The sequence below is a fragment of the Phalacrocorax aristotelis genome, chromosome 1 (genome assembly GCF_949628215.1).
Source record: "Phalacrocorax aristotelis chromosome 1, bGulAri2.1, whole genome shotgun sequence".
NCBI lineage: Eukaryota > Metazoa > Chordata > Aves > Suliformes > Phalacrocoracidae > Phalacrocorax > Phalacrocorax aristotelis.
Genome location: NC_134276.1, coordinates 84535464 through 84642367, shown reverse-complemented (window position 1 = coordinate 84642367; position 106904 = coordinate 84535464). Strand labels below are relative to the sequence as shown.

At 41.8% G+C, this 106904-nt stretch overlaps 3 protein-coding genes across 5 annotated transcripts; 2 read left to right on the top strand and 1 right to left on the bottom strand.

Annotated features, from left to right (window-relative positions):
* Positions 1 to 1032: 1032 nt before the first annotated feature.
* Positions 1033 to 28763, top strand: CLTRN (collectrin, amino acid transport regulator). 2 transcript variants are annotated; one of them, XM_075096031.1, is made up of 6 exons: positions 1033 to 1167; positions 6600 to 6658; positions 13051 to 13136; positions 21084 to 21200; positions 23993 to 24187; positions 28045 to 28763. In XM_075096031.1, the coding sequence occupies exons 1-6, from the start codon at positions 1068 to 1070 to the stop codon at positions 28199 to 28201; spliced, it is 714 nt and encodes a 237-aa protein (XP_074952132.1). In that variant the 5' UTR covers positions 1033 to 1067; the 3' UTR covers positions 28202 to 28763. The 2 variants fall into 2 exon arrangements, with proteins under 2 accessions (XP_074952132.1, XP_074952141.1); XM_075096040.1 differs by lacking the exon at positions 1033 to 1167 and adding an exon at positions 5590 to 6215.
* Positions 28764 to 38298: 9535 nt separating this feature from the next.
* ACE2 (angiotensin converting enzyme 2) lies at positions 38299 to 63628 on the top strand. Of its 2 annotated transcripts, XM_075081939.1 has the most exons (19): positions 38299 to 38610; positions 41624 to 41782; positions 43695 to 43788; positions 44405 to 44548; positions 45903 to 46015; positions 46546 to 46654; positions 47286 to 47383; positions 48876 to 49045; positions 50087 to 50313; positions 51078 to 51222; positions 52822 to 52920; positions 53592 to 53714; positions 54078 to 54250; positions 55216 to 55274; positions 59504 to 59604; positions 60573 to 60689; positions 61933 to 62127; positions 62781 to 62910; positions 63299 to 63628. In XM_075081939.1, exons 1-18 carry the CDS (start codon positions 38422 to 38424, stop codon positions 62899 to 62901), a joined length of 2436 nt encoding a protein of 811 aa, XP_074938040.1. In that variant the 5' UTR covers positions 38299 to 38421; the 3' UTR covers positions 62902 to 62910; positions 63299 to 63628. The 2 variants fall into 2 exon arrangements, with proteins under 2 accessions (XP_074938040.1, XP_074938039.1); XM_075081938.1 differs by having other exon boundaries at positions 62781 to 63628.
* Positions 63629 to 66390: 2762 nt separating this feature from the next.
* Positions 66391 to 92900, bottom strand: BMX (BMX non-receptor tyrosine kinase). Its single transcript, XM_075083868.1, has 17 exons — positions 92763 to 92900; positions 91690 to 91794; positions 89415 to 89496; positions 87644 to 87763; positions 85810 to 85871; positions 80916 to 81094; positions 77780 to 77839; positions 76949 to 77003; positions 75622 to 75701; positions 74844 to 74971; positions 74348 to 74422; positions 73436 to 73607; positions 72295 to 72511; positions 70536 to 70600; positions 69479 to 69597; positions 67382 to 67539; positions 66391 to 66465 (listed from the first exon to the last, which is right to left on the bottom strand). The coding sequence occupies exons 1-17, from the start codon at positions 92898 to 92900 to the stop codon at positions 66391 to 66393; spliced, it is 1890 nt and encodes a 629-aa protein (XP_074939969.1).
* Between the last annotated feature and the right edge of the window lie 14004 nt (positions 92901 to 106904).

Genomic DNA, 106904 nt, shown 5'->3' with positions numbered 1-106904 from the left:
TGTGAATTTGGGGCTGTCCTGCGCAGTGAGGCAGGAGTTGGGCTCGATGATCCTTTCAGGTCCCTTCCAACTGAGGACATTATATGGTTCACTGCAGCGTCTGCACTATGCGGATGCTCCCCAGCTGCAGTAACTCGCTGCTGACAGCTTGTGCTCCATAAGTTGTGTCAGTTACTTTGTGAAATACATGTGGAAATGTGAGATGTATTGTGCCCACCACAAGGCGAGTTTCTAGCGTGTCTCTTGGCTGTTGTGAACATGCATGATGGATGGCTGCTCTGGCCTACAGCCTCTCAAAGCGTGGAGGAAAGACCCGGCGCCAGTGTAGCAGGGGCACACCAGACAGACACATGGGTGAATTTAGCTGACACTGCTGATATATTCACATCGTCATCTCTGAGGCACACTACCTGTCTTGATTATAAACATATTTCATGGCAGGAAATGACTTACAATGCATAGACCGTCATGGATATGATGGGTTGAAATATGCAAGTTGTCAGTAATCAGCTCCTCGGTGGCATGCATTATAGATTGCAGCCTTCAGAGGCAATGAATTTGTAGGTTTTATTTGGGCATGTTTTGCGTAGCCATTAATAATGTACGTTGTTTATTAAGAACTAAATTATTGTCATAAACCACAATGTAGGAGCTCACTTATGTATGCTAGAGGTAGTGTATTGCATAAATAGCCTGAGCTGCTGGCAGTGAAGCATACCAGAGCAGGCTTTGTCAGAATCTGACTAATTGACTGTGCTGTTCATTAACAGCATAATGAGTATCCTCTTATTTATTCTGAAGCTCAGTGAAGTTATTCAAAGCAAGCACGTGACTGCTATAGTCAGCAGTTACATTTGACCAATGAATATTCAGACCATGACCTTTCAGCTATTACTTAACCGTGTTTGTAGATTGTCTTTTAAAACAAAGGAGATGACATCGCTATTACTGTTTACATACATGTAAAATAAGACATAATTGGCTGCTTCTTAGATACAGGAGATGGCAGTATTGTGCATTTTACAACTGAGGAACCATTGACACCCGTGAAAGTTTTGAAAAAACAAATGTGTTTCATAAATCTTATTTCATTAAGGAATTACACCAATAACTTTTCATCTGTTGTTCAACAGAGTAAGTGCTGTAGCGACAACCATCCTTTAAACTGTAAGTCAAAATTGAGAAATTCAATGATTTATTTGATTAGTACGCTACATTTCATTATGGCATCTTCCCAATATACTAGGGGAAAGAACTGTCTTATGCTTATGTATTTGAGTAGTGAAAAGGAGGATCTTTTTATAAGAAAACACAAAATACATCAGCTGTTACAGATACTCATAATGATTCTGGAAAAAGCTATCATGCCTCTTTGAAACAGGAATACAATAATTGCATTTTTCTCCATTTTGTATGTTCTCTTGAATTTATACACACAGCAGCAGCTTGATATTCAAATACAGGTGCAGAATTCAATTTAATTGATATTTATTATTTGATTGATGATAATTAATCAAATACAATTTAATTGATACAGTGTCAGAAAGAATTGGCCGTTCCAGGCAAGAAGCAAGAGCCATTCGCGTATCTAAAGTAATGTAGCGTTCTGGTCAGTAGTTGTTAGCCCTTACGCTGAGGGCTAACGCTGTGCAGACCACAGGCCTTTTCAAGCATAGTCTGTTCTTGTGGAAACCGTCAAGAAGTTTATGGAACTCACTCTTCCATATTTCCTAAAGAAAAATATACATGCATGGTGTGGTACCCTGTGAACCCCATCATGCGAAGGTCAATACCAGGTGCACTGATTATGCTACACAGAACAGCACAGAACAGAGAAACTTTTCTCATCCAACTTGAAGTTGCATACCATATTCCATTATAAATCTCTGCATGTCTTGTAACATCTGGCCGCGGAACTATGCATTCACAGTGGACCAGCTCTGAGCAAGAGTACAGGTACTCCATTTAGCACACGTTTGCACGCCATTTCCACGTGGCTCTTCTGGTTTCCATTTCTCTTGTATTTCCTACCAGTGCAGACTGATATAAGCAGGTAAGAAGTGTTCACTCTCTCTGTTGTATGCCCAAGCTCCCTGGGGTAAAACAGAAAGACACATTTTGTAGGTGTACAGGTTATTTAACAGTTGTCCTCATTGTAATTTTTCCCATACGCTCCAGCAGGAGAGCAGTGCCTTTCCTCATGAAATCGTACAGCTTTTTTTTTTTTTTTTTCCCCTGGCTGAAGAAAATGGACATAGAAGAACGCATGGGAAATGGCAGTAAATCACTAGCGTGGACTTGGTCCACTCAGAAAATAATGTGTTGATGAGACATTCCGGAAGTGTTGATTTGTGATGAGAAGTGGTCAGTTTCCATTGACACCTCAGGGCTGTTGATTGTGCTATAAACTTGCTAGTGAGGTGGCAGCAGCAGCACAATCGTTCCCCTCTGCGCTGGAAGTTGCTGTTTGTTTGTTCTCAGTGCCAGCCCCGTTCTGGGCGAGCCTCGGTGCTTTCCACTGCAAAGTGCACATTTCAAGGCAATATATGTGAGCTCTAGAGAGCGCGTCCTCCCCTCACCTGCTGCCTAATGGCTACACTGTTGTCTCAAGGGGTGAATGATTTCTCACATACTGTCTACTTTTGTGAGCACTGATAAAACACTCAGTGACAATGTCAGTCACTTTTGCATCGTTACAACAATGACAGTGGTTATGGGCCTCGTTCAACACTGCTCCCCCGAAAGCAGTAACTGGAAAAACTCCCACTTAATGAGACTTAGGTTGGACCTATATCAGCCATCCTGGTGTGTTGGATGATACTGACGTTTGCTTGGATCCTAATCTCACCAACTTCTGAAGTCTGCAGCAGACGTGCAGCATTCCTCGTTTCCATTGCCCCCAGGGTACTGCAAGGCACAGGGTACAATTAGACCTGCAGTTCTTCGGGTACATTTCCATGAGTGACTAATGCTGACAGTAGCACATTGACTCTTTCCTCTTAAGAGTTGAACACAACTATTTAAGACTAAAGATTAACTTCCTAGGAGTTTAAAACTGTTAATTTGTCAAATTTGAAAACTGAGGTTAAGTTTGGCCGTAGCTGTTAATTAACTTATATGACAGCTATCAATTTTTTACTTTCCTGGGATTTTCCATTTCAAAGGCATTGAAAGAAGCAGAAAGATACATTGCTAATCACATCGAGGAGATGGAAGGGTTTTGTTTGTTTTACCAAGTCATATGCTTTCTCGAAATTTCAGCCCTTTCTTGATTTGTTTGGAAGTCCAAATTATGGCATACTGTTAAGTATATACATACAGATAACACGTGAACTTCTGGAGGTCACAAGCACTGAAAAACGTTATAGAGACACTGTTATTTTCAACCATGCAGACAAATTCATTTAGAACAAGAAGAGAAATAGTTATTTGCACTGGCTCGATGATATTTCTAGGATGCAGATCGCGTATGAAATTCTGCATGGCTGTGACCTGTAGCTCAACAGTAGTAAGGAAAAACAAAGTTACTATAAAAGAGGAACTATTTAAAAATCTAATACCTCACAAAGTACTGCATTAAAAACGTACCTCGCGTATATTCATGGAGATTGTCATTCGTGCAAGCAAACTGATGCCTGACTGATTAATCAGTTACAAATGCAGATGTGCTTAAGCAGTACTACATATCTTGCCAAAATGGGAGAAAAGAGGCTGGGCAGAAAGTTATCCATGCATGTGGATTTAGTACAGAGATATGAAGTGTGAAAATGTCTGTCTTCTTAGATTATGCTGATGTACTCCATTTGTAACCTGAAAAGTTACAGTGCTTTTTAAGACAGTATTTAAAAATGTCACTGATTTGAAGAAAAGTTAGCTTTTTGCTAACAGCTTGTCTAGGTGTGCTTGTCTAGTTGGCTTGTTGAAAAACTGTGCTGGCTTTGAAGAAAAATAGCTGTGCAGCAATCGGTTGCTTACGTGCAGTGCTCTGTGCATATACAACCAGATGAGCGCATGGGCCACCAGCTGAATGTGTTTGGCATGCATCGAGGTTGCTGTGCTCATATGTATCAACTGCACGATGCTCCCCTTGTGAGCTCTGAGCTGGGGTGTTTATCACACTGCTTCTTCTCCTGGCCTCCACTCTCTGCTGGAAAAACTCATTTGTCTTGCTTGCTTGCTTGCCAGCAAGACAAATGGGGGAAAATCAGCCATCCTGGCTGGAAGTCAGCAGCCCTGATCAGGGAAGCCAGTCGTGGCCCCTGAGGTTGTTCCTGTTGGGTGTCGTGTGCCGTCGACGTACTTTGACACTGGCTCTGTGTGGTTCAGGGGGAAAGAACTGAGCTACAGTGGTTTACAGCGGGGAGAAGTGGTGATGCCATGTATCGACGCTCCGTTTGATTTGCCTTCTGGCAGCAGGGAAACAATGCTTGGCTTTTCTGCTCTGTTCCTATGTTCTCCAGTATTTTCCCCAAAGGTACAACAGAGTTCAAATGCTCGTTATTGAAGCAATGCACCTGAATTTAGCATGAAACTGGTAAATTCACATTCTTTTAAGAGTTTTTAAAACTACAGTTTTTACAGAAAACTGATAGTCTTCATACATCATCTATACATATTTTAGTGCTCTCCTTTTGATGTGTACATGCAGTGTGTTAAAGCCATCATTAGAAATGAATACATCACTTTTTTGTTTTCATAGGCATAGATTGAATGTCTAAGCAGATAATGTATCCAATAGTTTTGTACTCAGAGCTGGTTGCCTAGCGAGAGTAAACAGATGCCCAGGAATCAGCTTGATTTAATGACTTTTAAAGATGAGATATCACGTCCTTTGACAGTGGCTTCTAAAATAAGATTGAATTAGTGAAACAGTAAGTTTTCCATTACTTGAAAGTCCACGTATTCTTACATAGTAAATACTGGTTATTGTTTTCCATAAATTCAGTCCCACAGTTAAGTAAAATTTTCTCACTGGTAGTCATTCTTGTGAAGGTCCTTGGGTGTACAGTCTCAAGACACACTTCTCAGTGCTAAAGGACCAACTGAAAGTAATTTTGAAGCGATCTTCAATTTAGAAACTAACCATTAATCAGAGAGGCTACTGGGAGAGTACAGAAGCAGGGTGGAATAAAATAATCCTGTCTTGCTGCCCAGATTGCAAAGACTGTTCAAGTACTTGCGATACATTTCAGTTTCTGAATTCTTTCTCCTCTGCATTTCTTTCTTTGTCTTGGTAAGCATTTGGCTACTAGTGTCGAGTGCATCATTAAAGTATTAACGTACGTGTGTGTATATGTATACAAAGTGTCATGTCTACAAAACAAGAATGTCTCCTTATTCAGCATGCTTCCTACGAAGTCTGTTTATTGCACCTCTTCTTACTCCAGTTGCTACTGTAATGATTCTCCAACAGCAAGAAAGTAGTTTGCCACCTTTATAACTGTTGTTTTCATGCAAAGCAATGCCTCGGATGTGGGGGGTTTTTGTGTGGAATGAGGTGTTTGCTCTGCCGGGCTCAGACAAGCTCCTGAGCCAGGATGTGGGATTGGGGTGGGGATGGGGGGACGCAGCACTAAGGCTGCCAGGTCTGCCCTTCAGATGTGCTGTGAGTTTGAAGGCAAATGAGGGGCAAATCTGGACCCCCAGTTTTTGGGGCTGGGGCTTCTGTGTTCATTACACATTTCTTCTGGAGGAATGAAAAGAGTGCCCAGTCTTCCTTTATCCTCAAGGGCCATCTGTGGGGCCAGCCAGTTTCCCAGGGAAGCTGTGGGTAGCAGCACCATGTCCCGCCACCACAGTTGCCAGCTGCTCTTGTGCGAAGTCCCTCAGACATCCTGTGTGCCTGTCTGACTTCACATCTGGTTGGCCTGGAGTGCTGTGTGAGGTTTTGTATTATTCTAAACAGGAAAAAGGAAAATTAAAAATTTGTTATGGCAGGGTTTTTTTAGTACAGCGAAAGGTAGTAAATAACAGGAGACCATTGTTTCTAGTGACTGTTTTAGTTAAAATAATGGGGGTTAATTATTAAACCTTTTACTTGGTTGCCCACTTGTGCTGCTGATGCTTTAATCCTGGGTCACAGAAAGTTTAAGAGTGCTTTACAGGGGAGACTCACTTCTTTTTGCCTCAACCTTTCCACACTGACGGGATGTTACGGGTTTTGCTGCTTAGTCTCTCTGTAGTGGCCATTGCTGATGGTGAGCTCTGCAAGCCAGGTAAGTTTTGGAGCTGATTCCCATCCTTCCCCATGTAAATGTAGCTATGAGTTTATGTCTACAAAGCTATCAGCTTCTCAGGTTTTTATTTTAACTGGTTGTCTCCAGTTTGAAGATTGAAACGCTGAGCATTCCCTTCTTTTATGAGTTTGCAAATTAAGTACCGGAGTTGATCTCACTTATTTTAAAGAGGTCATGGTAAACCTCACTGAGACTCTGTAGGGCTGTGGCATTTTTCATGCTAGTAACTTCTGTTCTCCTAACCAGGTGATCTGTTCAGACACATTTAGAAGCTGTGATTTGTGAAATAATGAGGAAAGTAAATGATTTTAAATCCTATTTTGTCTGACTCAGTATATGTTTGCTTTTTTCTCTTTGTGACAGATGCACAGAATGCTTTCAAAGTACGGCTTAGTATCAAAACAGCTTTGGGAGACAATGCAGTAAGTAAAGTATCTTCACATATTCTTTCTAACTGAATATCTGCCAAAATAGAAGTAATATAGACTGTAAAATTTCTGAAGGCAGCGCAAGCAATTTTTTCTGAAGTGTTAATTGTAATAGCTTGCTCAAGTCATGATCCAGGCATCCATTTCTTGACATTCGACTAGCCCACTCCTTAAAATGGCAGCCCTTAAGAGAAGTATAAAGCTTGCCTTTTCATAAAGATAATTTTCTGTCAAAGATTTTTTTTTCCCCCTGGAAAAAACAGTAGAGCTGTTATACTTTATTCGTGAAAGGTGCTGCATAAATCTAAGTCTGTATTTTGGGGAAAGCACTTCTGCTTGAGAGTGCTAATTTTAAAGTCAAGCATGTCTGGGAAGAGAAGCAGGAAAAGATTGTTAGGTCTTTATGAAATGGGACTTTATGTCAGTCTCTCAGCCAAACATGACCTGTAGAGGTCATTCAAGCATATCTCATCAATTCCCTGCTAATACAGATCTTCAGATAGTGGCCTTTCTTTGCCTGTGGCGCAGAGGCTAGTCTCAAGAGGACTGAAATGCTTTGGCTTAATTCCAGTCCTTGGACTTAATGTAGAAGTACTGGTGGGAGCAATAAGGGTCTGTGATACATAAGAGATTGAGACATTAGCTGACCGCATGGTCCTTGCTGATCTAAAGCACTATGAAATATGGCAGAGCCCAGTACTTAGTTTGCAGTTTTGAATACTTGTAGCAAATCTGCAGCATGTTACAGAGCTCAGCATAAAATTAGATATGAAATGTCTTGGACAGTCATCTCCACTGGAAGTCTGGTGTCTGATTACATTAGGAGCTCTGGAAAACAAAAAGCAGTAGGTTACATGTTATAAGAGGTTGGAGATATAAGAATCTTCCTATGACTGTAGAAGCTGTTCTGAAATTACCCTGAAATATCAGGTAATTTAAACTAATATTAGCACGGTCCTAATTCCACTGGTAGCTTCATAAACCAGATGAATTGGGAAGAAGTATTCAAGATACTTGCTAAAGTATTTGTCTGTGGAAATTTGTGTTGAAGTCAATTCTCTCGGGTGAGAGACTTTAATTAAACAGTAGTGCAAGCCTGGTTTATTTAAAAATTTATTAAAAATAGTGTAATCCTATGGCTGAAAAAATGTAAAAATCATTATTAAAGCTCATGTTGATGATAACTGCTAATATTTTGATTTAATCTTTGTTTAAAATAGTAGCAGAGAATGAAAATAGCAGTTCCCAGTAATGCTCGCTCGTAGTGCTCTTTAATTCTCCAACTATAGTAAAATAAGGGGCTTTTGCTTGACCATTTTTAATTTTTTTTATTTTTCATCCAAAAAGGGTATGATTCAAGTCATTGATCTTCAAGGCACTTTGTATTACAAGAAAAAAAAAGCAATAACTGAGGAGTCTGTTCTTTTTTGTACATAGATAGTACTTTATTTCATGTAACAAAGTGTGTGAAGGCCCAAAGAATGGACAATCTAAAACAGCATTTTAGAGCAAAAACATGCTGAAAGTGGTACGATGCCTTACAAAATTACCCACAAATAATGAAGAATTTTTTAGGTGCACAGGTAGGAATTCCTTTTCATAGCTATTGTAATCTCTGCAAATGACTGAAACTGAAAACTGAAAATACTATCAAACTGAAATTGATTTTGGTTGAAGAATTTGGGACAGCTTACTTTTTATTTTTATTTATTTTAGAAAAGAAAAGTGTAATACTGTCATTGTATCACAGTAGGACACAGCCAGCTTAGAATATCTCGGTATGATGCTTTGCTACTGAATTCCATTTCATTCATTTCCAAGTCACTTCAAGCTAGATGATAACAGGAAACCCCGATACTGTGAGCATTTTGCTCTAGGACTGGCAGGATGACTCCAATGTACGTTCAGGGGCATGGGAAATAGGTTAGTGTAGTTTTCCACATGGTTTAGTGCACACCATCCACTTCGTGTGAGGCTGATAAAGACAGGACACCATTTTTTAATTTGTTCACAAGGTAGGCTGTACTTTGAGGCAGGGAGTGCCATTTAGTGTATTTATATAGTTCTTATCACAATGGAGCTGGAAAGAGCAGCTAAGTTAGGGTAAGTATTTACCTGTTATCATTTTAATTGCAAATAATGGGTGTACTTGACAGAGACATTGTTTGCTAACCAGTGGGAGGAAGCATGGTGTCTGTAAGCCTAAATGGAAGGAGGGTGATTTATGAGTCTCTGAGGTTGGTATTAACTGTATGAGTGGCTTCTGGAATAGCTGCTAGTCAGTAGTTGCTTCCTACTCATAGAGTTAGCAGAGTAGTAGACGGTTAATTCAAAAGGGCCAAAGACAGCTAGGGAGTGAGCTGAAGTGATGTGCACGGAGATGTCTCTGTAACTCTGTGTCACCACTCAGTTTAACCATAAAAGTCAAAGATCTGGCACCTTAGGCCCTGCGGGCAGGTGAAGTAGAAGGTGCGCTTCCTTTCTGGCTCATGTATTCAGGCTGTTTCCAGGGTAGAGGATGAAGGGGAGAAAGGCTGACATGCACCTGGTGTCTTGCCACTGAATGGGACCCAGAAGTGTGTGTGTGTGTGTGTAGCCACAGTGCAGCCTGAATGGCTGTCTAGTTAAAACAGAGAACCATTCAGGAGGGAAGGGACCTTGGAAGGTCCCTAGTCTTCTGCTGCCTAAAGCCAGGTCAATGCTGAAATCACATCAGGTTGCTCAGGGCAATCTTGTAATATTATAATCTCATTCTGCTAGCTTAAATCTTGTCTTCCTTAGAGCACTACTATAGCATTTCACCCCATCAACAACCTACACTCATCAACTTTTAACCATTATCTCATCAACCTCCTCTTTCACTAACAGGCATTTAAGACTGGCTTTTGCAGTCAGCTGTGTCTAATTCTGGTCCTCCTTAACATATAAAGGACAGCAAGTGCAGCTGAGCCAAGGTCTTCATGTTTGTTGCTTTGTAGAGCAAAGAAGATGGTAAACGTTAATAGTTCTGATACCATCATGTAAGTTTTCACTGATAAGAGAGTTTTGTTTACAGTGTGTGGTTGCAAATAATATTTAATATATTTCCTCTATAGCAGCGCAAAATATGCATCAATAGCTGCACTTTATAGAAACGTAAGAACAGAAGCAACATCTTCGGCCATCAGCTGCAGTCCAGGCCTTTGCAATTGGGAGATAAAACTGGTAAAGCTCAATAGCAGAATGATTCAGGTTCCCTTGCACCTATCCCTCTGACTGGAGAAAGCTGATGATTAGAAATTGGTTTCTGGCAAGTCGTGCCCACCTGTCCTGAGTTCATACAGTTTATTAGCTTAAAGGTATTCTTGCCATACTTTTCTCCCTCATTATGTTGCCTCCCCACTGTGTATTCCTGCATGCAGTCCCGTACAGGTGTTCTTGTTCATACGGAGCCCAAAGGCATCTCCATCTCCTCTACCTCCTGTCTGATCACCATTTTCTTGGGGCTTCCTGCCCTTCTGCCCAGAAGGTTGTTTGCAGCATCTTCTCATCACTCAAGCAGACCCCTGATTTCTGCTGAGCTTTCTCTGCCAGTCTCCTGCCCCAGTTCTTGCATCTTTCTGTTTATTCTGTCTTTTTAAAAGTGCCTACTCTTTCAGCTGGGGCTGGAACAAATTATTTCCCCTGTTATTGGATACCCTGTTTGTTACTCTGACTTAAAGAAGCTCTAGGCGTCTGCATTATTTATGAAAACTGAATATTTGATAGTGACAAATTGTGCATATATACATGTACTGCACTAAACATAAACATATCAAGCGCATATACTTGGTAGTGCTGCATTGCATTTGTGTCCATGTAAGCATGGAGTGTGTTCATCATTATCCATTTTCAAGACAACTGATTAAATTATCTCTGCAGCTGGTTTAATCCATTGGATAACAAACGATTTTTTATGTCCTTTTGGACCTGTTCTCAAAGGCTGCAGATGGCATGTAGGATTCAGTCAATAGTACTACGCACAGAAAAAGGAAGGTCTTCCCTTTTAGTGCTGCAGATTGTGCTCCGTGGTTTAAATACAGATGTCTTTAAAATTACAATAAATAGTTTTCTGAGTCTCATCTATACTAATTCCTCTACTACATTATCTCTTTTAGTACTAGTTGCTGTCATTACTGTCACGTTTTTATCAGTGCAGTGGGATCAGAATACAGGATTTTATAATTTCTTTTCAAAGAGTCTCTCTTTTTTTTTTTTTTCTTTTTTTTTCAGTTACAGTTCCCAAATGGCATGCATTATCACAGTATGCTTATACCTTCCTTCCTTCGCAAGGCAAAAGTGGTGACTCAGAAGCCAGGTTCTCAGCACTGCTTCTGGATTTTAATGCTACTCAAGTTGTCTTTCGCTCACCTTTGTTGTTCCCGTCCTGCTGCGTCTCCTGCCCGACAGAAAAGGACCTGAGGGTGCTGGTTGACACCTGCTTCAATATGAGCCAGCAGTGTGCCCAGGTGGCCAAAAAGGCCAACAGCCTCCTGGCTTGTATCAGGAACAGTGTGGCCAGCAGGAGCAGGGAAGTGATTGTCCCCCAGTACTCAGTACTGGTGAGGCCACACCTCGAATATTGTGTTCAGTTTTGGGCCCCTCAGTACAAGACAGACACTGAAGTGCTGGAGTGTGGAGAAAAGCAACGAAGCTGGTGAAGGGTCTGGAGAGCAGGTCTTATGAGGAGAGGTTGAGGGAGCTGGGGTTGTTTAGCCTGGAGAGGAGGAGTCTGAGGGGAGATCTTATCGCTCTCTACAACTACCTGAAAGGAGGTTGTAGCAAGGTGGGTGTTGGTCTCTTCTCCCAAGTAACAAACGATAGGACGAGAGGAAATGGCCTCAAGCTGCGTCAGTGGAGGTTTAGCTTGGATATTAGGAAAAATTTCTTTACTGGAAGAGTGGTCAGGCATTGGAAGAGGCTGCCCAGAGAGGTGGTGGGATCACCATCCCTGGAGGTGTTCAAAAAACGTGTAGATGTGGCACTTCAGGGCATGGTTTAAGAGACATGGTAGTGTTGGGTTAATGGTTGGAGTTTTGATGATCCTAGAGGTCTTTTCTAACCTTAATGATTCTACGATTTTATGATTCTATGATCTCAGAGATCCCATTTCACAACTCATCATTTGTCTAGGGATGATAAGTATGAGCAGTATGACTTTCTGCCCTTTAAATGACTCCCTCCTTCCCTGTGTAGGTTCCCAGTCCACAGGATGCCAGAGCAAAACGAGGCCTGGAAGTTGGATTCCCTCTTTCTGCAGAGATGTTACAGCCCTGTGCATCCAAAATCAGAATTTAAAAACCAGAATTAAGATTTGGCATTTTCAATGCTGTTTTCTCTACTGCTTTTTGATGTATGTTGCTGTTTTCTGAATGCATTATAAATGCCCACGAAAAAGGAGGTCCAAGTTGTCAACAGGGTTAAGTATCCACGCCACTGGGTTTCTGGTTTGGATGATTACAGTGCAGATTTTTTTAATGCTGAAAGTTAAAGATTAGATTTCTGTTCTGATTGACTGAAGAAAGCTGCCTCTAACCTCCATTAATATCATTCCAAGAAACTATTAATCTTTGTAATCTGCTGAAAGGCGAAATTCAATCAGTATGCCTCAGTCATGGCTCTTATTATAAAGATGTAATAGCTGCAGTTCTTATAGGTCATTGGAATTGCATATGTGAGTGAAAGTCCAGGGGAACCTAGTGAAGCTATCTCAGAAAACTGAGGTTATGGAAGCATATTTTTTCATCAAGACAACAGAGAACAGTTTTTGGAGCCTGTATTTTACTTCTTATTGGAGTAGTAAGGATGCTATTTTCTTTTGTCTCACATCTGATGTAGTAATGGGTACTATAGTTGAGTCTGTCTTGTTGCAAGGATTGTGTGCAGCAATAAGGCCATGATACAATTTTATTTCCTGGTGCCCTGACATCTAGCTCCCAAGAGTGCCTTCAACATTAGCTTTTTTTATTTTTGGGCAGAGCCAAATAGCCTTTGAGGGTGGATTTAAACTTTCTACTTTAACAGGGTTTATCCAGCAAAAGAGGCAAGGCCACGGATGCAGCTGTGGGGAGAATTCTAGTAACATGCCGAGTCTTTGGAACAAGAAACTTTACGTCTCCAGTTGGTCAGCTTTCAGAAAATGCAGTTTTTGGAAACTTTCTTTGCACTTTATATTGCATTTGATAACAGCTGTTAGAGAAAGTCCTTTGTGCACACTAAATAATGGGCAGGAATTTATTTTCTTAGCACAACCAGAGAATTTATTCATTTTCTTGATCAATATAGCGTTTCAAGTTCAGTGACTGTTTTCCCTATCTGTACTGCCAGCACCAGTGCTGAAACTGATTATTTTCCGTCTTCCTTTACAGTATGCGTGGGATGCTAATGAAGAGTACCTCTTCAAAGCAATGGTAGCTTTTGCAATGAGAAGATATTCCAGCAAGAGCACAACTCAGTAAGCATCTACTCTGATTTGCCTTATACATATTAACAATGGTTCATGTTGTGGTCCATTCTCTGCTGTGCTGAACTGTAGAAATCATTATAAATAGCTCCTAGAAACAGACTGTTCCAGTGTGTTTCTTTGACACCCAGATATAGCATCCCACTCTCTCTGTCTTAAGCAATGTTCAGCCTTTAGACCAGTATCCCTTTTGATGTGTCCTGATTTTGGCTGGAATAGAGTTAATTTCCTTCCTGGTAGCTGGTATGGTGATGTGTTTTGGATTTAAGATGAGAATAATGTTGATAACACACTGATTTTTTAGTTGTTGCTGAGCAGTGCTTACACTGAGTCAAGGACTTTTTCAGCTTTTCATGTTGCCCTGCCAGCGAGGAGGCTGGAGGTGCACAAGGAGATGGGAGGGGACACAGCTGGGACAGCTGACCCCGACTGGCCAAAGGGATATTCAATATCATATGACATAATGCTGAACAGAAAAACTGAGGGGGAGTTGGCCGGGGGGTCGCAGCTGCTGCTCAGGAACTGGCTGGGCATCGGTCAGCAGGTGGTGAGCAATTGCATTGTGCATCACTTGTTTTGTACATTCTTTTATCACTATTATTATTTTCCCTTCCTTTTCTGTCCTACTAAATTGTCTTTATCTTAACCAATGAGTTTTACTTTTTTTTCTGATTCTCTCCCCCATCCCACCAGGGAGGGGGAGTGAGTGAATAGCTGCGTGATGGTTAGCTGCCTGCCAGGTTAAACCACATGACATGAACTGACACAGCTGTGGATCTCAGTGGGATTGTGCCAATTCACTCTAGCAGAATCTCGCAGTAGGACATGATACCTTCTGGAGACCGTATACAGAAGAGGTGAAGGGACACATTGGCAAGGTCAAGAAATGCAGTACAGATCCTTAAATAAGCAGCTCTGGTGCATGCTTTCTGAGAGCACAGCTTCAGCAGTACGCTGAAGATGAGCTGACTCAGAGAACTGGAAGGTGGATAGCTGAGCTAGTGCTGTGTTCTGCCGGGGGTATCTATCCTAATATGGCAGCGGTTGAGTTACCTAGCATCAAGAAGTTTCAGATGTTGCAGTTCAGACATGAATCAGACTTTAATTGGTTTTGGGATTAAATCTACCCTTAGGTATTGAATATTCTTCTCGGGCTTCTGATCCTTGCTGCTTATGAAATTAGATACCAGATTAGACAGACCATTTAGTGAGCTGTATTTTCAGTATGTTCTTATCTTTCTTAAATGAGAAACCTTGTGTGTTTCTATAGGCCTATTATTTTTTCATTGTTTTTCAATCTCAAAGGAAAGATTTATGGTTCTGGTAGGCTAATGAGGATAAGGTTCTCAATTTACTTTAAAAAAAGCTGCTTCAGGCTGTCATTGCGTCAGATGAAGCATATTCCACATTTGCAAATATATTAGCTAACTTTAGTCACATGATGGTTATTCTGGCTGCCATGCTTTATCTTACGTAGAAGGTGATTTCCCCTTCCATGTAACAGGAGTGTTTGGTTCCTTGCTGTTTCATTTTTATTCCTCAGAAGTTGTGTCCTTTGAGCAAGAGAGCCATTACACCAAACTTAACAAAAACAGCCAAATATGCTACTGCACCCAATTAAAATGACACTTAAAAAAGAGAGTTCAAGATATAATCTATTTAAAGGCAATTATGCAGGGCCTTTTCTCAGGTTTTCAAATTACAAATTAGCAGAGTTTTCATCCTGTATCTGATTCATAAAGATTTGCTTTTGTATACTTGTTTTAGTCCCAGGTCCTTTGTTTTTTAAATTATTATCTTCCTTCAAAGTCATGGTGCTTTCATACAGAAAAAAAACCTGTGTCAGAAGCCAGTGATCTTTTTCCTCTTCAAGCACCATGGCTCTTTGCAGACTCAATTAATGTTAGAAAGCTTGGTGCAGGAATGGGAAAAATCAAGCCAGTATGAAAGGAGTTGAAGTTTTAATGGAAGTTATCTCTATCCACTCTAGAAAAATCACAGAATTTAATGCTCACTTAATTAGTTTCCTACCAAGACAATTTTTCCTATGGACAAATATGATAAAGTCAGTGTTACTCCAGTTTTGTGGTGGGGTTGCACACATCAATAATTTCCTGCTACTCTGTCAGAGGAGAAGTCAGTATAATATTTGGAAACAGCTAGGTGTGGGCGACTTTACCTCTTTCTAAGATGGTATGGGACTTCCTCATGGGGTATAACTTGTTGGTGTGTACCTTGGAGGTATAACTCTTCCAGGACTTCTAGATACCTTTGGGGTAACATGTAGACAGCCTGTCAACTGAAGGACAACTGTGCAGCTCTAAGATCAGGTAGAACTTACTAGGCAACAGACTGAGGAGTTTTTTAATCTGTAGACCTCTCCCAAATCCCAGGGGATCTCAGAGTCCCCATTCAGTGACGGAGAGCTAGATGAACCTCCTAGTAGACCCCAAATAACCTGCCTGTTACATGGGAGCAGAAAAGCTGTGAAAGCCTCCATCCTGTTAAAAGTCCTGGATATAATGCACTCCTTTCCCCACCCTTGTGGCTGGCAGCTGGAAGGAACTGGGCATAAAGGAAGGAGAGCAGTCCATCTCCATCCCCTCTGCAGTGGCTGTGGAGGTGTGGGAGCACTCAGCATCCCAAAGGGTACAGCAGCATGCCGTGCACACAGGAGTGGCACTCTCGCGTAGCTGGTAAGGATAGTGGCAGGGGCTTGCAATATGGTGAAGAGGGAGGCAGAAGCAGGAGCTTGTGGCAAATAAATTACATTACACTACAGGAGCTTTTACAGATAAATGCCAACAGATTTTCTTGGGGAGCTGTAAAAGATCAATGATCAATTATTCTGTTGTGAAAGAACAACCAAATTTCTTGTGTCTGCACTCTGGTAGCATCTAAATTTACCCAAATTTTGCATCTGGTGAATTACAGATTTTTGTAACAATAAAGACTTATGAAAAATTCACCAGTATTTTACATAACCAAATATTGGTTCTGCCGGGGCATAAATTCTGCACAGCGCCATAACCAGGATGTGACAAACTTCCCCTTTAACATCCCATTAATTTCTAACACACCCAGAGCCCTGCAGTAACTCACAACCACAACTAACTCCCACGTGAGACCAAATGCCATTAACTTCAACAAGCTGGATCAGGCTGCAGAATAATTTGTCTGGAGGATCAGCATAACCATTGTTGCAGTCTGTCCCATCATTTTTGAGGTTCAAAGTCACCTTTTGTTAGACTTCTGAATCTGGATAAAAGCCAGCCTGTAATGACAGGCATTTGAATGTGCTGCTGGAAACTGCAGTTGATGCTGCTGTTGTCCTTGTGTAACCACTGAGTGACCCAACGCAGAATGGACAGGATTGCACATTACATCTCGAGTTCTCTAAAGTTAATTTCTAAACTAAAATTTAACAAATCATGAAGCTGTGTTTAATGTTTGAAAGGCTTGTCAAATTTTCAAGTTTGTATGAAACAGAAGAAAGACACAATCCATCACATTACTCAGTAATTATTAATACAGATAAAATAAATACTTCTTTTTCGTGGAGAAATAAACCCCTTCTATTTCCTGCTCTATATATGGCCTTTCACTTTATTCTCAATACATACATTCATGAACTACGTAAGCCACCCTTTGATCTCTCAGTGTTAAAAAATGATTGTTTGTAGTCTGTGTTAGTAACCCCCGTTTCTCTAATCTGTGACTCATTTGAAATAATATGCATCTCTTTTGGGCCTGAGACTAGTTAATCTTTAGAGCAGAAAGAATGCCGTCACATTTACTTTCATCCAAGTAGCAGAACCTACTTTTGGTACATCTTCCCCCCATTGGTAGATAAAAAAAGCTGCAATTTTCCTCATGAAGTGACCAAAAAAAATTTCATCAACGTCTTCCTAAGACAGGCTATTTTGATACTAAAACTACTGTGACCATTTAGATCAACAAAATAAGCTTCTAGAGTTAAAGCTGTTACATCAAAGTGATCCCATAGCTGCAGGTCACAAAAAGGAAATAAATAACGTTCCTTTGTAGGAGCAGTTGCTCAGCACTGGCTTGGAAGAGGCCAGATGATTTTGGGAGAGCTGGAGGTAGGCGCCTGGGACTTGGGGACTGTGGTTCTCCCACGAGCAAAGAGCCACTGTAGGCACTCAGCTTCCTTTGAGTCTCTGGCAGCTTTCTTACCCCTAAACAATCCTTTAAATCTCCACAAGGATCAATGATAGTGTTTCAGGCCAAGGAACCATGAGGGTTTCCTGCACTCTACTCACTGGTGTTCACCTGTGTATATTAAAGGAAATGCAATTTTGGACTTTTGCCATGGTGCTATAAGGCAGAATCAGGATCTTGTAATGTCTGTGGAAAGGGACCTGGGGTCCTGGTGGACAGGAAGCTCAACATGAGCGAACAGTGTGCTGCTGCGGCCAAGAAGGCCAACAGGATGCTGGGTTGCATCAAAAAGGGCATCGCCAGCAGAGATAAAGAAGTCATCATCCTGCTCTACTCAGCGCTTGTCAGGCCACACCTGGAGTACTGTGTCCAGTTCTGGTCCCCTCTATACAAAAATGATGTGGACAGGCTGGAAGGGGTCCAGAGAAGGGCCACCAAGATGATCAGAGGACTGGGAAGCTGCCATATGAGGATAGGCTGGGAGAGCTGGGTTTGTTCAGCCTTGAATAAAGGAGGCTCAGAGGGGATCTCATCACCAGGTACCAGTACTTCAGGGGCAGCTACAAAGAAGATGGAGGTTCCCTTTTTACAAGGAGTGACATGGAGAGGACAAGGGGGAATGGACACAAGTTCTTTTGGGGAGATTCCGACCGGGCATGAGAGAGAAATTTTTCACATTGAGGACAGTCACCATTGGAATAATCTCCCCAGGGAAGTGGTTGACTCAGCCATATTGGACACTTTCAAGATTTGTCTGGACAGGGTGCTGGGCCATCTTGTCTAGACTGTGCTCTTCCTAGAAAGGTTGGACTAGATGATCCCTGAGGTGCCCTCCAACCTGTGATTCTGTGATTCTGTGAATTTTGATGATAACAGTCTCCTATAATGCCCATGACAAAAGTCTATCACCTGCCAAGGAAATAAAAGGATGTCCACATATATATGCTTACAAATACACTTAATTAGCATAGTGCATGGAGAAGTCAGGTTTCTCAAATCTAAACAGCGTAAAGGTGTAGTTCTGTGATGCTTCTGCATGCCATGAATCAAACCTGTGTGCAAATAGCACAGGGGGGAAAAAAGGCATACCTGCTGCAAAGAAATTGCCACATTGGTGCTTGTTGAACCAGTCTGCTTTGGTGTTTTCTCAATCCCCTTTGAACTTCTCGTGAGCTGTATTATTCTCTTTGGAGCCTGGAAGGATTTACAGCATTCAAATTCCGCTGATGAAAAAGTGGTGGCAATGAAGCCAGGTTTTGTATGCTTATAATCGAGTAAGGATTTTCAACACAACAGGGAGCAGGAAGGAGGCAAAAATTTACATATCCTAGTGTAAGCCTTGCTGCCTGATTGGTTCAGTGCTGCTTGTTCTAGAGAAATGCTGCCCCTAATGATGACCGAGTGCCCTATCTCGTGCTGAAAGCCTTGGCACTGTAGGGAAGATCCCAGGCTGAAGACACTTAAAGAGTCTGTGAGTGAGAATGAGGAGGTCAGAGTGTTTTGCCAGTCTTTGTCTACCAAATTTATCTTTCTCTTTGGGGATCAGACTTTCCTCACTCACCCCATTTCAAGAACATCTGTAGGGCAACACAAACCCAGATTTTCCACCTGGACCAGTTTTTGATTGCACCACAGAAATTCCAGCTTTGAGAACTGCAGTAACATGAGGCTTTAGGTCCTACTGTTATAAATTCTCCTGATGGAAAACTTCCTCTGCAAATACAATTTTAGATATTCTGTGAAGTCAGCAAGAGTTTGTCAGCGACCAGCCAAAAGTAGACTCTTTTTTTTCCCCTCCTATAAATTTTGTGCTTTGCTTTTGTTTTGGGAGGAATAAATCTCCTTTCATCTTCTGACTGTTGCCAGCAAACTGATGTGAACCTCTTTCCAAATTCCAGAGGATGGCTTTCCTCTTTTACCCACAAAAATTCTCTGTATTTGCAAAATTGACGTTGTTCCAGAGAGGGAAAAGTAGGTATTTCAGCTCTGCAAAATCGTTGCTCTACATTTCATTGAGTATCTCTATGGAATATATACCTTCTCTATAAAAAAAAAGGCACCCAGAACTACCCAGGGCACCCAAAACACCACCCAAATGAGCTTTCAGCAGTAAGTAAAATATTTTTGCAAAATATCCATGATCAACGACCGCGATTAAGCCAATGCCTGCTCTGCCTTAAAAGCGAACTCTTCCTTTTCTGGACGGAGACTACACGTTCACCGGCAATTTTAGTTCCCTTGTATTCCCTCATGCTTCCTGCTCCTCAGGCCACTGCAGAGGTCATTTAATTATGTTTGTAATTAGCCAGCAGATGGCACCACAAAACAGAGCTCTGTGGCGGGGGAGATGGCGGGCAGGGATTTGTCACCCTGAGAAAGAGCACAGGCTGGAAGGGAAACGTTGAAATGAAAAGAAAATGTTGATGGACAGGTCAAACCTTAAGACCGATTATAGTAGTTAGTAATGGTCATTACAAGCATCACTGCGGTTAATTAAAAGAGGAGCTGCATTCTTCACTGGCTCACTGCAGGGCTTCCTTCTCCAGAAGAGTAGATAGTAGCCGAAGACTGATCATCCCAAGCGGGGTCTGTCAAGACAGGGTGGCTGTGTTGTGCTTGTGGCCAGGTAGACCTTGTGCAAAGGTGAACCAAGTCCAGGCTGCTCCCTGGAAGTAAAAATGATCCTAACTCTTGGTTCTGGACTTTCAGAATATCTGCTTGCTGCTTGGGCATGGCCAGTAAATCTGAATCCTGAGCCAAATTCTCTGGGTTATTTATCAGTGAAGTAGAACTAAATAATTTTTTTTCCATTTCTGCCTCTCAAGCTATCTGTCATTGAAGTCATAAAGGCTTTGGCTCTCGTTTTGTAATACATACTGTGTTTCTTCCCATGCTGTAATAAATGCCACTTTCTACACTTCCTGTATATTACACAAGTTTGGCTGGTTTGTATCTTAGTTTTGTGAATAAACCAGGAAGAGCTAAAAGAACATAGGGACACCATCTGTCCTCAGTCACTGTTATGATACTAAGGTATTAGCCTTCACTTTAGTTTAAATACTCATGATGATGTCATTCCATGAGGTTTTTTGAACAGTAGTTCTACCATATACTAACTAGTGTTAGTGGTAGAAAACAGATTTGTAAGAATCTGAAAAAAGGCATTTAAAAGACATTTTGCACACTTTTTAGTTAGTATGCCATGAGAAGCTGTGTGCCAGTGCCCTTCCACTATTAACTTCACATAAAGCTGAGCAATCTTCTTTTACAACAGATAAGAGGACTATTTGTCATAGCATAAGCTAAAGGGCATAGGCCAGTGCCAATATAATGTTGAAATTTAGCCTGTTGCATCCACTCTGTGCAGAAAGATGTCAAAAAGAGTAACATCAATTTCACTGCTCTGCCCTTGAACAAATGTATTATGTAGAAGGTCTTTACTCACTTGAAAATCACGTGGGGAATCCCCCATGCCTGGCTCCTGTGGTATTAGCTGCCAAAAAATAGATGGTAACAGATTCAGAAATTTGTTTCAAGACTCAAGTTTGGTCTCAATAAGCTTAAATTTTTAAAAATCACATTGGGAAATGGGAAATGCTGAGTGATATTTCTTCCTTGGTCATTAACTGTTACCTTTTTGAAATGTAAGAATTTTTTCCCCCTCTAGATGAAAGCAGTATTTTAAGAAAATCTGAACTATTTCAATGGTTCCTTCCATGCTACTTTAATGATGATTTTTCTTTTAACCATCCACAGAATTTCCAATGTGCTTCTCTGCAATGTGACGGATCGGGTGTCATTTTGGTTTGTAGTCACAGATTCTTCCAAAAATGTGACGACTGTTCCTGGAAGTGACGTAGAGGCAGCCATCAGGTACAGTCACTGCCTCTGCAGCCTTTTCTCCCTTGCTGACTGAGGAAGCTTTCTTTCTCTGGGCCTTGTACGAGTGACCACTCTGCCTCTTTAAGGATAAACTAATCCAAGTAGTTAAACCACCAAGGGGTCAGTACTCTTTCATGCATGTGATATTGGAAGGATTTTTAACAGTCCCACAGAACACAAAGCATATGAGCCTTGGGATTACAGCTTTGGAAGGAGCCTCTCTTAAGGCTGGAACCTCAGATGAAATGTAGTCCCTTTCCAGAGCCCTACCTGTAATTTGCTGTCCAATGCATGGCACATGCACTGCTCTCATCCTGCTGCTACATTTCTCAGCGAGAGAGCCTTTATTCTCAGATGATGGAATTGCACACTTTCTGAGTAGGATTTATATCATTTAACTCTTATTGCATGCCACATGTGCATCTATACCTGGACTAATGCTTCCTTTCAGTGCTTCTCAAGTTCATCTGGCTTACTTTAGAAGTCAGCTTTCACATGAGAAGAGCTCGTGTGAACTCTTCATGAGCAAAGCTGGCTGCGTCGCAGCGTGGCTTAAACAATTTTATACTCGCATTCCTTTCATACCAGCTCTTTATAGAATGCCAGTCACTATCAAACCTGAACATTGCTTTTACAAAGTACCATGCAGTACAAATCAGTTCGCTTTCTACTCAATATCGCATTCTGTAGCCAGTAAAAGCAAGAGTGTGGAGCTGAAGAGGGAGAAAGAAAAAAAGTAGGCAATCTGACTTCAATGGTCCACCAAACCTGCATAAGGGGTTTATAAGAATGACTCCCACAAGCAGCATAACTCATGTACATTTCTCAAGCATGGAGTGGAGAACAGATCTCTTTGTTGTTTTTAGACATTCTGTACTTTGTCTTGAAAATTCTTGAAAATGTTATCTCTGCGGAGGTGTAATGCCTAATTCCTGATGAATGAGTGTGCATTCTTTTGGGAAGATTAACTTTTAAGCTTATGAGCAGATTAAACTCTTTCCTACAGAGGCACCAAACAATAGCTTCATAGCATTAGTGAAGGAAGCAGATTATTTATTCACTGAAGTTCTCTGTAAGTGTGCTGGAATGCAGGGGTTTTGCATTTCTGTTATTCTTTGATACGTTCAGTAGCATAAGCTGATTTATTTAAGTCTTTTATGTGCCCTGTTTGCCACAGAAATTGGATGCTATTATAGTATGTTTGTTTTTTAACTCCTGTCTATCACCCAGTAAAGAAGAATATGCTATTTATGAAAAGTTTTAATTCCTACCTAACTTAGAAAAAAAAATAAAATGGTCTATAAAACTACGATACTTTTTATTCAGCTGCTTCTGGTTGCAGGCTTCAATACTAAATCATTATTCTAATTCTTCACACTACAGCAGCATGTAAGAACACTACCCATGGACCAGGATTTTATTGTATGAGGTTCTCTACAAACTAAGAAGTAAGAGGACGGCAAACCTTCTCAGAGCTCTGCATGAGTCCTAAGATCTGCATAAATATACACGAGATATATTTATGCATATACAAATACAAAATTTACCTGTAGTTACCTGCATGTGTTTCAGCACATAATTCTGTAACTCCAGCCATTAGATGAGGGTGAACAATGCTTATTTCAGCTGTTCACAATGATCCTTTTATATCAACAAGGATGAAAATCTTTTCTAAATCAAAGATGGCTTGCCTTATTATGAGTCTTATAATACGCCATGGCTTTCAGTCCTCTCCAGGAATGCTAGCTTTCCATTAAGGCTAAGAACTTCCTGTTTAAGGGACAATCAAACATTATGATTTCCAAGAAAAGAAATTTGCAAAATCTTACCTGTATTTCCTGTATATCTGTTCTTAGGAAACACTTGCTCTATGGTAAACAAACTGAATTGTATACAAGAAAGAGATGCTGTAAATCATACAACTGCAATGAAAAAGAATCTCTCAGAACCAATATATGTCATACATTTTCTCAAAAATTTCTAACATTTTGAAGAAGCGAATGAAAGGTACTGCTAAAGCCTTTTAAGGCTGTTTAGATTCAGACCCAGGAATACCTGGAAATGCTTAGAAATGATGATTGTAGGTAAAGATATCCATTAAAGGGAAGCAGTTTTACTACTCATACAAAAAAAGAAATATTTCTCAGACTTTGTTTCTCATAATGGAAAAAATGTGCAAAGTACAAGTAAAGTTCCCTTTAGGTGCATCCTGCAGGGAAGAAGGGCTTGTTGGCAATAGTGATTCTTCTGGACCAAATCATACCCTGTGCCTCACGGACCTAAAAAAATCTACAGCAGCGAGGGCAGATGTACGTGCCCATAACGTGCAGGATGGTTCAGTCTGAGGAATCAAGGGGCACTGATAAGTAAATCCTCTGAGCATTGCAGGGTAGTTCTGCCACCCCCATGCTGATCTTGAATGCTGCACAAGCAAGACAACAGAGCCATCCTTATAGATTACAACCTGCTGTGTCTTCAGCATATGGTCCAAAACAAAAACAAGCGATAGTACTGTACTTCAGGTCTCATCTGTATTTCCCAATTTTTCAGGTAAACGCCTACGAAAGTCTGGTGTTCAAAACCCTTGAAATGTGTGGGTGTCTGTAGATTACTGACAGGGTCTATGGTAAAGTTCTGTGTAATCCTACCAACATCATGCTGGATCCAATTCAGCCCTGCCAGACTTGCTGCACATACATGAAAATTCCTTTTTTTTCTTCTACCCTTTTAACTTATAAAATACATTTATAAACAGTTGTGATGTTCTTTGTGTTTTTATGAAGGATGAACAGGGACAGAATCAACAATGCCTTCCTGCTGAGTGACAAAACACTGCAGTTCCTGAAGATAACCTCAACCTTATCACCTCCTGTTGAACCCTCCACGCCTGTCTGGCTTATCGTTTTTGGTGTCGTTCTTTGTCTCATTGTGTCTGGAATTATATTCCTCATTGTTGCAGGGATTCAGCAACACAAAAAGTAAGCTTAACTTTTCTTCTGTTTTAACTGAATACTGGCAAGTTAAGTCAGCTGGGCTGGTTTTGCTTTTCAGATCAGCCTCAGAGAAATTATAGCTGTGCTCCTCCCTCCCTTCATAGGTAAAGATAACCCGTGTGTACTTTTCCTAGGAAAGGGGTTAAAATTTTTAACTGTGAAGTACCGATGCCTTAGTAATACTGGGGTGTAATGAGGAAATAGGGAGTATAAGAATATGATCCTGGAGGCCACCTAACTAGAGATGATAACTTTACCAAGACATTTGCTGTCATTCTTCTCAAGAATTAGTGTGCCATAGGTGAGCCTCCTCTCCCAGACTACTCCAGTAGCTACCAAGAGGGAGAAGGCCGGCAGTGACTGTGCCCCTTCCAGGGCAGTAGTGTCAAAAGCAGGTCAGAGCTAAAAAAAATTTGGATCTGCAGTTTGAGAAGCCTCAGTAGGGGACACAATAATGATTAATGTGTGGCTGAAGAGGGCCAGCTCAATGGTACGGTGCATGGTCTCACCTACCATTTATGACCTGATGAGTCCAAAGTACCTAGTCCTTCACAGGCTCATGACCGGATCTCCCCGTAAGCCTAGGTGTTTGCTGTTTGGCAGTAGGGTAGGAGAGAGCTACTCTCTTTTCCTCTCAGTTTCTGCCCTGTGGTGGCACTGGTGAAAAGAGAAGGCTATTCATGATTCCCTAGTGTGAGCATGTTGGAGCAGGCCAGAGAGTAGGTGGAGTTTTGGTCCTGCCATCTCTTTTGGCTCAGAGTTGGGCATAAGGAATAGGAATTTCTCAGCTGAGCTGAGATTCTGCCATAGAAGTTCAGCCTCTGCCACAATTTAGGCTGCCACAGACGTTAGGTTAACACAAAATTATGACTTCAGCAACAGACTCATACATTTCAGTTCTGACTTCACTTTGCGTTCAGAAGAGTTGCAGGAATTTGTGAAACCCCTTTCTGTTTTCAAAAAACAAAAGTCAACAAAAACTAGATGGGAGATGCTGTTGGGAAAGAGTCTGGGCAGATACTGGAGATGTGTGGATAGTTTAAGCCCTGTCACAACCTTCCATGTAGTATGGGCTATATTATTTTATCTCCTGAACTTAGGTGACCTCTTCTGTAAAACTGGGGAGTGATGTTGCTACCTGAAGCCCATGCCTGCCCTCTGTGTAGTATCATGGCTCTGTGTTCTGTATAGCACCTAACTCAAATGGGGTCTTTGAACATTTCAAATAAGTGTAATATGAATAAATTATGCTAAATAGCTATGAATTTTCTAGCTAAAGTAATGATTTGTGCTTTATATCAGGCTGAAAGACAGCATTTTCCCCACTCTGTTTTCAAAATATCTCAGCTGAGCTTGAGCAATTCCCCTCAATATGGTGTAAACTACATGCTGTCATCATCATACCACCAGTAATACGGCTTGTTGCTGCCTGGCTATGGTCACTTGGCATCCTTTCTGTCTCATGCTCTTGTCCTTTTAGTTGTTATGCTCCTTTTCAGTTTTCTTTCTGTTTCCCTACTCTTCTTCCTTTACATATAACTTTTCCTCTGAGCAGATTCAACCATGACTGAATTCTAACCCTCCCTTCACATCAATGGCATGTGCAGGCAGGGGCAGGGGAGTAAGACAGAGGCTAAACCAAGTATATATTTTTTCCACCTACTGCTGCAAAGGCTGGAGAGGTAAAAGGGACGATCTGGGCTATTTGGCTTCTCAAAAGAAGAGCCAGACACCAGAGAAGAGAATTTCAAAAGTGCTCATCTCTTTTTCAGGCACCAATGTGACCAGGTTGTCAAAGACTTCAGCATAGCCAGTAACGAGTTTTCTTGGAAACCTGTCCAGAGCTAACATAATGGCAGCTTTGTTGCCTAGTAAGCTGGGTTGGAAATCTGGCTCCAAGGATGGTGTTGACTTCTCATAAACCTGGCATTTGTCTTTATTGGCCTTTAAAGTGCCAGTTAAATACCTTGGTTCAGTTAAGCCCAAAAGCACGTGCTTCAGGCTGTTCATACTCAGGGTGGCAGGGAAGCACATGATTGGCTTGTAATGGAGTTTCAATAATGAGTTAGGTTCATGCGTCATTTCTTGAACTGGAAAATTTTCTTAATTAGGTCTTCACTGTGCATCACTGCCAGCATGTAAAATTCCAAGCCTCGGCTGCCTGCAGTGTGAAAAGCTCCATGTGATTGTAGCCCTTGCCTCTGTGGTGAGCTGGATCAGGCACACTGTCTCCCAGTCTTATGTCTGTTCTCCTGTCATCACAGCAGTAGGACACCTCTGTCCCCAATAATAGATTTGGCACCTACCCAGGGCAGGACCATCCTCTACTGTCTATGCTGAGCTTGACTGAAGCCCCCCCCTACCCCCAAAATCCCATCTGCAGCAGAGGCCATAAACGTTTGCCTTGAGAAGAGTGAAAACAGAGTAAGGGCACCCAATGCTTCCCTCTATTACTCTCCCAGCATCTACTCTGCAGCTGGAGGTCTTCATGAGCTGGTCTTCATATATTGGGTAACCCACAATGTTTTCTCTTCCCTTAACTTGTTGAGTCTCCGCTTGGACTCACAGAAATTTATAGGGTCTCTGAATTCCTATGGCAACAACTTCCACACATCACCTACTCCTCTTGTTTCTTTTAAATCTGCTCCCTAGTATCTTTTTTTTTTATGTTCTGCCCTCACAGTTTTTGTATTAAAGAACACTCCTTTTAAGTGTTGTAAGAGCAGATACAGCGGCCAGAGGTTCCCACTGCTACCCCCACTTTTATTTTTAGCAAGTCAGTAATGCCAAGAATCAACCAAAGGCCAATAAAATTTTATTATTGTTAATATCGCTGTTATTAGCAGTTACACTGAGTCAGGTTGTTATGATTGTCCTGAGTCAGATAGTTACAGTACATGTTGTGGGATAGGAAGAAGTAGTAGAGCTGACCTTTGAGTTTCTTATCCTCTGAAACCGCTGATGCTGCAGGCTGTAAAGTACAGAAGGTTTTTCAACTATGAACTAGTAGATCTTAAGGTCAGAATAAATCTGGAATTAAAGGAACATCATGACATGTTGACTGATATTTCTATATTAAATCTTCTCGTGGTTTATTTTTAGATAATTTTATTCAGCATTTTTTTAGATAATTTTATTCAACTATTTTAATATGCTTTTGGTAAGAACTGGAGTCTGTAAAAGTGAAAGCCATGCAACTATTTTGATCTAGAAAACAGAAGTATAAACTACTGGGTAGGAAGGTGGCTGTTAATGAAGTTTGAACTGAAAATGCAGATTTGCAGCATTAAGAGTACCTAACTTCTGGAGAAGATCATCAAGGAGTGTGAGGGCACTCAAGTCTCTGTCACTGGAGGCTGTAGTCTAAAGCTGATCTGTTTCTAAAAAGTATGTTTTAATTTGTCCACATCATGGGGTGAAATCTATGACATACATGACAGGGTCAGACTAGATGTTTAGTGTGGGCTTTCCTGACTAAAGCAAAAACAGATTTAGAGTTTTTTTTTTCCCATTTGCGTTTTGCACCAACTTTTCCTTCTGCACCCTCCAGTCATTTTACAGAACAAGGAGCTGAAGTAGTATTTATAACAAATTTACAACATGTTTACTCTAGGTTTTCTGGTTCCTGGTCCTGACCTCAAACCACTAAATCAGGGCTTCCAGCCTGTGGGCCTCCCACCTTCCATGGTATATTTACAAGAGCAAAAAGGTGCACCAGATTATGCCTTTCAGACATAACCTATGATAAACCTCTGACTAAATATGCAGGTTTCTGTTTGTGGTATCGTGGTGGAGTGCTACAGGTCAACAGAATAAGATGGTTTTCTCTCCCTTGTTTTTAGAAAGAATAAAGAGTCAGCAGAGAGAGAAAATTTAGAAGAGAAAGGCGAAGTGACAGTAACAGTAGAAAATGGGATTCCTTGTGAAACGCTGGATTTAAAAGCAGGCCACATTAATGGTGTCTTTGCAGCAGATGATGAACGGTTCACGTCCTTATGAAATGCTGCCATTGCTATCTGGTGGTTTTTTGAAAGACTCCTGTGCCTACCTTATCTCATCACTACTCCTGAATGTCAAACATGAAGACAAGAAAAATGTTCTTTCACTTAATTTCCCTTGAGAGAACCTTTTGCTGATAATACATACACTCAAACCTCCGTTACAAAGCTTTTGTTCATGTGCAAAGCAAATGAGAAGACCTCAAATGATATCCATTAAAGATTTCGAGATGATGTGTGACAGAACAGGGTTGAAACCTGCCTTGTGTCAGGCATTTAATTTTTAATGATTATTTAAATATGTCTATTGCTTGGTTTTCCCTGATATAAATGTGAAACTGTGTTATTCCTGAATGTCACTGGGGAGATCATCTATCGCTGTCAGTTCTTGCTGGGCTTTCTTTCAAGCCATATGCAAAAGTTTCTCTGTAAAATGACTTCCGTTTGCTGATATGCAGTATGCCTTTGGATGGAATAGTGATCAGTGCATGAAAGTTTTAGGTTATCGAGGAAAAAAACCCAAGCTTTTACAGCCTCTGTAAGAGCAGGTTAAAAGCAGCCAGGTCATCTGTAGCTTTAGGACTACCAAGTATCTGGTACTAAAAATGTTTTTCACTTAACAGTCAAAGTCCCAGATTACATGACCTGGAAATTAAAAGATGCAACAAAGGGCAGATTTTCCAAAGGTACAGTCTGTGGTTAGTGGCCCAGCGCATTAAATCTATGAGGGCATTTTGCAGCTATTTGCAAAAAACTTCCTTATAATTTTTTAATAATAAAACTAGAGCAGATTTCCAAGACACGGCAAACCCGGGGTCAGCTGAACTCTTCCTGTGACAGCTGGATAGCTTTTGACAAGATTCAGTGCTTGAAACACCACCGGCTGCTGGGCTTGATGCACCCGTCCTGAATGAGAACATGTAGGCGGTGGTAAGTGGGCAGAGACCATCCAGGCCCGTGTTTCCTATTTGTGTGTCTGGGCGTTGAGGGTATCACATCGTGCCAGACCCTGAACTGCACTGTTGGATTACTTTGAAGTCAGCCATATGTATACAGACTGTTCTATCTGTGCCCTAATCCTGTTCTCATTTAAATCGGCGATAAAAGTCGTATTGCAGAACTGCACCCCAGTAAAGGGGACTTGTATGTGTGGTTGGCTGCACATAGAGAATGGAGGTGTGTTGAAGCAAGATATGGTATCAGCAGTCACCAAACAGCTGCCAACATCACTGGAGGCAGGATGTGGCCATTAGCCATCCTGTTTCCAGTGCTGTGTTTGGAGGCAACATTAGAAAACCCATTTATTTGAGTTATTCCTCATCAACAGGAACAGGGTAAAACAGGGTAAAAGCTGCTTGTAAAGGACCCTCTAGTGTCCTGAATGGTACAATGGTTTCTTGCCTCCTGGGGTACAAATCCTTCAGCATTTTGGCTGTATCGAGCACCTCTGGCTGTCCATTTGACTCAGTGCTGGCTCTTGGGTACGGGGTGAGCAGAAGGGGAGGAATGGGGAGGAGAAGGGAAAGCAGCAGGGCGAGGGCAGGAAGCCGAGCAGGGGAAGCCCGAGGCAAGGGGAGGTGGGGAGAGGAGGGCTAAATGCAAAATAAAACTATGGAACCCACTGATCATTTGCCTCACATGGTCTCATCTGTCACAGTTGTCTTTGATGTCCTGCTGGTGGGAGCCTCTGGGCAAGGACTGTGTCTTCTCTGTGTCCCAGAAGGTGTGCTGCCCCTTTCTGGAAAAGGATTAGTAAAGTCAGTTATTAGTGATAATATCTCTGCTTCAAAATTACCACCCACAACATGGAGATGTATTTCTCACAGGAATGTCAAAGATTAAGTGTACCAGTGTTTAAGATCATTTGGAGGGAAGATACAGAGTACAGTATTATTATTGTTTCCTCAGTCATTGCTCCAAGGTCTTTCACTCAGGCAGAGTTTTATTGTGGTAGTTTAGTTCCCATCATTTCTAAACCTTCACACTTTTCACATTCTTTGTATGACAGTACGACCACAATGGATTGCTGTACCTGCAGCACCTCTGCAAGAACCCATGAAAGATTTCGGTGAGAATAGCTTGGCAGTGCAAGAGCAACCTCGAGCTACCGATTAAGAATTACTGTTATCCTGTATTGTACTATATGATATTGAAATAAAATTCACTTGATATGAAAAAGGGCCAAGCATATCTGAGCATACCTATCAAGGTCTGAGTGAAGGTTCAATTCAGCCCACGGCACTGGCCAGCGATTTGAAAATAGATTGAAAGCCCCTGAACAAAACATTATGTGATGTGGGCTGACTCTGGTGGTAAGTATTTAATCACTGACTTCTTTCCAGCTCACCTTTTAGCTGCATAATTACTTTACAGCAGTTTGGCATAATTTTCTGCTAATGAAGATGTGGGATTCACCCAGGGCATAGATCTTGCTTGCCTCTGCTGACAGAACATGGCTTGAGAGAAGCAAATGAGACATGAACAGGCAGGTATCACGCTTAGTAATGCTTTGAAGTCAGTGTTGGTATTAGCTCTTTCACAGAAATAGGTACCACAAACTCGGTTAATCACGTGCACAGTGCTACAGAATAAATAAATCTCATCTCTAGTCTTTTTGTGCAGCAGGATCACATTAGAAAACAAAGATTTTGTAAAGCGTGTCCTCCAGAGCCTGCAAATGTTACGGTGACTATTTATATCCCTTGAGCATCTGGCCCAGATGTTTTATTTAACTTTGTAATTTTTGCTTTTTTTCTCTAAACCACCTGCCATCAAGTGACATGATAATACACAGGAAAGTGAATAACAAGCAATATAGACTATAGTGTAAACTATTCCCTAAAAACAATAAGTTGGTTCTGCTTTCAGTTACATTTGTGCCGTTCCAATGAATTTCGACAAAGGAACATGGTGTGCCTGAGACTGAACTGTTTCATTTTCAAAAGCTGCCATTTGAGAAAAGAGAGAATAAAAGAAAATTCAATTAAATGAAGCAATAAAGCCAGAGAAGTTCTGTTTGAAGAAAATCTGCAATGTTTATCCCTAGCTCCACGTCCCCAGCGAGTCGACATTTCAGGAAGGACGTTGCAGCTCTGTTCAGCTTACTTGAGAGAGGGTATTGATGTCTCGGCTAGAATGAGCACAAATCATGCATGAGTAAGTTGTTTACGCTGTCAGTCATTAGCTACACGTCTGGAGTGCTCGAGAATGTCGGGAACTCGGCAGTGCCTTCCTTAAATTAGGGACCGAGTCGGTCGTGCCACAACAATTTGCTGTGCACAACCTTCAGCTGTGTACCGACCACAGACCAGTTGTGTAAATTAAACTAGTAATCTTGTTTATCAATAATTATTTAGGGAAGATTGCCAACTGTGGGCAGATGCTGAAGTCCTTACTTCAGCCATTCTGCCACTTGCTTTGAGGAAAGCGAACCGCGCTGTCCTGCTAGCTGATGCTTACTCTCTATTGGAGAAAACTAGATCAAAGCTTGTTCTGTCACATCAGCATTTGCCTCTTCTCTTCCAGGAGAGTGTACAAAGGCTTGAGAGAGTCTGTCTGTGGTACCCCCCTCCAAACATCTCCTTATTAGCCCACCTTGAAGTCTGCTACTCACAGCTGGACCCAGCATTCCCCCATGGCTCTGCTGGTGCTGAAGAGCCTGGAGGGGTGACCTCACGGGCCTCCTGCAGACTATATGCTCCTGTTTGTTTGTCCAGGTATGACATTTGCTTCTGTCATGCTGACCTTCATGGAAAACACTTTCCTGGCTATGCCTTCATAAAGGGACATCTTTGTTCTGCATTTTGAGGGAAGACATAGCTGAAGCCAGTTCACTGTTTCTCCCATTGTTCACAAAAGACAAGGGTGAAGTGGGCACAAGGAGCCTCAGGGCAGGCTTCAAGTCTTGTTCCTTCGTCACTGTGAGAATGAAACAATTCCCAAATTAATACAAATCACAGCATTAGGACAAGAGCTTCTGGTTTGATAATTTCTTTCCAAGAACTAAGCGTCGGTTTTGACCAAACAAAGAGTATTCTCACATCTTAACAGAAAAGAGTTTTTCATGTGTAACTTCCCACATGTGGGAATACAAAATAAATTACTTCGAAGCCTAGGGCAGAAGTGCAACAAAGACTTAAAATAACTCTCAGTGAAAAGTGGAAGTCTATGTTTCTACACACTCTTAAAAAACATGGCTCAGATGCTCCCAGAAATTTGGTCCGTTCATCAGTGCAGTAACTTGTGACTCATGAAATGAGCTATTTTAAATACGCCAAGTTTTTACAGAAAAAGCATTGACCAACTGTCCACAATCCATTAGCAATGAGCAATCTGTGCTTGGTTTTCTATGAGCAGTTCCTTTTGGCCTTTCATCGTTCTTGTTTCCTCTTAATGTGGCGTGCGAGAAGGGATGTGTGCAACGGAGTGACACCGCAGCTTCCTACGCTACCAGACAATTGCTAATAAAAAATTTGCGCTGTTAGATACGCGTAATATGATGGACTGAACTTGCTAGTTTTCAAATCACATAAAGCTAAAGTACGTTGGCAGTGATAAGTGATACATACTTGCCAGCACAAACGTGTCAGGATATTCAGTTTTGTGAATGCATTAAGCACTGTGGATGCACTTAGCATAGTGCATTTGCGTTTTAACTGGATATTCTGTGGCTGGATTAATGTTTGCATTTCTCCCCAAGATAAAGTGGTGCAGAGGAATTCCACCTACAGAGCACGGGTTCACCTTTGTTCTCAGTAAAGTCAGCAGCTTCGGTAGGAACTGAATTTGACTTAAGATCAAAAAGAAAAGTTTGATTTTGCTAGTCTGTCCTCTTCCTTCCTACTTAGTTTCCCTTTCCCTTAGAGGAGGCAATCTGAAGCTGTCACAGCATCTTATTAGCTACAGCAATGGCTAAATAGATAAAAATTAATTATGGCGAAATTGTGAGAGTGTTCTGGCATTATCTCTTTATCAGCTTCTGCTGCTCTCCTGTCATTTAAATTCTAATTGCTACAAATTACAGTGTGTATCTTTTATCAGTTGCAGACCAACAGGAATTTTAGACTTTGGACTAATATCCTCTATGCCATTATATCTAAATGCCACTGTAGATGCTGGTGTGTGGACACATTGTCACTGTAAAATGAACTGGGACCACTCACTCCTGCCTTAGTAGAACTGAAATGAGAAACATTGGTTGCCCAGATGAAAAGCTGTATTTCACAGAATCAATACCCCGCCCTTCGTTGGTGAGGCAAGGTGACTTTTTGTAATGGACAAAGTGTAAGGAATACAGAATATTATGCCCCTGAATGGTTCCCTCTCCTCTGTCTACTTAACATACGGTCTTGGTTTTGACTGTGGCCTTCAGGAATGCAAACTATGACACTGTGATATCCTAATTTAACCTGCCAATTTGTACCCTCATCTGCCTTCCTGAAAATGATTCAGCTTCAATACTTTCTCCTAAGCCTTGCAAAACCACTTTTGTTTCCTGATGCTTTGGGCAACTGACAACATCTTCACACAGCTCCTGACGTTGTCTTCAGATCTCGGACTCGCCACTGCCCACGGGGTGCTTGCCTCCTCGGCGATGCTGAGCATGCTTTGACCTGGGGAACAGGCACCAGCCTGCACCTCCCTTGGAGTGCGCAGGAGTGGGGCAGAGGTGGCAGCTTCTTTTTAGGTCTGAAATCCAGGGAGTGAAGCAGCCTGCCTTGGGACAGGAGGTTATGGAGGGATACAGATTAGTCATCCAAGGCACTGTAGAAGAGCCAGCTAAATCCAAACTGCTGATGATTGAACTGAGGCTGGCTGCTGGTATGTGCCTTCTGCATGGGAAGCTGGTCCCGGGTGGCCCAGAGGTCAGGCAGGATGGGCTGTGCCTGCCTACAGAGGAGCAGAGACGTCTGTCCTCGCCGCCACGCAGCTCTGCTTTGCACCTAGAGAGCGGACACAAGGATCTCATGAAAGCCCCTTCTTGTAGGAGGGCTCCCAGTGTTGGGAAAGGCCCTGTTGCATGGGCTGAGGGCAGCTGCTGAGCCAGGAAGGGCTTTTGTCTGAGAAAGGGCGGATGTCACGCATGCAGAAGAGTTAGTCATGTGGGAAAGAAGGCAGCTGGGGGATTAAAAGGACTATTTGCCCAGCCCCCTGTTTGAAGCATGAGGAAGAGGGAGAGGATCTGGGATTGCCCCCCAGTGATGCCCAGGTGCCGCTGCAGCAGCACAGCTCCTCTCCAAGCATGTCTGCTGTATCAGGGTGATGTGTGGAGGGGCTAAAGCCACCCCCGGGCCGTTCCCTGCCTCCACAAAGCCACTTTGCGGGGAGTCCTCAGAGCAAGGATTTGCCAGGTATTTAACTGATGTGAGCCGCTCCTTGGCAAACGGCAGAGGAGTGGCAGAGAGTGGGGCAGCTGCAGCCGTGCACAGGCGGTGGGGTGGCTGAACTGCGGCAGCTTGTCCTCCCTGGGATTGCTCCAGGCCAGGCAGCCCTGGCGCTGTGCAGCCACAGCCCTTCAGAGCCCCTCTCTGTAAATCGGTCACTGAGTAATGCTTATGTCTGTCTTTGATGCACTAGGTGGAATGACAAAGTGCAGCAGAGAGCGTAAGCGTAAGCTTCTGCCTGGAAAATGGCCCGATAATGGTATTTTAGGCAATTTCAGGGTGTGCGGTGCCCAATACGCAGCACAGTGATTTCTTATTGAGGCATGCCTTAAATGCAATTCTCTGTTATTGCAGTTCTAGTTTCATAGCACAGCTCAGCCAACAACATGAGTGATGAGGCAGAAAAGTGCTCTAACGGAGCCAGGGTACAGATAAACACTGGTGGGCAGCTACTTAAGCAGATGTCAGACAACTTGGACCCTGGGGACTACCGGACTGGGAGGATCAGGTAGGAGCTGGGAGCCACAGCTCACGCTGCAGACCCGAGGGGTGGAGGGGAGGACTGGCACACTGGAGGAGAATGAGCCTGTGTTACCTAGCCAGGTTACCCGCAGCCTTTGTACTGTAGCAGTGGCAAACTGACATAGTTGTCTTTGCTCTAAGCCAAGCAAGCTGGCTGCCATCGCATACAACAACGTGTTTGATTGAGACCAGATTTTAACTCCCAGTTGCTTTTTTCCTGTCACCCAGACCCAATGGCTGCAGCCTTGCTGCCCTTGCTGGAGGTTTGGATTCCCTGAAAAGGCTCGAGGTGCTTCCCTTTTTCAGTTGTTTGCTGTTTCCTTTTTGCCATGGCACAAGGAAATGTCTCCATGCTGCTGCCAGCCTTCCAGACCAGCCCAAAGGTCCACCCCAAGAAATGCTCCCAGCTTATCCAAGAACGGATGGCATCCTCTCCCCGTAGACCTGCTGTCACCGTCTGAGGCTACACAAATCAGTCCCAGCTCAGAGCCTGGCCACCCTGCAGAAAGCCTACCGTGGTAGTAAGGCTGACACAAACAAGTCTGTATCCAGTGGTCTCCCATGTGTCCGCTCAATGGGAGCAAATCTATCTGTGAAAGTATGATGTGCTTGGAGCCCAGTGGCTCCCCACTGTTGTAACTCTGCTTTTCAAAATTAAGTTTGTGCTAATTCATCTCACAGCTTAAAGTTTTTTTCTTTTGTGTTAAGGCAATGGCAAGAAAGATGTAGTGTAATTCTTGTATCATTCCTCAGATATGATATCAAGTACTGCCTTTAGTTATGCAATAGAAAAAAAGTTAGAAATAAGGCTGAAAATTTGTGGCATAATTCAGTGTGACATTTTCAGCTCACCACAATGCTTGCACACACACTTAAATGCAGGTGCAGATGCGCTCCCTATACGAAATGAGGTGTCACCCTTCTGTCCCCTGCAGGTACCCCCCAAGTATCCCACTGCTTGGGGACCCCTGGTTTGTGCAGGCACCCCTCGCGGTTTCAGGACTGTGCATGGGCAAGCGGCCTCTGCAGGCTGGAGCGAGGAGCACAAATGTCTCCTGCACCACGGCAGGGAGATCACAGCTATCAGGGCTGCCCCTGAGGAAGGCACCAGAGCACTGTAAAGGGGGAAAGAATAACACCTGCATGTAAAAAGGGAATTTTGGATCAGCCAAAATTTTTAGTACCCTAAAAAGTACTCGGTCAAGTGATTGTGCAGTTAACTTACCAGCATAGAAGAGAAAGTAAAAGAGTTAAAGCGAATAGTCAACATAGTCTCTGTTCTCTGCTGGAGGAGAAGAAATCATATCAAGGTAATAATAGACATAATTCTCTGCTCTGACAGAAAACAGATGAAACAACAACACAAAAATCTTTCAACATTTCACCACATGACAGTCTCACTGGCAAATTAAGGAATGATGAGCTAGACAAGAATCACGGAAGGCATGTAATTACTTAAAAAACAGGCTCCATGGTTCTCAGCCAAGAAGAGGAGCCATTTTAAGTGATGGGTCTCCTGGGCCTTGCTGTATCCCATATGATCTGGATGTGGGATTAGAAAACCTATTTATTAACAGGTTTGTCGGTATTGCCAAGCCAGGAGTCCTTTGAAGTATTACAATTCCAAATGATCGTAAAAAATTGGAAAAATGGTCTGAAATCAGTGTGATGGACTTCAGCCCAGACAAATTCAAAATGCACTAATTAGTGCTACCCTAGAACCAGAAGGACAGAGACAAAAAGGGGGATGGCTGAGCAGGTAGTAGTGCTACCAGAAAGGTCACAACTGGAATATGAGTCCATGTTGGCTAATGTCGCCAGGAAGAAGGTGTGTATCAGCAAGGTACAGCATGTAAGACACAGACGGTGATTGCACTAGTGATCAATGATAAGGTGTCTTTATGATCAGATGTGGACACCATCGCTGAGGAAACACAAAATGTGGCGGGTCTGGATGGCATCAAGAAGAGTAACATGCAATTTATGGAACATGGCCTCTGGGGAAGGATTGAGTGAATGTTGTTGGCTTTCACTTGAAAAAAAACCCCAAAGATTGTTGGAGGATTGCACGTGGATGACAGGTATCACTCGTCCCTGGTCCACAGGACATGGTATCAGAAGGTATTGAAGCAAGGTGCTTCCTCATGGTCCCTGTTTTCTGGCTCTGCTTGCAGGGGATGCCTGTTGCAGGTGGCCTTGCTGAGGCCATGCTGTTCTCAGCCCATCACAGGTGGGAGTGCTGGAGCTCCTTTCCTGGGGTTTGGCAATGAAGGGGCTGGTTGCTGTTGATCCCATGTAGACAAAGTCATAGTGGTTTTGGAGAAGCTCTGCCAGGAACTGGAAACCAGCCACCATGGAGGTGGCTGCAGAGTTGCATCTCAAAAAGTGTCCCCCCCAAGAAACACACAGACCAACAAATGGAAAACAAAAGCAACCCAGTGATACTGAGCAGAAATAGGCTAATTTAAAAAATACTAAGGTATTGTCTGATCGATAACACTCAACCCAAGCTGCATTTCCAGAACCAATTCATGCATTGATTTTCCCATTGATTTCCAGTAAGTGCTAGGTTCCTGGCTAGATTAGCAAAGGTATTTAGATATTAAACTGGAGACATCTTAGTAGTCTTAGTCATCTTAGTGCTTAAATCCAGTTGATTTATAGTTCAGATTAGGTCTCTGTGCAAGATGTGTTGCCACAAAGTCTTGCTACTTTTTGACAGTTCAGTGAAGACACTTAAAAACCTGGTTTTATATGCCCCAGTTGCTTTGAAAATGAGGTATATTCTCCAAATCACTCAGGCTTTGCAAAGACTTTTAAAACATGGGCCTAAACACTCAACCAGGTATCCTATGTCAGGCTAACTGGGGTTTCTTCCTGCCTGGGAGTTAAGGTTCACGGCTTGGTGTTTCAGTGAAGTTTCTAAATATTTTTACAGCTTATCACCAACCTGTTAAAGGATTCACAGATTCTGAGCTACCAAAGACACAGTCAGGCTATAGATAAAGTGACCAGCTGTATCATTGACAGCACATTTGGGAAACATTAACCAAAAGTAAAAGCCTTTTATAAGAAGGCCATAAAATGGCAGGAGGAATTATGTTTTTCCAAAGTTAATCATTGACTTTTGTTTATTTGGCTTTTTATAAAAAACTTTTTCCTTTCTCTCCTACAATGGATAAAACCTATAAAAGGCCCAGGAAATTGGATTCGGCCTTTTCTTCATGCTAGCCATGCTCGAAGGCTGATGAGACAGAGCCCCACAGAGAAGCTTATCTGAGGAAACCTACTTTGTTGAGAGGTTCTCAGCCCGGACATGAATATGTTGGTCCACCTCTGCCTTCTTTGTGGTCTGAGTGCTGTTGTGACCCCTCAGGATGTCACGCAACAAGCTCAAACGTTTCTAGAAGAGTTTAACAGGAGGGCAGAAAATATCAGCTATGAGAGCTCCCTTGCCTCATGGAACTACAACACCAACATCACTGAGGAGACTGCCAGGAAAATGGTAAGTGCTCCATCCTGCAGGTTTTACTGTTGTTTTTGGAATCTGCTACTTTCTAGTTTATTTTGATTCCGCTGAAGTTGGTTGAAATTAGAGTGCTACTTCTTTGGTAGCTGTGGTTCAGTTTCAAGAGGGAAGAGGGGCTTGCTTTAATGTAGCAATGCCTCACTGGGGCTGCCTGGGCTACTACCAGCCTCTACAGCCTAGGGTTGGTGCCTGGGCTGCCCTCGCACTGCAGGGGGGTGGCTGGAGTCTGGGCTTGTCCCTAGCCATCACCTTAAGTCACCCTGGTGAATGGAGGGAAAAGGAGAGGGAGCACTGCATGTTTGGCTCCAAAATATGAGCTGGATGGAGAGACATGCCGCCTTCTGCTCGGGGTCCACCACCACCAGTGCCTCCTGCCACGGCATTTCTGTGTGGGGCCCCTTTCCTCTTCGAGATGGCACAGCTCAGAGGGGATGGTCTTATCCCAGGGCCTGGGCTAGGTGCTGCCCTGTGGCACGAGGGAACAGGATTCAAGTCTTGTGCCCACCTGAGCTCAGGTCTCCCACTTTTCCTAAGACCGAACTAACACTGCGCTTTTTACTGACACAGACAATGCTGTCTCTCCTCTGTTGCTGAAATTATTTTACTTCTCACTGAATATGCAAACATTTTCTGCATGTAAGCTTTCTATTAAATATTTGCTGATGGTTTTATATAGTGGTCTGCACTCCACACCCTTTACCCAGTGGAGGACTTTTCCGCCCCGGTCCCCATTACTTTTCCCATAGTCAGGGCTGTTGGTAGACTGCCTGGAGGTATTAAGCTGGGAAAAAATGAAGTGAGATCATGGATTTTCAAATGCCAGCAGTGGAGTTTGTAGTGCAGTGCTCTAGTACGTTGGTTTGAAAGTCAATTTCTATCTTCAGGAAGGACCACAGCATTTGTACTTACGCTACCATGCAACACAGTTCTCCCTGCTTCTCAGCACCAACATCTAGCTGTCCCAGCCAACGGGGTCTCTAGGCAAGTACTGTTTATCAAGAGCAGTCAGCCATGATCTGGCTGGTTACTGGTACTGCCGTGCCTCAGCCTAGCATCTCATAATCTTGGAGTCTTTCAAAATGAACAAAACCACCTTGAATTTTGTGGCTGTGTGTGTTTTAAAGTTAACTCAATCTTCAGAGGAAAACAATTCAGAGCATAAAAATGAAGCTGAACATCCTACATCTACTTTTGTGTAATGGTTTAAGTCTTCCAATTTGTGGTCTTATAGCTTGATTAAAACATGGTTTAATTATCGTATTTCTTAATTAAAGCAAGGACTCTGGTTGCTGGAAGAAATCCTAATGACTAATCATTGTCAATCTGGAATGTTTTCCAAGGCACCAGGTACTTAAACTGTAATGTTTCCAAACACATAAAATGAAAGCCCCATATAGTACTTTCAGCATTAATGAGATAATAAAATACATGAGGAGATACCGGCAATAAGAACCAATTAGTCCAGCGCTCAGAGAGAATGTTTTCTCTCACTTGATCTCTTCAGTAGCGCTGGTAATAAACCCACAGCTTCCCCTCCTCTCTTTCTGCTGGAGGAGCGGAGTTAATGAATACTGTCCCTTCTGGCTCCCTCCCGTCCATTTTCCTTGTTAATTGGGCCACAAACCCCATAACTATTCCTCTGACTTATCAACCTGTTCCTCTAATTGGGGAGCCCCCTCTTCTGCCCCGCCACTCCTAAGGCACTTCTCTGTCCCTGCTCATGATAAGGAGTTCAGAAACAGATGTACGCAGTGATGCTCTTCCTCTGGGTGCTTATGAAGCTCTTGGCCACTGAGCTTTGCAAGCTGCTGAGTAGCGGCGGGGCTGTTTGCTCTGCTCCCATGAAGGGGAGAGTTTGGAAAGCCTCCCGGTGGTGGCTGTCCTCCCACAGAGGGGCTGCACGGGCAGGGGGTGATGCAGAGATGGGACTGCCAAGGCCTTACATCTGCCACCGCCTCTCTCCACCGGAGCATAAAGCAGGTACAGTGGGTTCATCAAGCACGGGGCTGGACAACTCAGGCACAGCTCTGGCAAAAGTGTTAGCCTCGCCACGTGTTTGCACAGCAGGTGAAGGGTGCCTGAAAGAGCTCTTCAGGCACAATATGACATTTGTGTTTCCTGATGACTCAGCAGGGAGGGACGGGCATTACAAGTGCTCTCTTCACAACCGGGGAAGCGTTGGTATAAGCATAATGAATTAAACTGTCCCTAAGACCCAGGTTAATTAGTAGTCTTCTTCTTGCCATTTGGGATGGGTGCTGATGTGCTAAACTATGTACAAACACATTTAAAAAAGGTGAATAAGAATAAGACAGTCCCAAATCCAAATACTGTTCTCATGTTGCTACTTTGTGCACTGAAATTTGGGAACTTCACATGTCATGGTATGTAACTACAGCAGTGGTAAAAGCAATCTCATGCAAAACATTGAGGTTTTGCATGCCCAGTTAAGGCACCTATTTAAAGCCTCCTATGCCCAAGTATAATCTTTTATTTACAAAAACTTCAGGAGAAAGTGATATTTGCATAATGAAAAGGCTCATTATCTTGGCTGCTGTCTGTCACTGCTGCTGAACCAGAAACGGGGGATGACATCTGGGTCACAGAACTCTTGTGCCCTGGCTCGTACCTGGTTTCTGTTAGGCAAGGGTGTGTGAAGAAAAGTACTAAAGGAAGCATACGTGGTGATTTAGAGTAGCAGGGAACACAGCACAGTGGTGCTGGATCAATTACAACAACTATGGTGTGATGAGACAGTCCTGCTTTTTGCTGTTTCCAAAGAAAAATGGTTATCTGGGTGTGTGACTATAACAAAGCCAAAAAGTTCTCCAGCTGTTTCACTGCACAGTCCAAGTGCTCAACCCTCAATCCTCAGGTGGTCTCCATGAATTAAGTTCTCCCTGGAAGTAACGTTTTTTTCTCACTGGGTACATCAGGCTGCTGCACTCTTTTGGTGGAGTAATTCAGGGTTTGTGTGAACCCCTTTCAGAACGAGGCAGATGCCAAGTGGTCCGCATTTTACAGTGAGGCATCCAGGAACTCCAGCAGATTCCCGTTATCCAGCATCCAGGATGCTCTCACCAGACTCCAGATCCAGAGTCTCCAGGACAGAGGATCATCTGTGCTGTCACCAGATAAATATGACAGAGTAAGTTGCTGAATGTAGCTCATTTTTGTCAGGTGAGTTGAGCTGCCTCCCACCACACCCCTGAGCGAGGGCATGGTGCTGTCACCACCCTGCTTGTCTCGGGATGATGCTGTCTCCCAGCATCAGTATGGAGAGTGTACCTGTACAAGGTGCTCATAGCATTACAAGACTGGAGGGGTGGTCTGGCTTTAGGAAGCTGGTTCTCATTCAAGTCAGCAGTTTTGCCATGTAATCCATGCAATGAATTTCAAACACACACACGTGTCAGAGTTGTCCTTGCATAAATGGCTGGATTAGTCATAAAAGGAAAAGAGGACCTGTGGTAAATGCTTGGCTAAGTCCAGACCTAGGGCAATGAGCAGAGATAGGTGAAAGGACATTCAATGAGTCAAAAAAGTGGAGGTGGAGGAAGACTGACTTTCTCTGCACATGTTGCATTATCAAACTGTGAAAAAGAGGGGATACTTCCATGCAGCGGGCCCCCTGGGATGCCTGAAATTGGGGAGGGTTGGTGACCTCCTTCCTCAGAAAGCTGCTGAAAGCCATCAGGATTTAGCAAAATTGATAATGAGATTTGACATTTCTACTGACAAGTTCATGTAAAAGGCATGTATAGGTATAATGACTATGTGTGGAATTGGAGTGAGCAGCTATGCAGACTCAAAAGGGATTTCTAGCCAAACACTTGAGGGCTAAATTAGTTTCCTTTTGCTGAAGGTCAAATTGAAACTTTTCGTTGAGTTAGGGGATCCTGCAGTCCTAATTATAGAAGGATCCTGAGATTTTTCTGCTAAGATAGCAGTGTTAACCACCATGCAAGAGAAGCAGTGACTGGCTGGATCTCCTCTCTGATCCAAATGAGATGTGTTTCTGGAAAGACAGATTTCCCTTCTGGGAATGCTGACAGTTCACATTTATTTTGGAGCACAGCAGTGCACTGATGGCAATGCTGTCTCTGTTGAGGAGGTATTTTCTTCAGTATCCTCCTGGTTTAGACAGTTGTAGTTTCCTAGATAAATAGCCTTTGAGGCTGAAATTGTTGGTTCTTGCTTGAAAAGTGACTTTTTGTACAGTCTGATGGGATTCTGTAGGAATATTTAAATATTCTTCACTGATACAAAAATTTCCCTGGGCACCCAGTTATTTTAATGCTGACAGAGATAAAGTTAGAGCTGGTAATTTACTACCCCTCCCATGGACAGCTCTACACAGCTCTGATTTAAAGCTTTAAATGAGAAATAACATAGTCCTAAAGGAAAAGCTAAAAGTGATGCATGTTTTTCTAGAGGTATGAAAACCTTAAAACATAAAAAAAGCCTCAAACCAGAGCTATATAGCATAGCTTCTGAGACACAGCTGAATGATTTCAGATGCATTTGGCCTTCAGCTGACCCAAGACATGAGCTGTAACCTCTCTGTAATGGAATATAAGCAGATCTATGCAATTAGTGTGATGTGATGTTAAAAACCACAAGCAACAGTCAGCCTGGCAGCATCTGCACAAGGGGCCCTGTTTTTTTTGCCATTCAAAACCACAGCCTACCTGGAAAGTTTAGGTGGGTCCACGCTTATGGAAGTTCATTGCTAAACTTTATTGTTTTATTGCTGCTGTATATTGATAGCTCTCTTGTGACAGTCTGTGCTCATTAAATCCAGAGCTCTGTCTAACTGGATATTAAGAACCTGTAGATTACATCTCATATTTGGGAGATTATCGGTCTTTTCCAGCTAGGTACTGGTTCGGTAATGCATTTAGGCAAGTTCTTTCATTAATCTCTACGAGCTTAAACATATGCTTGAATGTTAAGCTGGTGGCTGAAGTATTGAATCAAGCTCTTAAGGAATTAGCATAATTGGCTGTTATTTTGCACAGGGTGGGTTTCTAACGGGCTATCTCACATCTAACTTGCAGCTGAACACTGTGCTAAATATGATGAGCACCATCTACAGCACTGGGACCGTCTGTAAAATCACTGAACCGTCTGAGTGTTTGGTGCTGGAGCCAGGTACGGTACTAACCACTGCCCCTACTGTGTCCTTTACACTCAGGGTTCAAAAAGAAAAAGCCCAAGGGTGGATCCTGACTGCAAGAGAACAGGCTGTAGTTTCAAAAGATATATTCTGCTATCTAAATCTTAGTCATAATTTAATTGCACCTTGCAGTTCAGGGACCTTCAGCAGGATTGCTGCTCATGAGACATACTGTCTCCTACTTGTAGTAAACAAAATTGGGAGAGGGCTCCTCAGCTTGCGTGACAGCCTGCCTGTCACCTGGGGTTTGGCTACATCACAGAAAGTCTATCCTTTTCCCCTGTCATCAAAGTCTTGTTGGACTCAATGTTATGTTGAGGCCAGTCCCAAGAATGCTACCAACTTAAGGGAAGTTAATGTAGAGACAGCATCTAAGGGACTCATGGTCTGCTCCATGTCTCTTAAAGAGAAGAAAGGGATAACCTTAAATCAGAAAAGGACGGGGTAAAATAATGGGATATATCAAACACAAAGTGTTTTCTTCTTAGTTCATGAAATTTTTTTCACTTTGGCTCATTTGCCTGCTGTGAAAGAAAAATGCAGAGATTCTGCTTTTTCAAGGCCTAGAACTGATTTTTTTTTTCCTGACAGGTCTGGACACTATTATGGCTAACAGCACGGATTATCATGAGAGACTGTGGGCCTGGGAAGGCTGGAGAGCTGATGTTGGCAGGATGATGAGACCATTATATGAAGAGTATGTTGAACTTAAAAATGAGGTTGCAAAGCTTAATGGTAAGTCACTTTTTTTTACTTTTTTTCTGGCTTCCAGAAATTAACAAACATACTGTAATCTTGCACAATTTGCACTGGAATTCAAAACCCATACTTTTTTACGCACCGATGAGCCGCACTCTGCACATAATTTGCTCTTGGTGCGCACATTGCAAGGCGAGAGGCAATGCAGACAGGTGCCATTGACCAGATCAGACATCTGTCACCAGCCTGGAACAAAAGAGGGACGCCTTTGCTGGCACCTTTCCCAAATGCTGTAATGTATCAGTGCCCGTCATTACATGCTGCCTTAGCCAGAACTTCACTGCTTGTGACTTATGGGCAAGCATGCTCAATTTAAACAACTTCCGAGCGCTGCTGGTGATGAGTCTTGGCGGTGCCTTCTCTTTTCTATCAGCCTTGACCTTCTTGCACCAGCCACAAGCAGTGGTACCTTTGTAAGCATTATGCCCTAACTGGAATGATCAGATTTGGTAGGCCTGGGCCAGCAGGGGCAGCCAGGTGCTTAAAAAGGATTTTACACTAAGGAAGTGTGCTTCCAGTCAGAGATCTCCACACAAATCATAGGGAACTGTCTCTTAAATGAACAGGAATGCAGGTGGCTGCTAATTTTCTTTGGGGGCTTCTAAAATAACTTCTGAAGTAGCTACATCATCTGTCTCTTGGACAAACTGCAGCTGTATCATCCACTTTCCTATACTCCTTGTTTTGTGAAAATTGACAAGCTAGAGCTAGGCACCAGGAATAAGAAATTATAGTCCAAACAGTTAGACAGGAAAAAACCCCAAACGTTAAGTAACGGTCATTATGACCTTCCTCCATACCACTAAGGAAGAGACCTCAGCTATGAGCCATTTCTACTCCAGGCTTGATGGAGCTCAGTGGACTGGAAGACTCTGTGGAACTGGGAGATGCATTGCAATTCTGGTGTCTTCATCTGCCCTGGTGGTTTTGTTGCTGCAGGAGGAGGCTCATATTCAATATCCACCAGCTTATACTTTCTGTGAGAACCCCTTAGTTTCCAGCCTGAGCAGAGGCTGCCCTCCCTCATAGCTGCAGTCAGGAGTGATGATTTCCTTTGACCTCTGTCTCCAACTGGAATGACCCTAATTAGCAGATAACCATTATTGCAACTTCTGCATTTCTTGGAAATCTCCCATACCTGCATGTTTGTGGGACAGAGCCTTGGGGGACCACTCTCCTTCCCCTAGACCCAGAGCTTCTCGTGCTTTGCTGCTTTGCTTTGGGGGAAAGGCTGCAAGTTTGCACGGGATCAGCAGAGAGCTGTATTGCTCCTGCAGACCTGAGCAGTGCCATGTGTGGTGTCCTGATGTGATGCATCTGTGCTTTACAGGTTATTCTGACTATGGAGATTATTGGAGAGCAAATTATGAAGCAGACTATCCAGAAAATTACAAATACAGCCGTGACCAGCTGGTCGAAGATGTGGAGAAGACATTTGAGCAGGTAGAGGCAGGAAAAATCTCTCACCTTGGCCACAGGGCTGTGTTTTGTGATGGTGGACTCATGTGTCGATGTTGTGAAGGAAGATGAGACCTGCCCTAAACTGGCTAATTTCAGTCTACATGGGGTTAACAGATGTTGGGAGACATACACAGCATTTTTACCTCTGCAGCCATCCTAGGACCAGCTTGGTCCCCTGAGGCTGCGCTGTGCCAAAAGCTGGGAAAGAGGGAGCTGTGCAGATCCATGTCTCTCCTCCAGATGGGGCCCATGGAGGAAGGTGTGTTTCCCATGAGATAGCATCTAAAGTTAGCAATGCTCCCTCCCTTGTACCTGAGCAGGACTTCTGTGGCTAGGATCTGGACTCAGTGCTTGAGCCCTGAGGCAGGGGACAAAGCTCAGCTGCAGGTTTGGGGTACACTTACCTGCTGGGAGAATTTTGTCAGAGACATCTTCGAGGATGTGTTTAGGAGGGATGAATGGCATAGAGCAAAGAGAAAATAATTTGTTTCCTTCTCTTCCTCTGCCTCCAGATAAAACCTCTGTACCAGCAGCTGCATGCCTATGTGAGGCACCGGCTGGAGCAGGTCTATGGCCCTGAGCTCATCAGCTCCACAGGATGCCTCCCTGCTCACTTGCTGGGTATGTCAATGTGGCCGTGTCACACAAGCCTGACTCTGTACACAGGACAGTCACCTTCAAGGCACATGGGAACAGAGTAATCTGCCTGTTTAATCAGGATATTAACAAACAGGTTACAGATAAGAGAAGGGAAGAGGAGAAATGAAGAAGTCATCCCTGGCAGAGATGACATAGGTGCTTAGCAGCAGAGGCAGATAGGGAAGTCAGGTGTCCTCCATCCTTGCCAGAGCTGGTGGCACCCAGCTCAAAACTCCAGCACTGGGCTGGGACTTTTCCCTCCCCTCAGCAGCACTTGTCTTCCTTAGAAATGAGAGTTTCAGAGAGACTTGTTTTTCCTTTTAAATCTTATCCTAAACTCCCACATTTCCTGACTTTGCTTTCAAAGCACGAAACATCAAGCTGCTGTAACTGATGTACATGAACACGGCAACGGCAATCACGTGGACTAACAACATGGATGTTCAGTTGTGAATAAACCTTCAGGAAAGTGATCGGTCCTGAAACCACATTGTGGTTGGATGTATAGGAGTCCCTGTTTGTGTCACTGCACAATTTATAGAACTGTCTGGCACTTTTGAACAATATGTAGTCAATAATTTAAAGTATTTCTATGTTTCTCTCTTTTTTGAAGGTGATATGTGGGGTAGATTTTGGACAAATCTGTATGCCTTGACCGTTCCCTATCCAGCCAAACCAAACATTGATGTAACTTCTGCAATGGTTGAAAAGGTAAGACATGCCTTTATGCAATATGCATTATGTAACAAATCTGGATGGTATAAAAATTATACACTCTCAGCTGCTCTCTAGAAAACCATAGCTGCACTAAGGCAGACACAGCACCAGCAAAACATTCCTTTCTGCATCCCTTTTTGCTCTTCACCTTAGTGTGTTCCTGCATTTTCCACTGTGCCTTTTTGTTTAGCTCTTCTGCTCTCTTTCTTCTCTACCCTCTTTGACTGGCTTAATCTTGGCTCCATTCTATTTTCCTTAGAGACACCTATCCATTAACAGATATATTTTGTACATATAAATATTTCAGGAGTCATGGAGTTGGCTGGTATCAAATATGACCTTTGCCAGCCATCACCATAATCAAATAGTTTGTATATCGCAGGGTTTTTTTTGCCAGTCCTGTTTATTTGGATACAGCTAGGAAACTGCAGTGCTGCCTCTTATCTTTTGATTACTGCATAGCACCATAAGGTCTGTGTTTGAGATCTGTAGTGCTAACAGCCGTGACAGCACCTTTACCAGACTGAGAACGTGGTTGAAGATACCTTGCTGTAGTCCTGCCTGAGCTTCACTTCTTTTATAAAACAAAATGTGATCGGTGGAATTTGATTTCTGAAATGTCATTGTTCACCTGAAATCTACCCTTCTCTCATAGGGAGCACGCCATACAAATGTTACGCTGGCAAGAGAAGGAATAGCTAGATTTGATTCATAAGCAGTTTGTACAAGTCTGCATTACTCTCACCTCTGTTTTACAGTACTGACCCTTTGTAATCATAGATTTGTATATATTGAAGTACCACCGTGAGGAAGGAAGCATTACTTACAGCGCACTGGCGCAAAGGCTGGGCTCACCCTTCTTGGTGGATGTGCCCACTTTAGGATTCTCATCCAACCGAGCTGCCAGCCATCTGAATCTCTGCGAAAACAGTCCAGTAAATGCAGAGCTCCTGCTATGTAGAATAATAAAGCTGCAGAATGACAAAAATATTCTGGACATTAATATGCAGCTACAATCTGATAAGTAACTCCTCTAGATACATTTGCGAGGTTTTATGGTTCTGGCCGAGATCTCCTCTCATGCTTATCTGCTGGGAGTGCAGCTCTGCTCCCTCGGATGAGCTGTCCCTGACTGAAGTGGCTGAAGGGTTGGGTCCCAGATCTGACATGTTACTGACAGGAATGCCTTTTTTATCTTCACCACCTTATCTTTGTTTAAGGGCTTCTCTGGTCTGGGTCAGGTGCTATCTGCTGAACCTCTGAGTGCAGAAACCTATTTTGTTTGTGGTGAATACACTTAATTCCAGTTCCCAGCAGAATTTACAGAAGTGCTGAAGGCAGGCACTACCATCTTACTCACAGTAAGTCAGGTGCTGATCTGAAGTCACTGGGAGATAACTATGAAGTCAGCTGCCCATGTTAAGCCATCCGTTGGGCACAGGCTCCATGCAGAAGCAGTGGTTAATGGTGGTGTTGTCTCTTTCAGAAATGGGATGCAGTTAAAATATTCAAAGCCGCTGAGGCATTCTTCTTCTCCATTGGCCTCGAGAAAATGACTGAGGGCTTCTGGAATAAGTCCATGCTCACAGAGCCGACCGACAACAGGAAGGTTGTCTGCCATCCTACAGCGTGGGACCTGGGGAAAAAAGACTACAGGTACTGGAATTACTATGACCCATTTTTATGCCATCTCCTAGGACATTCATATTTTCACTAAAGGTGCACCATGCTGATTTAATCTTTTTTTTTTTTTTTTTCTGGCTGGTAAGAGGGGAAAGGAAGACAAGAGAGCAGGGGTCTTGTGGGACTGTAAACCTTTCTGTGTAACTTTCTGTGAAGACCTAAGGACTACTCTCAAATTTAATCAGAGAAGTCCCTGTTATTTATATGAATTAGAGAAATAATGACTATGTCCTAGGGCTTAAGGAATAAGCAGAAATGTGGGTGCTTGTGGATACCAGTGAGATTTGTAGACACCTGCACATTCTGCAGCAATAGCACAGGGTCCCTGGGTAGCAAGTGAAAACCTCCTGATAGCCCACCATCTGTCTTTAGCAGATATATCCAGTTTCATGAAAATCCATCAGTCTCTTCCATATTTGGGAAAGGAGAGGGACAGCATGTTCCCACACAATGAAGTCTTCTGAGACAAATTCTGTCCCCTCTTGCAGTCCCCGCAGTTACTGGGGAAAGAGGCTGGTCCCCAGCAAAGCCTTAGTGAAAGCTGCCAGCCTCACACCTCAGCAGTCTGGGGAAGGTGAAAGGAAACCCTACCTGAAGAAATTCCTTTACTAAATAGTACCTATACAAGGATGAAGTAGCAGGAGTCACTGAAACACAGGGTTTTTTACACTACTATCTGCCTAAATTTGATGGTGAGTACTTATTCCAACACACAGAGTAAGTTTATTGCCAAGCTTCAGAGAGCAGCTGCTTCTCACAAAACAGCAAACTTCTCTTACTCCCAGAACAATTTCAAGGTGGCTGAAAGTGTTTTGCTGAGTTCCCCTCCAAGCATCACTCTTGCAGGAGGAACTGCACCCCATGCTAGGACCGGGCGCCCAGGTTTTGTGAGGGTTAGGGGTGTTCGCAAGCTCTGGAGGCTGCTTTGCTTTGTGGTTGCGGCAGGCAGGACTTGGGCAGCAGCTGGCTAGGCCACCGTCTCTCTAACCACAAACACTTCGCTCTGGTGTGCAGGATCAAGATGTGCACCAAAGTGACCATGGACGACTTCCTGACCGCGCACCATGAGATGGGCCACATCGAGTACGACATGGCATACTCTGAGCAGCCCTTCCTGCTAAGAGGCGGCGCCAACGAGGGCTTCCATGAAGCAGTAGGTGAAATTATGTCACTTTCTGCAGCTACTCCTCAGCATTTGAAATCTCTTGACCTCCTAGAGCCAACCTTCCAAGAGGATAAAGGTAAATAAATGTGTAAATATTATATATTTCAGTGAAAGCACTTGCAGGCCTTATTTTGTAGCAGAAGATTGTGCCTGCCAACTGAATGATCAGCTGAGAGGCTTCTGAAAATCTTTCTCCACTAACTTACCAGAAATACCATTTTTTTCCCAAATGACATTGTGAAGCAAGGGTCACTACTTTATAATGCTGATACATAATTCAGAAACAAATAGCTAGCACTTCATTACCTTCAGTACCGAACAACTCATCCCAGAATCTTCATAGTTCATTTATATGAGCCTCCAATAGTCTTTTCAGTTTCTGTTGCATGAATCTGTGCGTATCTCTACCAAGGTATGTATTTAGCAGTTCCAATGAAACTGAAACCTTGAGAATTACATCTCCCACTTAAGTGAATATTGAATGGACAACATAGGTGGGCCCTCATTATAATGCAGTTTGTCTGGCTTCTTTGAGTATTACCTTGTCAGGATGGAGATGTACCAAAGTCTTCAGCTCAAAACTTCCCAGAGCCTGGGAAGTTTTTCAGAGGAGGATAATGAAATGTAAATGCCAAAGGACATACAGAATGGTATACAATAGCTAAGTGATTTTTTCTCATGGTTGTTTTTTCAGTAATATTCTTCCTTCCACTTTTTCCATAGTGAAAATCAGTAATTCAAGCCAGATGTAAGCATAAGCTGTTAAAGGAAGCAACTTTAGCTGTCTAATCAGATACTAATTGCTACCATAACCATTACCGTAACTGCTTCTCTCTTCAGAAACTGAAATCAACTTTCTGCTCAAACAAGCACTAACGATTGTTGGAACAATGCCTTTTACTTACATGCTGGAGAAGTGGAGGTGGATGGTGTTTAGGGGTGAGATTACAAAGCAGGAATGGATGAAGCAGTGGTGGGAGATGAAGTAAGTTTGAGAAACAAAGAGGTTTTTTTGCAAATGAACCTGCAAAACCAACCCTTCGTAGTTACTCAACATACTGAGGTGCCAGTGCCCCCATAGGGCGAGGTCTGTCTCTCAGGGTGTTTCTGCAAAGCCTGGTAGAGTGCCAGCCTGAAACACCCAACAAGGTGCAGACAACGTCTCACCAGCCATGTATCCCCATTAGCACTGTGTACAGCCCTGGGCAGCTTACCCTGCCTCTCGGCACATTTTTTCCTCATTTCTGATGTCAGCTTCTCTGATAAAGACAGCCCACGGCCTTCACACGGGATGTTGCAGATCCCAGGATCAACATTGCCATCCCTCTGACGCATGCCCCAAGACATCTCTGTAGCTTAAGTACAGCCCTTCCCTATGTCTCATTGAGCATATGCTCTGGTTTGCTCACCACCTCCTGAAGGACAAGTGGAAAGTGAAGTTCATCATAGTTGCCAACCTGAGAAGCATACAGATCTTAATCTACCAAATATCTGTGCACACTTCTCTGTTTTGCATTTCCTCCGCATTCTAGACTGGTTTTGGAGGCAAATTGTCTGAAAGACTCCAGACTGCTTCCTTCCTTTCTTATGTATTAAGATACCACCTTTTTTGGTCAAGAAAATACAGTTCCCTTGGCAAATAATAACCAGAGGTGCATTTTCAGATTATGCCCACCAGCCAATCTATTTCCAGCACCTTGGAGCTCAAGATTAAAAAGTGGTTTCAATCAGACTGGAGACTGACATTTCCTGGGTGGGTTAACATGGGGGCAGAAAAATGCAAAGAAACCAAACAGGCCCCACACTGAAAATGGAGCCTGCACTCTAACATGAACACAAACAGTGAGCCTCCATCAGCAAACAAAATCTATAATAAAACTTGATTTAAGCAAGCCTCCTGACCCACTGTAAAAACCAGTCAGCTTCAATTTATTCAAAAGTAGCAGAGATGTCAGAGAAACGGAGAATGACAAATTGTTCAGGGAAGCTTATCACATCTGTTGCAGAGGCACTGCAAAGCTCTCTGCTGGAACAAGGCCTTGAAATACAGGTGTACGGAAAAGATTTCCATATTAGCTTGTTACTATTTTCCGAATTTAGGGCATGGGTTTGTTTCCAGAGTACTGCTCAGAAAAAACGCTCTCAGGAGCGGAAAATAAGGAGAAACCTCATTCCCAACTCAGTGGCACAGCAGGCCATAGACCTTTTGGGTCACCCAGTCTCTGTAAGCACTTACCCAGCACAAAAATGTAAGTGTTAGTCTCCAAACTTGGGATGGCCCAGGGCATGAGGTATGTATGTGAAGCTCATGCCTTGTAGATTATTTCATACTACTAATTGCTCCCCACACATCTTGCTATTGTAGAAATCCCTTCCTTGCACTATCCATTTCAAAGCAGGTTCTTCTTTGTGGTCTCCAGCTATAGAGCAGTACTTATTTGGGGTTACTGGGAGCTGTATGGAGTTCTGTTTAGAAGTCAGAGAGGTGCCCATACGTATCAGACAATACAGAGGAAGGACAGAGTCAGATTATTTTTCCTTATTATATCTTAACAGAAATCCTGTGTTTTTCCTTCATCCCCAGGAGAGAAATAGTTGGCGTTGTTGAACCAGTCCCTCATGATGAAACCTATTGTGACCCTGCAATGCTGTTTCACGTGGCCAATGATTACTCATTCATAAGGTAGCTCAGTGTTTAATTCATAGCTTATATTTTGGGTACAGAACAAGCCCCAGCTACTTGAAACATCTACTGGTGAGTCTCAGAACACAATCCTATTTTGTATAAAGCCCTGACTGAAGGTCACTGATTTCAGCGGAAGATTTTCTGTGGACATCAGGGGCTGCTCCACAGCAATCTCTGAGCAGGGACAAGGCTGCTGAGCTTCTTGCTGAGCAGAGCAGCTTCATGCTGCCGTCGGACTGGTGGGAGCACATCTGTATGAGGGGCTTGCTTCTTGGGAAGACAGCATGCCCTGTACCACTGTCACTTCGGCCATGCACATGCAGTCCTGAAGCAACTAACTATGGGTGTCCCTCCATGTCCCAGACATTTCATTTTAGAGGGCTCAGCTGGAGCAGAGAGTTGGGCCTTAAAAACCTTAGTCGCTTCTGGTTTATGTGGCAGCAAACAGATTTAGGGCTCTTCTGCTGCATTTGATCTTGGCATTTTGTTAAATCTGAGTTAGCATAGCCTATAAATATCAGCTGACCTCGTTCCCAGCAGTGTAGCCTCCCAAGGCTCCCAGGAGCGCCAGCTGACACAGCAGAGCTTTCCAAGGCCAAGGGCTTACAGGTTTCCTTGCCAGATGACTAATAAAACCTGTGCCTTCCTTCTCCTTGCCCTTCCTTTAGGTATTACACCCGGACCATCTATCAGTTCCAGTTTCAGGAGGCACTTTGCAAGGCAGCTAACCATACTGGCCCTCTTCACACCTGTGACATTACCAACTCCAAAGCAGCTGGTCAGAAATTGAGGTAACAAAGCGAATTTCTCACACATAGTAAACTAGAGTATACCAAAGTGTAATTCATCCTTGAACTCTTCTGGACTCAATGAGGTTGCATCAAAATGGACTTAGTTTGAAAATTTAGCATATGTTTACTCCATTTATTTTGTCAAGTTGACTAAATTTACATCCACTGAGGATCTAAACATCAAAGGTTTAATTGCCTGTTAATGAGAAAATAATTTATTTTTATTAATAGAAATGATGGGAGGAAGGAGGGAATTCAGAAGCAAAAAAGAAAACTTTTATACCAATCACAGATTTTTTTTTTGCTAGATGTCTAGATGGAACATGGCAATAACATATATTACCTCTCCTTCCACATGCACAGGCAATTGCTTGAATTAGGCAGATCCAAGCCCTGGACTCAAGCACTGGAAAGTGTAACAGGAGAGAAATACATGAACGCAATGCCCTTGCTCCACTACTTCGAACCTTTATATAAGTGGCTGCAAAGAAACAATTCTGGCAGATACATTGGTTGGAAAACAGACTGGGCTCCATGTACGTACGGCTTGTGTGTGAATTAAGGACACTCAGTAGTCATCACAACCCTTGACCAGAAAAGTCCCTCCCTCTTGTAAATGTTGAAGGCTAGGGAAGCAGGGTTATGGGAAACGCACAGTGAGCAGTAAGTTTTAGTCATGGGAAGGCAGACTGGCTTCCTCATGGCCAAAGCTGGAGAATTCAGCACACGTGGAGTTTGTCACAGCCTCACCCAGTTTTCAGAAATAGAGTTTATTTTTTCTAATAGTGGCAGCAATAGAAAAGTGGGAGGGCTGTGCAGAGGGAAGAAAGACCAGAGGCTTGGAACTACATGGTACCTGCCTGAGAGTGACGTGCCTGTTTTGCAGGGCTGGGAGCCACAGGTCTTGGGAGCCAGGGGACACTGAGCTAGGGGCATAGGGATAAACCAGCACTGAAAAATTACTAACATTTTGTTTGCTGTCTTCTGCTAGGCAAAGATGGGAGCTCAAGGGGAGGAAAAAGGAGATGACCATGAAAAAATGCATTTTTCAGCCTATTGTGGTGACATTGGGTGTTGAACCACCCAGGTTATATATGCGTAATCGCTGTCAGTACTGGAAAGCACTGTAACTCTTACAGTGCTGTGCCAGTCTCTCATGGTGGGATTCACCTAACCGGACACCAACACCTGCATCTGAGCTGCTCATTCCCAATGGTGGGAAAGAGGCGTTTCCTTCAGGAAATGTCTAAAGAAGACCAGAGGACTGCACTCTAGACATGCTCTCTCTTTCTGTCTACTACAAAGCCAGACTTGTGTGACTGACAGCTCAGATGCGGAGTTTTGCAATAGAGGTGGCTGAAGGGAAACAAGATCAATCCCACCAAGCTGGCCAGGGGGAGCAGGGGAACCTCTAAGGAAACTCTAGCCATCCCAGCATTTCCCAGGGACAGAACTTCTGTCACTGCAGCTCTGACATGGCCCTTGTTTCTTTTTAAACCAGATTCTGACAATGCCATCAAAGTGCGCATCAGCCTGAAGTCAGCACTGGGGAGCCAGGCGGTAAGTGAGTTTGTGCTGTGGCACTCTTCCCATTGCTCGGGCAACAGAGATGTTGCGCTAATGGCTCTCAGAAAACAAGGCAGGGTATAGCTGATCTTTGTGCCTGAAGAGTGGTATCAGCTCAGTTGAAGGGTTATCACATAAAAGATGTCTCATCTGAGTTTGTGGTCAAGACTCCATCTATAATTAGTGGAGGGACCTCTCCAGGGAGTGATCCCACCCATTTTAAGAAAGACATCTCAGCTAGATGAGTTGAGTTATTCTGTGGAGGTACTGATAATTTTTTACCTGCTACAGGACAGGCCTGGAGGGCAGCATAGGGGAACTCATGTACCTGAAAATGGCTATATATTCCCCAGCTATGCTGGTGTGTCTAAATAAAGCCTCTACCTAATTAGTTCTAATTTCCATTATCATGGCTATTGTGGCTGCCTTCAGAAGTTATTATTAGAGCAGCTACTTCACATTTAAATGTGGGGTTGAATCCCACTCTCTGTTCTCAAATGCTCTTGATTTCACACTGAAGCACTTCTGTCAGCATCCCTTTGTAGGTTTTGTTTTCCTGTTTGCTGTAATCTTTCCAAGCCCTGATATATTCGGCTGCCTCCCTGTCCTCCAACCCTTATGCAGAGACAGCTTTGTTATTAAGATTGTGGGGGGCAGTCCAGCTGCTTCTCTGCTTCTCAGATGAGAAGGGCTTTCATTCCCAAGAGCTTGTCTGCTTTCCCCAGTTACACCAGCTGGTCCAATAAAATGTATTACAGCAACCAAAAAAACTCATCAAAGCCAAAGACGGCTTTTAAGATTTTAAACAGAGCATTGCCTTAGCCCATTTGCTTAACTGAGGCTGAAAATTTGCTCCTTATTCTAGATGTGCCTCTTTATTCTAATCTCAGAGAGGCAGTGTAGAAGGCTTAAGTGCAGACACTTCATTCCTGTTAATGGCCATTTTCACCTTGCAGAACATTAGCAATTTTCCAAGAACGAGTATGTCATCAAGCAGGTCATTTAGACCTGCGCGTCGGAGCCTATTGGACTAGCAAGGACACAATACCATGGGCTCATTTTTCATACGAATTGATGCTCTCGCTTCTATCACTCCCTCACATGCAAGCCCCACTGGAGTTCTATTGCTTCCTAGACTGCTGAGTCGAGTTAGATACAATTCGAAACTGATATCAACAGCATGAAAAGGTTCCATATTACAACACATTTATTAGTCATTATGGTTAATGTTTATCTTAATACCATTTTTATGCTTGCCTTTTGCCATCATAGTCTTTTGTTGTGCAATTGAGCAGCTGTAAAACAATCTCATACAGATTACTTGATTTGAATTATGGTATGGATGGTAGGTTCCTAAGCTCTGAAGAGCAAGTCATGCATTTTCCTCGCAAAACAAGCCCACATTACCAGCTTGCAGGAAACCTTTTCCGTTCAGTAGCTTTCTGCCTCCCCACAAATTTCCCTTACGCTGAGCTCCTGGGGACGTGACTCTGAATGCTGGTATGCCAGCAGTGGGTGATGGTAGATGCATGACCTGGCATAGAGAAAAGTCAGGGGGAACCTTGGGCAGGAATCTCAGCCTGGCTAGAGAGCAGTATGTTTTGGCTGCTTTATGCAGCTCACAGCACACAGAAGCCAGGAACCCAGTGCAACTGTTTGTTTAAGATGTATTTCAAGCTGCGTTGCACCACTAGGACAGCAGAAAGCATTCTGAGTATGCCAGCAAGTCTTTTTGTATTTCTGCTCTTTAGCACTGGATAGGGCAGAAAGGGAAAGACACCCTCCCCCCCCTGCTGCAGAGCGAACTTCACTGGGGGGACAGCAGGAGCAGCCGCAGTGCACACAGACAGTCCTGCGCCTCTCAGCTATGTACCCTGGCTGTTACCAGCACGGAAGATTCAATAGCCTGAAGTTCTGGCAAATTAAGCATCCAGACTCACGGATGGGCTTACACCAGCTGTGCCAGAGCATGTGCTGCTGCAATTACCCTGCTAATTGTTTTCAGGCTGATGTGATTAAAGCTGCAGCCGTAGCATCACTGTATCACCAGTGTAGCTGATGAGGCTGAAACACCCACAGCTTTGCTTCAGCTGGGGCTTTATCAAAGCGCCTTCCCAAGGGAAACTGCTACAAGACCCCTGCTGACTGACTCAGGGTCTGTCTTATTTAAAATAAGGGGTTCCAGGAGTGTCAGTTCCCTGACTGCCACTTGAAAATGGGACCCCTCTTCAAACATTAATTCACAATTCCCCAGTGGGTAAATGTCACATGTATGATTACGTTATAAAAGGCTGGCACAAAAGATGGTGTTAGGAAATGGAAAGCTGTTAGCCTGCAGGCATTTTGATGGATTTTAGAATGGAAAATCCTTCTTTGAATTAGAGGCCAGACTTACACTGTCTTTCAAGTCACACACGAGATCTTGTAGGGAACATGCTATAGTAGGAGAGAGGCCCTTGGCAAAGTTCGTTTTGCTCTGAAAGGCAAAGCAGCCTCTGTAACGAACAGTGAGGGCCAAGGTAGGTTTCTGAGATGCCTAGGGAAGGCGTGTGGGTAGTCATTACTCAAACACAGATCAGAAGCCAGCTAGGTACTTCCCATCCACACAGCCTGTAATGGTATTTATAAAGGCACTTGAGAGGCACAGTGGCAATTAAAATACATTAGACTTAAAAAGAAAAAATATATAACATGGAAACAAATAAATGATTAAAAAGCTAAGATGCTCAGTACAGAAAGCAGCAGTAGAGGAATCAAGCTCAATTAGCTCCTGGTTAAACAGGAAAAAAAAAAAAAGCCTTGCAGAGCCTAAAGATGTTGGTGAGAAATGAAAAATTGAGAACCCCCGTACAGCAGCATCGTAGGCTGTGACGGTGAACACTGCCAGCTGCCGGAGACAAGAGCGGTAACAACGAGAGGGCTTCAGCGCAGGGCTTTGCCTGCTGCCCAGCAAGCAGGAGAAAGCCGGGGGCATTTGGTGACCGAGGCAAAGGTAACTCAGAGCTTCAATCCATGCTAGTGGGAACAGCCAGAGCTGGCACAGCCCCTGCCCTCTGCACACCGCCGGGCTCGGGCTCGGGGCTGCTTTGCTAGCAGGGCCTTCATGTCACCTGCCCCTTGCCTGAGGCCTGATCCTGCACAGACTGACAACAGTTTTTGCTCTTTTGTCCCATGTACTTCTCTCTCTCTCTGTTTTATATCAAGTGCCAAGAGGAGGACAGGACTGAAAAATGTAGATGGGTTGTATAAAGCCTGTTACAACAGAGCCACCTTCTACCACACCTTCCCAAATGATACTCGAGAAAGTCAGGAGCTGTGTAAAACTATCACTGACAGCATTTACAGGCATTCCTGCTCAGGTACCATAAACACAATTAAATCTAGGCCTTCAGGGGATAAAAAAAATGCCAGAGTTCAGACAGGAATTTTCCCTTCGTGCACATGTGGTGTTGCATGACAGACCAGGCTGCATTATCAGCTCCTGCAGTGGTTTTTGCCCCCTGCACAGCTCTCAGTTCCTGCCCCAGGGAAGCTGTTTTTGACTTCCACCGCAAATAACTTTGGACTCATAAGGCAGGCCGGGAGGAGCCTGCACACAGGCAGTGCATTTTTTTATATCACCTTATCTATTCTCCAGGGAAAAACAACAAATATATGCCTGTTGCAGAAATAGTGATGCAAAGAGTTTTTTACCGAAACAAAACAAACTCCAAACAAAAATCCCAGCTCATCAAGCAAATAAATGAGCCACCTTCACACAACAACCCCACCACAGTGTTTCTCGTTCTTAAAAGAACAGGTCTGTAAATAAAATTATGTGATTCAAACAAGAGCTAAATTATGAAATCTTTAGACCTCAAACAGAATGCACAGTATTTAGTAGGAATAATGTTGCTCCTCCTGCCTTTGCTCCCCATCAGGCCGAGAGATGGGCTGGGACTGCAGCATCTTCAGCAGCCCCATGTAACAGTACCAGAAATTGCCAAGGGACAGCATGATGCAGTGTCGTGTAGCGGGGATGCCTCCTTGGTTATTCCCCTGCAGAGCACCCAGATTAATGGAGCTAAAATGTTTGAGTATGTTCCTGAAGTGCTATCATGGCACAAATAAATAATACTGAAGTGCATGCCAAGCATTACAATTGCTATTTCTTTCTAGAATTATTTCTTAGTGTCAGATAACTTGCTGTCTCTGATTAATTTTTCTTGTGCTGTTTTTTGCAGTATGGATGGGATGAAAGTGAGCTCTTCTTGTTCAAATCATCTGTCGCCTATGCCATGAGAAAATACTTTGCAGAGGTGAAGCAACAGGATGTTAAATTCCAGTGAGTGGCTTGCTTAATTGTGCCGACTATGTCTATATTGCTTCTAGTTTGGTAGTGGCATGAATTGGTGGAATTATATTGTGCCTTCTGTCAAATGTAAGGTGATAGCAAACAATGTCAAACATCAGCTGGTTGTAAAAGGCAAGATGCCAGCTTGGTTACATGCTGTCTTTTCTCTTCACTCTGGAGTCTGAAGTTTAGGAGACACATCCTAAAGATAGGTAACTTCAGCAGGTGCAGAAGGCTTTGTATCCCACTGCTTATTGGTGGAAGTGAGCCTTGAGAATTTGTGCCTGACATATATGGGACTATCAAGGAAGACACATTGATTAGAAATAAAAATTTCTAACAATGTATGTATATGATACTGAATATCCAAGAGGTTTTGGGCCAAGGAAAGATAAACTTGATTATAAAGCACTAGAATTCTAGAATCTTACCTAGGTTCTCTTACAAATATAAAATCTATCACCTGAAATTGATTTTGGTAAGAGAACCAACCCTTTTTATTAGGTTTCTTCAAAAAATTTCAGAAGTTATCTACTTACGCTATTTGATATTACTTTATAGAACATCAGCCATATAACATCTAGGATCTACTCCCAAAGGAATGTAAGGACAAAGGATTTTTTTTTTCCACTTGGTACTTCACACATCACCTCATTCATGAGACCTGCCCCAAACACTCTCTGTTCTGCAGCTGATTATGCGCTTTGGAAAATTACACCAAGGATTGTCTTAGGTACAGGATAGACTCTCTCCATCTAAAGTTACATATTAGCACATAGAAAAAGAAATTCTGTCAGGAAAATTGATTTAACTTCTCAGTTGAGGTCACTAGGAAGCATTCACTCAGTGTAAACTGACGCCATGGCATTGCCGATCAAACACAACTGTTCACTTGCCCGAATTTAAAACTAATGTCATGTCAACAGTTAAAACCCCTTTCTTTTCCATTTCTCATTCAGGATTACAGATATCCATGTTGGACGACAGACACAAAGGATCTCCTTTTACCTTACAGTCAGCATGCCAGGTAATATCAGTGATGTTGTGCCCAAAGCTGACGTGGAAAATGCCATCAGGTGAGATTTTGCTATCTGGGGAAAAAAAAAAAGAAAACCAACCAGGTGAAAGGCAAAGCAGTGCTCATGGCAGCAGAGGCAAAAACGGTGATAAGAAATTTAGTTCTGCAGTTAGTATGGAAATAATGGGATGAGAGAAACTGTTATGACAGAAAGAAAAAAGTCCATCTATCTGATGGTGTCTTGGACAACAGCCAATGTAAAATGCTTCAGGGCGCTTGTAAAACTGCTAATTGTAAAACTGACACACCTAATTGTATCATACCTTGTCAGCAAATATAATTGCTCAGACTTTAGCAGGAACTATTTTATATTCTGAAATACAGAGCCCAGTAACAGTGTATGCATGCAAGTGTGTTTTCTTCCTCTCATTAATGAAAAATTGAAGTGCAAGAATTATTGTTAGCAAGGATTCCAGAATAATGATGTATTAGAAAGACAGCCATATGTATTTAATTATACAGAAAAGAGGTCAGAGCAGGAGCTGGTTCCCACTTATGGGTCAATGAAGAGCTCTTTTATAGCACAGTATGACGTCACTCTGAGTCATTGTTGGAAAAATGGTAAATAAAACTGCAGCTCTGCAGATGGTCACGGATAATGTACAGTGGGAAATGAAGAGGGCACAAATCTAAAAGCAGCAGCAATATGAGATGGGGTTGAAAAGCAGTGAGATAAGTTGGTGAACCAAGGGAGAACAATACAGCTATGAAAGTCACTGTCTGGTTAGCTAGCACTCAACAGCAGAAGCAGAATTTCAGGAAAAACAAGGCATGGAAAATCACTAAGGGAGAGGATTTTCAGGGGCAGTGAAAACCACAAGAATCAAAACTATGGAAGACTGTAGGAGGGAAACAGGTCAAAGCTGTGGTTGCCTGTTGCATATCTAAGAAACTTATGGATAGCCAAGAATCTTAGGGTAAAGAGAATGAGGGGCAAAATACAAATAGAGAGGGAGATCAGAAGGCTGTTTGCCTCATTTTGATAAATGTTAAGATGGATTTTAAAAGTTCATACAGTGTGTGAACATGTCAGTTAAGCCGCAACGGGTTAAGGGCTTAATTTACTGTGGTTGTCACTCGCCACCCTCTGCCAAAAGGAACATGGGTTTAGCAGTACCTCCTGTGCAGCCTTTTCAATTGAGCAGTTCAACAGACACACTGGAGACTTATAAAACAACTAAAAACTATTTATTTCTTTCCGATAAATGAGTGAAACTCTTTGAATTTGCTCTTGATGGCAGGATGTCTCGGGGACGAATCAATGAGGCTTTCAGACTGGATGATAACACACTGGAGTTTGTGGGCATACTTCCAACCCTGGCCACACCTTATGAACCGCCAGTCACCATCTGGTTAATTATATTTGGCGTGGTTATTAGCCTGGTTGTCATCGGAGTTATTGTCTTGATCATCACTGGGCAGAGAGATCGCAAAAAGTGAGTAATATTTTTGAAATTATGATCATGACCATCAGGAGACATCCTGATGATTGAATCATCAGGGTGCTTACAAATAGGCTGCCAAATCTAGCTGAAGCAAATTAGGGAATTAAAGCTTATTATCCCCCTTCCATCAACAGTGATAGCTAAAGGTTCAGCTCCCTGCCTATCAGCGCACGGCATCTTTGGCAGCTTAGTGTGATTTCCCCATCATCAGCAGTTTAACAAAGGCATCTGGATGCTGTGGCTGCAGGGAGCTGGAGCGTGGCCAGGCTTCTGCCAGCCCCACTGCAAGGTGGATGGAATGGCCTGCTGGGGACACAATGCCTTCTCCAACAGCAGAGTTGCCCACATTCATCAGCACCTGCAGTTTTCAATAATCTTGTCGGAGGCTGTCCAGCAATGTAATTTTCCCTAAATATTGTTGCATGAACAGTGATATAGCTGGTTTGGTTTTCTGTGTCTCTCCATTAATGGGGTTTCTAAGAATGTAGTAGGTTTGCTACAGTCCCTCTTAAAAGCAACACAATTCCTTTTATATAAATATTCCCAGTTAAACACAGTATTATTATCCCAGTAGGGGATTCTGAGGATCCAGAAGGACTTGAACAGAACAGGGGCTTCTAATATAAAATGAATTTTCATTACAGGAGAGCGAGAGAATATGGGAGTGAAGCAAGATCAAACTGTGAAGAGGAGAACCCTTACGATGAAGGGGGAAAAAGCAACATGGGTTTTGAATCACCTGAAGAGACACAAACATCATTCTAGAGGACATGGGTACACTAATGGTTTCTGGGTTTTTTAATTTCACTTTTAGCAATAGTCCCTAGCAAGGACCAAAACGCTATGGATGTCATCAAACATAATGTCTTCTGGTTGACCATTAACCTCCTTGTTCATAGACAACAGCAACTAAATCTGCTGTTTATGTGGTAACTAGAAAATATGCAAAAACTGAAGATACATATGTCCTGTGGCTTTTCTATGAATTATGCGCATAATATTACACACTATTTGTGCTGCTTTTTGTAAATGTGCTGCATCCAACTTCTTTTTGTTTCCTCTGTAATGAGATATAAAAACTTGGAAGTATACACTTGTATACGATCAAGACAGACATAACTCATATTCCTAATGCCCATGAGGAACTTCTTGATCTTTCCAGATGGAGACCTAGAAAGTGCATCTAATAGACTGTGAAGAAAAAACCCTGACCACCGGAAGAACCTTAGTGATGAAGAACTCAATTTGATATGAAATAACGGCAATTTTTGCACCTTTAGGAAGTTTGTATCTGTGTAAAATAGATACTGGATGAAGACTAGCAAGCACTGGATCTTTGTTAGGAAGTTGTAACATAAGTTATTTTTCTAACTGTTTGCTTGATAAATATTGTAGAGACCAAATAGCCCATGCTCCCTCAAAAAAAATTTTTTTAAAAGATCTTTGTGTTATGCTCTCATCTAAAAACAGAATAAACTTCCTTAATACTAAATGATCCAAGTTCTTTTTTTTTTTTTCCAGTACCTTAGCCATTACCTCCACTATTACAAATAGTGCATTACAAATACTGCATACTACAAATACAAATTGTGCTATTACCTACAGGGGCCAGTAGACTGAGGCTTGGGAGGTTCAGGTTGCACCTGAAAAAGAAAAGCTGTTTGGCAGGAGGGTAGTGCACCACTGGAACAGGTTGCCTATTCCATGCTCTGCGAAACGCTGTGGGATCTCCACCTTTAGGATCGTTCAGAGCTTAGGTAGACAAAGGTATGGCTGAGTGAGTGGTGAGGACAGTCCCACTCTGAGTGAGAAGTTTGGCCAGATGACCTCCAGAGGTCCCTTCCAGCCAGCACTTCTATGATTCTGTGTCCTGTAGGTCCTGTGCCATACCTGCCATCATGCCAGTGCAGTTGTTCTGTACACGCCAGGGTCACTGAAAGGCACAAGGTGTCTGCTCAGTCCTGCATCCTGACAAAAAGCCAGTAGCAAACATGAGCCTGCATGAAAAATGTTCAGCAAATGCACAGACTCTTAAACTCTCGGGCCTCCAGAATTACCAGAAACTGTAGAAAGCAGTCAAACATATATCTGAAAACAAACAGGTGGGCTCTGTGGGCTCACAAAACACAAATGCTCCACACCCATTTCCTATTTAAGAGACAAGACCCTTAAATGTGTAGGTTCAAAATGGTAGGCAGATGATACCGATTAACTGCAAACTAGATAGGAATGTAAAGGAATGAAAAGAATTTTTCTTTAGGTTGCCTACCTACACCACATATCCCATTGCCATAACATCTCCAAACCTTAGTACTTCAGCTGAACTTTTAAGAGAAATAATTCAACTGTATGTGGTCTTCCCACTTACCGTGCAGTAACAGAAAAAGGGAATGGCAAAGCTGGAAACAATCAAGTAATATTATTAGTCATGCCAGCCATCTTCAGATCAGTTGCTAAGATTAACATTTCCATTAAGGCAAAGCTTTCATTTCAAAGCAATACATTTTAAAAGCTGTGCTGTGAATCAAAAAAACACCATTCAGAGTTGTCAACACATAAAGCCACTAAAAAATGTAGCAGAATGTTGGAAGAACAGAAATAAAAAATCAACATTTATATGAAAAAAATCAACGACATGCATTAGCCCCAACAATACCTCACATCTTCCCTACTGGGGGGGCCCACCCTCCTCTCATATTTTATCTGGGTCAGCACTGCTTCCTGGCCCTTTCTCCGAGTCAGCACTCTTTGGCCCAGCTTGAGGCACAGGCAACATCATACCATGCCCCACCGCTCCCTCATGTGCAGCCTCCCATAGCTCCTCAGGCCTGTGTAGATCCCCACAGCCATTTGCATGACCCCGACCGCTGCTTTCCCTCAGACATGTGCACAGGTCCCCACGCAGACAGGGATGCACTCTGCTAGCCAGCTTCCAGTGCTGGGACCAGGCAATGCCAGCAAGCACAGGTGCTGAAGCCTCTGGCTGGCCAAAGACCTTCAGTATTTTCTCCCCTCTCCCCATTTGTCTGCACCCTGCATTTCTCACTCCTTAGGTTCAGGTGAGCTCAAACCAGGGCCTGAGAGGGGTCCCTGCTAGGGCCAGGCCAGCTCGACCAGGGAAGGGGCAAACACTCGGACTCTTAGAGGTATCACACACTGAACTAGCTCAAATATAAGGAGAGAGGAGAGGACTTTTTTTCAGACCTTACTTTATTTTAAAACCCCTTTCTTTTATACATATTACATCAGCATTTTACAAATGTCAGTGTCTATGTTTAGATGCCTCTGCTATAGTTATGTGGCTTCAGATGTATTTGGTATCTCTAGCCTTCTTGAAGTTAGTACTAATCTGTGTAGTGCTGTGCACATTTGGAATTTGGGTGCTCTTATTTAAGTGTTAACATCAGGAGCCAAATTTCAGCTCCTCAGTGGTAAAATATTTGGCTAAGCAATTTTATTAATAGCATTTTCAGTTCTCTTAAAATTTTCTCTCTTCAGGTTTTACAGAGATTAGCAAATATACCATTTACTGTTCCAATGACTATGGAATTCTGCATAAAACTTTTTTTCCCTCTGTTTTTACCTGTAGCAGGAAGCAATAACACTCTAGTAAGCAGCTCATATGTTCCTAAGTTGCAAATATCTTAGCTATGTAGCTTAGAATAAGTTCCAAATCAACTGTACACCCTGAGGGTGGAAACTAAAGTCAATAGTACTCGTAAGCAAACTGATATAATATTTTGCTAGTAGTAATTTCTAAGTAATTGAAAGTGAGACTATAACAATTTATGTTGCTGTCAGTTTGAGCCGTTCTGAATTTGACTCCAGGCATCAGCTTCAAGTGATTACAAAGAAAAAACACATTCAGAGGAGTTATGATAATCAGAAACCTTAATAAGCATATATTTCCCAGTTTACGTTTCCAGTTAAGGCCAAATAATGACAGCTTGGAAGAACTGAAGGAGTGTACACAACTTGTGTATATATCTCAGTGTCTGAGAAGTCCTTTGAGACAATGCTAACAAAATGAATTATATTCTTCCACAGTATCCTTCCAAATTCTGTCACCCACAGAGTGTCACAAAAACTTTCTCCATACACTTCTTGGTCAACTCCCTGATTAAATGCAAACACCACTGATTTACAGAATAATAGGGGTGGCTACTGTCAGGCAGATTTCATATTTAGCTCTCATACAGAAGACAGGTGATGTGGAACCAGTATGCACAGTCATCTGTTTCTGAATCTTCTTTTTCAAGCTCTGTTGTCTTCTCTCAGTGCCTCAAAAAATGCTAGGAGCTGATAAAAGGCAGGGCGCTTTTCTGGTAGCTAAATGAAGCAAAGGTTATGGATATGGTTATTTAATTTTGAAATCATTCAGTGATTATGAGGTAAAGAAAACTAAAGTGACTTTTTTATCTATCTTATGTTGTGATAGCTTAATATTATTTCTTTGCATTAACATGTCCTCAAAATTAAGTTTTTTTCTCATTTTTCTGACAATTATATTAAAAAAAAAACCAAAACCAAAACATCACTGGCATTTCATGGTATCACGAATAATGTGCCAAACAGTTCTTTTTTGCTGGTGAGAAACAAGTCATGGTCCACGGACAGCTGACTAAAATATAGACAAAGCAGAACAATAAATCAGCATAATTCTTGGCACAGAAGAGGCAGAACTCTCAAAATAAAATGAGCATGATCAGCATTTAACTTACAACTCCTGGAAGATTCACAGACGGGGTAACACATCCTTCTCATTCTAAAGGTGGGGTTATTTCACACACTTTAGCTATCTAAAAAGGTAGACATCCTATCTACATTTGCTATTTAAGATGTCTGTATAGGAAAGCAGGTATCTTTTATTCTGTGGTGGCTAAGATAGAAAGGACAAATGACCATGGTCCTGTAATCATGGAAGAAATTTAGACAAGTAGCTTAGCTCAGCATCCAAATTTTAAACCATTAAAATTAGGTGAGAAGAATCTCATCCTGTATATTATGTTGATATTGTAGGTTATTTTAGTCTTATTTGTTTAAATACATGGTTCTGAAAAAAACCCCAGTTTCCTGTTCTAACAATGTCCTGAAGTACGCTGCTATATAGAATGTACTACACACGGGCAATGGCTTTTATAAGGGATATTTTCCACTATGAACATTAGTTCAGCTATGAGCAGGTACTCCTAGTGGCTCCTATTATTTTGGTTTTTTTCCAGTTTATATGTGCAGATACACATACCTCATGCCAGCAGTTGTACATTATCTGGTAGATGATGTCTGAAACCAGCTGCGGTCTATAAAGTCTGTATCCTTGAGAAATTTTCTCAATCACCTGCATGTTATCATAAAGCTCATAGGGCTGCTTTCCCAAAGTGAACACCTCCCACATTAAGATACCTGCAAAAATGTTCATGGCAATGGAAGACAAGACATGAAAGTTAAGAAATGGAAGATAACCTCTTTTCCCAGAGCAAGACATACATGCAACATGTAACTGATCAGACTCTTTACAGAGAATATTGTCCAAAGACAAGTATGGAGATGGCTGACAAGTGTGATTCTGTACCCAAATATAAAAAAATTCTACTGCAGAAGAAGGTAAAGTTAGATTATAAAGTTAGTTATAAAATGTATTTAATGTGGACAATAATGGAGAAAACCCAGGACATAGCTATCCATGGACTGAAATTTTTACAAAATACATACAAACATCCCCTGATATATCTGTGTGTGTGTACAGAGAGAGAGGAAAGGAAAAACAAGATGACAGGTACAGGTATCTATGTTTTTACAGAATAACAAGAAAAAAATTTTATCATTTTTTTAAGTGAGTGGGACATATACTCCTTTGGTATCAGAAAGACTTCTGAATACTTTATAGTGTCACCTACATATACCTATAAAAACTGGATTATACTGAACCAGTAGTAACACTGGATAATATCATAATCATTAGTTCATAATGCTAGCTTTGCAAGAAACATTTTTTTTTGTAACTGAACATATGTGATAATCATGCCAACCATAAAGTAAAAAAAAATTATGAAATATTGACATATAATACTGGCAGTAATGATTTTTTAAAAAAAGAGATTTATTGGATCTTTGATGTTCCTCCAGCTTGACGACTGGGGCATTGTAGTATCACAGCAGGATCAGAATAAAATGGTACCTGAATCCCAGCTTTCCCTGATGAAAACATTAAAAACCAAGATTATTTGTTCTCTGACATCTGCTTTTGGGATATAAATACTTCAGTTCAGTTCTTTAGCCCTTTAAGCGCTTTAGTTAAAAACAGCCAAACAAGACCTGATGGATCCTGCTCTCCCCTTGCTTCCACTGCATCAATGGGTAGTGTTAAAACGAGAAAATACCTAAGGAAAAATAGTGTTTCTCATTGAAGTTAATGACAATATTAGAGTTAACAACAATAAAGCCTGGAGCCAGGATTTCATCGATAAGACCAAAAAGAAAACATATCACCAGAAAATCCAACTTCTGATTTAATCATATATATTATAAATGACTTGTAAAGGGCATGAATGAGCTGCTGCTCTGCCAGATTCATCATTATTGGGAGACCAGCTGAAGTTTAAGCAGCAGCCCAGCATTTGGAAACACTTTTTAATCTTCTTTATTCCCCATTGTTCAATGTCAAGAACAGTGGGATGCCAATCTTTCATCAATTTGATAGCTGCCAAAATTTTCCTACAGGAGGAGCAAACCTACATAAGTGGAATTTAAGCCCATTCACAAAAGGCTCCTTTTCCTTTGATACCTTTTGCAGACCTTTAGAAACACTGAACAGGCTCCAGAGATTTGTAAATCAAAGCTTGAAAACCACCGAAGTAGAAGTTCAAATGTTTGACATTCTTGGGTTAAAATGACCTGCAAACACATCTTATTTTTGCTGAGATACAGAGACTCAGCTCACACAGACTTTTCCACACCTGGCTTATGCACAGAGTCCACTCTGACCTCTGCGACTAACAGAAAATCTCTTTTGACTTGGTCGGCACTGATTTATGGTCTGGATACACCAAAGATACCATTTGATCCCCACTGCCAACAGTTTACTTTACCGTATTAAACACATATATAGCAAATGGGGAGCAGGCAGAGTTTCTATGTGTCTAAAATAAAAACACTAGGGCTAAAAAAATCCAAAGATGGTAGGGCTTTGATGCATAAAAATATCAAACAAGAACATAAGCTGTAACTGCTTTTTACATTCCTTCAGTGTGTAAATGTCTAACATTTCTTCTTAGTAAGCTGAGGAAATCCAAACGTAATAGCATATATGCATACATATTTATATGTCAAATTCCATACATACCAAAGGCCCATACATCTGACTTGCTGCTGTATTTGGTGTAATGAAAAACTTCTGGTGCTGACCACTTCACTGGAAACTTGGTTCCTAGTGAACTTATGTACAGGTCATCCAGAACGTACCTACAATGCAAGAACCAAACTTGGTTGTGATCGAGTTACAGTGAAATACTATTGACTACTTCTTCCTTGTACATCACAAGGTTCCTAAGAAAAGCCTGGGCAGAATCTCAAATTCCTGAAGGATACCTGATAGAAGCATTGGCTATAATCTATAGAACAGATCATTGCTATTGTCTTATCAACTTATAATGCAGAATCATAGAAATGATTCTGTAAGGTCATTCTAGCCCAGCCTCCTGCTCAAATAGGATTATTCCCAACATAGATCAGGTCAACCATGGCTCTGTGTAGCCAAGTCTTAAAAGCCTCCAAAGACTGCAGTCTTGTAGTCTCCCTGACTGGCATGTTTCACTGTCCCACCACCCTCCTGGGGAAACAACTTCTTTTACTCTCCAGCTTGAACTTCCCAAGCTACTGCATGTGGCCGATGTCCTCATATCACCTGGCACTGATAAGACTTATTTGGCTCCATTAGATTAGTAACTGTAGGTAGGTATAGGCAGCTTTTAGATCCTCTCTCAGCCTCCTCTTCACCAGACTAAGCAGCCTGCCTCCTCAGCCTCTTCTCAGAGGACATGTTCTCTAGGCTGCTCATCCTCTCCAACTTCTCTCCATTGAGGCTGCTGATTAAGATGTTTGGCACCCAAATTAGGTGAAAATCTTGTACACAAAGTAAACTCTGAGATTTCTTTAACAAACATGACTAGTAAAATCTCTCTGCTGCAATTTGCCTTTAAGCCTTAACTTTTTGAGACAACAGAAAGACTTTATTCTAACCTCATAATGGCTTATGCCCATTAATGGAAAGGAAACACAAAGAGCTGTATCACACACCATGGCTTAACTTTCCTAAAAGCCAGTTGCTACCTGATCAATCCCAGTAAGCTGTATGTACACTAATATCGCAGCTTCACAAGGTTCCCGATTCTTTTACTTACCTAGTCATCCCAAAGTCAGATACTTTCACGGTAAGATTGCTGTCAACCAAACAGTTCCTAGCAGCCTTTAATATGCAAATGAGAAGAGACATGAGTGGAAAAAATACAAAAGGGAGCAAATAACATGTCTTGGTAATTTGCTAATAATAATTTCTGTCCTCTAGCATTTCAATGAGTAATGACATTCTTTGATTGAAGCAATTTAGTTTGGAACTGTAAGGGAACAGTAAGTAGCTCTCTTATTTCACTTTTTGACTACTGATTGAAAACATTCTTTACCATTATCCCAGCTTTACAAATAAGGACATTGAGGGAGGAGGAAAGAGAGATGAGAAACACACATTCACCTAGAAAAACAGCAACAGAGCCAGAAACTAAACCTTGTCTTTCAAATGGCATCCTGCTCCAGGGTCCTTTTCAGTAGTCTCAGAATTTACCAAGGCATCAAAAAGGGAAAAAATTGATTGGATTATTTGCAATGCACTACAGAGTGGAGCAGTGAAAGGTGATCTAAACAGCTTGATTTATGACAAGTTCAATATAGGCCTAGTTCTGCAAATGATCACATAGGAACAGTTATCTAAGGCTGTATTCTCTGCCTGCATGCTTAGTAATTTCTGTGATGCCGTTTGCATTTACAGTTTTCAACATGAAATCAAGCTGAAGTTTTATTTCTGTTTTCCCATGCTGCAGAGACAGTTTTCAGGAAACTGAGTTTATATTGACAACTTGAATTCTGCTACTTAAGTTGTCTGGTATTCCTGATTTCTGAATCAGAGTGTGAGAACTGGTGCAGTATGGATTTAACAACTTTGTTTACACATAAAGACAATTCTCTGAAAGCATCAATAAGACATGTAAAATGCTAGCTAAGGACATTGCACCCCTGTTGGAAAATTAAGCAAGTCTGTAACATAAGTAGTGACAAATCTTCCAACATATTTTTATCTAGAGTTAGAAGGCAAAATACTGCTACTGACTCTGAAGAACAATGCACCAGGAATCTGGCTAGATTCCCTTTTAATAGGCGAATAATGTAATGGCTTATTTCCCCAAAGCCAGCATTCTTGAAAGCTAAGTTTTGCATAAACTTTCAGTCCAAGTCCTTGAAAGGTCTGATCCCTTCATCAAAAGCAACTTGAAATACTTGCTTGAAAACTGGCAGACAAATGTATTTAAAAGAGCTAGGTAGCTGCAGGCTTTCAAGTTCTGCTCCTGCTTGCAATGCACCAGAGTAAATTCCAGTTTATCCTAGTAGTGTTCACACTTGCTTTATAAGAGAAATAGCTCCCAATTAGATAAATCCCTAGCTCATAAAAAAAAAATTTAAGGGACCCAAATCTTTAATATTGCACTACTTTCTCCCAGAGGACTGCAGCATCTTTGGACAGAACCATTCTCTTCAGTGGACTAATTTTACAATTGGATATCTGTGCTGCCAGGTGGTGCATAAATCTTTGATGCTAGAGCCCATAAATGCAGGAGCACAGCATGCAGTGCTGTAGACCTCCCAGCTCAGCTATGAAGCACAGCATATTAGCTTGTGGGCAGTGCTGTTTACACGTGGCTTCAGTGCTGCTCATCCAAAGCTGCCTTGTAATGAGCCAGCTGGGTGTCTCTGTTCAGCAGACCACAATGGTTTCTGGGGTGAGTGCCAACAGAGCCAGTGCAGCTGTGGGTGATCCTGAGGGGTAGGACTGCCTAGTGTTAGGTCATCCCCCTACCTTCCCTGTTCCACTTCTCCCGTGGGATAGCTTACCAAATCTCTGTGTATGAATTGACAGCTTTCCAGAAATGCCATAGCATCACAAACATCATAACATATTTCCAGAAGCTGAAGGGGTTGTAGTTCCTTCCCGTGACTCCTTAAATAGCTAAGCAAACAGCCATTAGGCATGTATTCCGTCACTAGATAGATGGGATATGATTTTGAGCATACACCGTACAGTCTAACAAGTTTGGGATGATTCAGTTTCCTGAAATAAATAAAAATAAAATAATCAAAGAATGAATGAAGATTCTTCTGCATTTCTTAAATTTTGTTCCTCAAATATTAATACAACATACTGAAATAAATTATTGAGACTGGATACAGTCCCATCTCACACTTCAAATTTTTCTTTCCAAGAAGAACTGAGCGTCTTTCTGCTGATTACTTTGAAACTCGGTATTGATGACAGTCCAAAGAAGACTCAGTATTGATGGAGTGACAACTTTATAATTCAAACCTGAAATAGGATTTAGCAGTACAAAAGTGCAGCCTTACTGTGGGAGAAAATAGATCTACATTGGTGGGGTGGACCTTAGACCTTAAAGTTTTCTACTAAAACCATGATGCAAAATTTTTATATTGAGAATCCTGATCCTACTATCAGATCGTTAATTGACAGGAATGTAGTGCATTCCTTCAGGATACGAGATACACAAAATATTCTTGAATTCATATGCTTCAATTATTGTCTCATGGAATTTCACTGGAAATTCCAACATCCTTACCTCTTCAGAGACTAAAATTTCAAGTCTTATGCTCATATTTTTCACATTTCTCTGTTATTGGTCTGTCTCTCATTCCTACCTGCAGGATGTCAGGAACAGCTTTCTAACAATTTCCCTATAAATGCTAATGAAGCAGAGTTTTAAGTGACATATGTGGAACCTCTGAAGTTGTGGAAGAGGTGTTAACTGAAAACTTTGTAGATGGTCATATCAATCTTTGAGAAGTTCTTTTGGTAATACTTCAAATATCCTATATGGCTACCTATTTAGCTTGTGCCTAACGTAGTCAGTGCTACTTAATGATATTTTAAGAGGAAATTCTCTTTCCTGTGTGTGCTATACAGTACTGGTTAATGTTTAAAGACATCATTATTTCCAAATAATTAAGCAATGCCATAGCTTACATCATGGTCTGAGCTTCTTCTATGAATTCATCTTCTGACATTGCTCCCTCTTTAATCATCTTTATGGCCACATCATATTGTCCTTTCCACTTGCCCAGATACACCAGTCCAAACTGACCACTCCCTAGCTCTCTCAACAGGACAATTTCTTCTCTTTTCAGCTCCCAGATTCCTAGTGGGACAAAAGAAATTCCTTTAGCAAAAAAAAAAATGGACAGATGCAAGCATTGTATCCCCCACATGCAATCCCTTCACTTTCTCTGGAGGGTTGCAGAACCATGCAGCACAGAAGCAACATACCTGTCTCTCAGCTTTGTGTTTAAGTTACAGAAGGAAACTACACTCCCTACAAGTGTTGTTTGCTGCTGCTTAGGTTTAAGCCATGTAAATAGATTTGAGAAAGATGTATGAATCAAATGATGATATATTTTCTTGCAGGAGATTGTAGGACAAGTATTACTGTGTCAGGTAATGTGGAGAAGGAAAAGAATGGCCATGACTCAGATGTGCTGGGGAAGGAAGCATGCAAGGTCTTGCACAGTTGATATAAGACCTGACATAAAATGCCTTAAAAAGGGCACAGCATAAAAGTTGATATAAAATGCCTTTGCATTCACATTGCCCTGGATGTAGACTAGATGCACACGTAGGAATGGGTACCCTATTTCATAGAACCATAAAGTCTCGATGCTACACTGGACAAGAGGAAACTGCAGAAGGAGCTGTTGACTGAAGGACCATCCTTCCCAAATTCTCACGTTGCCTCCTGCATGGACAAGCAGAAATGGCCACCAAACAAAGATTCTGTACCCTCTGCAAGCCTAAAAGCAGCAAAAGTCATGATTTTCTGGTTATTCTTTTCTTGGTGGCCAAGACTGACACCAGTTTCAGAAAGAAAAGTTATCTTCATACCATTTCCTAATGAAGCTGTGGATGGGACTTTATTCACTTGTGTAGACACTGCGTGCCGGAGCCTTGTCACCATACCTACAAAGAAAACTTGTTAAAGGTTATAGTATATGCACGTGTCTTCTGAAATCAAATAAAATACAGGGAAATTAGTACCCCCTCTCCCTGCCATATTACAACCATCCAGGTAATGACAGATATTCAGTATTCAATATTCATCAGCTGCTGCATCACTTCACAAGACTGAAAATTTTCTGTGCTTAAGGGCTAGTCCAGCAAAGGTATTGCAAGAAGAGGTAGTACGATACCAAAAAGCGCTGTACAGCAAAGGGAAGCAACTGTGTGGATTGTGCATATGTTAGATCAAGTTCCACCCAAACTCTCCCAAAAGATGTTTCAATATTTAAAGTATTCAGTATTGGAAGAGATTCACCATAATGCTGAGAAGTCCAGAAGCCTAAGCCAAAGCTAATCAAGTAGAAAGAACATATAGGATTACCGGCCGAATTGTGCTGATGGTAGTGTATAAGCTCGGGAATTGATTCAAAACAGTAATTTTCAGCGAGGTAATACTTGTTCTCAGGGTTTTTGTGCACATGATAATGTTTGACTGTTCCTTTTTTACTTCTGAAAAACATCACAAAATGCAGTACCTGTCAAAGCCTTGCAAAGTGCCTTCCAGCCCATGCCTTAATAGATTAGTTAGTTGCTGAATGAACTGCAACACCCCCAGTTGGCCAAAAAACAAAAATATGCACTAGATATAACCAGGAAAACTGTTGTATTTGCCTTAGTCTTCTTTTCCCCCCTTAACTCCTGCTGGCTATGTGGTACAGGCTCTAGCACATTGGAGACTTCTGCTGTATACTCTAATGTAGTCTGATGGTTAGTACTTGTCTCCCAACAGTTACATCTAGAACAAAAGACTTTCACATGCTGCCCTTGCAATGATTCTACAACTAATTTTGAAGAAATTCCTTTCTCTTCCCCTTCCTATTCCACTTTCCTTTTCCTTCTTTCTCTCTCACTTTTGACACCCCGCTATTCCCCTAGATTATGTGTCTGTTACATGCCTATGTTTAGATGAGACAATCCTGGACCTCCATTCCCCCATTCAGGAAGCCACTATCATGTATGAATTCAAGTAACTAATATGACCTGGATGTGCCCAAGGTTCACCTTTCACAAAATATAGAAATTTTGTTGTTGACCAGTCACACCAAGCAGCATGCCCATAGCATGCTCATAGAAATGGTACACATTCTTTGGATACTCACTCAGGAACCTTGCTGAACACAGACACAGTATACATTCCTGCTTGGCTAGATTTCCGAACCATAAAAGCACCTTCTTTACCCTAATTAAAAAAAAAAGTTACAAGGAACAATGAGGTTGGGATTTATTTCAGTGAACTTTAGGCTTTTACACTGTAATATCCACAAAGGAGAGGAGAAACGTGACTCATCTGACCACCTTTAAGGACTACATTAGGACAAGATGAACTACGCCCCAGAAATATTTCTCTCCACTAAAAAGAGGGTCCAGGTAACTGGTTGTGGTATCTCACTGTAAATGTTTTAAATTAGGTGAGTTGTACCCCACCCCAGACATGAAGCAAGTAGTCTGCAATTTTGTTTTTGTCCGAAGACACAGGTTTATGACTGGGGAGACGGAGAGTTGTTAATCCCATCTCCTTCCTCATGTTCCCTCCAGAGACAGTACACATTATAAGACCCAAATACTGCCACATACATCCCATCTGAATAAAGTTAACTGGAGCCAGGAGTATCCAGTGCCTTTTGGGACTGGGACATAACTGCCTTTCTCCAGTGATTTGCCACACTTGAATTTCATTCCCGAACGTATCATGCAGGTCAAAGGGAAAGCATGCTGAACCAAGACTCCCAAAGGATTGGGTTATATCAAAGTTTTTAGTGGATGTGTACCAATAAGACTGGCTGTGAGAAAGCAGCAAGCCACAAGAGGAAAACTTGTTTACACAGCACACTGAAGGGCAAAGTATGGCTGAGGCTGGGTCTCCTCCAGGAAGGTACATGGACAAGTCCTTCTGCCATTGTCTGCTGTAAAGACTTGTACACCCGACTAGGCCTGTGATGCTGTCCATCCTTGCTCTTAGTCAGCTGCATGCAGCCAACGCTCGGTGGGCATAGCACTGAGTTTGCTCAGGGTTATCTGCTTGTCTGGGTGAACTTCTTTTACTCCATATTTGTATAGTGTAAAACTGTCACAGAGGATTCCTCTAGACTAACCAGCAGAAAGAGCCACACCGGAGCAAACAACACAGGCCTAGAGGTAGAATCAAAAGGCAGAGCTTTGAGGGGAAATGCACTCAGTGAGGCTTTGTTCCAAGCATATTTTAGAGGTGCATCATTTGTTCATTTATGTAGAAGAGCCATTAACGCATCCAGGCGTTTTTGGAGATCTATTTATCGACACCGAGTTAGCACAAGAGTTTCTAGCACTCTAATACTACAGCTATTTGAAGAGCGTCAGCATCCTCTAGCTACGCAGTATAGCAAACACAACAGACACAGAAACATTTCCATGGTTGTTCATATACAAGTGGTAAAGGATAGGTAGGACCTTCTGACGGAGCAGCTGCTCAGACTGGGTACGGGAGATACTATCAGCATACCAACTGGAAAGAGAAATATTGGGTTTATTATTCACAGGCTGATTGCTGAATATCGCACAGCAGACACAGAAAAATGCCAGACAAAATCTTTTCAAAACTGCTTTTAAAAGCCAGAGGATAGACCTGGGACTTTTCCTGCATGTGTGATTTTAGGCCATGAGATAAAAGGGAAACCACTAGCTCCCCTCTGCTTCCTCTCATCCATCCAGTGGCTCTTCTCCTGTAATATCTGGCCCCACCCTGTGACTCTGACTTTTTACAGTAAATCCTTGGAGGAGGACCCTGCTGCTCTAATGCTCTGCCAGGAGCTCTACCAGAGGTAGTTTGTTCTGTCTCCTGCAGACCACAACGCAGCTGACTCCCTAAAACCTGGGAGGTGCGTAATTCTCCTCTGATCTTGAACCTTCTGGTTATTGTAATATTTAAGTAAACTGAGAGATCCCAAACAGAGGAAACAAGCCTAATACGCTCTGTCAGATCAGTTCAAGGAGCTCCAATGAAGTATTTTCAATAGTTCACTTTTATGAAGAGTTCCTTTATTAGTATACTAGGCTAATTTGTCTAAATGCCTTTTTTTTTTTCTGAAAACAAATACATTCATGCCTCTGAAAGTCTGTAGGCAGGGATGTTGCTGATGATAATATCTATCATTATTATCATTATTATGACAGCCATCTCTAGGATACTACTGCTTTAGGTATAGTGGACATGTAAAGTGGAAAGACAATCTCTGCCCAAAGAATCTTTGGGTCTCATGAAGACATGTTCTATATACTCACTCATGCTTAGCAATACTCTGCTCTTCTGCCAATGTCTGTTCACTGACACTGGAGTTTCCGCTGAAAAGACAAAACAACATGCTGAAGTAGTGCCTTCCTTAGGTTAAAAGTCATACTATATGTATTTTTTGAGTAGTTATGCCATGGTCTAAGGTGCATATTTAAAAAAGTTGAGACATATTTAATTATCTGGATTTCTTTATGACTTGGTAAACACTCGTACAGCCTTTCCCCTCCACTGTGCAATGTGTTGGAAAGCCAAATACTCTCTGTGCATGCTGTAACAGGCAATGAAACGACATATCCCTTTAGTGACCTTATGAAGAGATTGCATCTACCTTTTCAAAATTTACATGGAAGATTTCCAAAACCACACGATCCTAAACTTCCCAAATAAATGTTCTTAGCATAACAGACAACAGGATGAGTTCATGTGGCAGAAAAAGGGGCCTCTAAAATAACCTCTTGTGCAGAAATAATGATGATTCTTATTTATGCTGCCTTTTACGGGATACTGTAAGAACAGGGAGTAGGGGTATTTTTAAGGACACCTCTGAATCTTGTCCAGTATGGTTAACTATGAGACAATCTGCTATGTTTCTGTCAGATTTTCATTCAAATACTTAGGCATATATCTAATGCTTACAATGTCACGTCACCTTACTAAAAAGGAAAAGATGGGTCTAATGTATCACTTCAATAGACCTGGATTCCCTTTACCCTGCACAGGACTACTCACACGGGTACAAAGGCACAAGAGTGCTAGCAAGGCTGATTTAATGCTGAAGTGAGAGTACAAAGGTTGAAATCCCAGCATCATTGAAGGCAGTGGCAAAACCCTATTGATTTAAACAAAACCAGGATTTTCAACTGTTGTTTTATGAATTAATGTATGAGTCAAATTGTATCTGATTCTATACCTTTCAGGAAACTTTATGGTTAGTACTCAGAAAGTTATTTAAAAAGAAATATATTCCAGAGATATTGCCTAATCTTTACTAGAGTGGTGAGGAAAACATTTAGGCAGTGGATGGCTGCATATCGATTCACCTTGGCTCATCATCATTCAGAGATAACTTTCTCAAATAAGCACTTGGTACGAAACCTTCATTCCTGCAAAATAAACAGTTCACAGTTTAGCTATCGTACATGACTGAATCTTAAATTTGGTCACTTAAAATAGGAAAAGGGATTAATCAGAGAGCCTCTTTTTAGAATGCCACCAACAGAAATTCTCATGGTTAAAACATTTCTGCTTTTACCTACCATGTAGAAAAATACAGAAGTAATTTGTTTTAGAAAATTTCATTTCAATGAAGTACTCTCTTCGCTAGTCATTGAAATGGCTTCTTCCTCAGTGATTGGCTTCATTATATGGAAGATTGGAGCAGCTGTTCAACAATTTCATTACATGCCATCTCAGCTGCTGTGATGAAGGACGGCAGTGACTAATGGGTGCCAGCAGAGCATCCAAGGTCGAATGCAGAAAGTCAATAGATAGGCTCAGCACTCTTCCTGACACAATGCCAGATGCAACTGAGAAGCTAGGCTAAGTGAATATGGACAGCTGGGCTACCACTTAAAGCAGTTGGCAGTATGGCATGATGGACTTAAGTTATGGGGGCCAACAGGCCCCCATAGTTGTATGTAGTTGTATGGGGGATGGCTGTAGGCTGCGTCCATCAGAAAAATAAATGGGAGGAATAAATTGTATATTTGAATATAGATTGACACAGAAAGGAAGAATTTCTTCAACACAGCTCTCACTACAGTGAGAAGAAAATGGAGAGTGCATGAAACCAGGTGAAAGAGGTAACTCCTGACACTTGTTCCTACTACATTCAAGAAAACAAGATCTTCATTTTTTTCAAGCAGAATTTAAAGGTTTTGTTATGATGTATATGTTATGACTTGTCCTTACAGAATGAATACTACAAAAGCCTCAGTTTCTCAAGCCAAATAAAAAACTCTAAATGTCCCCCTTTCTCTTGATCTCTCTCTGCTCCTTAGTTCGTCTCAGAGCCCTCTACTCAGGCTGTATAAGCAGAGCTGCCTGTATCATATGCTTTTACATAGCCATAAGCAGTCCAGTGAAGGCATTTAGGAGCATATCTCAGTTACTAATTTATTATTGTCTTTGCATTGCTGGGGTTGTGTGCTGCTTTCTTCAGCCAGAACAGTATGCCAGTCCTGTGAGTTATAAATTGTAGACACTTTATGTTAAGTTAAGGTTGCTTTATTTGTTGGTTTCCTTGCAGTTGTAATCTTTGTCAGTAAATTATGAGTGGATCAAGTAATTTTATTCCAAACCAATTTGGGCATGTCCTAGCTCAAAAATTCTTCCTTTCCACATTTCTATCAAGTATATAGAATCAAACTCATCATGAGACGGACAAGCAATCTTATTCTTCCAGGCAGCTCCTGTTTGTTGCACTGCCTTTGTCTCCAGCATACTCCTAAAGCTGTTTCTCATTTAATAACTTAGGAAAATACACTCTTTTCTGCCCCAGCTGGACACTAATGAAAAATAGCTTATTTTGAGTTGCTGAAGGGGATTCCTCCGCTTGTGAACCTCAAAGAGAACAATTAAACTCTTCTGTTCTGTGCAGGTTGAGGTGCCCTGTCTCTGTGGAAAAGTATTGCTAAAGCTGGGGAGAGATGGAAGTAAGAAATTATTCATGCTTCAGCAGTTTTCACTGGTCTCCCTGCTGTCACTGCTATTGCAGTATTAACAGTGATTGTCTACAAATGGTTTAGTGCAAACAAGAGTAGCAACATCTGTGAGGAGAGGTTTTATCTTTTTATTCCCTTAAACTAAATAGTTGGAAAAAATGGACAGCTTTTGTATATGCAAGCCCTTCTTTAGGCACATATCAAAATTAAGGCTACTGGGTAGTATCTTAGTATACTAGGCAGTGTCTCTTGTAAATCTTACCCGACAGGCAGCCAAGGATGGTAATGCAAATGGAGTTGTACAGAAGACAATAAGGCTTCTAGAGGAAGGTTCAAAAGCTACTAGGGTAATCCTAACATAGATCTTGAAACGTACCAGGACTGCCTGCATTGTTGTCTATGAAGATGAGGTACATGGAAGACTACGGTCATGGTACAAAAGTATTCTGCTGCACATACTTACCCATCCAAATCCCTTACTTTCCACCAGTCAGAATCTTCCTCTTGCAATATGTAGTATTTATTGCTTCTGACAAGCTGGATAGCTGAATTTCCTTCGGGTTCATAGTTGCATTTGGCCACAGCCATTTTCAGGACTGGCTTGGATGGGGATAGCACCTGAAGCAGGTTTCTACGTTTCCTCTTTTGAAGACAGAGGAAGTAAAATGATAAGGAGATGCAGAACAGGGTATAGTAAGAAATAACATGTGACAAATACATGATCACTTATATCTTCAACAGGTAAAATGATACTAGGGAAATTAATCAAAGCGAAGAAGATGGGCACTGGCAAGCAGCTTTTTCCTCATCCGTTTAGAAACACAGCCCAGAAACTGTTGTCCACATTTGTGAGGCAGTTAAGAACAGAACCAAGTTCCATGGTAATGACACCAGAAGCAATTAACTCTGAGTGGAGACTGACACTGCTGTAATAGGAAGCTCTCATTACCAGGATTACACGATAGACTTGACTCCCTGCCACTTATCTGAAGCTGATACTACTTAATGAACAGTTGCAATTCATGTGCTTTGGACACCACACCATCAAATTGTGCTTTACTATAACTAAGTGCGATGATGTCTTGTTGTATCAAAAGACCCCATCACAGTATTATAAAATAACTGTTTTTTTGAATGGCATTTGATCAATAGGTAACATTACTTACCATGAAGCATGACAAGCATTAGCCAATTGTTACCACTAATTGCTGAAAGCAAAAAGCTACGTTCATTCTAAATCATTCCCTTTCCTTACCATGTTTTACTGATGTTTCTTTACTAAGCATGTTGGGTATAAGCAGTCCCACTCCTTGGTGCCTAACTTTTCCTGTGCAGGGTTAAACAAGTGTAGGTATGTAACTATGGGGTTCATCTTACCTAGCTTTGACCCATGTCTTCATGTGAAATATGTCATCCTACAGAAGTGTCTACCTCTCATCACTGGTTGTTGATGACGTCTACACAAATGACTTGGATGAGAAGACTGGCATTAAAGTTAGGTGACATCAGCCTAACCATACGCGAAAGGGCATCTAAAATTAAGGCACTCAAAGGCATTTAGAAATAAGAGAAATGTAATAACTGAGAAAATCCAGACATCACAATTCTTTAAAAGCAGAGAAAACTACACACAAAACACTGACAGCAAAGGATGAGAGAAAATAATAAAATAAGAAAGACTCAGGAAAAGAAGCTCCAAATGCCACTGTAATGCAATGCCAGGGAAAAATGCCAAGTGTCCTGAAGCAGGCTGTGATTCCTTTAAGTCAAGTCCAAGTGACCATGGCATTGCATATTTGCTTGTTTCTTTATTTGCTTTTTAAAAATTTGAACAAGGAGAAACCAAAGAGCCAAGTGAATGCCTGATTGAGTCCACTGAGCCAGAAGACACACATGATCTCTTCCTGCAAACACATAAAGTCTCAATCTGATCTCACTAAGCTCTAGCAGAGATACTCATTCTTTAAAGAGGTATCACTCCAGCAGGGTCCTATTCATTTGACTAGAAGTAGGTCTGTTACTCATAAAGAACTACTACTCGAACCCAGTAAGGGTGGCTCCTGTTGGTCCTACCTGACTTCGGTAGAAAGGAGCTTATAGCTGGAGGGTCTGTGTTAAGCAGGATTCAAGGCTTAGACCGACCATTTGCTTTGTGGGATAATGACAGAACTAGAGTTGCGTGAGGTTGTCAGAAAGATGGAGAAATTATAATACAGAGATTAAACTGTTTTCTCTTTAAAGCATGTAGTGATGTTAGAGCAAGCTGATATTCAGTAAATGTGTTTATGAGCTGATGTGTACCTCTGACATTTGGCCTTGGTAATTTCTGGAGATTAAATTATTCTTTCTTAATTTCCTGTGTTTTGCTTGTGGAATGATCAGAGTGTCAACCTCTGATGGAGCTTTCATCTTTGTGTGTGAACAGAAGAAATTGCAAAGTGTTGGCCAAAGTAAACAGTATAAAGAACCATTATCACAGAAATGAGTTTTGCTTTGTCCAACCTGTCAGGGAAAAGAACCAGCCAAAGTTGAGCACATCAGATTTTCATCCCTTTGGGTTTCACTGCTGGATGTGTATTTGACAATATTCTGGACTTAATCTGTAACCTGGTACAGATTAATGTCCTGATTTGTGTCCATATGTACAGTTTTCCGTTTCCAGCACTGGCTGAAAGCCCCAGAGCATTTCCTAATAGTAACTGAGTGGATCTTATTATTTCCTTTATGCTGACAGTGATATTATTGTGGTTTTCATATTGATGACTGTGCCACTATCATCTGTAGAGAGCCATAGGTGACAGCCTGAGATTCAGCTGTGATGTGCATATGGGGAACAGTTACTATCTGCAGAATGGCACCCCTACCGTACAGCTGGAAGCATGTCCTGGATCACTTCAGCTCCCATAAAACTTGTCCAACACATAAACATGAGAAGATATGTGTGTGGACTCAGTGGACTTCTATCTAATCTACTGCAGTATTCGTCTGACCTACGTGAATCATTTGCCGTTGCAAAGACAGCGGATGCCAGGCACCAGCAGCGGTGAAAGTGTTTCTCAGGCAGGAAGCTCCTGCTTCCTGCTGTTATCAAAGCACAGGTGAAGTACCCACTGGTTCCAATGAAGGGAGCTTTGTGCCCACTATTCTTTGTAACAGCATCACTCTTTAGGAACCAACTCCTCTGTGGGAGGCTAGACATACAATGCTGAACTGATGAAAGAGAAAGAGGCATCAAAGCTGCAGGATGTAAGCACGCAGAAGTAATGCCTCACACAAAAATGTAATTCCTCTGGTCTGTTTTGCCAAGGTGCCAAAGTAGCCCCTCTGGTCAGCTGGGAATAAAGCAAGGGAGCAAGGCTTGCAGAGGCTGGTGAGGTGAGGGACATGAACTGACATAGGCAAAAGGAGGGCTGGGGTACAGTGGTACCTCTGATGATCAAACCGAGTAGATGGAAGGGCAAAGTAAAAATGTGCTGAGAGCTTAAGGAAGTAGCTCTGTGACTAAATCAGACTGTACCTCACCAAGAGAATTCAGAATTAGCCTTATTAACCTGATTATATCATATGGCTTGGGAAAATGAAGACAAGTTGTTCTAACCAGAGGTGGTAGTTATTATATCTGCATTTACGGAACTTGTTTTAGAAGTACCCATCTGAAAACTGTCATGTCCCTGCTTTTTAAATTTCCCTTTCAAAATATCTTCTCTGAACCCAGGCAGATAATAATAATAAATCATAAAGGCCTAGCAGAAGCCAGCATGGTCAGAAGCAGATTTGCATGGCTGATGATCTCTCCAGATAGACAAAGCATCTCCTGATGGGAGCCAGGCAAAACAGACCATGGTATTCAAAACAAGTTATGCTGCTGCATGTTCACAATGCTATTACTTTCAAATCTCATTATCAGAAAAAATGTCAAAAGGTTCTTTATTCATAGCTTCTTTCCAAGGTTTTATTATTATTTTTCTTAAAGCTCTGTTTTACAGCTCTTGTGATTTTATCTTCTGTCTCTTGATAATCTGTGTTTCTTAAAGCCTTGGCTTTTCATGTCAACTGTACACACAAAAATTCCAGATTTTTTTCTTGTTTTTTTTAAAGTTACTTTCTGATTAATAGAGACAGGCTAGGAGATAGACCCAGACTGTATTCTAAAGGTACAGAACAGAAGACAAATGAAATTAAAGCAGGAAGTAAAAATTTTAAAATCCCATGATTTGAAACCCAATCTGGTTTAATTTACAGGAGGCTGGGGTAATGATCTGTGAATACACAGACAGACCATACTGTTAGTCCTTTTTTAAATAGACAAAAACATTGTAACTTAAGCCACTTTTTTCTTTTCTATTCTCTTCTCATTGTTACTTCATTTCCACCTACAAACCTCAATAATTAGGCTGGGCCATATAACCAAGGCCAAAGACACCATGATTGCTCTTGTATTTGTACTGGAGGCGATAGATGAGGAAATCAGCATAGAAGCAGATCTTCCAGTCTTGCTTTTATTCTTAACCCTGCCAACCATTGCCCTTCTTCACCTAGAAATTGCTAGAGGACTCAAGCAGAACTAAGCACAAGCAGTGCTTTTGGCACCATGGTGTCCTGTTTTCCTCTTTGGGTCTGTGAAAGCCTGGCTTTCTCAGAGACATGGCAAGGCCCAGTGGGTGCTGGTGGGACACCACACTCCTGGATTTCTCTCCTATATAAAGTCAAGATTTAGGCAAGAGCACATAAAGAACTCAGATGCACTTCTCACTTTATTGACTTAGAGGCTGTCTCTGTAAAGGTGGGCTAAACAGACATTCCTAACCAGCAATCTGTATTCCTGACCCAACCCCAGAGCAGCACAATGTGGGACTTGCCTGAGATAAATGCAGTTCATCGACCATTTCTCACCCATGCAAAGCAGGTATATTTGTTTACGTCTTCAGTTACAATGTTTTCTCCAAATACTATGAGCACCATTTTCACTGGGGAGGGTGGTGGAGGGGAGTTTTTGGCATCTCTAGGAATGGGGACCTCCTACACACTAGACAGCTAATTTTTATGGCATTCCCTGATCTCACAGGAAATAGGTGAAATAAAAGACATCCCAGTACTGCCAAGAGCACGTTAAAATGAACTGAATGTGGCTGAGACTTTCCCAGTTTGCCATTTACAGACCATGGAAGAGGGAGATGAGTCCTTCCCTCTGACATTCTGGTGGACACAAGGATGCTGAAGCTGCACTGCAGATTAGAGGTCTATGCCAGCTTCCAGTGAGGGTCCGTTTGCAATTCTCCATCCCATCCCACAGCCCTCCCTACCATTTGGATGCCGGCTCTTTTCCAGTAGTCAGATACTCAAATGTTTTCACTTACCAGCGTTTGAGGGACTGGAGGCAGTGGTTTCACAGACCCAGTTGTGCAACACAGAGTCACATCTAGATAAGAGGAAGAAATAAAATAAAAAAGCAATGAATTTAAGTAAGGTTTTATTTCATGAGGCTTTCTGACTTGCAGATCTATACAGTGGCAGCTACAGCATCGTAACAGCTGACATTTCACCTCCCTGAGGTATCAACCTGCTTTAGCTCTATATTTTCCAACCTTCTCTTAATTCAAGCACTATCTTAATATCTTTAAAAACCCCATCTTTGCCAAAACACAAATTCAGGGAAATTTGTGGTTGTATTTAGCTCTGTGGATTTCCCAGTTCTATTAGCTTATTTGATTGTATACAGAGGGAAACACATGTATGCTTTATTTTTATTCTGGGGTGGGTTTTTTGGGTTTTGGTTTTTTTAATAATTTAATTGACACTTTTAGTCTATGAAGCAGTGATTAAGAAATACTGCTTTCAATTACCCAGCGGTTACAAGGCTGAGGCTGTCTGGAGTCGTCCCTACACAGACAGTCTCCCTGTGCACATCTCTGTTAGCAGCCTCAGGAACTTATTTAGGAACAAATTTAGAGTAGATACAGCACATTATCCTGCATGCATTATTATCTCAGGCATAAATTAAGCATTCAATATACAAAAATTCTCTTTTTAATTCTTCTCTTGGCTAAGAGATCCATGATTGATAATGAAGTATTTCCTTGTCTTTGCCACTAATGGGAGGTTTCATGGCATTAGGTGCTTTTTTAACAAGTGGTTTTGAAGCTAGGTATGCTAATCACATTGCTGTTACAAGTCAGCTGACAACTCTTTACATCATCTAGTGTTCTATAATGATGAATCCTGTAGTAATAGTAGATAACCTATATCATTAATTTCAATTTTCAGAAGCAAATGCTATACTGTTACAGTCAGTCTCACAGATTTAAATCAGGTTCCTAACTGCTCACACCTACATTTTTTTGATTTAACTTTTAATTTTGGGTTCATACTTTTTTGATTGTGACTGTAAATGCTTAAGACTAAGGTTCAATCATGATTGAAATCAATGGATCTAACAGTGCTCTACAATTCCAAATAATCAAGCTTTAGAAGGCTGAAGCCCAAATACTCATAAACTGCTGTTCCCTTTCCCAAGTGTGGCCTTTCACTGTTAAGCATGTACACAGACATGAACATGTGAAACCTAGGAGGGAACCGCTTTACAAATTTTCCTCTCTCAGTCTTTACATATAAAACCTAACCCCCTAAATAACTGATATGTTCTACAAAAATACTTTAGGAAAGCATGTTAAAATAAAAAAAACCCCAACCTGCTGCGAGTTAAATCACACTGTTTAGAAAAAAAATCATATAGTTATATATTAATATAATAGTTTTACTTCTATTTTGTTATGAAACAGTATTGGTTTACACTCATTCATACACAATTCTGTGCTGAACTCCCATTGTTTCTACCCATTCAGCTTATGGGACCTCATTGCTAGAAGGGACTTACAGCATAATGTTACAATTTAACTAGAGATCTTAAGAATAAGGAGAAAAATAATTCCACCTGGTTTATTTTGCAGGTTAAAATGTCACTAACTTTTTGATCAAACACAGCAGATATAATTGAGTGTACTACTTCCCCCAGTTATACCATAAGCTACAATGTATAGTGGCTATGATGTTAAAAGATGCTTAGCACATATGTGAAAAGGTGTAAGCAGAATAACTTTTATATTGATTACGCTGCCTTAAATGTCCATGTGATTTGGCAATATTGTGAAAAACATCAGTGAGACTAATCAATGAAATAAAAGAACACATTACATTTCTCCCAGATTGTACATCCAGGGGCTGCTTTACAGGTCTGGTTGCAACAGAGAAACTGCCCGTCAATGAAGAATCCTTTATGGTACTTGTTTAGTAAATCAGAATTGTCTTTAATTTCTGGAAAGCACAAAGAAACCAAAGAAAACATGACAGGCTGCAACATGGGAATGTGCCTTATGATCAATAGAGTCTGCTGCACTAAACCATGGGACCCCGGAGTGCTTATCAACTCCTAGCTCTAGGCACACATCCCAGCCACATTTTTACCTCTATACTGTATTCCTCTATGCAAACCCAAGTCTGAAATCCATACCCCTCAGCTACCTGTTTCTTTGAGAAAGAAACCTGGGTGTCAAAAAAGAGATACAGTACAATCCAACAAAGCACCCAAAGCCAAAACAGGATCCAACAGCTATGATTCAAAGTCATGGATCTAAGAAAGATTTTATTATCAATAATAAAACTAATGAAAAGAAAACATTTTCATATATCAAAATATGCTGAATAGTTTCCTACAACTACCTACTGTAAGAAAATTATATTAACCAATACTCAGTATCAGAAAAGATACTCAATACCCAGATGGCAAATCCAAACTAACATATTTTTGTTAAAACACATTTCTTATTTAAGCACACCAAAAGGAAACACTGTCACAGAAATGTCTATTTTATATTCAGAGAACTGGTTTACTCTAGGAAAATGGCCCCAGTAGTCTCACTGTGCTAGTGATACATTGGATCCATATCTAAAGAAATGTAGAAGGTGTAGAGTGAGACTTTAAAAACTGATTATTTCAGGACTGGCTTTCTCAGCTCTGCTGCAGCGAGCCATGGAAAACCTAAGATTCCTTAGCATGTGAGAGAGCAGCAAAAGGATCAGGGCAGCCCTTGGCAACAAGTGGTTTTTACACACTTTTTAAGAGGCTTGTAGGCAGTCAAATACTTATGTTGTTATTTGTGTCATGAGCATTACAAAATATATCAATTACACAACCTTTTTCTTCAGATATTTTGTTTTCAAAAAAATTACTGAAAATCTTGGTTTCTAGAAGGCTCGATGTAGTTAGTTTGCTGAATGCTTCCCATTCTTCTTCTGGTCCACGTTCTCCATAACATTGGCAAATTAATTGATATACTCTCACTTCTGTATATGCAAGGGGAGTCACAAACAGAGAGGTAGCTCACACATGGGCTTACAAGTTCATTCACAGCCCATTACAGATTGCCTATTTTTGTTTCTACAACGGCCAGCACGTGTGAGGGCTGCCTTATTCAATGTGAGGTTTTTCCCTTCACTGGAGTTACACAGGGACACAGTTTTCTGCTTTTCATGACTGTGCTTTTGCTTCATTGAAAACAATAGAAATTTCCCTGAAAAAAGAAGAGGAAAATACAAAGGAAAAAGCACTAGCAGTACTGGTTATCAAAATGGCGTTAATGCAGCTAAGCGCTATGCTAGCCACATCAGGAATGCTTGTGCTCTATTAACCTGCATTGGTAAAGGCTGAACGTATGATGAAGATTTTAAAATGCCCATGAAAAGCATAAAACTAAGCTTTATTTTGCCTTATTTCTTACAAAAACTTTCAGCCTTTAAAATTTTTAATCAGTTCTCAAAAATACCATGCATTTCAATCAGTCCATGTGGAAGTATGAATGAGACTACAAACAGGTGACAAAGAATTGCACAGAATGATGGGCAGGAGCATTTTCCTATCTCTCCTCATGTTATTTGGATATTTTGGTACACAAAGCAATACTGTTACCTTTATGCAAAGCTGCAAGCCACCGCTCCCGGCTCTTTTCATTAGAGGCATAGATGTAGAGAATGCCACCCTTGTACACAATCTGGAAGACGTTGGAAAAGCCAGCATGGTGACAGTGTACTGACTGAAAACATGCTACTGTGCAGGAGGGGAAAGGAGAAGGTGACAGGAGCTGAAAAAACAGGCTTTCTGGACCCACACTGAAGTTCATAACTTAGTAAAGTTTCTCAGAGGTCACATATTATTGCTGTTTCGTATAGATACTTCATATTTAATATGAGTAAATATAACTATAAATATAAGTATAAATACAGATATAAATATGTTTATATAAATATATACCACCTTAACCAAAGTGAATCGTGTCCTAAAGCACAGCTGCAGAAACAAAGAACAGTATTGAATATTTCTGGATATTCCCATCTTCTGTGTAAGAAAGACCTTATAGCCCACATATAAACTCTTTCTTTCCACTGCAGTTTTTCCAGATTCACCTTCCAGCTTTTGGATCGTGTTACTCAAAGCCAGACTGAATGCTCACTGAGGCCAGGAACACATTCCTGACAGTGTCCAGTGACAAATACTGAGGCAGAGTATATGCTCAGGGCAGCTGTACAGTGATCAGGGAATCCTGAGCCAAAGGTGATGCATTTATACATAATACCCTTTGAGAGGTACTTTTCTTCTATGAATTTGTTCAGTTGTCTTTTTAACCTAATAGCTAGTATCTACAACATCCTGCAGTAAGTAGTCCTACAGCTTAGCTACACAATATGAAGTGTCAGCTGCTTTTGCTTGTTTTCAGCCCATCTTCTGCTAGCTCCGTTTGATGCCTACCTAATAATTACTAACATCTGCTTTGCTTTTTTTGGATCACATTTAGTACTGGGCTGACTCTGTGTGTGTGCCTGTGTTAGGTCAGGGTTTCATTTCCCTTGTGTGCACTGCTTTTCAAATGCCAGTGTATTGGCATTCCATTACATTCGTTAGACTGAAGAGCCCTTGTCATTAAATGTGTACTCCCACTGGTAAGTATACATGACTGATCAATTTACTTCCTGTCTCTTTATTTAGTTAAATGGTGGAGCCCTGCTAGCTTTGCTCTTCAACGTGTTATCTATCCAATCTATTAGTCATTGCCAAGTATCTCCTTTGACCTCTCTTCAGTTTACAACATCTTTCTTCAATTATAGTCACCAGAACTAGACACAATATTCTCCTGGCAATCACAGTAGTGTCAAAACATATTGAGTGCTTTTACTCAATATATGCCTGCTTCCATGGCCAAGGATGCCATTAGCTCCTTTGGCCACAGCATCACAAGGGGAATTTGTACTCAGTTATCATGATCCTGAAGTCCTTTTTAGACATCGTTTCCCAGAACAGGGTCCTCCACCCTGTAACTATAGCATACACTCTTTTCCCTGCTTAACTGGATTATGCATTCCTGACATAAATACACTAATTTAAAATAAATGTGTCATTCAGTGCAACAAAACTGGGGGAGGAAGAAGGGAAAGGAAGACTGGAATGACACCTGGGATCAACAAGGCAGAGAAGTATCTCTCATGATGTTGTTCTTGGGCATGGCAGTTATTGTGGGGTCATGGATTAATGCACTATTCGGCAACCCCGTTGTTCACTCTAGCAGCCTGCCGCTTGCGGTTGCACTGTTTAGCAGTGGCACTCGAGAAGGGGATCTGTGGACGCTTCTCACATCTGCATGTCCCACTGCCCATAGAACTGAGATTGATGGAGGCCCCAGGAGGAACCTGAGCTGGGCAACTGGGACAGATGAAAGGCAGCAAATTTGAAGTTTTCTCATCACATTTAATTCTGGAGCATGTGTAGTGCTTTGTGCAGCTGCATCTTCTGATACAAGGTTTAGCCTTGGATTTCCTGACAGTCGCACATTTGCATGGAAAGAGAAAGTAAGAATTAAAATAAGAGTTTTAAAGTGCTTAGTTCTGCCTTAAAATAACTAATGATCACCTAGTGAAGGGATCTATAGATTCCAGATAATCCTAAAGCAAATATCTGACAGACCTTTGAACACAAAAAAGCCAAAACTTGATCTAAATTCTACCACTGTCAATTAAAAATATTTCAGCAAAGTCACAACTTCAGTAATAGGGACTGATTTTCTATTTGCTGTAATATCAGTAGCACTCAGCAATATCTAGTATCACCACTGAGGACAGGAACACTAAGTGTAACCTTAGGATTACCGGCATATTCCACATGAAATGTAAATGAAACAAATTTCATGGCTAACCTGAAAAGGATATTGCCTCTCAGGAGGTGTTGATTCCTCAAGATTCACTGTCTCAACACATCGGATTTTCTCAATCTCAATTGACCCCTTTTTGCTTCCTTTTTTCTAAAAGGGAAAAAACACAGCAGACTGTAAACTAACATTAACACAACATAAAATATTCTAGTTTTACGATTTTGTACAGTTTCGTGTTTCAAGCTGTATAAGCCATAGCTTCAGGTCAGTTAAACTTTAAAAGAAAGGCAGTATAAACCTCCCGGTGCCCTACCTGCATCAAATGTATTGATCAAATTCCTTTTTAAGTCAGTGACAAGAATTACAGGACACAGCCCTACATCTGAGAAAGCACTTGCTGCAACTGCAGGAGTACAAGGCAGAAGAGGGGACTAGGAGGAAAGAAGAAGGAAGAATGAAGAGGAAAATACCTTAAGGGCAAACCAGAAGCCTCGCTGTGGCATTCTCACTGAGCTTCCCTGCAGTTTTGTAACGGGATGGAAGTCACAGGAGTCCAAATGTATGAAAAGTAGCAAAAACTTTAAAATAAGTTGCCTGGGACATAAATTTGCATTTCTGGTGGGAGAGCTGAGTGAAAAGCCACCCTTTTGTGATATAAAGTCACTCCTTAGGAAACAAAGATAGTTTAACCATCTGTTTTGTGCAGCTGAGGGATGAGATTCTGAACTAATTATGCCTCGTACAAGTAACTTCTGAAGCCAGTTATTTACGTCAGTTCAGAGGGAAGCCTGAACAAGGAAAACATCCCTATTCAAGACAGTGTGTAAACATATGTCAGTGTTAATTACCTGCTTAAGTTCTCTTTGGAAGGACACAAGCAGATGCTTAATGGTAAGCACAACAGTAAGAGTTGTTCTGAATAGAGACACTCTTAAGCCTGCGGCTCAGTGTTTTCCTGAAATGAAACTGGGATTTGATACCCTATAATTCTACTCAAAACAAAGCACACCTGTTGTTCTAACACATAATGTCTAATCAAGTTTCCCAGAAGAAAACCAGAGGAACAAGGTGACACCGGAAATTCTTAGAACAATTTACTTAAAAAAATTATTTCTTACCCCTTTGTCATATTCATAATAAGAAACGTTTGCTTTTGTCAGAACAAACAACCTTTTCTTGTAATTAATTGGTGATATTTTTTTCTTCTGTTGTGACTTCTTTAAAAGAAGTTCTTCTAGAATTATTTCCTTTTCCATTATATTTCCCTAAAAGAACATCATAGTTACTTTTATTACTACTATTAATAAACATAGCAACACCAATTATAGAAACTGCAATAATGAATATATTAAGTGCAATTGTCCTCTGTTTTATAAAATTTTACAGTAATATATGGTCACAAAGTGTGTGTTTAGTACTGCTTAAACAAATGAGGTTGTTTAGCTATTAACTCAGTAAAAACAATTATAGTATAAAAAAATTTAGCTACATATATACTGTAGTTCTAACAAGGCATCTCTGTTACTTCAAAAGTAAGAGATCATTTAAAAGGAGGATCTCTCCTTTCAAAGCCATGCACCCTTCCTGGCAAAGAGCAGAGTTTGGTTTATGCACGAATATATTACATCTGCAGCATAACACGGAAGCCGTTACAGCAGCAAAGAGAATGAAAACAAAAAAGAAAACCCTCCTATTTACAGACCAGAAGAACATACCTAGTGCTGACAAGTGTGTTTCCTGAACTGGAAATTTCCCATTTCTTTCTTTCAGCTGAAACAAGTGCATGTTTATGGAACACATAGATAAGATCAAAAAGTAAAAACATTCTTGCACCACACATATATACATATACACTTATAACTATGTATTTTTTCTTAGTCTTGATATCATGCCAAGAAGAATGAGATCCCTCATATTTCTACAAGTTTAGTATAGTTTCAGGTTATCTTACCCAAATGTGAAGAAAGTAGGTCAGGTCCTTTGCCCTGTACGGTCTGGGGCTCCAAAGGGAGGTGTTGTGCTAAGCTACCCACTTTGCTATGTCCCTGCTCACTACAGAGAACCCAGCAGAAAGAGAATATTTGCATGGTGCTTGTCACACCCACATGATCTATCCACCGAATCCTATCTGAACCCAAAAAGTAACAAATATCTAGTAGGAGCAGTCTGAAGAGGAAAAGGGGGGCTTTACTAGCCATTACTCCACCGTGGGCACCTGCCTACCCTCCCTGTGGACAGGATGCCTATTTACACCTTCCACCAACTCCCTTCTGGACAGACCAGTGTACATTAGCGCCACTGGTGAGTCAGCTTAAAGGCAGTCTTGCCATGACATGCAACATCTGAAGGAGATATGAGCTTGAGGTAGATAAAGGGGAAGCTGGGGCTGAAATCTTTATATTGAGATGTCTGCTCTGATGTGGGAGAAAGGAGGAGTATCCACCCCACTTTAGGAAATTTTTCAGACATTACAGGGTAGGTACTTGCCCCGCCTGGCTGTAGGAGTAACTAGCATGAAGTTAGGAGTTAGTTCAACAGAGCTTAGAGAAGCTGTCTTTGCAATTAAAACATTAGGTTTGATAGAAAATGTAAAAAACTTGTCATTCCCACAGCAAAGCTGTAAGAACTCCTGTTTTTTGTAACAGCGTGTGGTTTTGTTTTCTTATCCTGGGAAACATCCAGCCTTCAGCTCCAACCCACTGAAGGTCATGGAGCTCACATGGGTACTGGAGGCCAGGAAAAAGGACGGGTGAGATGGAATTTCAGCTACCTTATTTTAAAGCATTAGCTGCAGATCCTTTTTCTGGGGTTGTCACTGTGTGATCTTTACAAAATTTCTTAACTAACTGCTGCTTGAATTAACCTGAGCAATCACCTGAACTGCCAGGGCTGATAACATTGCTCATGAGAGACTAGATTTCTAATCCACGTCGGCTCTAACACTGTGATCACTGAAAGCCCAGAGAATAATAGCTGAAGCCACGCAGAGTGACTGCAGTCTACACTTAGTGTGGCTTAGAAAAAAGGCTAAGTACTTCCATTAGTACATGTAGAAACACTAACAAAACAAAACTCCTGGTTTGACAAAGTTGTGTTATGAGTGCACACAAAGAAATGAGTAGAGGCAAAAGGATTTATCACAATATGTAATTTTGTTTAAATATTAGAACCTTATGTTCTATAAACTGTACCTTGCAAAACCTATTTGTTCATAAATGAATTAAAAATACAGGAAGATACACTAAATATATCAAATACAAATTATGAAACAAAAGGCACACTCCTACAAGATTTATTACACATACTTATTAAACAAAACAATAAATATTTAGAATAGCTAAAATTTTGTTTTTCTGCATATGGGAAAAACACATACTCTTCTTTCTCGTGTAATTAGCTGAAAACAATATTCTGTTAAATTTAGGAACTTGATGTCTCTGGATATGTCCTTGCATAGTAAATGACATACTGGATCACCTTGTCATCTAATAGCATGCCTTCTGCTTTGTTGTCTGGGGGCCTGTGGCAAGAACATGACCTAGTTCTAAGGGTCCAACTGAAGGTTAAAGGTACGGGTTAAGAGAAACACTTATAAGATTCAAAAATGCCTATAAAATTATTGCATCCCTTGGTTTCTCTGAAGCAGAATACTGTGTATTCAGCCTTTGAGGGAGCAGCTGCTTACATTGCAGCATATATAAGCCATTTCATTACTGCAGTGCTCTGGCTCAAGTTAAAAAAAATGTTTTCCAAATTTTGACTTCTCATTACAATTTGAGATAGAAAACAATTTCAAACTCCAAAAAAAAAATAAAAATCTTGACAGTGAAATTACTTCCTGTCCAGATCCACCGCATAATGCTCTTCTTTTTTCTACTTGTGGAAAAGAAATTACAAGAGCTGAAATTATGCCAAATGAAATGTTCAACTTTTTTTTTTTTTCTTTTTCTAAACGAGGTTACAGTTCCAGGAATAAAATACGTTTGTGTTGCACTGCCTTTTGACTGCCCAGGCTGCCCTTCCTCTTTGAGCAGACTTTTGTGCTGAGTCAGAACATGCTTGCACTAACCACTCAGTTGTGCTGAAGGGATGATCCTTTGGTGCAGAAAGTGCAGAGGGTGGCCTCTGCTGTGTACAGATTTCTGCCTACCTAGAGGACTGCAAGGTATGGTATCCTCCCTCTTTGCTGGATGGAGCTCAATTCCTTCAACCATGAAATCTAATTTCTCCCTGGAAGAAAATAAAAAGCCATATGGAATTAGCTGTAAACATTTGTTCCATATGATTGAAAGAGGCACGAAGGATCTAAGGATCTTTGATTATTTTTCCATGCTTGAAATTTGTGTCTTATGTTCTGAACAGTTGTGCTTGTACTGAGGATATTTGCATTTTCTTTGCTTTCCATAACACAGTGGCAAATATAAAAGGTTTGTTCCCCCAACAGATCATTAAAGTCTTAGAAACCACCCTTTCAGAAAGAGGGCTGTTGTGAGACACTTTATCAGAACAACACTCAGCAAGGAGCAAGCAAAAAGGGGCAGGACATCCTGGAGGCTGAGGGTACTTTCTCTAGCATTACCTGCTTCTTCTGTTTCCTTCTCTGGCAAAGTGGTTTAGATGTGGTGGTCACCGATAAATGTTTTCTAATGGCAGGCTGTAATGCAGCATGCAAGCTGCAGCGTACTCTGGCTCCTTCCCTATTGGTAACCTTTAGCTTCAGAAGAGTGAGCAGCTGGAAAACTAAGAGGGAAAGGGACAGCAGTTGTGACAGGACAAGCTTGGAGAAGAACCTAAGTGACCTGATTAGTCAGGTCACTAACCCGACTAATGTGGCTGGGGAAACACCCACATTAGAAGCATGGCTCCCATCTCAGAAATGCCAACAAGGTGGAGCTCCTGACTCCCAGCCAAGAAGAAACATGCCCCCTCCACCCAGATGAAGCAAAGTTGTTGGAAAGTGCTTGCCACTGTGGCTTAGCTCCATATCCTCAAAAACATGACCCAGCAGGGATAGGCTGGGGGTGGTGGGGGTGGATGTAGGGGGCCAAGACAGGACGGGGTGGGGTGGTGGGCTGGGGGAGAGCAAGGATAGTGACAGGTCTGGTGGGGAAGGCAGGACAGGAGGGAGCAGGGTAGGGCTGGGGACATGGGACAGAAGAACAGGCAGCTATGGGAGTAGATGCCTGCAGCAGGCAGTGGCTCTGCAGGGGAAAAGGCAGGGCCTTGTGCAGCCCTAAGCAGAGGCTTGGAGGCTTGGGCAGCTGGTAGGAAAAGTAACAGGGTCCTGGGCAGTGGGTGAGGCAGTTGGCAGGGTTCTGTGGAGCTATTGGGGTAGAAAGTAAGCTGTAGGTGTTGGGGTGGAAAGTAAGGTCTGGGGCATCTGGTATGGTGGCAGAGAGGCTTGGTAGGCGTGCGAGCAGAGAAGGTAGGGTGTCAAGCAGCGGTGGATGGCCCAGCAGCTGGTTGGGGACAGCAGGCAGGAGTCTTGTCAGCTGGTGGAGGTGGTGGGGCAGCAGGCGTGGACCTGGGCAGCTGGTATGGTCACTGGTTAGAGGGCAAAGCAGGGACTGCTAGTGGGGCAGCAGGTGGAGGCTTTGGGTGGGGCAGGGAAGAAGGGGCATTGTCCAGCCATGTGTAAGGATGTGGGGAAAGTAATAGGGTCATGGGCTGGTGTGCTGGTTTTGACGGGGTAGAATTCATTTTTTCCACAGTAGCTAGTACGGGGCTGTGTTTTGGATTTGTGCTGAAAAAAGTGTTGATAAGTCAGGGATGTTTTTGTTACTGCCGAGCAGTGCTTACACAGAGCCAAGGCCTTTCCTGCCCCTCACCCCACCCCACCAGCGAGTGGGCTGGGGGTGCACAAGGACCAAAGGGATATCCCACACCATATGGCGTCATGCTCAGCATATAAAGGTGGGGGAAGAAGAAGGAAGGGGAGGATGTTTGGAGTGATGGCATTTGTCTTCCCAAGTAACTGTTACACATGATGGAGCCCTGCTTTCCTGGAGATGGCTGAGCACCTGCCTGCCCATGGGAAGGAGTAAATTAATGCCGTGTTTTGCTTTGCTTGCGTGACCAGCTTCTGCTTTACCTATTAAAATGTCTTTATCTCAACCCATGGATTTTCTCACTTTTCTGATTCTCTCCCCCATCCCACCGGCGGGGAGTGAGTGAGTGGCTGCGTGGGGCTTAGTTGCCAGCTGGGATTAAACCACAACAGCTGGCAATGAGCAGGGCAGAAAATAGGGTTGAGGCAGGCAGGAGCGGTATCAGGCAAAGGCATTCAGGGTAGTGGGTAAGCTGTTGCAGAACTACATTACTGCCATTCTGCTACATGGACCATCTTTGAGGAAAGACTCTGTCATCTCCCTCCACCCCTGCCCCAGGGGCATGCCTACTGGTGTGAGGACACCGCAGCGGGCTTTGTTGGCATTCACTGTACAAAAGATAGCCAAACATCACTTCATTCCATAGAAATACTGGACCTTTTACAGGCATTGTCTCACGGAGGTTCAGAGAGAGCTTTTTCCTTCATTTCAGGTGAACTATGACAGTTCAATAAGCTGTTCATTTGGAGCTCTGACACAACCCAGAATTTGGAATAATACAAAGTTTCTTTCCTCTTCCAAACAAAGTAGATATAGAGAGTGAGAGCTACCAATTCTAAAACTTCCAAGGTGTGGGTAGACATGCAAAACCAATCATCTCTAGTTACTTATACATTATATTAGCCCTGCTAGTGAAACATAAAATTTTTAAGTTTGAATGTTTTGATAAACTGACCCTTTTCCAATCCACCACACTCAAAATACATTTTAGTTAATTAAACCAGTTGCAAAGCACTAGCTAGGTGTTTACAATTTATGAATTAAGGTGACTATAACACAAACAGTGAATAAAAAGCTATCTGAAATGAGACAAGCAATTTATTTTAACATGATAAAAACGTAAACATAAAAAATCCAAACACATTTCCATTAAACCATGGTATTTAAATATAGATATTTATGATGCATCCTCTTGGTATTCATTTTAGCAAATCATGTTTAGGCTAAGGGATGGAACTGTTTCCTGATCCTGGTGTAATGGAAAGCAGTGAAGGAGACAACTCAAGTACCCATGGAAAATAGTCCTAATAGTCTTAAGCTTTCCTGTCTTCTAATTTTAAAACTTAATTTAAAATGATGGTTTAAATTATCCTGCACTGCAGCCCTCACTTTTCAGTGAAAATGATCTGGTTTTGTGTATTTTTCCTCACATTACAAGATGTGTGAAATCTTTGCAATATTATACTTAATGCTTTGGGTGTTAGATGGCAGTCTAATTTCACTACATACAGCAAACTTATCTTTCCCCCCAGAAGCTCTCTTTTTCCCTCAATCTTTTTTCTGTGCAATTAAAAATTACTGAGGGTTAGAACTTTTTGTATGCAGGATAGAAAATCAAAACAACTTTTTGGGGGCATGCCACAATAATTCGTTGTTTATAAAGGGGATATTAGTGGGGTCTAGCCTCAAGTCCTTTAAAATGCTATCACTGAAGTGTGTTTAAAGACGCTTTTCATTTACTCTGGTTTGGGATTAATCATTTGTTTATAACATACCAGGTAACTTCTATTTGAGCTGGGATATTATTCCATAGAGTGATAAATTGCATTCCTACTTGTTCATGTTGTGATGCAGTTGCCCATAGCTGGACCTACGCTTTGAGTAGGAGGTTGAATTCAGTGACCCCCTGAAGGTGTCCTTCAAACTGGACTATTCTGTGTCTGCTTTTGATTGTTGCTAGCATTACACAAACAGTACATCTTGCAGGAATAGGTGAAAACCTACTTTCTTGTTTGACAGTCTCATCAACCCTGTACTTGGTGGCACAAAGCTGCAGCTGAGGCCAGACCTGCCTTACAGACCTTGAGTAAGATGGGCCATGTCCCTTAAAGGAAGTAGTCTAGTAATCTCATACTGTGTGAGTGCTACGCTACTGTTTTTGTGACCTGAGCTTGCTCTGAAAGCAGTATGGACTTAATATATGTAAAATGCACAGTCTGTTATCCTAATAATGTGTCTTTAGATCACTGAGGTTTTGCAGTATTTCTTAAGCAGTGATCACTTATCTAGACAAGTTAAGCTAACAATATAAATTATACACATTTGTAATATATGTATCAGGTATGAAATAATATCTTCATATTATTGCCAAACAATCAAAGTATTGGTCAGGTATCAAATGTTTGATTAAAAACAAAACTACTTTTTAAGGCTTTTTTTTTTTTATCACCTTCAGATCACTAAATTTTTTTACACAGACTTGGAAGCTAACTTCATCATAATGAGAACTGGTAGCTTTCACATAAAGGGAAGAGAAGGCAAGGCAAGGCAAGGCTTGGGGCGAACGAGTAACATTCTTCAAATATTAAATTAATCAAATAGTAAAATATATTTCTAGAGAAGATGAAGGCACTTTTCACAAAGATGCACAACAATAGCGCAAAAGGCAACAGACAAGTCACCTTGGGAAATTCTGTCTGGATATATGTCAAAAATACTTCACTGTGAGATAAGCTAATATTGAAATAAGTTGTCCAGAGTCATGGTGGAGTCTCCTTTGCTGGAAATAGTCGAGACTCAGCCTGACATATGCAGGGCCATCCTCTCCCACGGGAATTTGGGCAGAAGTCTCTCTGGAAGTCCCTTTCAGCCCAGGGAGCACCCTCTGGTTTTGAGCTCTCACCAGCCTGCCTTTCTCAGGAAAGCCAGCAGATGGCACGGTTCAACAGCAGTAAAAATCCGCAAGCAGCAGAGGTGTGTTTCATACTGGAGTAAGTACTAAAACCCCCCATGTTCATTTAGGAAAAAAGGGCTCAATAAGAACCACTTCTACTTCAGAGAGGGGTATTCAGCACAGTTTTTTAAAAAAAGGTTTAATTTGTAGTCAATTATGTATTAAGGGTGCGTTGTGTGCCCAAACCGGGTAACACTACACTGTTCTGGTAGACCTTCTTGGCGTAGGGCTAGCCCGATAGGTTAATGGTGGTCTTCCCTGGCTCTCTCTTTCTGACAGGAAGGCCATCTGACCTGTTAAAGGGCACCATACAGGCAGGCAGTCTCATGACCTCATGAACGCGTACGAGCTTGCTGAGTGAAAGAAAGACATGGGCCCTCCAACACAGCAGGCTGATCCTCAGAAAGGTGCATTACCAGTCATCAACAGGGCCAGGACATGGAACTTGAAAGAGAAAAGGCATATGGGACCTTGCTGCTTACCAGTTTAGCCTGTATCTCATTCCTGGTGAGCATCTGAGGAGCCCTTGGGAAACACAGAGGCAGGAAGCAGGCTACATTCTGTGTGTGATTGTCTTCACATGAACAGAAACGGTTGTTAAAGATGATTAGGCTCTGTCCAATTTTAGGGTTGATTTATTATGCTGTTGGTGTTACTGTACTCTGATACAAGCCACGAATATATATTAAAACAGTAACAACATAAACTATATCTGTTGATGCGAAAAACTTCTGGTTAATACTTGCTTTGGTAAACAGATATGGATGAGAACGTGGGTAATTACAATGTACCATGTTCAGGTCCATCCGGCACAAGTGAACGTTACAGCTGGAAGTTTCTCCCTAGCTCATGTCAGCTTGTATGTATGCGTTACCCTAATCTTGGGGAGGAGCTCACGGAAATGAGCAGACGTGTAATATAAATGTTTTTTATAAGCTGATGACTACTTGCACCTGCAGGCTTTGTGATTACTGTCAGTTCAGAAATTCTAGCTGAGTGCTTGGAGTAATACCTTATTTATCTTATAGTGTTGGACTTTATAGTATTGAAATGCCATTGTTCCTAATTACAGAGGAAAGACACAGGTATGATGAAGTAACAGTAAATTTGTATGAATGTTTGAGGGGGACAAACTGAGCTGTCATAAGTTGCATTTGACTGATTAATAGTGGTAGTGGGGTGAATTTGATGAAACTTGTTTAAAATAAATTCAGAAACATTATTCAAAGGACTTAGTGCTAGCCCTGGAAATCCACCCTTGTAACACAGTATTTGTTCTGAAGGGGGGTGGGTGGGGGAGAGCACCTTTCCTTAAGCCATTTCTTTGCCTGGTTTGGGGGAGGAATTTGAAATGCGGTCCTTTGTTTCCTGTGGAGTTTGTTTTGCCGTAGGCTGCAGGGAATTCAGGGTGGTTTCTTCTGGTCTTTGAAACTGCTGTTCTGAAATATGTACTGGATTAAGAGCTGAAACCAAAACCTCTTCAAAGAATTTATTAATCACCCTCACAGAGTTGGTTTCTTTCTCTGTGGCCAGTCGTTGTCTGGGTACCAGAACTGGTGGAAAAGGACAAACGTACTGGGTGTCCACCTTTGCTTAGAGTAGGAGCCAAATCTTTAGTTCAAACTTTTACTCCCACTGAAGCTGAGAAGAAGACTGAACTGCACTCTTCTGCAAAGGTGCCAAGCCTGTGCTATGGAGGACATTGGAGGGATTTGGGGGCTGTTTCTCTGTCTTTATGAGTTTAGCCTTGTATCTTATAAAAAATGCCCACAATGACTAGCTTAAAATGATTGGGGTTTTTTAAATGTTATTTTTGCCAAAAACACTATTTTTTAAAGTTTTTCTTTAACAGAAATGAATTTTTGTTTTGCTTTAGCCACAAAAACAGGGATCTTGAGTCTTGGAAACATTGTAACTACATTAATGTGGTACTTCTCAGCAAGGCTTATTAGCCCACAAACAGTGTGATTCTGATGTAATTACAATGCTGCTTGTTCTGGAGCTCATTTATTGCATGACAGTTTGAGGATCTCTGTGCCATACTCCACTGCACAGTCTAAGGGTACCCTCAGTCATCTTAATATCTTCCTTATGTTTTGCTCATGCTTTCACTCTGAAAAAAAAATTACTGCCCCCATTCCTCTTAATGTTTAGCACTTACTGAATATAGCAGATGAGCTGGGGCTTCAAAACTGAGTCAGTTAAATGAGTTGGTAGAAATTTACAGCAGCAGAGGTTGTCTAGTAGCCAGAAATGAAGGCAAAACAGAGGAGAACAGAACATTTCAGTCTATCTTCATCAGGCGGGTAGAGTCTGTCGGGTCACTTGCAACCATTTGCTGAAGTAAGGAGATCTTTGCCCTGGGAGTGTCGGAATTTGGGGAGGTTGGTTTGTCATCAGCCTGATAATGTCAGAGCTCTGACTCCGTGATCCAGCCATAGCAAAGGGTCATGCAGAGTGACATATGGTTATTTTCAATCCAAATTCCCTTTAATGTAAAAATAATGCCATTGAATAAGGCCCAGAGTAAGGACAGAAAAGGTGGAGGAGGGGGAATAGGATACATCCTCAGAAATGTGTTGCAGTGCACAGGAAACACACTCACTGTGGATACATACACTCTTCCTGCAGTATATGTGTCTATCATACCACCCTCGTGTCAGGATGGTAGTGCATGTGCACAACAGCAGCAGTTTCTACAGGGAGAGAAAACTCTTGATCTGTCCTTTCACTTACTTGTATTTTTTTGATGCTAAAAATGTATGAAATGATGAAGTAATTGAATGGGCTTGGATGTGCTCCCTTTTCAGTGAATTGAAGCTTTGGAACTGAGTGTAGTGTGGTCAGGATACTGGTGTCACCAGTATAAATGAGGAAATGCTGACTTCTAAGTGAAAATAGCCAAAGAACTAAGAGATGGGCTAGGGGTTCTGCAGTGATAAGCAGTGTATAATCCCAGAGGTAGGCAAACATTGCTCTTACTCCTAAAACCACAAGCAAGGAACTCCATTATTGCTCCATTATTGCTCTGCAAAATGCACTGTCTTGTTCCTGGAGTGATACTGATGTTTTTGCTCTATTCCTTTATGAAACACCATTTGAAGAGTTTAGAAGCTTAGATTTCGCTTTATGGTATTCATGTTTTTCCAGACTTTCTGTGCATGTTAACAATCAAATTTTATCATTCTTGTTGACTCTTTCTGGACTATATCAATGTCCTTTCTCTAAAAGGCTGCCAAATATTTCACAGAGGATTATAAAATTTTTAAAAGAACTGGATTTAATTCTGCCTTCTTGTTTATTTGTAGCCATTTGTTGGTGTTGATGGTTTCATGAGTCTTCCTCACACCCAGGCCCTCACTATGTGTTTGTGTAATATATGGGGTTCAATTTTCATGACCTGTGCAGCAAATTTAGGATGCAATTCTGAAGTTAGGCTCAAACTCTAAACAAAATTCATTAGGTACAAACCCATATAAAGCCGAGACAAGAAAAAATGCTGAATCTCATGCAAATGAAAACTACGTAGTGCTGCACATTGTTGTTGATGAGGTTTCAAAGAAAGTGCAACATCCCACCAGCTGGCTTACTTGAACTTGAATTGTGTTTGTGAGTTGAGACTAAGTTGCATAATGGCTTTGTCAAACCAAAATGTTTGCATTTGTAAACTCATCCTCTGAAAGGGCTCCTGGCATATTCTGTGTTACGGACGTTCCAACTAAAATGCTGAAATACATGGCATTAGTGCTTAAGATAATTATGACCTTTATGACCTATGATGAGCCAAATCGGAGCCTTGATGACTCAGAGCAGTGAAACTGTGAGCACGTATACTGAGCAAGAGGCCAATCACTAATGTATTAGGCCACGCATTCCTTGTATCTGAGAGAACCTTTGTTATTCAGATACGTCTGCTTTATGTGAAGGGCTGCAGTAAGGACAAATGTTAAAACACAAGGTTCAGAGATCATAGCAAGAAAAAATTTAGAAAGGGTTGCTTGGGCTTATTTTTAACTAGCAGAAGCTACAGTGGACTTTTGTGTTCTCTTCTCGTCATAAGCATAACTTAATGATGAATGTTCAAACTGCAATTCTTACAGAACAAAAATACTAGCTGTCTGATACCTCTGTATCTGAAGTTTACAGATTTCACTTAAAAGGAAAGATGAAAACAAGAGTCTATGGAGAGACAAGCCTTTGTTATTGACTGAACTAAACACTTCCTGATGCATATGCCTCCGGAGAACACGTATAACATCGGAGGAGGAAGGGAATAGCCTTGGACATAGCTACTAAGGATTTCGACAATACTTCCTAGAATCTGAAAGGTTTAATATTTTTCAGGAAATGGTGGTTTCAAACGGGGATTTTCTTAGTGTCTCAGGCTTCCAATGTAAGCCAGAGAACCTCGAGGAAGGTGCCGAGTGCAAGGCCAGGAACTGGATTGCCACTCTTCTCCAGGACCTATCCCATCTCCAAATATCTGAATTGTGGTTTAAACTTGTCCTTGTAAAAGTGCTGTTTCTGGAGGCAACATCTGTCTGAGACCTTGGCAGCATGTAAGCAAAATTTACTTGCATCCAAATCCAGATCAAGACATTGAATTTCAGCTGGCTAGGAATGCTGAGCTGGTTCTCAGCCTCCCATCTCCTGCAGCAATGTTGTGCCCAAACCTTTTGCAGGTTTACACAGCAGAGAAGTAGCGCTGTGTCGGAAGAACTGCAGCCAGCTGTTCAGAGGCTGATATGCCCCCAGAGCACAGGGCCATGCAACACTAGCTGGAGCTTTGCATACTGGAGTAGCTCACTGCTAGTCACGGACAGTGGGCACACTGCTAGGGAGAGACTGCTTACCTCTTTCTGTTTAGTCTCCAGTTACCAAGTATCTGGCTTCTGGTTAACTACAGGAAACTCAAAACTTGGGAAAACAGAAATGACTCTGGCCAAAAGAACTGGATGAAGTTCATGAACATTCAGAAGAAAAACACTGTTTCTAACAGCATGCCTTTTCTGCATGAGCCTCATTTACAAAAAGGAAGCTGAGGTAAAGGAGAAAATGATCTATGCAAGGTCACTCAGATTGCTTTTTCATTGGCGGAGGCTGTTGGTTAGTGGCTCACCTTCTGCTGAACTGAGTTGACTCACTAGAACAGCAGAAGTGTCGTCTTCTTTTTTTTTTTTTTTTGCCAGGTTGTTTCTGTGCATTGCATAAATTACACTGGCTTATGGTGAAATCTGATGAAGAGCATAAAAGCTGGCACAACTTAGGCAACAGGGAGTGTGCCACTGGCAGGAGCAAGCTCTTACGGTAGTTCACCACATGTCATGAAACTGCTTCTGCCATAGTGCTGGTGGCAGAGCGTGGCAAAGAAGAGCAGGTGTTCTCAGACTTCATTTATATGGTTGATTTGTTTATTCCATCAGGAAGTGGATAAAGCCAATGGCCTTCCTCTTAATTTTGTAATCTATTGCTTTATTGTGGGCACGTGTGTATGTATATAGTGAAAAACACCTCTGTTCTGAGTTGCATTCATATTATATAAACATGGGGAAGTTGCCTTTTTTAGGGACACACCATGGACAAACTGAGGGAACGCAACCCTGTGTCCTACCTAGTCAAATGCAGACAAGAGTGTCTCAGGTATTAAGCCTTATGCTCACGAGTCAGTCCACAAAGACATGAAATCAAGCCATTAACAAATCACTAATTTCATTCAGCTTTTTTCCTTCTGCATGTGTTGAATCATGAGGGTTCACATTATCAAACTTGTTCTTTCAAACCACAAATGATTTTTTTCGTTTGTTCTTTAATGTAAGTGAGTTTTTCTCACTTCCAGAAGAGAAAGGCTACCAGAAAACAGCTAGTATTGTGAAATTCATATTACCATGGCAAATGCAGCTCATGCTGAGAGGGAGCAGATGTGCTGGGCCAAGGCCTGGGGAGTAGTTTTGGAGAGCCAGGAGCCTGGCTGAAGCCGGCTGAGCTCTCAGGAGGGTGCTCTGCAGCATGTTTTCTTTGGAGGCAAGAAGTTCTTGCCCTTTTTCATCTCCTGGCTGCTCTTTGCTATTCCTGCAACCCTCTCAGTTGTACTAACATAATTATTTGTGGTCCTTGCCATAAACTCATTGCTATGTGCTAAAAAAAAAAGCATTTTCATGATGAGGGCCGGGAATTGTGGGAATAAGGAACTGAAAAGGGAGGAGATGGGAATGAGACAGGACCTTCATATGCCAGGATTGCCACTAAGGAAAGCAAATAATGCAACTACACCCACCAAACATTTAGAGACAGAAAAAACCCTTTTGGAGGGAACTTTCTAGCTAGCTCCTGCCTCTTCCCTGTAAATTAAAGGAAACATAGGGACTGAAGGGCTGGGGAAGGGCAGAACTGAGATGCTGGGCTAATAGAAAACCATCCCTGGCAGGTGCCAGCCAACTTCTTTGCCCTGGTTCAATTGCTGACTCAACTCGTTCTTCTCA

Bases quoted from the DNA above. Each gene is read 5' to 3' on its own strand.
- CLTRN (XM_075096031.1), top strand. From the start codon at position 1,068: ATGTGTTTCATAAATCTTATTTCATTAAGGAATTACACCAATAACTTT. The intron at 1,168-6,599 runs GTAAGTCAAAAT...TCTTTGTGACAG, and splicing joins CGACAACCATCCTTTAAACT to ATGCACAGAATGCTTTCAAA. The intron at 21,201-23,992 runs GTACAGTCACTG...GTTTTTATGAAG, and splicing joins GACGTAGAGGCAGCCATCAG to GATGAACAGGGACAGAATCA.
- ACE2 (XM_075081939.1), top strand. From the start codon at position 38,422: ATGAATATGTTGGTCCACCTCTGCCTTCTTTGTGGTCTGAGTGCTGTT. The intron at 46,655-47,285 runs GTATGTCAATGT...TCTTTTTTGAAG, and splicing joins CCTCCCTGCTCACTTGCTGG to GTGATATGTGGGGTAGATTT. The intron at 50,314-51,077 runs GTAAATAAATGT...TTCTCTCTTCAG, and splicing joins AACCTTCCAAGAGGATAAAG to AAACTGAAATCAACTTTCTG.
- BMX (XM_075083868.1), bottom strand. From the start codon at position 92,900: ATGGAAAAGGAAATAATTCTAGAAGAACTTCTTTTAAAGAAGTCACAA. The intron at 87,764-89,414 runs GTAACAGTATTG...TGTGCTTTCCAG, and splicing joins GCTTGCAGCTTTGCATAAAG to AAATTAAAGACAATTCTGAT. The intron at 85,872-87,643 runs GTAATGTGTTCT...CCTCTTATCTAG, and splicing joins ATGTACAATCTGGGAGAAAT to ATGTGACTCTGTGTTGCACA.